At 43.3% G+C, this 144,179-nt stretch overlaps 1 protein-coding gene across 1 annotated transcript; it reads left to right on the forward strand.

Annotated features, from left to right (window-relative positions):
• The first annotated feature begins 16,646 nt into the window (after positions 1–16,646).
• On the forward strand, positions 16,647–106,028 carry LOC139277500 (partitioning defective 6 homolog beta-like). Its single transcript, XM_070896028.1, has 3 exons — positions 16,647–16,982; positions 22,634–22,856; positions 103,436–106,028. Exons 1-3 carry the CDS (start codon positions 16,920–16,922, stop codon positions 104,281–104,283), a joined length of 1,134 nt encoding a protein of 377 aa, XP_070752129.1. The 5' UTR covers positions 16,647–16,919; the 3' UTR covers positions 104,284–106,028.
• The last annotated feature ends 38,151 nt before the right edge of the window (positions 106,029–144,179 follow it).

Genomic DNA, 144,179 nt, shown 5'->3' on the forward strand with positions numbered 1-144,179 from the left:
GCCTCTATAAGCACACCTGTGGAACCAACCATGATATAGCATCTGATGGCCGATGCAACATAAGCAGCATCTGCCCAACATCTGTGCGCTGCAGTGGAAACTCAGGGGTAGACTTTCTATTAGTGTCCAGATTGCCCAAAAGTGGGCGCTATTTCCAGCGTTAGTGTTTATATTGGTCTTTGTGATCATTGGAATATCGGCCATTTTCAAACCATTTTATAATTTGGGCGTTAGCGGGAGCGATGTGAAATGGGCATTGGCGGTTTTTTCCGTTTTTTTCTGTCATGAAAGGCCAGCGTCCATAGCAATGGTCTTTTCCCGCGTTGCAGGAGGTTAGGGGTCATTTGTACATGAGCAGAACAGAGAGAGAGAGAGAGAGAGAGAGAGAGAGTCGAGTGCGGTTGTGTTTGGAAAGCTGGTTTTGAGGATAATTGTTTTTTTTTCCTAAAAGAATAGAAAAGAATTAAAACGAAATGATGGAGCACATAGAGGAGGTGCTGGGTGATGTTGTAGAGGTGGAGGAAGAGGGTGAAGTTAGTGATCTGGGTGAGGTGGGAGCGGAGTTGGGTGGCAGAAGGCATACAAAGCGTTTTTCTGATGAGGCTAACGCTGCCCTCGTCCACAAGGTAGAAACTTGTTGGGCCCAATTGACCCGGGGTGGTTATGGGAAACCATCCCCCAGGATTTATCAGCGAATATGGGTGGAGATCGTCGAAGTGGTCTCATTGGTGACACATGAGGTCCGTGGGCTGAACCAGTGCCGCAAGTGCTGGAACGCCCTTGTTGGTTCCGGAAGAGTAAGTATTAAATTTATTTATATTTATTTATATAATTGTAATTGTAATTGTAATTTTGAATTTAAATTCAGATCTGATGTCTTGTAGTTAGACGGTAATCATTTAATCCAAACCTCGATCTTAAACAAGGTATTTGCAGATGGTAGATATAAGCATGCATGCGATATGTATGACGTTTACGCTGGACTACCATGTGTGTTGTGTTGCATAATCTGTCAGTAATCTGCTATCTGTTGTATCAGTATCTGTATCTGTAACAGTACAGTACAGTACAATGATCTTATGCCATGCCATGCTGTTGTCACCTTTTGCAGAAGAAACTTTGATGATATGTTGTATTTTATTGATGCAATGTTATGTAATTAATGATGGGATCATGAAAATCATTGTAATACAGATTTTGTACTGTCCTGAAGTTCATTAAATGTGATGTCTGTCAGTATTTTTATAGCAGTAGTGTTGCTCTCATGCATATGCCTGTGTAGCCTGTGTAGCGTTTGGATACTCATGTGACCCTAGCACCCACTCCTCCTCTAATTACCTCATTTATGTTTTCTAGCTCAGCCAAGAGCGCTGGCCTTGCAGGCCCTACAGGAACCGCAGGCGCCTATTGGATCCGGTGGCGCTAATTGTTTCTGTGGGCGAGGAGCTCCGTATCTCGCCCGTCCTGTTGCAGGTCCTCCTCTCCAATGAGGACAGTGAGGAAGTGGAGGAGGAGGAGGCTACAGCAGTAGCAACCAGTGTTCCTGCAGCCACGACCTCCTTGACCGTGGAGGTAGTGGGGCCAAGCACTCTGTCGCAGGGGACCCCGAGAGACTCCATGTCGGTGCTGACCCGCGGAGGTTGGTTCGGCGCAGTCGGACTGCTCCAAGACCAGTAGATCGGAGTGTGGACATAGTTAACTTGTCCAGGAAGAGCGTCGAAATCGGTCGGGGGCTCCTCCAGGCAATGGGAGGTACATCTGCCCAGGTTGCCACTCTGTCCACAAAATCAATGGTAAGGTGACGTGGATAACGGTGGCCCTGGAGATAATAGCCAGGAACACTGGTGCCAGAGGGCTAGCAGTGGTCCTGGAATCCGGCACTACACCCCAAGGAGCCGCACCCCCCTTGCTAGAGACACATGTGAGCCAGGAGGAGGCGCTTGCTTCTGGCTCAGAGGACGTTTCGGAAACATTTTGGAAATGTCCTCTGCATCATCGGCCCAAGCAATGGATCTGCCGTCACCCCTCCCCCCCCCCCCCCAACCAAAGCAGCGCTTGAGGTGCACTGCAGCAAAGTGGCTTGGAGTTGGTAGGGAAGAGGTGGGGTAAAGACCCACGAGGGGAAAGAAAAGGAGGGGTATGGCCGCAGGTAGGGATGGAGGGAGGGAGGGAGGGAGGGAATGGGTTTGTTAGTTGTTGTACGTTTATTTTTTTTTTAATTGCCTGTTGGGTGGGTAGTTTATTAGGTTAGTTGTTGACATTGTTTGTTGTTGTTTTCCAGTTTTTCAATGTTGGGATGGTTTGGGGGAGTGGGGTGCATGCATTTTTATTAAAATCCTTGTTGTATTTGTTGTTATTTACTGTGATGTTAAAATGTTCAAAATTTGGGGTGGTGGTGTTGTGTGTTGTGTTATGTTTTTGAATTTTAAACAGTCTTTATTAACATAAATTTTTTAAAATTTAACTTAACATTGTTGTGCATTGTCTTCAGATAGCTGTAACGTTAAACACTGGCGAGCCCAAACCATGAAAGGCGAACATTAAATGTACGTAAATCAACTGTAACTGTCACCAACATAATGCAAACCATTCATTTATGAGCTACAGACACAACAGTCTTGCAGCTGAGTAACTACCACCAACCTTATTTCAAGCAAAGCATTAATTTATGAGCTGTTGATACAACAGTCTCGCTGCTGTGTAGCCACCATGGGCCCTTTCCTGCAGTCTATAGAGGGGTGGGGCATGGTTTTGTCATCCTGATTGTCTTGCCCGAGGTCATCGTCCACTTCCTCTTCCGCTTCTCCTCTTTCCTGAGGTGGACCGGCAGTTCCATCTGGCAATTCTTGTCCCCTCCTGGTAGCCAAGTTCTGCAGCATGCAGCACACCACAATGAATTGAGCGACCTGCTCAGAGTGGTATTGAAATTCGTCTCCTGAGTGGTCCAGGTATCTGAAGCGCTGCTTAAGCATTCCAATTGTCTTTTTGACAATATTGTGTCGCTTTCGTTGTATCGCTTCTCGGCTTCTGTCTGGGGCTTACGCAGGAGGGTCATCAGCCAGGTGGCGAGGCCATATCCTTTGTCACCAAGCATCCAGCATTGATCTTGTGGCTGACTCTTAAACAGGTCAGAGATAGTGCTCTCACGCAAGATGTGTGCATCATGGATGCTGCCTGGAAATTTTGCATTTACTACCATGATTATTTGCTTGTGGTCGACAACGAGTTGCACATTCAGGGAGTGGAATCCCTTTCGGCTCCAAAAAACCTCTGCATCCTGAAAAGGTGCTCACATGGCGATGTGCCTGCAGTCTGTTGCTCCCTGCACCTTGGGGAAGTTTGCTATTCTCGAGAAACCTACAGCCCTCTCACTCTGTGCTTCCCTGGTCATAGGGAAGCTTATAAAGTCCATCCTCTAAGCGTAAAAGGGCTTCAATCACCTGTCGAATGCAGCAATGTGTGGCATGCTGTGAGATAGCATAATGTCGCCAGCTGAGGCCTGAAAGGAGCCCATGCATAGAAGGAAAGTGCCACAGTTACCTTGACCTCAACGGACAATGCGGTCCTGATGGTGCTGTTAGGCTTCAGATCTCTCCTAATGTGCTGGCATATCTCACTGATGACCTCCATTCAGAAGCGCAGTCTCCTAAGACACATGTTCTCCAGTTCAGGTAAGACTGCTTCTCCCTGTATGTTCATCGGGTGTAAGTTCTCCTCCTCTTCTTTGATTGGGCACATAATGCTCTTCAATATACCTTCTCCCATCTCTAGTCTGCAGCATGTGAATAGTCATCAATACAGGCTCAGAAATTACAGGCCCCATTGCAATTACTATTATACCTATTGTTCACAAACAATCAATTTTCCTACTAAAACTCATAAAATAAATTCAATTCGTCCACAATATGATAAGCTCTTTCTTCAGATTTTATATTCATCTTAAAATAACTCACAGATTAAATCAAAACTCCCCAGAACTTGAAGCAGCCTTTTATATGAAAAGTCCTCCGCTTTACAAAATGGCGTTCATACCGCTGGGTTCAGGTTAGGTGAGTGCAGCTTTTTTTCAGCGTTTTTTTGGGCGAGCAATCTTTTCGGCGATATGTGGGTGAGATACCAAAAGTAAATGTTATATATGCAGACTATAGATATACTCTCAGTGTAGTCACTGTATAGTTGCATAAGATGGAGACTTGTTTACCTGATGTACTTTCAATAAGGTTTACACTGTGTATATACATGCTGGCACCACTAGAGGGAGCAACTGGTTGAGACCGGGGGTTTCCTGCCCTGGTGGCAGGAATTGTATAAAAGGGGAGCCACCATGCGGCTGCCTCACTCTGGAGTTTGGAATAAAGGACCAAAGTCACTACAGTTTGAGTACAACAGATTGCCTCGTGGAGTCATTCTTAAGTACATTACGGACATAATAGTAAAGCTTAGCGATATTCTGGGTGGTTTCTGGGCGTTAGTTTCATTTAAAAACTGTATTCTGTGCCTTTACGGCATTAAAATATGGCTGGACAGTTTAATTCTCGGCGTTAACTTGATGCTGCCGATAAATGAGCGATAAATAGATGTTAGTTTCCATTTTGCAGGGAAATAGGCGATAAATGGGCATTATACTTTATCTCAGCATTAAAAAGGGCAGTAAGTGTGCGGTAGCAAAATGAAACTGATGGAAAGTCTAGCCCTCAGACTGGTGTCATGCAATCTCAGCTTGCTGCCATGGAATTTAAACTTACTGGCATGGAAGCTCAGACTGCTGCCATCATGGCTATGGAAACCACTGTTCAAAGGGTCTTCCAAGACGTCACATCATTCCAGTAATCTGCTCTCCAACAGAGTACCAGGATTGCTGAGGCACTGCCCTGGGAGAGTGGCAATGGCTCCACGCAATACGACCCTGCTGTTCTCTCTCCAGATGACAGCATTCGTGATCCCACCCTTGCCACTTCACCAGTGCCTTGCTGTTGCTTGTCAGCCCGCTGGCCCAGATTGCTGCACCCCAGGCTGAGATGGTGCAGTCTGAAGCCGGGCCCTCTTGGCCCAGAGCTGCTCAAGGTCACCCTGCAAGGCCATCCGCAGTCATTTCCAATGAAAGTCAGCAGCCTTCCATCAGCAATGATGTAGCCACTGCGGAAGCACCTGGTAGGAGCACTAGGACAGACAAAGGCACAGAGAAGAGACACTAAGGGAATGCATAAGGGTGATTACTTTTTTATGCACTATAGCATAAATTAAGTGATAAATTTGGATTGGAATGTGAATTTTGTGTTGTCTTCTATTTTTGCATTGTGGGGAAGAGGATGATGTCAGTGACAGAGGGAAGGTAAGGAGTGTAGAAATGTGGGACAGTTGGTGAATGGGGAATTAAGGTTGAGGTTATTGGTATCACTCATTAATTATTTGTTCATGTACAGCCCGGGCAGAAAGGGGCGGTCTAAGTTGTAGACTCCCTTCCTCTTCCGCCTCCTCCTCTTCTACTTCCTACTCCTAGTGCTCCTGCTCCTTAGCTTCTCGCCTAATAGGTGATGGCAAAGGGTGATCCCTCATGATGGCATGGTTGTGCAGCATGCCACAACAAATCTTGCCGAGTACTGCAGGGTTCCTCCCGAGCGGTCCAGGCAGCGAAATCATTGCTTCAGGATGCCAATGGTCTACTATATCAGATTTCTTGTGGCAGCATGGCTCTTATTGTATGTGTGCTGCGCACATGTGCGTGGGTTGTGAACCGGAGTCATGAGCTATGTCGTCAGTGGATAACCCTTATCGCTCAGTAGCCACTCTTAGGTTTGCTGTGGTGGCTGAAATACAGCTAGCACACTGGACTGCCAAAGAAAGAATGCATTGTGATTGCTTCCAGGATACCCAGCATTGACCTGCATGGTGCACTGCCTGTGTCACACATCAGCTGCAGGTTGAGGGAGTAGAAATTCTTATGGTTCAGGTACATGTCAGAGTTGACATGAGGTGCATGCAAACCAATATGTGTGTAGTCAATGGCACCCTGCACCATGGGGATGCCTACAATCCTAGCGAAGCCATGTGCTCACTCCGCCTGCTTGTCTCTGGCAAGAGAGAATGAAATGCAATTAACCCTTTTTGAATAGAGAGCTTCAGTTACATCCCTTACGCAACAGTGCACCATAAACTTAGCAATGTTGCTTATATCTGCAGCAGTAGCTTGGAAAGAGCCAGACGCATAAAGGTTCCGAGCCACACTCACTTTGTCACATTGACTACTGATTGACGTCATGATCTGCCTGCTTTGCATGCTGCCGGTGAATGTTAGGCAAGCACACGCTAACCTCTTTAAAATATGGTGTCCAGCGCTCTTTGTGTCAGAAGTGCCGTGAGCCGTGGATGCCATTTTGGAACCTTAAAGGGTCTTATAGTGCCCAAAAAACAATGCTACCGAGCCCAATTTTGCCTCCTTAGCCTTTTCTTGTTGAGAAAACACCAAGTAGCAGTCCACAAGGTGGCAGAATGGCTGCTCCCTGGTACCAAAAGTGATGCATACTTTTTTTTTAAACAAAAGTTGTTTTATTTAAGTTATTAATTGCCAGAGCAGGAGGGCTTCACAAATATTTCAGAAGAATATTTCAGGCAGCAGCTGAGCTGTGCAGACCAAGGAGATCCCACCAGGTTCTTTCACCAGTCACTTGCTCACCTCAGACAGGACAGCACTATGGGCACTACAGTTGACCTCAGAACCTCTGGGTTATGGGGAGGAAAATCACGCTGGATTCCAGCTCCTGATCTCTATGCAGCAACCTGTCCTGGAAGTACATGAAGGTCAGGCGAGAAAGGATTTGGCTCAGCTACGATGCCCCCTGCCAACACACCTTATCAAGACTCACACATCAACAATGTCCACTTGAGTGAGGTATAAGAGAGTGGCTGCCACTTGTGGAACCATACCCCGAAAGGATTCAATGTCTTCAGGAGAATAAGAGAGAAAATTGGTGTAGCAAAGTAGCAAATTCAGCTAAACTGCAAATTCTTCTCTAAATGTTATCTCTAAGGGTCTTATGTAAAAACAGCTTGCCAGTCTCAACTCAGTTCTTCATGATGAGAAACCTACAGCACAACGCTGCCCCCATTTGTTAAAAATTGGTAGGCCTGCTCAAAGGGGCCCTAGTATGGTTGGTGTGGGAAGTGGGATAACTTTGCATTGATGTAGTAGTGTGTGTTCTTCCAAAGACTAGAAGTTATGACACAATCGTTGGGATAGCACAATCTGAATACAGGTTGAACCTCCCTTAAACCGGAACTCCTTTATCCAGAACCAACCCTCGTTCGGAAACATTCCCGGACGCCCATTTACACTTACAGACCCATAATAAGTTTACCCCAAATCCTCGAAAAATATCAATTGAAAATAAATTTACCCAACTTCGGAGCCGACACCTCTAGGGCCCGACTGCTCGCCGACATTTCGGGGCCCAATGGCCTGTTGACACCTCGGGGGGTCTGCTGGCCCGCCAACACCACACTGATGGAAATTCCAATAGAAATTGGTCAGAAAATGTTTTCAAAGTATTTACCTTTTTAGTATCACAAAATGTTAAAAAGTCAGATGGGCTTGAATCTTTTTTGCTTAATACTGGTGCTTTTGTTTTTTGCATGTTTTGTAAACTGTGGCATTGCATCCACTCATGACTCCATCTAGGGCCTTGATCATAGTTATTGCTGAATACATTACTAGCAGCTTGTGTAAGGGACACTGATCCCTACTTCTTATTGAATATTTTGGATCAGCTAACCATTCCATAGATTTTGAGAATATGCTAACTCGAGAACTCTAGAATAGTTTGGTCTCCAATGTGAGCTGAGACTGACTGACTGACTTACAGTCGTTCCAGCCAATCGGCGCACACGCACACACACACACACACACACACACACTGAAAACCCTAATCCTAACCCTAACCCCCTCCTTATCCGGAAATATTCCTCATTCGGAATAGGCCAGGTCCGGATAAGGGAGGTTCAACCTGTATCTCTATTGACATTTGGTGCAAAAATTTGTAAAGATATTCTATTTCCCAGTAATGCTATCCCTCATTTTGAACAGCACAAAAGTCCACACAAAGAAAAAGCAAAGAAAATAGCTGAGTATTAATAGCTGCAATATTAAGTATTTCCCCCCCAAATGTAATTCTGTCAATGTTAAATATGCACACATCAACTCCTTTTTAAAGTTTTAATTTACAGAGTACTCACAGAGTTGCTCTACAATGCATTGTGCACTGCTTTCGATCGATTTCAGCAGATATATTGGAGCAAACAGGGTAAAGAAATTATCTTGCAGGGCATCCATTCAGAATCATCATTAAGTTAGTTTGGTCCCTTAAGACCTAGCTGGATTTAATAAATATTAAATTAAAATCTGTCTGGCTCAGTCTTGGAAATTATTTCAAACTTAAGCATATTGTATGAGGAGCAACTGCGCAACATAATTCATTGCATGTGAAACACTTTGGCATGATAAACCAGAAGAGAAATGCAAATTTTTTCTTTCAATAAAAATCATATTTCATGGGAAATATCTAGGGATCATTAAAGTTGTTTTTTTTTTTGCTGATTTCCATCAATTAAAATCCCTTTGTTTATGAGTTGGTAAAAAAAATGATTCTCATCTGCAAAATCCTGAACTTTCTGGTCCATTGGGTCCCAACATGTGTATGCATCGCATTAGTTATGTCATTCTGCATGTTGCATCAAGCCATATGTACATGTGCGAAATGTCCAGCATGTACATCACATAACGTGCATAACGATGTCAGCAACATGATGCAGGATTCACTTTGCAGTTCTGGTAGCCATTTAACTTTGCTGCCATATAATTCCGCCTTCTGAGAGCGCTGGCCATTCTACACCTGAAAATGGGCCTAAACAATTTTTTAGCCCTGCATTCCTTGGCTTTTCAGGCACATATGCCTATATCCTTTTCTGCTCCCATCTGCTTTACTAAATGTGCCTCCCAACTTGGTGTTATATGCAAACTGTCAATGGCATATGTGCCTGAATGCATTCAAAGGCTGCCTCTGGAGCTAGTGCTGCAATATAAATGGGCTATTAAGTGATTCTGGTCAGTTTCTGATAAGGGCTCCAGAGGGACCAACACGTAGAAGTGACTTATTGCATGGTGGGGGTGGGTGGTGGGGTTAGGGGGGGAGGGGGTTGGAAGAGGAAACATTCTTTCAGGGAGTCACATTTTGAGATAATTTTAGCAAATGGAAGAAATGTAAGAGCTGACAGTATGAAGTTTATAAAGTAAATAATTAAACGTTACAGGCAAAAAAAGTGAATTGTACATTTTAAAGTAGAATATTTAGTTGTTAATGGCTAGGCACAGCACTATCCTTGCACAATTTCCTTCTTGCCTGCATCTGGCCATGTAATGCATGATGAATGTATTAATGTCACAGTGAATACAAATTAAAAAATATATTGCTGCCCTATAAAGACATAGGAACAGGAGTGGGCCATTCAGTCCCTCAATTCTGTCTGCCATTCAAATAGATCATAGGTAATCTGTATCTCAGCTCTATTTAACTGCCTTTGCTCCATATTCCTTGGATAACCTTACCTAACAAAATCTGTTGCTTTCAGTCTTGAATATTTCAATTGACCTAGCGTCCACAATCTTTTGGGGAGGTAATTACAGATTCCTATTACCTTTTGTATGAAGAAGTGCTTCCTAATTTCACTCTTAAATGATCTGGCTCTAATTTTAAGGTTATGCCTCCTTGTTCTGGATAACCCCACCTGAGGAAATAGTGTATCTGGATCTACCCTATTGAATTCTTTAAGCATTTTAATCTGCTTATATCCTTTTCTGCTCCCATCTGCTTTACTAAATTTGCCTCCCAACTTGGTGTTATATGCAAACTGTCTATTCCTTCATTCAATTCATTTATAAATATGGTGAATAGCTGAGGCCCTCGTACAGATCCCTGGGAGCACAACAAAAACAACTTGTATTTATATAGCATATTTCATGTAATAAAATGTCCCAAGGCATTTACAAGTTTACACCACTTGTCACATCCTGCCAATCAGAGTATATACCTTTTATTCTGTCTCTCCTATCTCCCAGCCAATTTTCACCTCATGTTGCAAGGTATGTGTTCAGTTCCGTGCTCTTTTATTTTTGCTAATAATCTCTCTCAGGTGCCTTTACACTCCTGCTTGTTACTACTCTTAAATTGTTTATCAAATGCCTTCTGGAAGTCCATATAGATAACATCACTAGATACTCCCTTCCCACCATATTAGTGTCAATGTTCCCTGTAATTTTTTTCATACACGATCCCTTTAACTGGCTACGCAGCCCATTCAAATTTTCGCGCATGCACGGTTATTCCCATTGAAAAGCCAGTGAGCGACTTGTGCGGAACCTCCAGACTGCTGCGTGGCCTTGCAGCTTAGCGGAAACATTGATTAGTGACCTCCTCAAAAAATTCAACTTGCTTAGTCAGACATGACTTACAAATTCATGCTGACTCTGATTATCTAATATTTGTCCAAGTGCTCAGTCACTCTGTCCCTAATGACAGATTCTAGTAAGATCACCTTATTGGAAGGATGGCCTCCTTTTTTGCCTACAATAATCTTGACTGTAAAGATTTAATTTTTTTTATTATAGAATTGAGTAAAATTGAATACCTTTTTGTTACCTTTTCTTCCTCTAAATCAGCCTTGGCTCAGTAGTAGCACTCTCACATCAGGGTTTCTTTTTTAGTTCAAGACCTACTCAAGAAACTTGATTGCATAATCTAGGTTGATGTTTCAGTGCAGTACTGAAAAAGTGCTAACTGTTGGAGGTACAGTTTTTTGGATGAGATGTTAATCCAAGGCCCTGGCTGTACTTTCAGGTGGATGTAAAAGATTCCATGGCACTATTTGAAGAAGAGTGCAGCCCTCTCATTATCTCATTGTTGTTTGTGGAAGCTGTGTACAAATTGGCTGTTGCATTTCCCATATTACAACAGGATTACATTTGAAAAATACTTAATTGATAGTGAAACGTTTTAGGACATCCTGAGGTTGTGAAAGGTGCTATAAAGCCCACACTGCAACATGTGTGCGCACTAGGTCCGTACAGCAGAACAGGTCTCCAGTCATCTTGGTTAACCCTTGCCATTGGACCAAGACCTAGCTCTGTCAAGCAAGCTAGTGTGCAACGACCACCCCACGTTAAAAAAATCCAAGCACAGGCATCTTCCACCCTTCAGGATGTAGTTCAGGACCTGGAATATTAGATCCTTCATTGAAACACCTGTAAACTCATCCTTTTTTTGGCGTGGTAGCAAGTCATCCTCGTTTCAAGGGACTGCCTATGATGATGATAAATGCAAGTTCTCTCTTCTTTCTGAAATTCTTGCACTACCACATCCTAACTCTTTGTCTCAAACTTGGTGCTTGTGGCAGTCTTGTGTGCTTGGTGAGTGGTGTACCTGTGCTGCTGGAACTAATTTGGAACGCCCATTGAAGCTGGTAAAAGTGGTTCTCTGAATTCTGTAAACAATTGTAGGTTATCACTTAGCCTCATAAATGTAAAATCTTTCATGATCCAGCGTAATACAATGTAATTGTATTTTTCTTTCTATTAGAAAGTATTCCTTGATGTATTTCAATGTGGTAACATGGTGCAGTTTTATTAATACAGCTGAAAATGGGTTTATCATCAAAAATAAGTATTTTTAATAAGTGTGTCAAGTCTTCCACCTGTAAATAACCTGATTTAAATTCACTGAAAATGTCCTTTAAAAACTATACTGAGCCATTTAACAATTTCAGTGGTGTATACTAGTCAGTTACTTAGTAAATTAAATATATGAAAAAAAACTTTAGAAACATCCTTACTAGTGCCTGTGCACCTAAGAAAATGAGCGCAATTTGAAGAGCATTCCCAAGGACCAGCTCAATCGGTGGAATCTCCCAATGTTGACCTGGGGCGTGGCTGGTTTTGTGGGCGTGGGACGATCAGCTCCAATGGACAGGCAACATTGTCCACATGCCCGATACTAGACTCCAGAAACAATCACTCTACTCTGAACTATGTCATGGCAGGAGAGTCCCAGGAGGGCAGAAAAATTGCTTCAAGGGCACTCTCAAAGCCTCCTTGAAAAAATGTAACATCCCCACCGACTCTTGGGAATCCCTGGCCCAAGACTGCTCAAAGAAGCATCCGAGAAGGCGCCGAACACTTCGAGTCTCTTCGTCAGGAGCAGGCGGAAGCCAAGAACAAACAGTGGAAGGAGCATACGACAAATCAAGCACCCCACCCACCCGTCCTTCCAACCACCATCTATCCCAACTGTGACAGAGACTGTAGGTTCCACATTGGTCTCATCAGTCACCTTAGAACTCATTTTAGTGTGGAAGCAAGTCATCCTTGACTCTGGGGGACTGCTTAAGAAGAAGTAGGGTGTGGGTAAATTGAATCTTGAACCAGCATAAAAGATGGCAGAAAACACAAACGTAAGTGGTTTTAGGTGTAATTCACATGTTTAAAATTACCCGATCTTTTGCGCTGGCTCGGCCGATTCTGCCCGGAGAGTGTTGGTATTACTAGTGGAAATAAATGGAAACTCAACTCCCTGATGTTTACTGATTTTTTCTGAATTTACCCTGATATTTCTGGGCTCTAATTTCTTCCCTTATTTTCTCCCCTTTTTTTGCTGCTAAAAATACAAATGGAAAAACACCTGGAAAAAGGACTTTAAATCGCCAATGATAGAATCATAGACATTTACAGCACGGAAGGAGGCTATTTCGACCCATCGTGTCCGCACCATCCGACAAAGAGCTATCCAGCCTAATCCCACTTTCCAGCTCTTGGTCCGTAGCCCTATAGGTTACAGTACTTCAAGTGCACATTCAAAGTACTTTTTAAATGTGGTGAGGGTTTCTGCCTCTACCACCCTTTCAGGCAGTGAGTTCCAGATCCTCACCACCCTCTGGGTGAAGAAATTTCCCCCCAAATGCCCTCGAAATCTCCTACCAATTACTTTAAATCTATGGCCCCTGGTTGTTGACTCCTCTGCTAAGGGAAATAGGTCCTTCCTATCCATTCTATCTAGGCCTTGCCGAAGCACTAAAACATGGCGGAGAAGCACTATTGACGCGAATACATGAGGTTATTTCTCTTATTTGGAAAGAGGAGAGCATGCCAGGGGATCTCAGAGGCACCGTAATCACGATCATCTTCAAGAAAGGAGATAAGTCCGATTGCGGTAATTACAGAGGAATTTCCTTGCTGTCTACCACAGGAAAAGTTATCGCAAGAATCCTCCTCAACCGTCTTCTCCCTGTGGCAGAAGAGCTCCTCCCAGAGTCGCAATGAGGATTCCGCCCACTAAGAGGCAAAATTGAAAATGATCTTCACTGCACGACAAATTCAAGAGAAATGCAGAGAACAAAACCAACCTCTATACATGGCCTTCTTTGACCTGACAAAGGCCTTTGACACTGTCAACTATGAAGGATTATGGAGTGTACTCTTGAAATTCGGCTGTCCTCAAAAATTTGTCATCATCCTCCGCTTGCTTCATGATAACATGCAAGCCGTGATCCTGACCAATGGATCCACCACAGACCCAATTCATGTACGAACCGGGGTGAAGCAAGGCTGTGTCATTGCACCAATGCTCTTCTCAATCTTACTTGCTGCAATGCTACATCTCACCATCAGCAAGCTTCCCGCTGGAGTGGAGATAATCTGTAGATCAAACGGGAAACTGTTCAACCTCCGTCGCCTTCAGACAAGATCCAAGGTCGTGCCATCCTCTGTCATCGAATTACAATATGCAGATGACACTTGCGTCTGTGCTCACTTGGAAGACAAACTCCAAACCATCGTCAACACGTTCACCCTAGCGTACGAGAGCATGGGTCTTCCAGTAAACAACCGTAAAACAAAGGTGCTCTATCAACCTGCCCCCGCCACACAGCACTGCCCTCGATTATCAAAATCCATGATGAGGCCTTGGACCACGTGGACCATTTTCCATACCTCGGGAACCTACTGTCATCAAGGGCAGACATCGATGACGAGGTCCAACACTGCCTTCAGTGTGCCAGCGCAGCCTTTAGTCGCCTAAGGAACAGAGTGTTTGAAGACCAGAACCTTAAAACTGGCACAAAACTCATGGTCTACAGAGCAGTAGTGATACCTGCCCTCATATATGCTTCTGAGACATGGACTATATACAGCAGGCACATCAAAGCACTAGTAGAGTGAACAAGGGAGAACCAGTGAATGTGGTGCATTTGGACTTTCAAAAGGCATTTGACAAGGTCCCACATAAGAGATTGGTGTGCAAAATCAAAGCACGTGGTATTGGGGGTAATGTACTGGCGTGGATAGAGAATTGGTCGGCAGACAGGAAGCAGAGAGTCGGGATAAATGGGTCCTTTTCGGAATGGGAGGCAGTGACTAGTGGAGTGCCACAGGGCTCAGTGCTGGGACCCCAGCTCTTTACATTATACATTAATGATTTGGATGAAGGAATTGAGTGTAATATCTCCAAGTTTGCAGATGACACTAAACTGGATGGTGGTGTGAGCTGTGAGGAGGATACTAAGAGGCTGCAGGGTGATTTGGACAAGTTGGGTGAGTGGGCAAATGAATGGCAGATGCAGTATAATGTGGATAAAGGTGAGGTTATCCACTTTGGTGGCAGAAACACGAGGGCAGAGTATTATCTGAATGGTGGCAGATTAGGAAAAGGGGAGTTGCAACGAGACCTGGGTGTCATGGTTCATCAGTCATTGAAAGTTGGCATGCAGGTGCAGCAGGCGGTGAAGAAGGCAAATGGCATGTTGGCCTTCATAGCTAGGGGATTTGAGTATAGGAACAGGGAGGTCTTACTGCAATTGTACAGGGCCTTGGTGAGGCCTCACCTGGAATATTGTGTTCAGTTTTGGTCTCCTAATCTGAGGAAGGATGTTCTTGCTATTGAGGGAGTGCAGCAAAGGTTCACCAGACTGATTCCAGGGATGGCTGGACTGACATATGAGGAGAGACTGGATCAACTGCGTCTTTATATACTGGAGTTTAGAAGGATGAGAGGGGATCTCATAGAAGATTCTGACGGGACAGGACAGGTTAGATGCGGGAAGAATGTTCCCGATGTTAGGGAAGTCCAGAACCAGGGGACACAGTCTTAGAATAAGGCGAAGGCCATTTAGGACTGATATGAGGAGGAACTTCTTCACTCAGAGAGTTGTTAACCTGTGGAATTCCCTACTGCAGAGAGTCGTTGATGCCAGTTCATTGGATATATTCAAGAGGGAGTTAGATATAGCCCTTACGGCTAAAGGGATCAAGGGGTATGGAGAGAAAGCGGGAAAGGGTACTGAGGTGAATGATCAGCCATGATCATATTGAATGGTGGTGCAGGCTTGAAGGGCCGAATGGCCTACTCCTGCACCTATTTTCTATGTTTCTATATAAGTACCATCAATGCTGCCACAGGAAGATCCTGCAAATTCATTAGCAGGATAGGCGTAGTACCAACGTCAGTGTTCTCGTGCAGGCCAACATCCTCAGCATCGAAGCATTGACAATGCTCGATCAGCTCCAATGGTCTGGCCACATCATCCGTACACCCGATATGAGACTCCCAAAGCAAGTGCTCTCCTCGAAGTTCCAACACGGCAAACGGGCACCAGGTGGGCAGAGGAAACGCTTCAAGGACACCCTGAAGGCCTCCTTGAAGAAGTTCAACATCCCCACTGACACCTGTGAATCCCTGGTGCAAGATCGCTCAAAATGGAAGAGAATAATCTGTGAGAGCGTCGAACTCTTCGAGTCTTTTTGCCAGGAGCAAACGGAGACCAAGCGCATATGGCGGAAGGAGCGCATGACAACCCAAGCACTTCAACAAACTGGCACTTCAACCAACATCCTTTCAACCACAATTTGTCCAACCTGCGACAGCAATTGTAGCTCCTGCATTGGACTTATCAGTCGTCTGAGAACTAATTTTTAATGTGGAAGTGTGTCATCCTCGACTCCAAGGGACTACCTATCATGATGATCTAGGCCCCTCATAATTTAGCCTCTTTTCCTTAGCCACATCCATTTGGCTGAACAATGCAAGCCAATAGTATTCATGGCACTAACTAAAGCCTATTTAATTAGTATCTAGAAAATTGCATCTTTATATCTTGATGAAGGTTTAAATTTAATCTATTCTTTCATGTGTGGATTCCTTGTATTAATTAGTAACTATATATTTGTTATGAGAATGATGCTAATGTCCGTAGTAGTGCACAGGAGCAAAAGTTTGACAACGATTTCCCTCAGATTCGGGTGCACGATAAGATGGCTGTCAGTCGGAGTTTGAGCGCAGACGTCTATACCTGCTGCTAAGCGCATTTCCGACAACGCAACCGCGAACAACGTCCGAGCAATGCATCGAACCTCCGGCACGGACTGTCAACCGCCGTCGGGGAGCGCGTGCATTCAAAGTGCACGAGAAGAGAACGGCGAGACAATCGAGCGCGTGCAGCGGCTCGCGCGGCAGTCGGCCAGCCGCGAGATGATGCAGGGCGGGAGCGCGCGCACAGGTGAAAGCGAGGCTGGGTTTCCGGGGAGGGTGACGTCAGGTGGTAACAAAGTCCGGAGTTTGCAGGTCGTCAGGAGGGGACGGAGCGCGAGCAGCTGTGAGTGAGCTCGAGACGCGCAGCCCCCCTCGCGCTGGACACTCGCTGATTGGCCGCAAGGCCACGCAGCAACAGGAGGAGGAAAAGGGGAGGGGGGAGTTTGGCGCAGCTCCGACATCCATCCTGGAGTTTTCCTACCCCCCTCACCCACCACTCTCACTCGGACTGAGTCGCTGCACTTGGGAACGAACGAGCGGCCGGCGCCGAAACGGCCGGGAAAGGTTTCACCGAAAATGATCAAGACTCACCACCGTACGTCGTCCAGAAGCTTGGAGACGGTGGAGGTGAAGAGCAAGGTGTGTGCGTGAGGGGGCCACGGTGTTATGAGCAAAGAGGGAGGGAGCTTTGCCAGTTTGTGAAGCCGCTGCCGCAGGGGAATTAGACCCAGCGTCCCGGCTAATGCTCCCCGTGTTGGCACAGCATCTGTCAGCAAGGCTGCTGGGGCCAGGGTTCAATCCTCTGGTCAGACACAGACAGGCCTGTTTCAATTACAGGGATTTAGGGCATTATGTTATGTTTCACTTGTGGTAGGTTGGTTGCTGGTTCTCCGTTCAGGTTTTGCTGGGGGAGTTGGAACAAGTGACAGTTCCATGAAGTTATTACGACATCTTGATCTTGCAGAAAACAAAACCACCACCTGTAACAACTTTTTGGTTATGCAATTCATTACGTTAAATGTCAGTTTTGTGCTCAGCCCTGTATACGGAACTTTTCACAGTACTGTGGCTTGTAAATGCCAATACAAAGCAATTAGTGATGCAGTTCAGATTCATTATACCAAGAGCGTTCCCAAAAGGATTTATCTGGAAGCCGATCTGAAATGGAAAGGGAATTATAACTATTCTGGGTGTACAAGTTAAGTTGGGAGCTAAGCAAAAAGATCAAATAGTGATATGTCCCTGAAACAGAAAATTGCATAATTTTGGGGATTTTTGTCAGTTTGTCACACATTGGTTATGTGCCACATTTCACACTTTATTAATTTCCTTCTGGATCTCCACCTGTAAATGAATGTGCTCTAAAACATTTAATTTACCATTTTAAGTTGTAATCATTTTGAAAATTCTCAAAATGGGTAGTGTTTTATGGGAGGGAGAGAAGACACACAGCAATTTGGCTGCTTAAGCATTTGATGATCACCTGCCCAATTACAATGTATATTACACTACTGTAATTTGGGCTGCATCCAACACCTTTTCCTCATGTGAATGGCTTGATGACCACTTCCTTAAATATATCATGTATCCTATGCAATGACATCTGTATCTTATCTTCTGATGCCCAGAGTGAGTTTAGCCCTGGTCGCATCATTAATCCCAATCCCAATCCCAAATTACTTGAGGACAAATAAAATGCCTGCTATATCTCTTGTCATGTTGAAGATAGAAAATATTTTAATGCTGCATCAACTACTGATAAAATTTATTTACAATAATTAAGAAACTTGGCAAAATAAAATGCAAGTGAAAATACTAAAGTGATAACTGAGTACTGGAAACAGTCCATAAGGGGCTAATCTACCCTCTTCAGGGTGTTACTTTTAGCTTTTCTTAGTTTCTGTTCTATCCCAGCTTCTTTGGATGAACCAGATGAGCTGCCTTTTTCTCTTTGCTCAGCCTCATGTAGCCTTGAAATGCATGAGTTTCAAATATCTGGGAGCTTACAGCAGAACTGGGATATTTATCCATTCTTTGAATTTGAAGAGACCAAGCAAACAAAATTTTAATTCTTGGTAGACGGTGGAATAATGGTCTCCCTAACAGTTGTATTCTACATTTCAACCAGGTTGTGTTAGTGCAGGATGACAATTGGGCATTATATACTCATCTTCAAAAAAAACTACATAGGTTAATATTTTAATCTCGCTGCTTCCATTTGTGACAACCTTTTATTTACTAATGTGATCAGCAAACTTATCTGGTTCTCACAGATGGAGTTTATACATATATCTTTACAAATGCCTCGCCCTCGTCTTTCTGCTGCCTACTGCCGCTCCACACCGCACGACCCCCGCTGTTCGTTGGTCCTGTGTGACCTTGGCCTGCGGCCCTTCTTTCGACTTCCGTCTCGTCCAGTCTTGTGCGTGTGGCTCTCTCTCTCTCTCTCTCTCTCTCTCGCTCGCCATTGCTCCTGCTGTTTTCCCCGCACCGCACAGAGCAACCTCCATTTTTAGAGACTTGCTATTTAATCTAAAGGCAGAAGTTCCTATTTTTGTCATAATAAATATCATTTTATAAATGATAAAAAGTGTTCTCTTAATTCTCTGTCAATCAAAATTTGTTGAATACTTCTACCACTTTTGCCACTGAATAAATCTTTATACTTAAAAGAGGTGCCTTTACTATTGTGGCTATCTTCCCAGTTACATAATTACTCTGGTTATTGAATTATGTATTGTGTTGCTACTGACATTGTCCAACATAGTTACTTGAAGGTGCGCGGGGGGGGAGGAACGTGCTTAAGTAGAAAAAATTGTTTGGCTGATAGTTTTAAAATAAATCAGGTGGTCCTAATTACAGCTTCCTTGTATATCGGAATTCCAAGAGGGGTTGTGATTGATACACAGAATAATTTTCTATAGTATGCTAATATAAAAGGGAATCCAAAAGTTGTTTTATAGGCATATAAATAATAAATGGGAAGTAAGAGGAAGGCTGGGCCGATTAGGGACCAAAAAGGAGACCTACGCATGGAGACAGAGGGCATGGCTGAGGTACAAAATTAGCACTTTGCATCTGTATTTTCCAAGGAAGAAGTTGCTGCCAAAGTCATAGTGAAAGAGGAGGTTGTTGAGCTAATTTATGGGATAAACATTTATAAAGAGGAGGTACTAGAAAGGCTGGCTGCACTTCAAGTAGATAAGTCACCAGGACTGGGTGGGATGCATCCTAGGATGCTGAGGAAGATGATGGTGAGGTACAGGCCATAATCTTCCAATCCTCCTTGGATACAGGGATGGTACCAAAGGACTGGAGAATTGCAAATATTGCACCCTTGTTCAGAAAAGAGTGTAAAGATAAACCCAGCAACGACAGACTAGTCAGTCTAACCTTGGTAGTGGGGAAGCTTTTAGAAACAATAATCCAGGACAAAATTTAATACTCACTTGGACTTGGGTGTACAGGGCACAATGTCAAAATTTGCAGATGACACAAAACTTGGAAGTATAGTGAACAGTGAAGAGGATGGTGCTAAACTTCAAGAGGACATAGACAGTCTGGTGGAATGGGCGTACCTGGCGGATGACATTTAACCCAGAAAAATGCAAAGCAATACATTTTGGTAGGAAGAATGAAGAGAGGCAATGTAAACTAAAGGGTACAATTCTAAAGGGGGTGCAGAAACAGAGACCTGGGTATATGTGCTCAAATTGTTGAAGGTGACAGGGCAGGTTGAGAAAGTGATTTTAAAAAAGCATATGGGATCCTGGGCTTCATGCATTGAGGGCAAAAGCAAGGAAGTTATGATGAATCTTTGATTAAAATATTGGTTCAGCCTCAACTGGTGTATTGTGTCCACTTCTGGGCATTGCACTTTAGGAAGGATGTGAAGGCCTTGGAGAGGGTGCAGAAAATATTACAAAAATGGTTCCAAGAATGAGGAAATTTGGTTATGTGGATAGACCAGAGAAGCTGGGGTTGTTCTTGTTGGAGCAGAGAAGATTGAAAGATTTGATAGAAGTGTTCAAAATCATGAAGTGGTCTAGACATAGATGTACAGAAACGGTTCCCATTGGTGGAAGGGTCGGGAATAAGAGGGCACAGATTTAAGGTGATTGGTTAAAGAACCAAAGGCGACATAAGGAAAAATGTTATAACGCAGCGAGAGGTCAGGATCTGGAATGCATAGACTGAAAAGGCGGTGGAGGCTGATCCAATTATGGCTTTCAAAATGGAATTGGATAAGTACCTAAAGGAAAAACTAATTATAGGGCTATGGGGAAAGGGAGTGGGACAAGCTGACGTGCTCTTGGAGAGAGCCAGCACTGGCTCAACGGGCCGAATGGCCACCTCTTGTGCTGTAACCATTCTGATTCTATTCTATCCTGTAAAAGAGGATTATGCATGTCTGTACATTGATACTCTGTAGTGGCAGAATATCACTTGCTGTGTGCCTATATGAACTATTTCAACATTATTTGCATGTAGAAAATCCAGCCCATCTTGTCCTTTTTTAAAAGCTTTACCATAGTTGCACAATGTACCCTTTACACCCTTGTAATTTCTTTCTCATTTCCTATCAAGTGTGCTGTTAAAATAGTTCCTATTCTAATCTATACTTCCTAAAATGATAGTTTCTTCATTTCTTGTAGTTGTGTAAAATATTTTACTGAAGGGAGTAGGCAGCTTTTATCACCAAGAGTGTTATCAAGGACGGGATAGCAAATTTTCTCCTTCTCGTTTATATATTGGTGGATCCAATCCTATTTCATTTCAACAACAACTGCTTGCATTTATATAGCGCCTTTTGCGACCACTGGACGTCTCAAAGCGCTTTACAGCCAATTAAGTACTTTTGGAGTGTAGTCACTCTTGTAATGTGGGAAACGCAGCAGCCAACTTGCGCACAACAAGCTCCCACAAACAGCAATGTGATAATGACCAGATAATTTTTTTTTTTGTTATGTTGGTTGAGGGAGGGCGGTGGCGGCGGTGTGGTGGTGGGGGGGAGGGTTGGCGGGGTGGTGGTGGGCGGCGGGGTGGTGGTGGGGGCGGTGGTGGTGGTGGGGGGAGGGGGGCTGGAGAGGATTAGAGATAGGGAGGGGAAAGGCCATGGAGGGATTTGAAAATAAGGATTGAGAATTTTGAAATCTAGGCGTTGCTTAACCGGATGCCAATGTAGGTCAGCGAGCACAGAGGTGATGGGTGAACGGGACTTGGTGCGAGTTAGGACATGGGCAGCCGAGTTTTGGATCACCGCTAGTTTATGTAGGGTACAATGTGGAGGCCAGCCAGCAATGTGTTGGAATAGGCAAATCTAGAGGTAACAAAGCCATGGATGAGAGCTTCAGCAGCGGATGAGCTGAGGCAAGGAGAGGGGAGACAGACGATGTTAGAGGTGGAAATATCCGTATAATTTCTGCAAAGTCCGTCATTTTAGGGTATCTATTCCAGAGAATTCTGAACCTGGCGGAGAAGATTATGGGTTTTCTGGATTTATTCATTTCCATGCTTAACTTTTCCCACATTACAACAGTGACTACACTCCAAAAGTACTTCATTGGCGATAAAGCGCTTTGAGACGTCCGGTGGTCATGAAAGGTGCTACATAAATCCAAGTCTTTCTTTCAAAGTAGACCTCCTTCTCAGATGTTTCACAAGGACAATATAAGAATACTTGAATCCACTCAATCTAGTCCTATGCGGCTGGATAGCGCAGTGCATTCCTGTGACTACTAAAGAACCCCTATTTACAACATGTGGATCAGTGTACCCCAGTGGTTTACTGGCAAAAATTTTAGTTTGAAAATATCATTATTGTTTTCCTCAACACACTTTTTCTTGTGTAAACTATTTGATAGTTTCCATAAGCAGATTGTGTCTCTTACAAGCAAAAATCTGCTATCCAAAATATGAGCCTACCACACACAAAATCTTAGAATACTGGTTTGACAGGTTCAGGCAAGTTGCTGATGTATGCTTTTAACGAAATGTATGTTGCAGTAAATTCCTTGGGGGTTCTCCTGATCTCCCACCGTAACTTCGATGGGAAGTCACTTGAAATGGCCAATCTTTCTTTCACCAAAGTTATGGTGGGAGATTAGGGAACCCCTGTGGAGATTGTATCCCCTAGATTATGTTCTTTTGTAGCGTGACCTAAAAGATTTGTAACTGCATTCATTTTAGTATTCTGTCTGAATTCCAAAGCTTATTTTCTTTAAAGTGGTCCCAAATTACACAACGGCTTCAGTATTTACTTGTTTTTTTTCCCTTTTTTACTAATTTAGTTTGGGGCTGAATTTCGACGATTTTCCCTGGATCGATCCAAACCAGGAAAATTTGAAGAGTTTTATGGATTATTGCAGCATGTCCACAGAATTCCAAACATTGATGTTATAGTGGGTTATGCCGATATTCATGGAGACTTGTTGCCAATAAATAATGACGACAACTATCTGAAGGCAATTAAGACAGCCACCCCACTGCTCAGGGTTTTTCTACAAAGGAAAGGTAAGAGAATTAACACGCCATAAAAGGGTTCTTAAGGTCCAGTGACTGTTTTGTATTAGCAGTACTAGAAGTGAACTAGTGTGATCAAAATAGATTTGAGATCAAGGAAAAAGATTGATACTCCTAGGCTAAAATAAAGTTCATTGACTGAATAGTCTTGACATTTATTACAATAGCCTAATCTATCAGTGTTTAATATTTAAATGTTGTACTGATGATCTCTGTTTAGTGAGATAAAATTATTGCTTGTGGTTTCTATATAGCTATTGTAATGCCAGTACATATTTTATATGTGTCAATCTGTTACGGTTAAATATTTTCAATGTCTACATCATTCACCCTCTTTTCGTGTCACTTTTTGGAAAGAATGTACATCAACCACTCATTTTTATTTTTTGATTTCAGGCAAGGCTTGTCTAATGGCTTAGTGGGTATATGCACAAATGCTGATCTGTACTTTGATAACTGAAATAAGCTGAAACCACTATTTTATCCTTGCTGTCCCCAGGTTTTGGGTGGGGGGGGGGGGAAGAAACGGCCAGACTTTCTGACTCAAGTCTATAAAGGCACATTGGCAACACACAGGACTTTGCCAGCCTCTGCAGTCAGGCCAAAAAGCAAAATTATCACATTTGAATAATATAATACTGTCAAATAAGCAGGGCCAAGCATGCACAACTGCAATACATACAGCCAAGGCAGAAGATATGTACGAAGGGAATGATTTTACCCTAATGTCTTTAGAATGGACATACTAAATCAATGTGAACTCTGGTTAACACTGTTACAGTGACAAGCACTTTAAAGTTTAAATTTAGTTAGCACCTCACCACATTTGATTAGAACTTGCCTGTTTTTTCTGCAGTCCTTAACTTGGTTAGTATATAAATTAGTTTCTGTATAGTAAAGCAGTCAGCAACAATTACATGCATTATTGACATGTAAAAACATCAGTGGGAGGATGTGAAATCTGTTTAAAACAACTACACTAGGAATTTGAAACCTTTAAGATATTTAATGGTCAAAGGGAAAGTTCTGAGAAACCAAAGCCACTGTTTTAAAATCTCTTGTTTTAGGCTAGTGCCTTTTAATTTCCAAGTTACTGTGGTTGATGCACCTGTTTAATATATTCAGAGTATGTGTGTGCTATGTTGAATTGTTAGCACCTAATACCATTTGATATCTGCCTTGCTGTTTGGCAGCTTCTCTTCGTATAGTGATTTGTTACAAATAATGAGGCACCAGAATGTGTCGTAAGAGTGCTAAATTGCATTTGTGGGTTTTGTTTCTATCTTACAGCTGAAGCTTGATTAAAGATGTAACTAGTTTGTCAAAATAGGTTTTGTTTGGATCAAGATTTCTATAAATGTTCAATTTATAAGTCTTGATTGAATTATTTCAATCTAAACATAACTAATCGCACAAAGATTTATTAAATTTCCAGAATGTATTAGTATGTTGAAGCATGGCAGGTTGAGTATATTTTATTTATAACCTGCATGCACTTCTTGTCTACAAAATCTTACTTTCTGTTGGATTAGGCGCTTTAATAGAAAAATAAAATGTTATCAATAACTTTTATATCTTTTAAAACTCTTGCGCTGGTAAAAGCAGGCCTTACACCTGCTTTTATCAGGTGTAAGAGTTTGAAGAACATTCGCTGGGCAATTAGCCCAAATCTCTGCCCGCGAAGGCCCTTCTGGGGACGAGTTAGAACATTTCTTCTGATGGTTAACGGTTCACAAGTGCCGGATTTTGGCGCACATTGTACACGCCCCATAGAGACTGTGATTTTTGGCCCATTGAATCATAGAAACTTACTGCACAGAAGGAGGCCATTCAGCCTACTGTGCCTGTGCTGGCTGCTTTGAAAGAGCAGTTCTGCTTGCTCCCACACACCTGCTTTTTGTCCGTAACCCAGTAAGTTCCTCATCCTCAAGGAGCTGTTAGCTACTCTCTCTTTTTAAAAAAAAAAAAAATTATTTATGGCATCAACTTCCGCCACCTTTCTCAGTTTCCTATTTCAGAGCATTCCAGATCCCGACAACTGAGTGAAATAAATTTTCTTCATCTCCCGTCCAGATCTTTTGCCATTGATTTTGAATCTATGACCTCTGGTTATTGACCCACTCACCAGAGGGAATAGTTCTTTATCTACTCTATCAAAAGCTTTCACCATCTTGAAAACCTTTATTAGATTCCCTTTTAACCATCTCTTCTAAGGAGAACAGTCCTAATTTTTCCAACCTCGCTTCATAACTGAAGTCCCTCATCCCTGGTAAACCTCCTCTGTACCCTTTCTAAGGCCTTTGCATCTTTCCTGGAGTGTGGTGCCCAGAACTGTTCAGTTGAGGCCTGACCAGTGATTGATAAAGCTCTAGCAGGATCTCTTTGGTTTTACATTCTATGGACTCAAAATTGCCGAGAAGTTGCTCTTTTTTTTTTTGGAGCAACTTGATTTTTCTGGAGTATCTTAAAAATACCCATTTTGCATTTTCAATTTGCGCTGGTGTAAGTGAGTTAGTTAGGATTTTTTTTAGTTTTTTTTCAAAAGGGGGTGTATCCTACCACCTATGCCCATTTTGGCCATTTAGGCCACTTTGGACAGCTAATAGTTACTCCAAACTAACTTAGGCCAGCGTTTTGTGGCCACAGAAAATCCCTGCAGAGAGTACATCGGAGGCCAACAGAACTTAATGACTTGACTAAAGAATGTGAATAGGATCAAACAGCTATACAAGACATCATATGTCAAACTTCACAAAGTTAATTTACTATACAACAGAAGCATTCATGGAAGCTTAAACTACAAAAATAAAAAGTAGAGACAAAAAATCTATTTACATAATTTTTTCAAAATATCCAAATAAAAAATAGAAGTACCTTCTGCTTGTAATTCTTATGTTCTCCCAGCAGCCTAAGCTCACCCACCATCATAGAAATATTTTTTACCATATAGCCAGGAAATTTACTGTTTTATGCTTTTAAATATTTTGAAAATTCAAGCAAAATTATTCCACCAAATCAAGAATTGATTATGATGTTTTTGAAAATATTTTCTATTAACTTGGTTAGGAAAGTATTTTCATCAGGGTTAGGGAAAGTCTTGAGTAAGTTCATTAAAATTACTGGCAACACAGTTATCATCCCCCACCCCCCACCCCCCTGCTGTCCCGCACAAAACTCTTTTTTTCCTCTCTTTCCCTCCCCCCCCACCCCTGCCCCGCACTAACCTGCTTGTTGTGGCCTTCTAGCCCGGGAAGGCAGCAGACCGGCTTGTGCGGCAGGCCACTCGGCCCAGGATAGGGGCGAGATGCATCGGGTCCCACACTGCAGCACGCGCACACAGGCTGGGGGCAGGAGCTACTATGCATGCGCGCACACTCCAATGTGCATGTGGAGAGCTGCCGGCACTGTTTCTGGCGCAGGGTCCTAGCTCTGCTCCCCCCCCCCCCCCCCCCCCCGGCAATCGACTGGCCACGCCATGCCAAGCCCCGGGAGAGACAACACAGCGGCCAGAATCAGGGGAGTTTTTTCGCCGCCATTTTCAGCCCAAAGTCGGCGCATCTCTGGTGTGCGTCAAAAAAGGGTGGGCCAAATTTGAGCCCAAAACCTTTTTATAAATCCAAGTAACCCATACCTTTTTTTTAAAAATCATCTTATAAAATGCCATGCCACCTTTTAAGGATTTGTGTATATTGACACCAAAGTTTTTCTGCTCATCTACAATTTTCAAAATTGTGCCATTTATAATGTACTTTCTTTCCATATTCATTCTCCCAAAGTGCTTCATACATCTCTCTGCCTTGAAATCCTCCTGCCATGTTTCGGCCCATTTCTGTCATCCTGAAGTCTACAACTATCCTCATCATTATCTACTAAGTTGCCACGTTTCGTATCATCTGCAAATTTTAAAATGCTGCTCCCTACAGCAGAGTCTAGGTCGTTTATAAAAATTGAAATGAGTAATGGACATGCATGGCTAAACTTGTTAGCTTTTTAAACTTGCTTTGTATACACTACAATTTTTGTAAAATGTACTATGTGCATTAGTGGGTCACTCAATGGTGCAATAGTGTTTTTTTAAAGTTGTAAATTAATGATTATTGGTGATCATATGCATTTAACTGTGTTTTGTGGAACTGAATCTGTTGGTACTGATAATTGAATGCTTCAGGGTGTTCCAACAGTTCAGGAATTCCAGATGGCTTTACAAGAGTGATAATATTACAGATCTGTGGTGTTGACAGCTGAAACTTTGTCACAATTTCTAGATCTTGGCACGGTTTTGATTAGTGAAGTAAATATACCATTGCATTAAGAACGTACAATTATTACTACATTAAGGATCATTCTTAATGTTATGCTTTGCTTAAAAATTGAAATATGGAGGGAATTGACATTAATATTGCAGAAGTACAATATTATCTCCTCAGCTGTGCTGCATAGCACTCCCCAACTGAGAGCAAGTGTTTTGGTCTGATCCCAGACCTTGTATCTTGTGATCTGCAACTGGCTGGAGCGTGGTTGGGCTGTGTTAATGAGCAACTAATGCTGACTTTTCTTAGCTCAGATATACCCTAATTGGTCTCTAATACATCTCCATTCCCTTCCTTTACTGTTCTAGAAGACCCCAGCGTGTTTTTATATACTGTAGTGAGCTGCCAATGCAAACTTGAGTCATCAGGCACCTGTCTTGATCCCTTTTCAAATGAGTCATTTTAATTCTGTGTAAAAGATAAATATTTATGACTCATGTATGTTGGACAAAGTATTGTATATTTGAGTAGGTAATTGTCAAGGTATGCTGGGCGGGTGCTGTACTTAACATGAAAATAGATGTTTAAGAAATCTCCCTAGGTTCTCTTTTTAGATTGTACAAATATTTCACCTTTTAGTTGTGTTGTAAACTTTGTATAAATGATAGGCAGTTAACTGCAGGAATGGACTATGCTTTGATGTTGTCCATAATTGCATATAATCTACAAATACTCAGGGACTAGGCTTTCCCAAAGAATGGTCAGTGAGGGTTAGGCTTTGGCGACCTGTTGGTCCCAATGGAATGGTATTCCAGCAATAGGTATCAGCAGAAAGAGAGGAGGAACAAAGAGAAAACTGGACAACAAAAATCGCTCAGCATTTACTATATTGATTCCGCTACTGTTGCAAGCATTCTGCAAGAACTACCAAGGTTGAGAACAGATTTATCATTAATCAGCTCAGCAGCCTTATGACCTGCAGTATTTAAGCCATCTTGTTCAGTGAGAATTACAGGGATAATAGGTGGTGTGCAGAGTCTTGTATCATGTTTTGGTCTGTAGTTATTCATATGAATTGCTGTTTAAAAACAAATTTTGGAATAGTGATCTTATTACTCATTTAAGAGTTCTGTATTCAACACACAAATAGGCCAAATAATTTGCAATATGATGGTATTGGGAGGAAAAAAAGCATCTGCTGTGAAAAATGTAATCATGGAAACAACAGGCTGCTGCCTGATATTTCTAACCGTAAAACATTATTCTCTCCTTTTAGAGTGTCCTCTAAGTTCTTGAAGAAATATAGAATAAAAGGAGTTTGCACGCCTTTGAGAAGGAGGTAATAGTTTTTTTTAAAGCTCACCTCATGGACTTTATATACTTGGGTTTTGCATAGGGTTGAAAGGTATGAAAAGGGGTAGCTTCTGAAGTAGATCAGAAGTTGCAGAATCAGACAAACTAAAAGGTAGCTGCATTTGTAAAAAAGGAAGGATTGGTGCTCACTGTTATTGTTTACAGTATACAAATGATTTGGAATTGGGAACTGAAACAAAATGATCCAAGTTTATTACAAAACTTTGGGGGTGACTGGCATTGCAAATAACATTGGGTACTGTTGCAAACAGATTATGATAAATGAGGAAGTTGAACTGATGTGGCAAATGTAATTTAATATTGGAAGGGGAGTAGTGGCTATATAAGCTAAATAGCACTAGTTTACCACACTGCACAGGAGAGGAATCTATGGTTACTTGTGGGTGTCTTGCCATAATGTGTAGCAACAATAAAGCAAACAAGACCATGGATAGCGAGATAAAGCACAAGTCCTACAAGTGATGTGCTGGTACAAAGCACTGATTCGATCAATGCTGGAATACCATTTTACAATTCTAGTTACTGTACCATATTGAGTATCTGGTGGCATTGGAGAGAGAATGCCAAAGGACAACTAATTTGGTACCCCTCGTTAAGAACCTAAGTTGTGAGGACTGGCTGTGGAAACTGAAAATGTTTACTCTGGAGAAAAGTTGGAACAAGGTGTTTACTGAGGTGTTAAAGATGCTGGGGGGGGGAGTTAAATTCTATTCATGCAAATCATTTTTTAATTATGAAGTTAACGTGGCTTTTAGTCTGATCATTTTGCATGGTAAAGAAAGTCACAACTTGTACTTGTGTAACACTCTTCATGTTCTCGGGCTGTCGCAAAGCATGAAACTGTGGTTCTCAGGTCCTGCAACTCTCATTAGTTTGAAGTTGCAACCACTATCGTTTGTAATGGGGCTACTTGCCATTGATGTCACCATAATGGCAAATGCTGTGCTATTCCACTGTGGAGGGCATCATCAGAGCTTGATATTGCCCTACCCGATATACCTGCATGCCACCTTTCTAGAAGTTGCTGCATAACAAACCGGACCATGAATCCTGGCTGACTTTGTTCACACACCCCCTCCCCACCTTCTCTGACAATCTTTTGGGCAGTTATAGCACCTCAGCTGTTACTGAGATCAGCTATCAACACAGAATCGGGAATTTAACCTTGGAAGTTCTGGTTTGTGTGGCTTAATGCTATACTGAATGGTTTCTTTATCCACTAGGGTGCGAGGGTAGCATAAACATTTCTAAATGTAGCCTAAATTTAAAAAAAAATAGAAACGTAGTTTCTTTTTAATGCAATATAAATGGAGAAATGTGGTGTGCAAAATTCAGGGTGTACATATTTAATCAGTTTCTTGATGTTGTCTGGGGAATATTTTGAACATGGGTGGTCTCGTGAACACTAGCTTCAAATTAGATCAAGTTAGTGCTCGTGAAGCAGCATGCAAAGAGAACCGTGCTGTGAGATTAATGGAATGGAAATCCCTTTTTCCAGCTTTAACTTGGCCCCTGTAACTGCCAACAGAGGATGGAAGCCAGACTGCACTTTGCACTTACTACTCTGGCAGAAATGTTTGCTTTTTGAAGTGGTCTCCCTTCCCTCTAGGTTAACCAGTTTTTAATATGCTGTCACACCTATCCATAGGATGTCTTGAGGCTTTTAACATTTTTATTTGCTTTGTGTTATTTAAAATGTATTTTTAAAGTATTTAAAAAAAAAACTTCATATACAACTTATTTATTGATGCCACCACAGTTGCATTGCTTGCATACTACTTTGGCACTCGTGCTTTTGACAGTATACAGGAGCATGTTTTGTTAAGATTGAACAGTATCTGGGAGTGCTGTGATGGCATACTTTGCATGGCAATCAGAATGTTGAAGGATATTTTGTGGTGTGATCTTTTTACTTTAAAAGGGTACTGGGTAACATGGAATGTTAGGACTTAGATTTATGGTCAGTTTTTGATCTTAATCATGTTACATGAGTTAGCAGGTAGTCATCAGTCATTCAAAATTTCCATTTGGATTCAGGGTAACCTATGCATGTGATTTTTTTCTTTTACAAGTTTTCTCCACCTTCTTCCATTGACTACTGGTGGGGTATGGATGCCCTTCCGTCCCTTGCTGAGACTTCATGTGTGAGCTTAGCTAGTGAGTGTTGGCATCAATTTCACCATGGAGGGCTTCATACCTGTGTCCAATCCTATCTTTCCCCTGCATCTACATATTCATACTGAGCAGCAAGGTCACATAGTATTTTGCAGTGGAAATACTGGCTGACTTTCTTTATCCACTGCCCTACCTTGGGGTCACTAACTCTGCAGTCCTACTGCCACCCTGCACAGCCTATTAATGAAAGCTTCTCATTTGTATGTTCACTCCCTTCACCAACTCGTTCAGTGGAGAAGTACATTGTGAAATCTCATTACCTACATTGAGCAACATAACTTCACAAAGGAGGGTGAACAGCCAGTTGTCGTGGTGCACATTGGTACCAACGATATAGGTTTTAAAAAAAAAAAAGGGATGAGGTCCTACGAGACGAATTTAAGGAGATAGGAGCTAAATTAAAACGTAGGACCTCAAAAGTTATAATCTTGGGATTGCTACCAGTGCCACGAGCTAGTCAGAGTAGGAATCGCAGGATAGCTGAGATGAATACGTGGCTTGAGCAGTGGTGCAGCAGGGAGGGATTGGAACCGGTTCTGGGGGAGGTGGGACCAGTACAAACCGGACAGTCTGCACCTGGGCAGGACCGGAACCAATGTCCTAGGGGGAGTGTTTGCTAGTGCTGTTGGGGAGGAGTTAAACTAATATGGCAGGGGGATGGGAACCAATGCAGGGAGACAGAGGGAAACAAAATGGAGATAAAAGCAAAAGAGATGAGTAAACGTGGAGGGCAGAGAAACCCAAGGCAAAAAGCAAAAAGGGCCACTGTACAGCAAAATTCTTAAAGGGTCAAAGTGTAATAAAAAGGCAAGCATGACAGCTCGGTGCCTCAATGCAAGGAGTATTCAGAAACCAGGAGAGGGCTCTGAGCTAGTTAGTGGCTGAGAGCTCAGATGAACAGAACCCCAAGAAAGAATGCAAAAGGCAGGAGGCAACAGAGCAGAGTAACACGAGGGTAAGTGTAAACCACAAGGTGATGGGAAGGGACAAAAAGTATGACTATAAAGGGGCTGCAGGAAGGGTCAAAACTAAAAATAATGGTTTAAAAACTAGTATTAAAACACTCTACCTAAACGCATGCAGCATTCGATGATATCAGGGCAGTTGTGAGAGACGATATTGGCTCTAATGAACAAAATGTTGAATCATTGTGGATGGAAATTGGAGATAGTAAGGGGAAAAAGTCACTGGTGGGCGTAGTTTATAGGCCCCCAAATAATAACTTCACAGTGGGGCGGGCATTAATCAAGGGAATAATGGAGGCATGTGAAAAAGGAACGGCAGTAATCATGGGGGATTTTAACCTACATATCGATTGGTCAAATCAAATCGCACGGGGTAGCCTTGAGGGATTCATAGAATGCATATGGGATTGTTTGAACCTACAAGGGAGCAAGCTATCTTAGATCTGGTCCTGTGTAATGAGACAGGAATAATAAACGATCTCCTAGTAAAAGATCCCCTCGGAATGAGTGATCACAGTATGGTTGAATTTGTAATATAGATTGAGGGTGAGGAAGTAGTGTCTCAAACGAGCGTACTATGCTTAAACAAAGGGGACTACAGTAGGATGAGGGCAGAGTTGGCTTAAGTAGACTGGAAACACAGACTAAACGGTGGCACAATTGAGGAACAGTGGAGGTCTTTTAAGGAGCTCTTTCATAGTGCTCAACAAAAATATATTCCAGTGAAAAAGAAGGGTGGTAAGAGAAGGGATAATCAGCCGTGGATAACCAAGGAAGTAAACGAGAGTATCAAATTAAAAACCAATGCGTATAATGTGGCCAAGGTTAGTGGGAAAATAGAAGATTGGGAAAATTTTAAACGACAGCAAAGAATGACTAAGAAAGCAATAAAGAAAGGAAAGAGAGATTACAAAAGTAAACTTGCGCAAAACATAAAAACAGATAGTAAAAGCTTTTACCGATTTTATATAAAATGGAAAAGTGATAAATGTAAATGTTGGTCCCTTGGAAGATGAGAAGGGGGATTTAATAATGGGAAATGTGGAAATGGCTGAGACCTTAAACAATTATTTTGCTTCCGTCTTCACAGTGGAAGACACAAAAACCATGCCAAAAATTGCTGGTCACGGGAATGTGGGAAGGGAGGACCTTGAGATAATCACTATCACTAGGCGGGTAGTGCTGGACAGGCTAATGGGACTCCAGGTAGACAAGTCCCCTGGTCCTGATGAAATTCATCCCAGGTATTAAAAGAGATGGCGGAAGTTATAGCAGATGCATTCGTTATAATCTACCAAAATTCTCTGGACTCTGGGGAGGTACCAGTGGATTGGAAAGCAGCTAATGTAACGCATCTGTTTAAAAAAAAAAGGGGGCAGACAAAAGGCAGATAACTATAGGCCGGTTAGTTTAAAATCTGTAGTGGGGAAAATGCTTGAAACTATCATTAAGGAAGAAATAGCGGGACATCTAGATAGGAATAGTGCAATCAAGCAGATGCAACATGGATTCATGAAGGGGAAACCATGTTTAACTAATTTACTGGAATTCTTTGAGGATATCACGAGCATGGTGGATAGAGGTGTACCGATGGATGTGGTGTATTTAGATTTCCAAAAGGCATTCGATAAGGTGCCACACAAAAGGTTACTGCAGAAGATAGAGGTACGTGGAGTCAGAGGAAATGTATTAGCATGGATAGAGAATTGGCTGGCTAACAGAAAGCAGAGAGTCAGGATAAATGGGTCCTTTTCGGGTTGGAAATCGGTGGTTAGTGGCTTGCCACAGGGATCGGTGCTGGGAGCACAACTGTTTACAATATACATAGATGACCTGGAAGAGGGGACAGAGTGTAGTGTAACAAAATTTGCAGATGACACAAAGATTAGTGGGAAAGCGGGTTGTGTAGAGGACACAGAGAGGCCGCAAAGAGATTTAGATAGCCCATTCGCTTAACCTAAGGTTTGGCAGATGGAATACAATGTCGGAAAATGTGAGGTCATCCACTTTGGGGGGGGAAAAAAACAGTAAAAAGGAATATTATTTGAATGGGGAGAAATTGCAACATGCTGCGGTGCAGAGGGACCTGGGGGTCCTTGTGCATGAATCCCAAAAAGTTAGTTTGCGGGTGCAGCAGGTAATCAGGAAGGCGAATGGAATGTTGGCCTTTATTGCGAGAGGGCTTGAGTACAAAAGCAGGGAGGTCCTGCTGTAATTGTACAGGGTATTGGTGAGGCCGCACCTGGAGTACTGCGTGCAGTTTTGGTCACCTTACTTAAGGAAGGATATACTAGCTTTGGAGGCGGGGTACAGAGACGATTCACTAGGCTGATTCCGGAGATGAGGGGGTTACCTTATGATGATAGATTGAGTAGACTGGGTCTTTACTCGTTGGAGTTCAGAAGTATGAGGGGTGATCTTGTAGAAACATTTAAAATAATGAAAGGGATAGACACGATAGAGGCAGAGGTTGTTTCCACTGGTCGGGGAGACTAGAACTTGGGGGCACAACCTCAAAATATGGAGGAGCCAATTTAAAACTGAGTTGAAAAGGAATTTCTTCTCCCAGAGGGTTGTGAATCTGTGGAATTCTCTGCCCAAAGAAGCCATTGAGACTAGCTCATTGAATGTATTCAAATCACAGATAGATAGATTTTTAACCAATAAGGGAATTAAGGGGAGCGGGCAGGTAAGTGGAGCTGAGTCCACGGCCAGATCAGCCATGATCTTGTTGAATGGTGGAGCAGGCTCGAGGGCCTCGATGGCCTACTCCTGTTCCTAATTCTTATGTTCTTGTGTTCAACCTAGTTGGAAATGCACTGTTGTGTAGTTTTACCATCTTTTTTGATTTTCCAAGTAGTGCATTTTAAGAGATTGATTTTAAATGTCTGCATTGTACCCTGGCTATATCAGGCCAGGTTGAGCAATATTGATTTTGATACTCACTGTAGGAAACGTTGAAATTGAGTAAAAGAACAGCAAAACCCAAGCAAACCACATTGTGTAGAACAGCAGCCAAAAATCTATTAATCAATATTCAAATTCAGTAGCGGAGCAGTAAATCTTAACTAATGGCAAATACTATGATCAGTTGATCTAAGAATTGTGTAGAAGAAAAGGCAAAATCTGATCTTTGAACTGTGTGGATAAATCATTGAAGACAACAATGCTGAAGTTAATGACAATTTAATTATTTATTCATTTAGATTGGCTGGAAAAGAACTTGTATTTTGAGGTTATTATATCAACAGTCCAACATTTATTCAGCTTTAATCTTGATCCTTTTAAAATCTGTTTTTCTGTGTTCTATTATAATCTACTGTAGCACTGAGTGCAGTGAAAAAGAAAGACCTTGCATTTAGATAGCGCCTTTTACCTTCCTTAGACTTTGCAAAGTGCTTTACAGCCAATCAATTACTTTTGAAGAGTCATCATCATTATCGTAAGCGATCCCTCAAAACAAGGATGACTTGCTTCCACACCAAAAAAGGATGAGTTCACAGGTGTTTCAATGAAGGACCTGAACTACATCCTCAAGGGTGGAAGATGCCAGTGCGTGGATTTTTTTAACGTGGTGGCTGGAGACGACTGGATACCAGCTCTGCTGCATGGACCTAGTGCGCACACATATTGCAGTGTGGGCTGGCCCGTGCTGCCCCTGGGCCCCGATCACGTCCCTCTACAGTCTCTCGCCCGACCTCACCGCTCCTGCTGTATCTGCCCATGCTCCAATCACCGACCTGGACCTTGATGATGTCACTCTTCGCTGCTGTCGCCCTCGTGCACCAACTCGCGCTGCTCCCTGAAGTGGCATGCCTCCACGCTGCTCCCTGAAGCCTCCACGCCACTTTTTATGGCCCCGACCTGCCGCTGGCGTTCTCACGCAGGTCGGTGCCTCCAAACAGTAGTGGTAGTGTAGGGGACGGCATCAAACGGAAAATTAGAGATGCGTGTAACAAGGGTACTACAGTAATCGTAGGTGACTTTAATCTACATATAGACTGGCCAAACCAAATTAGTAATAACACTGGCAGATGAATTTTGAAGAGTAGGCATTTGTTTAGGCAAACTCAGCCAATCTGTTCACAGGAAGGTCTCGCAAATGGCATTGAGATGAATAATCAGTTAATTTTGTGTATATTTGTTTTGCCGTTGGCTAAGGATAAATTTTAGCCAGGACACGGTGAGAACTCCCTTGCTTTTCAAACAGTACCACGGGATCTCTTGCATCCACCTGAAAAGGCAGCCACAGCTGGTGCTGCAGTTTGACAGCATTTCCAGCAATATTTTCTGTACTCACCAACAACAATAACAACTTGTATTTATATAACGCCTTTAACGTAGTGAAATGTACCAAGGCACTTCACAGGAGTATTATGAGATAAAAACATTTTGAAACCAAGCCACATTAGTAGAAATTAGCGCAGGTGACCAAAAGCTTGGTCAAAGAGGTAAGTTTTAAGGAGCTTCGTGAAGGAGGAAAGGAAGGCAGCGAGGTGGGGAGTTCCAGAGCTTGGGGCCTAAGCACCAGAAGGCACGGCCACCAATGGTTAAGCGATTATAATCCGGGATGCTCGAGGCAGAATTAGAGGTGCGCAGACATCTCGGGGGCGGGGATATTGCAGCGATAGGGAGGGGTGAGCCCATGGAGGGATTTGAAAATAAGGATGAGAATTTTGGAAGCCAATGCAGGTCAGCGAGCACCGGGATGATGGGTGAGCGGGACTTGGTGCAAGTTAGGACACAGGCAGCCGAGTTTTGGATCACCTCTAGTTTACAGAGGGTAGAATGTGGGAGGCCAGCCAGATTGCGTTAGAATAGTCAAGTCTAGAAGTAAGAGGTATGGATGTGGGCTTCAGCAGATGAGCTGAGGCAAGGGCGGAGATGGGCGATGTTACGGAAGTGGAAATAGGCGGTCTTAGTTATGCTGCAGATATGTGGTCGAAAGCTCATTTCAAGGTCAAATGTGACACCAAGGTTGCGAACAGTGTGGTTCAGCTGCTGACAGAAGTTGGGGAGAGGGATGGAATCTGGCTAAGGAATGGAGTTTGTGGTGGGGACCAAAAACACTGGCTTCGGCTTTCCCAATATTCAATTGGAGAATTTCTGCTCATCCAGAACTGGATGTCGGACAAGCAGTCTGACAATTTCGAGACCGTGGAGGGATCGAGAGAAGTGGTAGAGCTGGGTGCCATTGGCGTACATGTGGAAACTGACGGCATGTTTTCAGATGATGTCGCTAAGGGGCAACATGCAGATGAGAAATAGGAGTGGGCCAAGGATAGATCCTTGGGGGACACCAGAGGTAACGATGCGGGGCGGGAAGAGACGCCATTGCAGTTGATACTCTGGCTGCGATTCGATAGATAAGAATGGAACCAAGTAAGTTCAGTCCCACCCAGCTGGATGATGGTGGAGAGGTGTTGGAGAAGCATGATGTGGCCAACCGTGTCAAAGGCTACAGACAAGTCAAGAAGGGTGAGGAGGGATAGTTTGCCTTTGCCACAGTCACAAAGGATGTCATTTGTGACTTCTGAGAACTGTTTTGGTACTGTGGCAGGTGCGGAAACCGGATTGGAGGGATTCAAACATGGAATTGCAGGAAAGATGGGCACGTATTTGGGAGGCGACAACACGTTCAAGGACTTTGAGCTCCTTAGTACTTAAATGCAATCTTAGCCTGGATTATGAAGTCCTGGAGTAGGGTTTCAGCCCACAAGATTCAAAGCTAGGAGTGCTACCAGAAAGTCGAGGCTGATGATCAATAATACTAAATAATCAATGTAATTAATTACTGAATCTAAGCACCAAGACCTGTGTTACAAGATTAAGGCCTACCTTATCTTGGGTACAGTGGTGCTAGTGACAAAACGGTATGGACATCTTGTATTTGGGATGTACCAATACTGTCCGATATATAACTATGATAATGTAACCCAGGACCTACTTGTGATCCAAACTGGATATCATACCTTTCACATGTTCCCTCACATGCAAATCTCCATTTGTTTCAAAGGCAGATGGAAACAGTTACTGACATGAGGCCATATATGAATCGTTTAACTGTTTTATTTCATAAGAACATAAATAGGAGCCAGAGTAGGCCATACGGCCCCTCGAGCCTGCTCTGCCATTCAATATGATCATGGTTGATCCGATCATGGACTCATAGAAACATAGAAAATAGGTGCAGGAGTAGGCCATTCGGCCCTTTGAGCCTGCACCGCCATTCAATGAGTTCATGGCTGAGCATGCAACTTCAGTACCCCATTCCTGCTTTCTCGCCATACCCCTTGATCCCACGAGAAGTAAGGACTACATCTAACTCCTTTTTGAATATATTTAGTGAATTGGCCTCAACAACTTTGTGGTAGAGAATTCCACAGGTTCACCACTCTCTGGGTGAAGAAGTTTCTCCTCATCTCGGTCCTAAATGGCTTACCCCTTATCCTTAAGACTGTGACCCCTGGTTCTGGACTTCCCCAACATTGGGAACATTCTTCCTGCATCTAACCTGTCTAAACCCATCAGAATTTTAAACGTTTCTATGAGAGCCCCTCATTCTTCTGAACTCCAGTGAATACAAGCCCAGTTGATCCAGTCTTTCTTGATATGTCAGTCCCACCATCCCGGGAATCAGTCTGGTGAACCTTTGCTGCACTCCCTCAATAGTAAGAATGTCCTTCCTCAAGTTAGGAGACCAAAACTGTGCACAATACTCCAGGTGTGGCTCACCAAGGCCCTGTACAACTCTAGTAACACCTCCCTGCCCCTGTACTCAAATCCCCTCGTTGTGAAGGCCAACATGCCATTTGCTTTCTTAACCACATGCTGTACCTGCATGCCAACCTTCAATGACTGATGTACCATGACACCCAGGTCTCGTTGCACCTCCCCTTTTCCTAATCTGTCACCATTCAGATAATAGTCTGTCTCTGTTTTTACCACCAAAGTGGATAACCTCACATTTATCCACATTATACTTCATCTGCCATGCATTTGCCCACTCTTCAGCCTCATAGCATCCTCCTCGCAGTTCACACTGCCACCCAACTTAGTGTCATCCGCAAATTTGGAGATACTCCATTTAATCCCCTCGTCTAAATCATTAATGTACAATGTAAACAGCTGGGGCCCCAGCACAGAACCTTGCAGTACCCCACTAGTCACTGCCTGCCATTCTGAAAAGTACCCATTTACTCCTACTCTTTGCTTCCTGTCTGATAACCAGTTCTCAATCCACATCAGCACACTAACCCCAATCCCATGTGCTTTAACTTTGCACATTAATCTCTTGTGTGGGACCTTGTCGAAAGCCTCGGGTATACTTCCCTGCCCACTCCCCATAACCCCTTATTCCCTTATTCATGAATAGCAAATTAACATAAGAGTAATAATCAAAGCAAATTCCACTTGCTTAGTTCAACTGCCTCTTCTCAAACATGAGGGGAAAAAATAATAAGCCAGGCACCCAATCTCTTTCCTAGATTGACGTGTTGTCAGTTGTCTGAAAGAAAGATAATACCATCTGTAAAAACTGATCTACATTTTTAGCCTCTAGTTTCTGGCTGTATTTTACAAAAGTAATTCGGGATGGGCAATAATTACAAATTGCCCTAGGTGGTAGTGAGCTGCCTTCTTGACAACTGAGTGGTTTGGTAGGCCATTTCACAGGGTAGTTAGGAGTCACCTACGTAGCTGTGGGTCTGGAGTCACATTTAGGGCAGACCGGGTATGACAGCAGGTCTCCTTCCCTAAAGGACATTAGTGAAACAGATGAGTTTTTACAACAATCCGATAGTTATATGGTTCCCATTACTAGCTTTAGTCCAGATTTATTTAACTGAATGTACATTCCCCAGCTGCTATGGTGGGATATGAACTTTTTGTCTCCAGATCATTAGTCCAGGCTTCTGGATAAGTAGTCCAGTAACATTGCATAGTTCGTGGAACCGTCTTCTATGATGATTATGCTACCATTCCCATTGGCTAACTCTCCTCTTCCCTCACCCCCTTTAGGTGTGTGTTTTAAAGGGACCTTTTCTTATTTTCAAGATGAATGTGGGACCATCCTGTCTAATGGACCTGGGATGATACAATTTACAACAACAACTTGCATTTATATAGCTCCTTTTAATGTATTGAAACGTCCAAAGGCACTTCACAGGAGTATTGTGAGATTTTTTTTTTTTTAAATTGACACTGAGCCGCATAAGTAGAAATTAGTGCAGGTGACCAAAAGCTTGGTCAAAGAGGTAGGTTTTAAGGAACATCTTGAAGGAGGACCGAGGTGAAGAGGCGAGAGGTTTAGGCAGGGAGTTCCAGAGCTTTGGCCCTAGGCAACAGAAGGCATGGCCACCAATGGTTGAACAATTATAATCAGGGATGCTCATGAGGGCAAAATCAGAGGAGCTTTTAAGTTTGAATCAGACTAAGCACTGCGACATTTCACAAACTGGCCCATCTAGCTTCAGTGCCCTTTTTTAAACCATGTGCGAATTCACAATTCAATCCCAAAATCCTTCCCATAAAGAGTAATCAGAAATCGTGAAATGTGGCAACCTGCTGGAAAAATTGACTGCAACTTGGGAAACGAATGAGGACCAAGTGTCTGCAGAATGGATTCATGTTGGTGAGCAAATGCTTAAATCTAGAAAATGAGCAACAGTTTATCTTGGTGATGACGGCAAAGGAAAAGAAAGGAACTGTTTCAATAAAATTCTATTAAGTAGCATGCAGGAAGAGAGATCTGTTCATTGAAATGGACATTTCTGTACATTATTATGGTGTGGGACCCTTCCCTTTTAAGAAAAACAACACTTCAATAAAAATTAATTTTGGAGGGGGGGAGAAATAAATGTTTACAAGTTTAAAAAAATACTTTGGGAGTGTTATTGCGCATTACCCATTCTGACTACTTGTTTATGTACTAACAGCATTTTAATATTCACTGCGCATTATCCATTTTTTAACTAACATGGATCGTTGGTTGCCTGAAGTTTCCACATTTTGCAATGTGAATGAAGTGTGCATAATGTAATGTTCAAAATATCAGCATTTATGGATGCTGCCGATTAGTTCCACTTGTGGAGAAGAGCAAAGCTAGAGGCCATTAATGTAAATTTGTCACCAAGAAATCAAATGGGGAATTCAGAAGAAACCTCTTTACCCAAGGAGTGGTGAGAATGTGGAACTAGCTACCACAGGGAGTTGTTGAGATGCATAACATGAATGTATTTGAGAGGAGGCTCGATAACCATATGAGGGAGAAGGGAATAGAGAGCGGGTTATGCTCATAGTTAGATGACGAAGGATGGGAGGAGGCTTGAGTGGAGCATAAATGCTGACCTGGACTGGTTGGGCCAAATGGCCTGCTTGCTTCTGTGCTGTATATTCTATGTAGTTACATAGACTTAGTATGACAGTAAAGTTGATTAGTGATTAGTTGGTAAGGAAATAATTTAGTTCCTACCTTCCCTTATAACAACATAAGAATTAAGAGCAGGAGTAGGCCATACAGCCCCTTGAGCCTGCTCTTTGACCTCGATTCCACTTTTTCCCCCCACCCGATCCCCATTTCCCTTGATTTCCCCTAGAGTCTAAAAAATCAATCTACTTTAGTCTTGAACTTACTCCATAATTCAGCATCCACAGTCCTTTGGGGTAGCTAATTCCAAAAGTTCACAACCTGCTGAGTGAAGAGGTTCCTCCTCATTTTCAGTCTTAAATGGCTGACCTTATCCTGAGACTACACTTTGTTTCTATGTTTCTATACTCCCTAGTTCTAGACTCTCCAGCCAGGAGAAACAACCTCCCCGTCAATCCCCCTCCGAATTTTATACGTTTCAATGAGATCACCTTTCATTCTTCTAAACTTCAGAGATTATGGGTCCAGTCTACTCGATCTCTCCTAATAGGACAACCCTCTCGGGAATCAATCAAGTGAACCTTCATTGCATCACATCTAAGGCAAGTATACTCTTCCTCAGTAATCAACTTCTACTTCATGAACTACTTTAACCGAGAGGATGGTGCTTTATTTTATACTGTACCTGAATAATTACAGAAAGAGTTGAAGCACAATAAATGCTAATAAATCAAACAATCTGTGATGGCATTGGACTGAACTTTTCAATGAAATTTGTACCCTGCTAATATCTAGTATATTAACTAGTCGATCTCTACGGGGAAGGAGGCAAATGGGGGATGGAAATAGTAGATGGTACTCAGTCAGGGCTGAGTGATGGGGATGAGGGTGAAATGAGCCACTGTTCATTTTCTTTGCAGAGGAAGAGGACGGGGAATGGAAGGGACGGGACAATGGTAGATGGGGAAGGCTTGAGTTTTGCTAGGTCAGAGCTGATTTGCATCTTGATGAAAGGGAGAGGAGTGATCGGCCTGGATTTTGCGGTGGGTAATGATGGCGAACTGTCAGTGTCCGCCGTCATTACCCTTCTGAAACTGACCGTAACTTCAGGATGTATGATGCACATCTAAATGCAGAAATCCTGGAGTTGCTGCCAGTCACTCACTGCTGTGACGCAGGCTGCGCTGTGGACTCCCACATCATAACTGGCAATCATTGCAACTGACACAAACTTGGGCTTTTCCAAACCAATATAGCTGTTAAATACCCCATTAAATGTTAATCTTTGTTGTTGGAATATGCGTAACTGGGAATTTAAAAATGGATTGACAGCTAACGAAACATTCTGGCCCTGAAAAACTAACTTAATGTGGAGTGTCAAATTTCTCCATTATGATCAATTACAATTTGAAAAAAAATAAATACATTTCATGATATTTCAGCTTCTACCTTGTCCCCATGTGACTATCCCAATTTTTATTTTGCTTTCTAGCACTTTTAACAAGTGCAGATAAAAGCTGCTTTTCATTTATTGGTTTGCTGTCTGAAAATTCTTCAATGTGATTGGCTGCTTAGACAGCTTGTTGATGTCACTGCAGCTCTTTGCTGGGGATTCCCATTGCATAGCGCTGCAATCAATTGCGCGTCGAGAAAGGTAAACTTCTCGCCGCAGAGATCGCGTGATCTTGTGGGTTGTGGGTTCAAGTCCCACTCTAGGGACTTGAGCATATAAATCTAGGCTGACACTCCAGTGCAGTGCTGAGGGATCGCTGCGCTGTCGGAGGTGCTGTGTTTGAGATGAGATGTTAAACCAAGGCTACTGCTCTCAGGTGAACGTAAAAGATCCCATGGCACTATTAAGAGCAAGGAAGTTATCCCCGGTGCAGGCCAATATTTATCCCTCAATCAACATAACAAAACAGATTATCTGGTCATTATCACATTGCTGTTTGTGGGAACTTGCTGTGCACAAATTGGCTGCTGCGGTTCCTACGTTACAACATGACTACACTCCAAAAGTACTTCATTGCCTTAAAGTGCTTTGAGATGTCTGGTGGTCGTGAATGCACTATGAAAATGCAAGTTTCTTTTTTCTTTCTTTTTAATGATCAGCTTTCTTCGAGGTCAATGGCGAGCGCCTTGGCTTCGCGCAATGTCTTATTGGGGATGGGGGTGTTTATAAGAGGATAGGGCTCTGAAATTGTGGTCAGAGGCTTCCCCTGAGCGAATGCCTCTGATCTGCAAGAAAAGTACACACCTACCTGGTGCCTCCGTATCTTCGGACTCTTACCGTCCTGGTCCTGCAGACATATGCCTGCGTAAAGAAAGGTCCACGTATCCCAGGGACGCATGCGGTTCGTAAGCGTTCCTGGGATCACGTGGGGCGGCCCAACCAATCAAAGGGGATTCCTATTTGCGTACGGAATCCCCATAAGCATAATAGGAATGACATTAAAAAATACATTTTCACACAACCTTAATAAAAATAAATCACTACATCATTAATGAAATACAATAATTAAACATTTAAAACACTTACATTTATTTTTCAAAAAATAAATTTTTTTTAAAGGGGACACAAATAACCTAACTAATTTTAAATGTTTAAATGATTTAAAAAAAAATTATTTTATTTAAACTGTTGCGCTGATAAAAGAAAGCCCGTGGGCAGCAGTTGGGCAAATAGCCCAACTCTCTTGTCACTCTCCATTTTCTGCGCTTGCGGGTGATTTGTCAAGATGAAATTTGACAGATCACAAGTTCTGGGTTTTTGCGCATGCACAGCGTACGCTGCCGTAGTCGCTTCATCGCTGACTAAGTTAGGGGCCTTTGTCTTGTTGGGGAGTGGGGTGTTTATAGAGGTTTTTGGATCAGCTTGAGTGGGGAGACGGGCTCAATACTACCTTTTTGTGTGGGGAGGGAGGTTTGACCGCAGGGATGCTTCTTCTGGGAGGCCAGCTGGAATAGGGCTGAGTTATTGGGCCCAAGTTTCCACATGATTCGCACCTGATTTTTAGGAGCAACTGGTGGAGAACGGACTATTTTAGAAATCGCAATTCTCCACTTTTTTTTCTGCAGTTCTAGTCAGGTAGAACAGTTCTAGTTTAGAACAGAATTTTTTCTTCAAAAGGAGGCGTGTCCGGCCATTGGCGACTGATTTGAAAGTTTCCACAGTGAAAATGTACTCCAAACTAAAGTAGAATGGAGCCAGTGAAGATTTTTGTAGAACTGAAAAAACCTGTTCTACACATTAAAAAAAAAAATCAGGTGCAGGTTACAAATTAGGCGTCCAGAACGAGGTGGGGTGGGGGGGAAGGGAACTCATTAAATTCAACAATAAATCCTTATTTATACTTCTACAAATATTATACAAATAAATCCAACCTGAATAAACATTTATAAGCCAAGAAAAGATTAAATAAACCATCTTCCTACCTGTGTGAAAGTGCTTCAGCCAGGGAGAATTCTGCAGCCGTTCGTGCCGCTGAGCGGGAGGGGGGTGGAGAAAGCCGTTCGTGTCGCAAAGAGAGAGAGGCAGAGACAGTCAGGGGTGGGGGGGAAGAGCGGGTCTCTGGTCGGGGGGGGGAGCGGGTGTCTGGTCGGGGGGGGGGGAGCGGGTGTCTGGTCGGTGGGGGGGGGGGAGCGGGTGTCTGGTCGGTGGGGGGGGGGGGAGCGGGTGTCTGGTCGGTGGGGGGGGGGGGGGAACGGGTGTCGGTCGGGTCTGGTCGGCGGGGGGGGAGGGAACGGGTGTCGGGTCTGGTCAGAGGGAGGAGCGGGTGTCTGGTCGGCGGTGGGGGGGAGCGGGGGTCGGGTCTTGTCGGGGGCGGGGAGCAGGAGCTGGCCGTGGGAGGAGCCTTATTCACGTAGCCCCAGTGAGGCCATTCAGCCAGGGCTAGAGGCTGCGTGCTTCGGGCTCCTCCCACACAGTTCGGCGCCTGGAGCTACTGCACTTGCGTGCCGACTGTAGCGCGCATGTGCAGAGGTCCCGGCACTGTTTTCAGCGCCGGGACCTGGCTCCGCCCCCCCCCACCCCCCCACGGGCCAGTGGACCTACAGGTAGGTGGAGAATACCGAGGATTTTTTTAGGCGCGAAAAACGGGCGCCCAGCTCGGAGGGGCGCCCGGTTTTTTTCTTGTGGAAACTTGGGGCCCATTGAGTTTCTTCTCAGGAGTATGTGTAAAAGGCCTGAATTTCTTCTGGGGGGTTGGGGAGAAAGTGTAATATATTGTGATGCTCAAGACATCCCAATTGTGTGGGGCAGACTGAATGAACCAGAATTCTTTCTTAGCAGTGAGTGATACATGCATGTTTCTCAAAATAAAAATCATTTTGTGAATTGGTAAATGTTGCTGTTCTTGCTGTTTGTTTAAGTAGTATTTCTATTGTATCCTTTTGGGTTTGTGTGATTGATTGATTATAGGGTGTATGGCTTCATTGTTTCAAATGGGCTGTCGGCTGGGATGCTGATTCATCAATGAGTTGGCCAACTGGAAAGGACTTGTGTCCTTCACAGCTTGCCAGATTAATTAATACAATAAGGTTTCCAGAAAAAGGGGAAGTGTGATTGGATGAATTACTGTAGGAATAGAGATCTCAGGATATCAGCTTTTTGGTTTATTTTTGAAGAATTCAGGTGGAAAGCTAAGAGGCTATGAGGGCAATAAAGTATATCGGAATCCTTTGAAGTAGTGGAAGGCCACTTTTTGAAGCCTGAGTTTACGGCAAGTTAATTTCTTCCAGACTTTTGGGAGCCAGTCTGTCTGAGAGAGAAATTTGACCTGTGGATCACTGGGCCTCCTTAAGACAGAGCGTTGCCTAAGTAACAACGTTCCTTGCAGGCCCTTGACATTATTATGGTGTCAGTAAATCTTGGCAGTGGTTTTTAGCAGAAAGACAGTGTTGTTTTAAGGGGTGAGATTATTTTGGTATGTGCAGGTTGTATTGGACAGCCTAGATCAACACCATCAAATCAAATGGTTTGAATATTCTCGATAGTTTTGTTATATATAATGACTAAAAAGTTTGCTTGTAACTCCATTAGGCAGCCTTATTTATGTGACCTATTGCGATGTCTTTGCAGGGAGGTAAAACATTTAATTTATCTTAAAACAAAAGAGCCTATGAAAACAAGCCAACACAGGATTAAAGCAGTCCCTTGGTGACCTGTTTCCTGATCTGTGCCCTCAGCGGTTTTCAGGTTGAGAAGGTCCTGATCCTCCAATGCTGAAGTCACCCTCTTCTTATATTTTCTTTCAAATAAGAGGGCAAATATCTTGTTACTTATCCCATTATTGGAGACATATCCTGTATTTTATTTAGGATATTACATTCATTATTGGGTTTACCTTGCGTGTTAGACTAATAATGTGCCACTATAGACATTTTTGCATTGATTTTAAATATAGGAGGAGATTAGTGTCTCCAGTTTCCTTGTGGCCCAACAATGTAGCATCTCCTAGGTTGCCCAAGTGCCATATTTCACCAGAGCAACATGCACCTCTACATTACAAATAAGTATTGCGTGTAAATGTAGACGAATGGAGATTCTGAAACCTATAGCATTCTTTGAACAATATTCTCCTAAGTGAAATATGATTTCCTTGCATTATAAATCACTTTTTATTTTGCCTTTTCCTTGTGATTTATAGCACTGGAATGGGCAGAAAGCTATATTCAAGCAATTCTGTTCCACAACAAACCCTGAATCTTACTACTGTAATCAAGTATGAACACAAGAAAGATGACGGACAGGAAAAGACTTCCTGGTCCATTCAGCCTGTCCCATTCAATTGAGATATCTTGTGCATCACAGTATATACATTCCCCACCCCACCCAGAAACTATAATCTCCTGGGAGAGGCATGAAAACAGGTTAAAACCTAGGCCAATTGGGTAGGGGATGGGGGGTGGTGGTGTGAATCTGGCTCCCATTGGTGATCGAAACTGGTCCAGGAGACCAATCTGGCCCTGATTAATGTTATGCAGCACATATCTCTAGTACGGGGTTATCTCTGCCCCAGCCAGAAACCGATCCAGGTCTTGCTTGAAGGAATTCAACAAATCGGTGTTCACCACACAAGCCAGCTGCCTGTTCCACAGGTCCGTCATTCTCTGGAAAAAGAACCACAACCCAACATCTAACCTAGTTCTACCTTTTGCATAACTTGAGATTGTGACGAGCACAACCTAATCCCTATCTCAATCAATTTACCCCAAGTCTAAGCTTTTCTAAAGTCTAGAGATCCAATTTTTTGAGCCTATCTTGATATCTAAGATACTCTAAACTGGGAATTAATCTTGTGGCCCTCGGCTTCAAAATGTGAAGCAAGCAAAACTGCACACCATATTCTTATTGAGGCCGAAACAAGTCTTGTACAAGGACAAAATAGTATGGTTTGTTTATATTGAATTGTCCTATAAATACATCCTAGTAACTTATTTGCTCTAGCTATTGCTTCATGGCATTGTTCATATATCTATAGAGTTCTATGCATTGTAAGCTCAGATTGACCCCCCCCCCCCCTCGCTCGCTTCCCCCTCCCCCCGCCCGCTCTTTTCCCCCGCACCTCGGCCCAAGCAGAAAGAGGAAGTGAAATCCGGAACGACCTCGGTCCCGAAGTTTCTGGATTTCGGACGCTCTACCTGTACTCCTCTTTGATTTCCAGGTGATCACAAACGTGAAATGCCAGCCTTGACTTTTGGTGTTCTATTTCTTGAAATGTAGCCAGAATAACTTTAGTGGGTGCGCCTGCTATTTTTTAATAAATTTATCATTGTATGCAGCAAGGTCAAAGTATAAAGTCTGCTACCTCTGTGTCCTCAGTTGGACACATGCCAGAGCAATGCCTGTTGATTTTTTGCAGATTATAAGAGGTGCTTTTATTACATGTTCTGCTGTATAACTTCTTGGGACTGGGAACTCTCTCTTGTTTGTTTCAGTTGAAAGTTAAACATTTTCATTTTTGTGGTTTTATTTGATCTGCATGAGGTGAACTGGAATTTCGTAGACACCAATAGCACCAATTTATTAACTTGTATGTACACCAGCTTTTTCCTAAATTTATTAAGTTTTATCAAGTTTATTCAGTCTAAGTATGATGGGTATGTGATGGTCTCTAATTTGATACACCCATATGAGTTAAAGGCATTTGAGATTTTTAAAATTTGTTCACGGAATGTGGGCGTCGCTGGCAAAGCCAGCATTAATTGCCCATCCCTAACTGCCCTTGAGAAGGTGGTGGTGAGCCGCCTTAAACTGCTGTAGCTCACATGGTGAAGGTACTCCCACAGTGCTATTGGGAGGGAGTTCCAGGATTTCGACCCAGTGACGATGAAGGAATGGCAATATATTTCCGAGTCGGTATGGTGTGTGACTTGGAGATGATGGTGTTCCCATGCGCCTGCTGCCATTGTCCTTCTAGGTAGTAGAGGTCGTGGTTTTGGGAGGTGCTGCCGAAGAAGCCTTGGCAAGTTGCTGCAGTGCATCTTGTAAATGGTACCTACTGCAGCCACGGTACGCCAGTGGTGGAGGGAGTGAATGGCACCAGCTTAAAAAATCAAGCAGGCTGCTTTGTCCTGGATGATGTCGAGCTTCTTGACTGTTGCTAGAGCTGCACTCATCTTGGCAAGTCTCTTTATCACACTCCTGACTTATGCCTTGTGAATGGTGGAAAGGCTTTGGAGAGTCAGGTGGCGAGACACTCACCGCAGACCTGCTCTTGTTGCCACAGTATTTATGTAGCTGGTCCAGTTGAGTTTCTGGTCAACGGTGACCCCTAGGATGTTGATAGTGGGGAATTCGGTGTTGGTAATACCGTTGAACGTCATGGGGCGGTGGTTAGACTCTCGCTTGTTGGAGATGGTCATTGTGTGGCATGAATATTACTTGCCACTTATCAGCCCAAGCCTGAATGTCGTCCAGGTCTTCTGCATGCGGACATGGACTGCTTCATTATCTGAGGAGTTGCGAGTGGCACTAAACACTGCAATCATCGGCGAACATCCCCACTTCTGACGTTTATGATGGAGGGAAGGTTATTGATGAAGCAGCTGAAGATGTTTGAGCCTAGGACACTGACCTGAGGAACCCATGCAGCGATATCCTTGGGCTGTAATGATTGACCTCCAACCACCATGACCATTTTCCTCTGTTAGGTATGACTCCAGCCAGTGGAGAGTTTTACGCCTGATTCCCACTGACTTCAGTTTTACTAGGGCTCCTTAATGTCACACTCTTGTCAGTGCTTCCTTGCAATTAGGGATGGGCAATAAATGCTGGCTTTGCTAGCGACGCCCACATTCCCGTGAACAAATTTTTAAAAAAATCTCAAATGCCTTTAATTAATATGGGTGTATCAAATTGGAGACCATCACACACCCAAACATACTTAGACTCAATAAACTTGATAAAACTTAATAAATTTAGGAAAAAGCTGGTAAATTGGTGCTATTGGTGTCTACGAAATTCCAGTTCACCTCATGCAGATCAAATAAAACCACAAAAATGAAAATGTTTAACTTTCAACTGAAACAAAAAAAAGAGTTCCCAGTCCCATGAAGTTATATAGCAGAACATGTAATAAAAGCACCTCTTTTATAATCTGCAAAAATCAGTGCAGTCATCTCTCCTCTGGAATTCAGCTCTCTTGTCCATGCTTGGACCAAGGCTGTAATGAGGTCTGGAGCCAACTGGTCCTGGCAGAACCCAAACTGGGCATTGGTGAGTAAGTGCCACTTGGAATGTGTCATCGACAGGGCTTTCATCACTTTGCTGATTGAGAGTAGACTGATTGGGCACATCATCCTTCACCATCGTTGTCTGGCTCCACGAGACTGCCCTTGCGATTCCACATTACCTATCTGTATGCATATAGCACATTTCCAACAATGGCTTCTCTTGCCATCCTGCAGCATAATTTTTTGGACTCTGCCAAGAATATATTCTTGGCCCCCTCCTCTCTCTCCGTTTTCTTATTTGTTCTAGAGATATGGATGCCGTAGGAAAAGTACCTAGTTGTCTTTAGAGGGTGGTGGGCCTATCCCATGAACTGCTGTAGTACTCCCACAAACGGGTTAGGTGAGGAATTCAAGGACCCAACGATGAATAGTGATATGTCCGAGTCAGCAGGGTGTTTGACGGAGGGGAACTTTGAGGTGATGGTTCTGCAACATTGCTGCTTTTGTTGCAGGAGACACAGGTCTTGTTGAAGTAACTTTAGTGAGATGCTGCCGTGTATCCTGTAGGTCATCAATACTATAGCCACAGTGCACTGGTGATTGGTGCCCCTGGCGTCTGATTCAATTAGATAAACTGCTCTACCCTGGATGGAGTTGAGATTCTTGACTGTTACTGCGGCTACACTGATCCAGGCAAGTGATAAGTATTCCATCATGACTTGAGCCGCGTCCTCATTTACAAGTCTTTGCCGTGTCTGGAGGTGAGCCACTTGTTGCAGGGCACCCAGCCTTTGTCCTGGTCTTGTAGCCATGGAGTTGATGTGGCGGGTCCAGTTCAGTTTCTGGTCAGTGTTGTGACCCTCAAGATATTGATGGTGGGGGACTATGTGATGGGGGTGCCATTGAATGTCATGGGGAGATGGTTGGGCTTTCTCTAGTTCAAAATGGCCATTAATAGGCTCTTGCGTGACATGAATGTTACCTGTCAGTTGTCTGGATGGGCAGCTTCATTCAGAGGAGTTGTGAATGGAGCAGAACACTGGAATCTTCAGCGATCTGCCCTACTTCTGACTTCTTGACAAAGGAAAGCTTATTAATGAAGCAACTAGAAATGGTTCAACCAAGAACAATTCCCTGAGTAACTTCTGTGGTAATGTTCCAGGGTTGTGATGACTGATCGCAACATCTTCCTTTGGGTCAGATATGACTCCAGCTATTGGGGATTTTCCTGTTTGGGCTCTAATGATTTCACCTTTGCTCCTTGGTACTGTACTCTGTCAAATGTTGTCTTGATGTTGAGTGCAGCTATTGTCACCTCCTTTTGGCATTTTTTATGTACACTTTAGAGAGCAGATGGGACTGTGTAACGATCCTTTGGTACTGCACTGAAGCCTCAGCCTAGCTTTTGGACTTGGGTGTCTGGAATGAGGTTTGAACCAGTGACCATTTGCCTGAGGCGAGAGTGTTACCACTAAGCCAAACTAATACCTTGGCTACAGGTGTAGGGCTACACTTTGCTCTGATCCGTTGATTGTAGGAACGCTGACTGCTCTGTAGCGATTGTTTACAACTGGGTGGCTTGCTCAACCACTTCAGAGTATTAAGAGTCAACCACATCTGCTCCTCAATGACTCATTTGTAGGCACTGCATTCATATAGAGGTCTAACGCCCCATCTCCTCCCTGTCATTCTGCTCGTCTGATGTCAAATAATGGATTAACCAAAACTTCCTTCAAAGCCATCAAGCTTTTTGTCCACCCCTCCTAATCTTTTCTCTAATGGCTTAGCGTCTCTTTATTTCTTCTTTTTTCTTTTCTCCTTTCAAATATCCTGGATATTACAGGGATAGTGCAGGAAAGTGGAGTTGAGGTAGAAGATTAACCTTTATCTCATTGAATGACGGAGCATGCTCGAGGGGCCGAATGGCCTACTCCTGCTCCTAATTCTTGTCTTCTATCTGAAGATATTTTTTTAAATTTTAAAGTGGTATATCAATTGGGTCATGTCCATCAGAGGTATCACCTTGGAAGTAGTATCATGAAATTGTGCATTTTTTAATATCCACATAAAATACAGTGGAGTTTCAATTTGTAAGGAATTCAAGTGCCTGCAGCTAGAATGTCAAGCGAATATGACCACCTGCCAAATACTATCTATATCCATTTCCTAATTCCTGATTTATATTGCAAGCAGCCAGTAGAATTTCAAGACATTTTGTCGAGTGTTAAATTTACATTTAATTTGCTAACTAGACGGAGATATCATAGGCTACAATGTTTATGGTTAATGTAAAATGCATGCTATTCCACTATGAGAATACTTAATGTATCAAGATCTTTGAACTAGTACCCCTGTACTATAATTCCGCATAAATGGTGGAGGATCGTTCTTTTTAAAAAAAAATTGAGATTTAAATTTGTATCCAAAACTGTAGCAAAGGATTGATTGATCAGTTGACATTTCTCTACACTTAATGGGATAACCCCTGTGGGAACAAATTATTAGAATTTTTGAAATAGTTGAACAAATGTTTCATTCCATGCATCAATTTTATGGGAGGAGGAGAAAGTAAAGATTGGAGTGGGTTCGTACACCAGCCAGGGTCTGCCTTTGAATCCATCCCAGACTAATGGGATAAAAATCCACTTTTTAAAAAAAATTGGCTGTAAAGGTTCTTTTGAGCTTATGCTGTTGCAATGTAGCTTCTGGTACACGTGGACCATACAACATACCTGCGACTGATTTGGCACTAACTGAGAAAGGCCAAGCAATGACTGATGTGGAAAGTTGACAAGACAGTAAGATGTGCTTTTTGCAGCTTGAGCCTAAGATCCATTTGGGTAGAGTGGAGCAACTTCATCACTTAACCATGTCCAACAGCCATTTTGGGATTGAGTGATTTCAACCCTCTCTTTGCCCCCCCACCCCAAATTAGAGTATGAATTTGTACAATAAAAACACAAAATGCTGGAAATATACAGCAGGTCAGGCAGCATCTGTGGAGAGAGAAACAGTTAATGTTTCAGGTCAATTACCTTTTTTGTTAGAACTGGAAGAGGTTATAGATGTAACAGTTTTTAAGCACCTACAGAGAAAGGCGAGGAAAGAACACAAGGCAGAAGTGATTAAATAACAACCCTTTCTTCCAGCATCCGCAGTATTCTGCTTATGAATTTGTACAAGTTTGAAACCCAAACTCTGCTTCTTTAGAAAGAGGTTTCATGCTCTCAACATTCGACCAACTGATCTGCGTATTTTCAGTATTTTGGATTATTTTAGATTGATTGAATTGGCTAAGAATTTCGTGTTGGATTACAATTACAAAAATACATTGTTTGACCAAAGTTTTTAAAATCTGTTAAACGTATTTTTAGACTCTGTTTTCCATTAGCATAACCTGACTACATTTTCACTTTCCTACTTTGTAGGCATTGAAGGAACAAATAACGCTGAGCCTTTCTGGAGGTTAGGGAAAAGGATGTACTACAGATTCACTGGTAGCTGTAGAAAAGTGCCCGAGAAATGAGTCAGCAAACAAGGAACATAAGTTCTATTGATGCTGTGTAGCTCAGCAAAGCAAGTGACTGCCTGCAGACATGAAGTGCTAAGTTCAGAAAGAACAGATCAGGGAATCTTAGTGGCAGAAGATATTTGAAGAAATCGCTTCAGAACCAGATGTTCAGAATGCAAGAGCAAATGGACATATTACTATACAGGAGAAATGTACAGCACAAGGCATGTTTAATGGAGGATCATTCATTAAAAAATACAGTTCATTCCTGCACTGGTTACTGAAAAAGCTTACTAAATAAATGTTGGTCTTTATAATGGGGCAAAGCACCAATACGATGTGTAACTAAAAATGCAAGGTTACCACTTGCTGAAAAGTGTGCTTATATGCTTATGAGGACAGGGCCATGTTCAGCTTTATTGTGGACACACTGACACTGGCTGTCCAAGCTCATATGAAAATTGGCCCATTGGATGTGGTTCAGAAGATTGCTTTTGCCAGTGCACAAGCCAGTGCCTTCAGGAAAAGAGGTGAGAAAATTGAATAGAATAATAGATTTTGACTAAGGATAAACCAAGGATCTGGAATTTAAGTCTCAGGGTTGAATAGCAACTGGATTGGGTGAAATATAATCGAGTCATTCGTTCTCTACAGTAACTGAGGCAGAAGGAGAAAATAAATAGATTACTGTACCATCCTTTGGCTTGAAAAGTGATTGATCAGGAAAGGGATACTCATACGGGGGAGAAAAATAGTAATTGCTGATTTTTTTTTTCTAAAGGTACAAATTGTAAATTTAGTATCTGTGCTTTGTGGACATGTATATACTATTATGGAATAACTGGGTTTATTCATAATCTGTATTTGTGCTTTTCCAGTTGTATATAAATTTGAAATGATTAGATCATTCGGCATTGAAATTGTCAACATTCCTAAAGTGTAGCACACTTGAAAAACGTGCTGGTAAATGACATGATGAAATGATATGCACTGTACATCTGGGAATGCAGGAAGATAATGTTGGGAGTGTCGGAAGTCTAGTGGTTAACTTGTGTGCGCCTTATTGCTTCAGATTTTATCTAATACATTTGTATCTATCACGGGAATGGAATAAAATGTTAGACTGATGGCTGGTCAGTGACTGCATGCTGCAAGTTTAATTGGAGTGTTCAAGAAAAACAGTCATGGTCTTGTTTACCCATTGCCACTTGATTATGGATCTCGGTCACTAAAATCCTTAAGGCTGTAAGCAAAGTTTGCATTAAACTTGGCTTCTAGGAAATCTAATTGTAAACCAAAGTATATGTACAAACAGTATTAAAGTGCATCTATTCTTGTGCACCCCAAGCACATGACTCAATTCAGTTCTCATGAAAATGCTAGGAAAATTCTCGCAGCATGGTGTTCGTGTAGTTAGAGCTTTCTTTAACATAATTCTAGAAATACTAACTTCACATCTAGATAGAATTAACTTAATTGTGAAAGGTTTAAAATGTGATCGTAGCTCTGTGGGGGGAAAAAAAACTTTGCTTCTCTACAGTAACTGTAATAACTGCAGTGAACTCTGAGTTCTATGGTGTTTTTAACCACTATGCTACTTCATGCGTGCATCGTAATCTTGAAACCGCAACAGGGATTTAACATCTTCAGATGATTGCTTTATTTTGTAACTGTGCTTTTTATAAAGTCCAGAGATTTAAAGCAATTCTTGACCATCTGCCCACATCTTACTGCATCAGTTTTATCAATATTTATAACTGACACAATGCAAGCATAATACTGTACTTTATTTACACCTTTATGGTAACTTATATCAAGTTCAGATTCAGAAAACTATCTCTGCTTCCTGATGGAAACTGTCGTCAGTGTTGAGTCTTTGATTGCCTTCCAATAAAATGTTAAAAAAATTAAAGGTTATAAAAATTGCATGACATTAATTTGGGGCAGTACTCTTAATCAAAATAAACTACGGGAAAGGATGATCAATAAATTTGGCTTCAATTTTGGTTTGTTACTTTTATCATCCCTCAAACACATTAATTTGTTTTCAATTAAATAAATATAAATTCACTGCATGGTCTCGTAGAAAGTGATGTCAGTAATTATACATATCATTCTCACTAATCCATTTTAACCTGCACAGTGAGTCAGCCAGAAAAGCTCAGAAATCTCTCTCTAATTGCAGCATAACAAACTTCATGTTGTCTTTCTGTTCTGCAAGTTTTAAATATGCTGGCAGAAAACAACTGATTTGCATTGCAAATCTAAACTTTATTTTCCCTTTGCTTTACATTTTGGAAATGAACTTGTTCTTTTTAACTGCTATAAATCAAAGATACTTTTTGAACCTCGATGATAAAGGAAGAATAGAAAAGCCTTCAAAATAAGGCTACTTGATGAACTGTATTATAAATTATATTGCCTTGTAGAATGTGAAGTGAGCTGCATAAACAACTGGCAAAGTCCACCTAACCATCATTTTTGTCAGGATTATTATCTACAGTTGAGACATTATACTAGTTGAACTCTCGTGGCGTTGCAGATGGTAAGTCAAGAGAATATAGTCGGTGTCTCTCTCTCTCTCTCTCTCTCTCTCTCTCTCTCTTGCCTATCTATGTTCTCTCTCTCTCTTGCCTATCTATATTCTCTCTCTCTCTCTCTCTCTCTCGCCTATCTATGTTCTCTCTCTCTCTCTCTCTCTCTCTCTCTCGCCTATCTATGTTCTCTCTCTCTCTCTCTCTCTCTCTCTCTCTCTCTCTCTCTCTCTCTCGGTTCTATTGATCTGTCTCGTCTCTTTTTTCTCAATTCCTCTCTTTTGCTTCTCTGTCCTTAACTCACTCTTCTGCTTTTCCATCTGTCCTCTTCTGTTTTTTTTTCCTTCCTTTCTCAAATGGAGGTGGCGGACTGGGAAAGTAGCTACCTACAACTCTGGGCTGCATTTGGGACAGAATTGTGGGGAAAAGGCCACCCTCTGTTCCCTTTCTTTCCCCCTCCAGTCCCAATTTCTCCTGCCTTTCCCCACTCACTCCCATCGCATCCCCTACCTCTTCCACTTTGAACTACCTGCTCAATCCCTGTATTTTCCCCTCCCCTGTTACTCATTTGTCCATAATCTTCCATCCACTCCTCCCATGGGTGGCAAGAGGACCCCTTGCTTGCGACAGTTCCTCCCTTGCCCTGTCCACCTACTTTATCTCCTTTTCTCCTCCCTTCTGTTACCCTTGGAGGTTTTGATTTGAAAATTCGACTTTTTTTAAGCAAGATTACAATGAGGAAAGACTCTCTCTCCCATTAGCGATTACAATATCTGTCTTGTATGTGTAAAGAACTAGTAGTGCCTGTTTACCCTTCAACAAAACACAGGTGGCATCAAAGTTCAACTTTCCAAAAATAAGTTTAAATAATATAAATGTTGTCTCAAGCATATGCTGCCCCCCCACCCCTCCATGCCCGCGCATCTACCAGAGTGTAAGTGTGTGTGAGAATGCAAGAAAAGAGGGTCGCTTATCAGACAACAAGCTTCTTGGATGGAGCTTCAACAGCTAATATAAATGTAACTCGCAAGGAAATGATCAGTGCTAAATATTTTATGTTTCACCGTTTAGTCTCTGATTTAGAATTTGGTTGGTGACTTTTGGTGGTAGTTTGGATGTATGAGAAACTGCCTTTAGCATTTGGAGATATTGTATTAATGATCTCAAAAACAAAATTTTCAGGAATGTTCCATCCGATTACTAATGGGACTCCTGAGTACTTGCTGTTTGGTAAGTAACAGAAAATGAGCAACATGAAACTCGAGTTTATAACGTGGGTGAGATCCTGCATTGAGAAAGCTGCGATCATGGGCAGCGTGGCGACCACGACCTGCGAGGGCGCATCAGCGGCAGGTCGGAGCTATAAAAGGAGTGGCGACCATGGGCAGCGTGGTAGCGTACCACTGCAAGGTACAGCGTGAGCTAGTACAGGAGGGCAATGGCTGTGAAGAGTGATGTCATCAAGATCCAGGTCGGTGATTGGAGCATGGGCAGATACGGCAGGAGCAGCGCGGTCGGGGCGAAGGAGCAGCGAGAGACTGTGGAGGGACATGATCGGGACCCAGGGAAGGTGCGAGTTCGGGGCCAGGGGCCCAGGGGCAGCATGGACCAGCTCGCACTGCGATATGTGTGCCCACTAGGTCCGTGCAGCAGAGCTGGTCTCCGGTTGTCTTGGATAATCCTTGCCATTAGACCAAGACCTAGCTCTGTCCAGCCTTTGTGGTGGGTGGTATGCAACGTCCACCCCATGTTTTTAAAAAAAAAATGCACACACAGGCATCTTCCACCCTTCAGGATGTAGTTCGGGTCCTTCATTGAAACACTTGTGAACTCGTCCTTTTTTGGCATGGAAGCAAGTCATCCTCGTTTCAAGGGACTGCCTATGATGATGATGTAACACATTTCCATTGTAATTTTTAAATAATTACTCCAGTAACTTGTAAATAGTGTTAACACCACAAATGGAATGCTTAATGAAATGACCATCAACTATACAGTACTGGATGGATATTTATCCTCCATCACTTCTGTTTGCACAGTCTTTGAAATTGTGACATTGTTGAACATATTGCCATTCACGACAAGCTGCTTTAGCCTATTCTCAACGGTCTGTATACTATTCATTGCAGTAGACACCTAGCTGTGATTTTCTTCATAATTTTGGAGAACAATGCTATATTGACATGGGTTTTTAATCATGCCGCTCCTTAAAATAAGTGACAAGTTGGATTGATTTAAAAGAATGAATAGCTTGGTTGTGGCTTTATTCTTGCCTCCTCAAATCCTGAAAAATTCTAAATGAATAACCAGCTTACAAGCACAATAAATATTTTATAAAACTTTATTAATGGATTGAAAGGCATGGTCTGTTTTAATTTAAAAAGAATCTTTCAGTAGGAAAGGATGGAGTGAACATTACTATTGTTTTTTATTTTAAAATTGTTCAATTTCAGAATGGTGGCATTTTCCACAAATGCACCATTCAGTATAAGTGGAGTACAATGTTCTGTCTTGCATATTGCATCATCTGGTGGAAATCTGAAAGTTGCCAATGGATTAAGTGTTAACCAGAGAATTTTGGGCTATTCTACCTCTGTCTAAAGTGATGATAACAGAAAATGCTGGAAATCTCAGTGGGTCTGGCAGCATCTGTGGAGGGAGAAACAGAGTTAACATTACAGATCAATGACCCTTCGTCAGATTCCAGCATCTGCAGTATTTTGCTTTTGTATTACTGTCTAAAGTGAAACTGATGCTGCTAAAACTTCTAAATATTCCTAATTTAATTAAGTAGATTTATGATGTTTAAGGCATTCTGTTGTTTAACATTAAGCTACAACCCTTCCTTGCTTGGTCACAGAACTGATACCCATGCAATTGACAATAACTGTCAGCTTTGGCTTTGTGGTCACTCTAACTTGAGTCAGAAGATTGTGGGTTCAAATCCCACTAGAGACTTGAGCACATAATCTAGGCTGACAATTCATACTGAGGCAGCTAAACATTGTGAAGACCAAAGTCACTGTCTTTGGCCCCTGCCATTAACTCTCTACCCTTTCCACCAATTCCATCCTTCTCCTGGGAATTGTCTCTGGCTGAACCAAACTTTTCACAATCTTGACAGCCTGTTCAACCGTGAGTTAAGCTTCCAACCTCGTATGCTCTCCTTTACAAAGACTGCCGACTTCTATCTGAAACATCATGCCCTCCGCCCCTGCTGATTAATCCCTTATCTCTATGCCTTTGTCGTCTCCAGACTTGACTATACCAATTTAATGGACGCATAGAGTCTGTATCTTTGAAAAGGATACATCTTCCAAGAATTTTGTAAGATGCAAGAATAGATAATCTGACGGATCTTTGGTTTATAGTGAAACTAATTTGTATGGCGAATGCAAGAAATTCATGCTAATACCAGAGTAGGCTCTTGGAATTCCCATTGTTAATGACTCTGCTAAATGTTGGCAATGGGACAACTTGTGCATTGCAGATTGAAGGAGTTTGAATTTGGCACATCCCAGCATTTTGTGTGTATGGATAATACCAAATGCATTGGTTATGTAATCTTAAATTCCAGCATTGTACTTTCTTGCCGAACATGACTGATATATTTTTGTGTCTGGTTTCGACTGAAATGCCTCCAATATTAATCAATTTTATAAGTTTTATTGGTTGATGCTTAAGAGCGAGGGGAATATGTAAGCAATTCTTGGTGAATGATCTGGCTTGTCACAAAACGTCATGATAGCAGAGAACTATCTTTTTGTACAATTACTTATCTAATTTTCTTTTCTAAATAGCACTTTTTACGGCTAAGATAAGGGGCCCAAGTTTGCCCCTCCGGTTAAAACGGCGCACCTACCTGAGGTGCATCGACTTTGTACAGAAAAACGGCGACGAAAACTCACCTCGGTATTCTCCCCACTCCTTGGAACTTCGTAGGCCTTGGCGTGGCGCAGCACAAGCGGTGGGGGAGGGGGGCGGAGCCAGGTCCCGCCGCTGAAAACTATGCCGGCACCTCTGGACATACGCGCTAGAGTGTGCGTGCATGTGCAGTAGCTCCTCACCCCCCAGAATCTCTGCGTGTGTTCTGCAGGCTGTGTGGGAAGGGCCCAAACCATGCCGCCCCTCCCCCTGGCCGAATGGGCTCCCTCATTGGCGGCCAGATTGTGCAGAGCTTACTATAGACTCCAACAGTACCCAGCTGTTAGTGCTTTTCTGCAGTAAAGCTTTGTTGAAGGTAGGACTTCTATTTTTTTAATTTGTTTTATTTATTTATTTTATTTATTTATTTGTTTATTTATTGATTGATTGATGATGTGGTTTTACATTCAAGTTTACTCTTCTGCTTTCAAAAGGAATTTGGCTGAAACTCTTATTTACAGGACTTGCTATAATGTATTTGCTAGTTTACCAATCCATTTTTAATCTAGTTGCTTAGTGCTTTGTAAGGCTTGGTGTTAGATGCAGGTCCTCTCAGCTTCATTGTATTTTTTATTATTGAATGCTTATTTTTGTGCTTGGTGCTTTAAATGTACTTACCTTCACAACAACATTAAAGAAGCATGTTTCGTGCTTTGCAAGGTCCTCTCACTTCCCTTCTTTCTCTTTCCTCCCCCCCCCCCCCCCCCAATCTCTGGCTACCTGCGCTGATTTCTTAACTCACCGCAAGAGTTGTGGCCACATACGCTGGCCTAAGTTAGTTTGGAGTAACTGTTAGCTGTCTAAACTTGCTTAAATGGCCAAAACAGGCATAAGTGGTTGGTAACGCCCCCTTTTGGGGAAAAAAAACTAAACTTTTAAAAAAAAACCTAACTAACTCACTTACACTGGAGCAAATTAAATGGGCAGAATTGCGATTTTTAAGATACTCCCAAAAAGTCCAGTTGCTCCAAAAACACAGCAACTCCTGGGCAAACTTGAGCCCAAGAAAACCACTTTTACACTGCAGTTATGTAGGATTTTTACCAAAATGTAAACTAAACAGCACCTTTTTATAAAAGCAGAATATGTTTGGAGTTGTGAAAAATTGTGTATGGGCAGAGGAGTATTTATAGATTCACAGCTACTTTTAACTTTACTAAATGGATTATAGTGGATGTAGATGAAAGTAGTTTCATGTTTTCAGTATTTGTTTCGTTGGTTACTTGCTTCAGTGTACGTTTTTTTAAAAATCCAATATTTTGGCCCAGAAATCCCGGTTTTCCTTCCCGCGGGCGTTCGAATGGATTTTAGAAAAAAGATGCCCACCTACCTAATGCTGGTATGGCCACACGAGGTCCCAGTCCTGAGGCCTCTCCTGACTGCGCGTCGCAGATCGTGCACGTCAGTACATGCACAGGCCTGGAGCTGGAGTCACGTGGCCCAGGGCCACGTATCAGGTGTAGTATATTCTCATTCATAATAATGGGAACTCCATAAGTTGGAGTTCCCATTATTATGAATGAGAACCCCCCACTCCCCCCAAACACTAATAACCAATAATAAAATAAAAAATACACAACATATTTTTATTAATTTAACTGTTATTTATGTACTTTATTAAAATATATTTTTCTGATTTTTTTAAGTTTTAATTTTGGTTTAAAATAAACTTACCATAGTGGGGAGGGTTTTTAACAATAACGTGTTTAAAATTTAATTTAACAATGTTTTTGTGTGTTTTAAAACTCTTACGCCTGTAAAAGTTGGCTATGCGCCTGCTTTTATCAGGCACAAGAGTTTTGAGGACATTTGCTGGGCAAGATTGTCCTTGCAAATGTCTTCGCTCACGATATGCGCGAGATCTGTCAAGCCAGAAACTTGACAGATCGGGAAATCCGGTTTTCAGATCACGGGCATAGTGCGCTGAGAACTGGCTTTTTCGATGCCTTCCCAGGTCCGTAGAAACTCCGTACGGACCCGAGGAGGCCGTGATTTCCAGGCCTTTGTGTTTGTACGTTCCTGCAAAATCTCAAAATAGAAGTGCACTTCGAGGAATTTTTAAAAAAACTTAGTGAACCTTCCGTGGCCTTGCTCATGGTTAGTTGGAAGAAATTGTACATCCTTTACCTATGTTTGTTGTAATGAGCTAAAATTATGGGCAGACCTGAGCAGCTTGCATCACAGCACGATCAGTGGGAGGGCTAAGTAACAGGCATTAATTAGTGTTACCTAATAAAAGCAAGTGTTAGTGTTAAATGATGGGGATTATCTCTGGATATTAATAGTAACTTAAGTGTTGCTACATAGTGCTTGGTAGGTATAATCTCTCCATTCTGGTATCATAGTAAATTTTTTTTGCACCTTCTCCAGTGCTTCTATATCCATTTTATAATGTGGAGACCAGAACTGTTCACAGTACTCAAGTGTGGTCTAACCAAGGTTCCACACAAGTTTAGTATAACTTTTCTGCTTTTCAATTCATTAGAAATGAACCCCAGTGCTTTTTTTTTAATGGCTTTAGTAACCTACGTCGTTACTTTGTGATTTGTGTATCTGGACTCCCAGGTCCCTCTGCTCCTCTGCCCCATTTAGACACTTGTTTTCCGAGGAGTGACCTCCTTATTTGCCAATTACATGCCCATTCTGCAAGTTTTTTAATGTCTTCCTTTATTTTGTCATCCTCTATTAACTACACCCCCAATTTGGTGTCTTCTCCAAATTTTGAAACCGTACTTCCAATTCCTGAGTCCAATTCAGTGGTCCCAGCAGTGATCCTTGTGGGACATCACTTCCCACTTTTTGCCAGTCTGCGTAACTACCTTTAACCCCTATTCTTTTTTATTTGTAGCCAGCTTGCCAACCATTCTCATCTCTACATATTTAAGAATTACCTTTTTTTTTATAAAGTGAATCCCTAGAAAATGTTTTTAACTTTGATTTGAAATCCTTTTAATTTCCTGTGTTGTTTAAACTCCTGAAGTGATATTTAGATCATATTCAGTGTTTTTCTTTAAACGAAATCAGTGTATTCTACAGCTTGTTCAATTTGGTTGAAGAAAGCATAATTGTAGAATATATTCTTAAATGTGGTTGTTTAAGCCAATGCAGTTTAATTGTTAGAATTTACACAATTTTACTGAACTCAGAATAAGTAACCTATATGGATGGGTTTGATTTACTAAAATTTTTCATTTTCATGTAATCTGCTCAAGTACCCTCCTGGATTGTTTTTAGTGAGGCTAGTTATATGCCAACAGGTTGTAGCATTTGTATTGCACATGGTTTGCTTAATGAATAAAATCAATCTATCTGGAAACTGGTTGGTTATTTTTAGAAAGTTGGAAGCATGTGTCAAACTTGAGTATAAAGAGCATGGGTACTAAATTATACTAAAAATATCTCGGCAACATATTTTTCAGCCAACATTTTATAAGTACTTGTTGTAGTAAACGTGCATTATATTGTAAGCTACAGCGCTTTGTAATGGACTCATTAGCTGAGAATAATTTTTGAAGGATTGATCTGAGTGAAGAGCTATACAAACTGGAATGAGGTAAAAGGAACAAGAACTGATGAACACTACATATTAGAATGTCCAATTCCAAATTTGGGATTCTGCCTACAATTTACATCATGATATTCTTGGAAACCAAACAGCCCAATTTATACAAATTGTTTCTTTGACATCATTTGGATAAAAAGGATTGTTTTGCCTGAGAATTTCTGTGAAACTCAGTCTGGCCACAAATGGCAAGTGTTTCCAAAGAAATTATCTCTCTACCTGAAACCCTCTAAATTTGTGTGTAAAAATTCTCCTGCATCTATAAGCTCTATGTTCATGTTATGGAGGTCCTGCCCCCCCCCCCTCCCCCAACTAGGGTCATATAGCTGATGTTCTGTATGAATGGAGGTGGTGAAATTTTTCAGTGTATAGTATCTTGACAAACAAGATATTGACATTCTGGGCTGTGTTCCAGTGTGCTTGGATGCAGTGAAATGAAAAAACCTTCTTACAGGTACATTGTTTTTGATCTAAAATGAGCATCGTGCAAACATTCAAGGCATTACTTTGGCTTAAAAACTTTTGTTTAATACTTCAATTACTGCCAATTTGCGGTAGCTGGTGGGAGAAGGATAAAGAATTGCGAGTTATGTTTTGGTGACCGTATGAATGGAAGCTTCACATGAATAAAGTTGAGGTTTGATGGAAACGGATTCTAAATTTTTAACAACTTTGGAAATGGTTCGGAATGCTGTAAATAAGATTTTTTTTTCCCCCTTCCTCCAATTTTTCTTAATTTTATGGTTCTGTTTTATGCTAATAAAAGGGAAAGGAATAATAAATGCTGGAAATACATGAGATCTATCATACCTGTAAAGACGAAAGACTTATTAATGTTTCAGATACAACCCTTCATCAGAACGTATTTTTGCATGTTTCCAGTATTTTGCCTAGAGAATGTATTGGCTCATTTGAGTGTTTAATACATTGCTGAGTCTGAATTTGCTCAATGCCCATATGTGCAATCCAAGAGGGTGAGAAGGGCAATAAAGGAGATGTCTCTTTGGATTACAGCAGCCTTTCTGTTCCAAATAGTGTTTTTTTTCAAATCCCTTCCTGACCCTGGGTCATGGAAAAGCTACAGTTGGGTTCAATCACAGCTCGAGGTGATATTGATTGAACTCTAGTCCTTCCTAACTTGTTTGAGTCAGCATCTGCATCACTAGTTGTGTTCATGCTGTGAACAGACAATTTTTTAAACTCCTTTATTGTATATTGTTCAAGTTCTACCTTTGTATACATTTTTAATCTTGATATTAAAATCATATTTGCAGCTTTCGCATCAGCAAATGTGGGCTATTGCAAGCTATAAAAGGAGGGATGAAAGTACAGAAGGTACTTGAATAACTTGATCAAGTGTGAGATGCTTCTACATAATTAACCGTTTGTTGAGTTTACCATTGTGTCCTGGAGCATTATGTTTTACTCTTGTTTTGCCCCCCCACCCCACCCCAAACATGTTTTTTAAAAAAAAAAAAAATCTGTTCCGTGCTTTCATCTAAAATTCACTTGAGGAAAAAAAACACACTTTTTAATTTACCATAAATAGTTAATATATTGCAATTTGGTTCTTTCATCTGAGATGGAGTGCTTGAAAAGACTTGAAACCGGCTCTGGATTTGAGATGTAGCAACGAGCATACTTATTCAAATCAATGGAATTACTGTTGAATATTAAACTAGATACCATAATCGGTTTTGTAACATTGTCTGTAAATTAATGACTAACCTCGTATTGTTATTCAGAATAATATTTTGCACACTGACATTTGGCTGCATATTTTTACATGAGGATTGTGCTTTGGTACAGTGTTCAATATTTTTTTAAATTTAGGACAAAATGATTGTTCCTCCTACCTTCCTTCTCTCGCTCTCTCTCTCTCTCTCTCTCGCTCTCTCTCTCTCTCTCTCTCTCTCTCTCCCTTCTCATCCTGTCTCCCCACAATAAAAATCTTATTAATTTTGTTAAATGACCAAATCTTCACAAAGGATTAATTAAATCAAACTACAGAAATATTGTAGGCGATAGTGTAACTTAACTTGTACCAAAGGCTACATTATTACGGTCTTGAGAACACCTAGAATCGTAGAATGACACAGCACATAAGGAGGCCATATGGCCCATCGTGAAAGCTATCCAATTAGTCCCGCTTCCTTGCTCTTTCTCCATAGCCTTGCAAATCTTCCTCCTTCAAATATATATCCAATTCCCTTTTGAAAGACGTTATCGGGTCTACTTCCATCAGCTTTAGGGAGTGCATTCCAAATCATAACTCGCTGCAGAAGTTTTTTTTCCCCGTCATGTTGCCCCTGCTTCTTTTGCTAGTTACCATAAATCTTTGTCCTCTGGTTTACAACCTTTCGGCCACTGGAAATAGTTTCTTCTTATTTACTATCAAAACCATTCAAGATTTTTAACACCTCTGTCAAATCTCCCCTCTACCTTCTCTGCTTTTAAGGAGAACAGTCCCAGTTTCTCTAGTCTCTCCACATAACTGGTCTTTAATCCCTGGTGCCATTCTAGTAAATCTCCTCCACACCCTCTTTAAGGCCTTGACATCCTTCCTGAAGTGTGATGTGTAGAATTGGCCATGTAACTCCAGCTGGGGTCTAACCAGTGTTTTATAAAGGTTTAATATAGCTACCTTGCTTTTGTACTCTGATTTATAAAGCCAAGGATCCTGTATGCTTTTTTAAAAAGCTTTCTTGACTTGTCATGCCACCTTCAAAGATTTGTGTATGTCTCTCTCCAGGTCTCTGTTCCTGCACCCCCTATAAAATTGTACTATTTCGTTTATACTGTAGTGCCTGTCAAATTTTATCTGCCATGTGTCTGCCCATTTTACCAGCCTGTCTATATCCTCCTGAAGTCTGTTACTATTCTCCTCAAACTATTCTCCTCACTGTTTGCTACATTTCTGAGTTTTGTGTCAACTGCAAACTTCGAAACTATGCCCTGTATATCCAAGTCCAGGTCATTAATATATATCAAAATGAGCAGTGGTCCTAATACTGACCCCTGGGGGACACAACCACACTTTCCTGCAGTCTGAAACAACTGCTCACTGCTACCCTGCTTTCTGTCCCCAGCCAATGTCATATCTACGCAGCCACTGCCCCTTTAATCCCATGGTGTAAGGAAATCTCTTAAAACTCATTTAAATGATTCCTCATGATTTCAGGCTCTAGCATATTGTCCAAATGCAAGTTTATTATTCAGACACCAAAAGCTATTACTTATATAATGGACTCATACAACCTGGTTTCCTCCAGATCCAAGGTGATCAACCTTGGCCTCCGCATGGTGTTGGACTGCGACCCATGAGCGCTCTCCGCAAGAAGGCTGCGACCTACACTTTTGTCACCTGTTCAAAAGCCTTCCAGCCATCCTAAGTACCTTCCCCCAATATGAGTCATGTGACGTGATGCCTAGAATGTATATTGAAGTGAACCTTACCAAGCCTCCAGACCTGACAATAACCCATTTTAACTGTTCCCCAACTTCTTCTGTCTGAGGTTGAACCAGACTGTTTACAACCTTGGTGTTATATTTGACCCTGAAATGAGCTTCCGGCCACACATACACAGCTTAACTAAGACTGCCTATTTCCACCTCCGTAATATTGCCCGTCTCTGCCCTTGCCTCAACTCATCCATGCCTTTGTTACCTCTAGACCGTGACTATTCCAACGCACTCCTTGCTGGCCTCCCACATTCTACCGTACGTAAACTAGAGGTGATCCAAAACTCGGCTGCTCGTGTCCTAACTCGCACCAAGTCTCACTCACCCATCGCCCCTGTGCTCGCTGACCTACATTGGCTTCCGGTTAAGCAACGCCTCGATTTCAAAACTCTCATCCTTATTTTCAAATCCCTCTAAGGCCTTGCCCCTCCCTATCTCTAATCTCCTCCAGCCCCACAACATCTCCCCCCCCCCCCCCCCCCCCCGAGATGTCTGCACTGCTCTAATTCTGCCCTCTTGAGCATCCCTGATTATAATCGCTCCACCTTTGATGACTGTGCCTTCTGTTGCCTAGGCCCCAAGCTCTGGAACTCCCTGTCTAAACCTCTTTGCCTCTCTACACCTCTTTCGTCCTTAAAACATACCTCTTTGACCTGCGCTAATTTCTACTTGTGCGGCCCGGAGTCAAATTTTTATTTCATTATACTCCTGTGAAGCACCTTGGGACATTTCACTGCATTAATCAATCAATCATCATCATAGGCAGTCCTTTGGAATTGAGGAAGACTTGCTTCCACAGAATGAGTCCTTGGGTGGCTGAACAGTCCAATAAGAGAACCACAGTCCCTGTCACAGGTGGGACAGATAGTCGTTGAGGGAAGGGGTGGGTGGGACTGGTTTGCTGCACGCTCTTTCCGCTGCTCGTGCTTGATTTCTGCATGCTCTCGGCAATGAGACTCGAGGTGCTCGGCGCCCTCCCGGATGCACATCCTCCACTTAGGACGGTCTTTGGCCAGGGACTCCCAGGAGTCTTGGGATGTTACACTTTTTCAGGTAGGCTTTGAGAGTGTCCCTGTAATATTTCCTTTGCCCACCTTTGGCTCGTTTGCCGTGAAGGAGTTAAGAGTAGAGCGCTTGCTTTGGGAGTCTCGTGTCTGGCATGCGAACAATTGGCCTGCCCAGCGGAGCTGATCAAGTAATACCTATCCTCCTGTATGGCTCAGAGATGAGGACCATGTACAGTAGACACCAAGTCGCTGGAGAAATACCACTAACAATGCCTGCACAAGATCCTACAAATCCCCTGGGAGGACAGACGCACCACCATTAGGGTCCTCGACCATGCCAACATCCCCAGCATTGAAGCATTATAGAAATACTTTTTGTTGTTTCACTGTTAATCGTTTAACCTGACATCCTGCCTTAACATTACAAAAGGAATAAGATGACTTTTCAAAATCCAGATACTGCTTGGGGGCTTCCATTGTTCTGGCCAATTCCTGATACTAGCACCTCATATAGGATGTAGCCATCCTGTCTGCTATTTGCTACTCCCATTATCGGCTGGGCAGGCCACATAGTTTGCTTGCCAGACATGAGACTCCCAAAGCAAGTGCTCTACTCGGCGCTCCTTCATGGCAAACGAGCCAAAGGTAGGTAGCGGAAACGCTACAAGGACACCCTCAAAGCCTCCCTGATAAAGTGCGACATCCCCACCTACACATGGGAGACCCTGGTCCAAGACAGCCCTAAGTGGAGGAAGTGCATCCGAGCGGGCACTGAGCACCTCGAGTCTCAGTGCAGAAATCCAGCGCAGGCAGCGGACAGAACATGCGGCAAACCAGTCCCACCCACCCCTTCCCTCAACAACTATCTGTCCCACCTGTGACAGAATCTGTGGCTCTCATGTTGGAATGTACAGCCACCAAAGAACTCACTTCAGGAGTGGAAGCAAGTCTTCCTCGATTTCGAGGGACTGCCTATTAGAACTAACTAATTTTCGATATTAGCATATTCTAATCGGACAGTGACCTCTGACACCGAAGCAAGTTCTTACACATGGTTTTCAATTTGTCTAAAGTCTATTATGCATCTGCCACTTTCCCTACAATAAATTGATCAGAACTGTCACAAAGTAGTATGTATGCAACAGATGGACTTGAATATAAATAAAATACTCATCTGGTTCCACTTGAGCCAGTATGTAAGCCTACTGATCACTAGACAGCGATGACCCACACATCAACAAAGATGAAGAAGCAATGATGTCACCTGGTGCACATGTAACTGACATTGAAATGCAGAATGGAAGGATGTTAGTTATTCCCAATCTTCAGTTTTTTTTTGCTTGGTCAATAAGGGAGATGTGCTCTGAGTCTAGGTTTTTTTCCAACGGAGAATAAAAGCTGGCAGATGAGTACTCTGGGCTACTCTCAATAGTATTCAGTTTAAAAAGTGTTGTTATCAAAGGCCTGGGAGGAGGTTGCTTGCCTGCTCTTTCTCCAAAGAAAAGTGTGCCTTCAAACTGGTTAACTTTTCTGCGAGAGTCAGTGGGTCTCTGCTACAGGCTCAACACTGATGTATATGTTGTTCATGCATTAAATCTTCCAAGTGAATTTTATTTTTCTCCACCTTGTCAGTCTTTAGAATATTTAATTCCATTAATCTGCGTAGCTTATCACGCTGTCGAAGTGTACAACAGGTTTGTGCCAAATAGAATTCCACAGCGGTTGCTAAGATGTAAGAATCATGCAAATCCTCTAGGATTAGCTGCAGCTATCTTGCAACGTTGGAATGCTGTAACCGGTCATTTGAAATGGAAGTTCATGATGTATAATGTTGTTCTGCTGGGAAAAAGCCCCCTCAAGGCTTTACATTTATTTTTCAGAAGTATTTACTGAGAATTTTTGATTATAAACTTCTAACACATTTGAAAACAAGTTGTCAATTTGAGGTTAAGTTGGCCAAAACACACAGGAGTATGTCTGTGTTTTCAGAAATCACCTGTTGTATGGAAAGCTACTAACTTCAATGCAGTAACAGAACAAGTACCAAAGTTCAGTCATTATTTAAATACCGTAGTAAGGTAATTTAACATTAGTTCAGTTTTTTTTTCACAACCATTCAAATGACCTAAGGCTTGGTTCACATAACTATGCATTTTTTATCAAATGCTGTACATTAAATCCAAATATTTATCTTTTTCAGAAGTTTATTTGCTTTATTCCTAGCAGTGCCCAGGGACCTATGCAAAATGTGTGATATTAAAGGCATGTTTTAGAAGAGGTGTTTGATCTGGATTTCCTGTAACTGAAATACAAACTTAATCATCTCCTCCTTTCTACCTCCTGCTCTCGTTTTTATTCCTTGTTCCCTTCTATTACACTCTCATCCCTGCCCATCACCCCCACAAGTTATAAACTGTAGCCTGGTGCTGGTTTTAAAGTGACTGACTACTAATGGACATAGGCAGTCCCTCGAAATCGAGGAAGACTTGCTTCCCCTCTAAAAGTGAGTTCTTAGGTGACTGAACAGTCCAATATGGGAATTCCAGTCTCTGTCACAAGTGGGACAGAGAGTCGTTGAAGGAAAAGGTGGGTGGGGAGACTGGTTTGCCGCACGCACCTTCCGCTGCCTGCCCTTGCTTTCTGCGTGCTCTCTGCGACGAGACTCGAGGTGCTCAGCGCCCTCCCGGCTTCTCTTCCTCCACTTGGGTCGATCTTTGGCCAGGGACTACCAGGTGTCGGTGGGGATGTTGCATTTTATCAAGACGGACTTTGCAGGTGTCGTTGAAACGCTTCCTCCCCCCATCTGGGGCTTACTTGCTGTGTAGGAGTTTCGAGTATCGCGCTTGCTTTGGAAATCTTGTCGGGCATGGGAACAATATGGCCTGCCCAGCGGAGCTGGTAGAGTGTGGTTAGTGCTTTGATGCTGGCCTGATCGAGGACGTTAACATTGGTGTGTCTTTCCTCCCAGGGATTTGCAGGATCTTGCGCAGACATTGTTGGTGGTATTTCTCCAGCGATTTAAGGTGTCTACTGTATATGGTCCACATCTCTGAGCCATATAGGAGGGCGGGTATCACTATAGGCCTGTAGACCATGAGCTTGGTGCCAGATTTGAGAGCCTGATCTTCGAACACACTCTTCCTCAGGCAGCCGAAGGCTGCACTGGCATGCTAAAGGCAGTGTTGAACCTAGTTGTCGATGTCTGCCCTTGCTGATAATAGGCTCTCGACGTATGGAAAGTATGGATTGGCTAGCTACCCCTACCTAATTTGGTGTCAATCTTTTGTATGGTAGTAGCAAAAAAACAAATTAAATATCAATATCTAAGTCAGATATCTAGGCCAAAGCTTCCGGTGTAACAACGTGGAGATATCCTAGGCTGCCTGCAAATTTCCTCTGAGGGCAGTGCTCAATGATGTGCTCTGATTAGGAGCTCCGCAGTAGCGGATGAGGATGCTATAATTTTCCATCTATGAAGAAGGTGGCAGCATCTCCCATGATCTGTTCGGAGGTGGTTGATGGTTGTCCACTGTTTGCTAGGAAGGTTTGATCCTTCAGGTTGTACTGTGGGGTCCTCTATCAGGAATCCATTTGGTACGTCACAGTTCTTCCAAGCATTTCGCCATTGGTCATCAAGGCTGAGGGGAGATCGCTGAGAGGTTTCAGCGATGGTCCAAAATGGTCATCTAGATTTAAGACAGGTTGGTCAAGTCAGCATGTCTTTGCTGATGTAGCGCTTGTATTCTCTGGAGACTGGTGTAAATAAAGCTGTACTGTAGACAGTAGTGCAGATGAGTGAACAGAAGTTTTTGCTGAGTATTTGTAACATTTAAATATTTTAAAAAATGCCCAGGAATCTTTTTTTTTTAAAAGGAGTGATGTCTAACTTTTGTAGCTCAACATTTTGTTCTGTATTTCCTTGTTGATGCTCACTGCATTTTTGCTGCATTAATGCTGACATTACTAAATATGCTATGATGAAGTATGTTTGAGGTCCCCTTCCTTTAGAAAGTGTTGAATCCCTATAATCAGAGACATTAGTTTACAATGACTGAACTGCTTCAGCCCTAAGTTTCTTTGCGCAACCTCTGTTCTGGCACCAGTCTGTTTCTTGGCCTCTGCAGCACCGCTGGCAGTTACTCCTTCAATCACTACACCCCTGCCTATGTGGCACCCTCCCTCAGCGCACCTGCTTGATCACATAGAAACATAGAAACATAGAAAATAGGTGCAGGAGTAGGCCATTCGGCCCTTCTAGCCTGCACCGCCATTCAATGAGTTCATGGCTGAACATGCAACTTCAGTACCCCATTCCTGCTTTCTCACCATACCCCTTGATTCCCCTAGTAGTAAGGACTTCATCTAACTCCTTTTTGAATATATTTAGTGAATTGGCCTCAACAACTTTCTGTGGTAGAGAATTCCACAGGTTCACCACTCTCTGGGTGAAGAAATTCCTCCTCATCTCTGTCCTAAATGGCTTCCCCCTTATCCTTAGACTGTGTCCCCTGGTTCTGGATTTCCCCAACATTGGGAACATTCTTCCTGCATCTAACCTGTCTAAACCCGTCAGAATTTTAAACGTTTCTATGAGGTCCCCTCTCATTCTTCTGAACTCCAGTGAATACAAGCCCAGTTGATCCAGTCTTTCTTGATAGGTCAGTCCCGCCATCCCGGGAATCAGTCTGGTGAACCTTCGCAGCACTCCCTCAATAGCAAGAATGTCCTTCCTCAGGTTAGGAGACCAAAACTGTACACAATACTCCAGGTGTGGCCTCACCAAGGCCCTGTACAATTGTAGCAACACCTCCCTGCCCTTGTACTCAAATCCCCTCGCTATGAAGGCCAACATGCCATTTGCTTTCTTAACCGCCTGCTGTACCTGCATGCCAACCTTCAATGACTGATGTATCATGACACCCAGGTCTCTTTGCACCTCCCCTTTTCCTAATCTGTCACCATTCAGATAATAGTCTGTCTCTCTGTTTTTACCACCAAAGTGGATAACCTCACATTTATCCACATTATACTTCATCTGCCATGCATTTGCCCACTCACCTAACCTATCCAAGTCGCTCTGCAGCCTCATAGAATCCTCCTTGCAGCTCACACTGCCACCCAACTTAGTGTCATCCGCAAATTTGGAGATACTACATTTAATCCCCTCGTCTAAATCATTAATGTACAGTGTAAACAGCTGGGGCCCCAGCACAGAACCTTGCGGTACCCCACTAGTCACTGCCTGCCATTCTGAAAAGGCCCCTCTTTGCTTCCTGTCTGACAACCAGTTCTCAATCCATGTCAGCACACTACCCCCAATCCCATGTGCTTTAACTTTGCACATTAATCTCTTGTGTGGGACCTTGTCGAAAGCCTTCTGAAAGTCCAAATATACCACATCAACTGGTTCTCCCTTGTCCACTCTACTGGAAACATCCTCAAAAAATTCCAGAAGATTTGTCAAGCATGATTTCCCTTTCACAAATCCATGCTGACTTGGACCTATCATATTACCTCTTTCCAAATGCACTGCTATGACATCCTTAATTGATTCCATCATTTTACCCACTACCGATGTCAGGCTGACCGGTCTGTAATTCCCTGTTTTCTCTCCCTCCTTTTTTAAAAAGTGGGGTTACATTGGCTACCCTCCACTCCATAGGAACTGATCCAGAGTCAATGGAATGTTGGAAAATGACTGTCAATGCATCCACTATTTCCAAGGCCACCTCCTTAAGTACTCTGGGATGCAGTCCATCAGGCCCTGGGGATTTATCGGCCTTCAATCCCATCAATTTCCCCAACACAATTTCCCGACTAATAAGGATTTCCCTCAGTTCCTCCTCCTTACTAGACCCTCCGACCCCTTTTATATCCGGAAGGTTGTTTGTGTCCTCCTCAGTGAATACCGAACCAAAGTACTTGTTCAATTGGTCCGCCATTTCTTTGTTCCCCGTTATGACTTCCCCTGATTCTGACTGCAGGGGACCTACGTTTATCTTTACTAACCTTTTTCTCTTTACATATCTATAGAAACTTTTGCAATCCGTCTTAATGTTCCCTGCAAGCTTCTTCTCGTACTCCATTTTCCCTGCCCTAATCAAACCCTTTGTCCTCCTCTGCTGAGTTCTAAATTTCTCCCAGTCCCCGGGTTCGCTGCTCTTTCTGGCCAATTTGTATGCCACTTCCTTGGCTTTAATGCTATCCCTGATTCCCTTGATAGCCACGGTTGAGCCACCTTCCCTTTTTTATTTTTACGACAGACAGGAATGTACAATTGTTGTAGTTCATCCATGCGGTCTCTAAATGTCTGCCATTGCCCATCCACAGTCAACCCCTTCAGTATCATTCGCCAATCTATCCTAGCCAATTCACGCCTCATACCTTCAAAGTTACCCTTCTTTAAGTTCTGGACCATGGTCTCTGAATTAACTGTTTCATTCTCCATCCTAATGCAGAATTCCACCATATTATGGTCACTCTTCCCCAAGGGGCCTCGCACAACGAGATTGCTAATTAATCCTCTCTCATTACACAACACCCAGTCTAAGATGGCTTCCCTCCTAGTTGGTTCCTCGACATATTGGTCTAAAAAACCATCCCTTATGCACTCCAGGAAATCCTCCTCTACCGTATTACTTCCAGTTTGGTTAACCCAATCTATTTGCATATTAAAGTCACCCATTATAACTGCTGCACCTTTATTGCACGCACCCCTAATTTCATGTTTGATGCCCTCCCCAACATCACTACTACTGTTTGGAGGTCTGTACACAACTCCCACTAACGTTTTTTGTCCTTTGGTATTCTGCAGCTCTACCCATATAGATTCCACATCATCCAAGCTAATGTCCTTCCGAACTATTGCCTTAATTTGCTCCTTAACCAGCAATGCTACCCCACCTCCTTTTCCTTTTATTCTATCTTTCCTGAATGTTGAATACCCCTGGATGTTGAGTTCCCAGCCCTGATCATCCTGGAACCACGTCTCCATAATCCCAATCACATCATATTTGTTAACATCTATTTGCACAGTTAATTCATCCACTTTATTGCGGATACTCCTTGCATTAAGACACACAGCCTTCAGGCTTGTTCTTTTAACACCCTTTGTCCTTTTAGAATTTTGCTGTACAGTGGCCCTTTTTGTTCTTTGCCTTGGGTTTCTCTGCCCTCCACTTTTCCTCATCTCCTTTCTGTCTTTTGCTTTTGCCTCCTTTTTGTTTCCCTCTGTCTCCCTGCATTGGTTCCCATCCCCCTCCTTCCCTGCTTCAGAACTGTGCTTTGCAAACTGCAAACTCCTTTTCCCTTTCTCCATACTGCCCAGTGTCCACAGCCCTTTAAAATCCTCTAACATCTCTACATAAATGCTATAGAAATGTAATTTGTAGTTATGATTCTGGTATCATTACAGATGCTTTACTTGTGTACAAATTGGCTGCCGTGTTTCCTGCATTACAACAGTGATTACACTCCTCAAATATTTCATTGGCTGTTGAGCGCTTTGAGACGTCCGGTGGTTGTGAAAGGCGCTCTAAATCTTCTTTCTTTGTTTTTGGGACCTAATCCATATCTATCCCTGTTTAAAAGAACAAAGACCAAAGTGGTCTTGGCCATGGGCTATATCTTGTCGCTAATTTTAATAAAAGATGCCTGTGAGCATTATTGGAAATCTGATGTATAATACAGCAGAGCCTTTTTAACCAAAATAAACCTGCTGGATGAGTAATGCCTGTTAACTATGACTTTGCTTTATGCAATGTAAACAGTTTTTCGTTGTCTGTTACAACTGGTGCTGTTTATCGTTTCAATTGTGAAATTACACTATAATGCAGAAAATGGTACTTAATTGTGCCCCAAGTAGGAAGTGGTTTTCGAAGGGGACAGTGGGATGTGGGTGGTGGAGAAATATAAGAAAATAGGTCAGAGATGGCCTTGTCTCATCAAAAAGCTAGAAAAAGTGGGCAGAAGTTTCAAAAAAGCTAATGCGCACCCTAAAAAGCTGACCACTTGAGAACTGTACTGATTATAAGTCTGTGATCTGTAAAATAAGTTGGGTTGAGAATGAATCTGGTCCAGGTAAATTGAAATCAAAGGTTGGCAGGCAAAACTAATCGAGAAATGGGCTGCCTTTAAAGAGAAGATGGTTCGGATGTAGTCGAGATACATTCCCATGAGGGGGAAAGATAGAACAACTAAAGCCAGAGCTCCCTGGATGACGAACGAGACGAAGAGTAAAAGAACATGTATGACAGATGTCTGGGTGAGAATTGGGCTGAATATAGAAAGTTCAGAGGGGAAATGAAAAAGGAAAGGGGGTAAAAGAGCGAGTATGGATTGACAGCTAACATTTAAAAGGGAATTCAAAAGTCTTCTGTAGACATATAAATAATAAATGGGTGGTAAGAGGAGGAGCTGCCAATTTGGGACCAAAAAGGAGACCTATGCATGCAGGCAGAGGGCATTGCTGAGGTACTAAATGTGTCTGTCTTCTGTCTTCGCCAAAGATGATGATACTGCCAAAGTCATAGTGAAATAGGAGGTAGTGGAGATACTGGATGAGATTAAAATTGATCGGGAAGGTGGTAGAAAGGTTAGCTATACTTCAAGTAGATAAGTCACCAGGACCGGATGGATGCATCCTAGGATGCTGAGGGAGGTTAAGGAGAAAATCGCAGAGGTACTGGCCATAACCTTCCAATCCTCCTGGGATACCGGGGTGGAGCTAGAGGACTGGAGAATTGCAAAATGTTACACCCTTGTTTAAAAAAGAGTGTAAGGATAAACCCAGTAACTACAGGCCAGTCAGTTTAACCTCAGTAGTAGGGAATCTTTTGGAAATGATAATCGGGGACAAAGTTAGCAGTCACTTGGACAAGTATGGATTAATTGAGAAAAGCTAGCACGGATTTGTTAAAGGCAAATCATGTTTAACTAACTTGATCGTTTTTTTTTTAAATGAGGTAAGAGAGAGGGTTGATGAGGGCAGTGTGGTTGAGGTGGTGTATATGGACTTCCAAAAGGCGTTTGATAAAGTGCCACATAATAGGCATGCCAGCAAAGTTGAAGCCAATAGAATAAAAGGGACAGCGGCAGCATGGATACGAAATTGGCTAAGTGACAGGAAACAGAGTGGTGGTGAACGTTGTTTTTCAGACTGGAGGAAGGTATACAGTGGTGGTCCCCAGGAGTCGGTACTGGGACCATTGCTATTATTGATGCATATTAATGACTGACCTTGGAGTACAGGACACTATTTCAAAATTTGCAGATGACACAAAACTTGGAAGTATAGTGAATGGTGAGGAGGGTAGTGAAGAATACCTAGACAGTCTGGTGAAATGGGCAGACACGTGGCAATTGAAATTTAATGCAGATTAGTGTGAAGTGATACATTTTGATAGGAAAAATGAGGAAGGGCAATATAAACAAAAAGGTCCAATCGTAAACCGGGTGCATGAACAGAAAGACCTGGGGATATATATGCACAAATCGTTGAAGGTGGCGGAGCAGGTTGAGAAAACGGTTTATTTTTTAAAAAGCATATGGGATCTTGGGCTTCATGGAGGCATGAGTACAAAAGCAAAGAAGTTCCGATGAACCTTTATAAAACACTGGTTCCGCCTCAACTGGAGTATTGTGTCCAATTCTGGGCACCGCATTTTATGAAGGATGTGAAGGCCATAGAGAGGGTGCAGAAAAGATTTACGAGAATGATTTCGGGGTGATGTGATTGGGATTACAGAGACGTGGCTCCAGGATGATCAGGGCTGGGAACTCAACATCCAAGGGTATTCAACATTCAGGAAGGATAGAATAAAAGGAAAAGGAGGTGGGGTAGCATTGCTGATTAAAGAGGAGATTAATGCAATAGTTCGGAAGGACATTAGCTTGGATGATGTGGAATCTATATGGGTAGAGCTGTAGAACACCAAAGGGCAAAAAACGTTAGTGGGAGTTGTGTACAGACCTCCAAACAGTAGTAGTGATGTTGGGGAGGGCATCAAACAGTAAATTAGGGGTGCATGCAATAAAGGTGCAGCAGTTATCATGGGTGATTTTAATATGCATATAGATTGGGCTAACCAAACTGGAAGTAATGTGGAGGAGGATTTCCTGGAGTGCATAAGGGATGGTTTTCTAGACCAATATGTCGAGGAACCAACTCTGGGGGAGGCCATCTTAGACTGGGTGTTGTGCAATGAGAGAGGATTAATTAGCAATCTCGTTGTGCGAGGCCCCTTGGGGAAGAGTGACCATAATATGGTGGAATTCTACATTAGGATGGAGAGTGAAACAATTCAGAGACCATGGTCCAGAATTTAAAGAAGGGTAACTTTGAAGGTATGAGGCGTGAATTGGCTAGGATCGATTGGCGAATGATACTTAAGGGGTTGACAGTGGATGGGCAATGGCAGACATTTAGAGACCGCATGGATGAACTACAACAATTGTACATCCCTGTCTGGCATTAAAATAAAAAAGGGAAGGTGGCTCAACTGTGGCTATCGAGGGAAATCAGGGATAGTATTAAAGCCAAGGAAGTGGCATACAAATTGGCCAGAAATAGCAGCGAACCCTGGGACTGGGAGAAATTTAGAACTCAGCAGAGGAGGACAAAGGGTTTGATTAGGGCAGGGAAAATAGAGTTCGAGCGGAAACTTGCAGAAAACATTAAGATGGACTGCAGAAGCTTCTATAGCTATGTAAAGAGAAAAAGGTTAGTAAAGCCAAACGTAGGTCCCCTGCAGTCAGAATCAGGAGAAGTCATAACGGGGAACAAAGAAATGGCAGACCAATTGAACAAGTATTTTGGTTCGGTATTCACTAAGGAGGACACAAACAACCTTCCGGATATAAAAGGGGTCAGAGGGTCTAGTAAGAAGGAGGAACTGAGGGAAATCCTTATTAGTTGAGAAATTGTGTTGGGAAAATTGATGGGATTGAAGGCCGATAAATCCCCAGGGCCTGATGGTCTGCATCCCAGAGTACTTAAGGAGGTGGCCTTAGAAATAGCGGATGCATTGACAGTCATTTTCCAACATTCCATAGACTCTGGATCAGTTCCTATGGAGTGGAGGGTAGCCAATGTAACCCCACTTTTTTTTAAAAAAGAGGGAGAGAGAAAACGGAATTATAGACCGGTCAGCCTGACATCGGTAGTGGGTAAAATGTTGGAATCAATTATTAAGGATATCATAGCAGCGCATTTGGAAAGAGGTGACATGATGGGTCCAAGTCAGCATGGATTTGTGAAAGGGAAATCATGCTTGACAAATCTTCTGGAATTTTTTGAGGCTGTTTCCAGTAGAGTGGACAAGAGAGAACCAGTTGATGTGTATTTGGACTTTCAGAAGGCTTTCGACAAGGTCCCACACAAGAGATTAATGTGCAAAGTTAAAGCACATGGGATTGGGGGTAGTGTGCTGACGTGGATTGAGAACTGGTTGTCAGACAGGAAGCAAAAAGTAGGAGTGGCAGGCAGTGACTAGTGGGGTACCGCAAGGTTCTGTGCTGGGGCCACAGCTGTTTACACTGTACATTAATGATTTAGACGAGGGGATTAAATGTAGTATCTCCAAATTTGTGGATGACACTAAGTTGGGTGGCAGTGTGAGCTGCGAGGAGGATGCTATGAAGCTGCAGAGTGACTTGGATAGGTTAAGTGAGTGGGCAAATGCATGGCAGATGAAGTATAATGTGGATAAATGTGAGGTTATCCACTTTGGTGGTAAAAGCAGAGAGACTATTATCTGAATGGTGACAGATTAGGAAAAGGGGAGGTGCAACGAGACCTGGGTGTCATGGTACATCAGTCATTGAAGGTTGACATGCAGGTACAGCATGTGGTTAAGAAAGCAAATGGCATGTTGGCCTTCATAGCGAGGGGATTTGAGTACAGGGGCAGGGAGGAGTTACTACAGTTGTACAGGGCCTTGGTGAGGCCACACCTGGAGTATTGTGTACAGTTTTGGTCTCCTAACTTGAGGAAGGACATTCTTGCTATTGAGGGAGTGCAGCGAAGGTTCACCAGACTAATTCCTGGGATGGCGGGACTGACATCAAGAAAGACTGGATCAACTGGGCTTGTATTCACTGGAGTTCAGAAGAATGAAAGGGGATCTCATAGAAACGTTTAAAATTCTGAAAGGTTTAGACAGGCTAGATGCAGGAAAAATGTTCCCAATGTTGGGGAAGTCCAGAACCAGAGGTCACAGTTAAGGATAAGGGGTAAGCCATTTAGGACTGAGATGAGGAGAAACTTCTTCACCTAAAGAGTGGTGAACCTGTGGAATTCTCTACCACAGAAAGTTGTTGAGACCAATTCACTAAATATATTCAAAAAGGAGTTAGATGTAGTCCTTACTACTAGGGGGATCAAGGGGTATGGCGAGAAAACAGGAATGGGGTACTGAAGTTGCATGTTCAGCCATGAACTCATTGGATGGCGGTGCAGGCTAGAAGGACCGAATGGCCTACTCCTGCACCTATTTTCTATGTTTCTATGTTTCTAAGTTGCGTGTAGACTAGAGAAGCTAGGGTTGTTCCCCTTATAGCAGAGAAGGTTGAGAGGAGATTTGATAGAGGTGCTCAATCATGAGGGGTCTAGACAGATAGAGAGAAACTGTTCCCATTGGCGGAAGGGTTGCGAACCAGAGGGCACTGATGTAAGGTGATTGGCAAAGGAACCAAAGGTGACACGAGGAAAAACCTTTTTTACGCAGCGAGTGGTTAGGATCTGGAATGCACGGCCTGAAAGGGCGGTGGAGACGGGACTCAATTGTGGCTTTCAAAAGGGAGTTGGATAAGTACCTGAAGGAAAACAATTTTTGGGGGTGGGGAGAGGGAGGGAGGGCGGGTGGATGTGGGACTAGCTAAAGTGCTCTTGCAGAGAGCCGGCATGGGCTTGACGGACCGAATAGCCGCCTCCTTTGCTGTAACCATTCTGATTTTTAAGTTACAGGGAGTGGGAGTTGGGCTATGTTCCCTGTGAAATGAATTTATATATATATTTATATTAACGTTTACATTAAATATTTTATATATTGTGCATTTCAAGCACTTTTATTTCACAATTCATAGATTGTTCACCTTTTTAAAGAAAAAACTGATATTTGGATTTTAAACAGAACAACCAGACCTCCACTTTCCCAAAGATTACCTCAGCAATCATTCTCCCATATCCAACCCACCACTCCAAACTCTAATCTGAGACACTGAGATCTCTCGCGCTCTCTGTCGGTGCGCGCGCGCGGCTCGATCTCTCGCTCTCTGTCGGTGCGCGCGCGTGGCTCGATCTCTCTCTCTCTGTCCGGTGCGCGCGCGCGGCTCGCTCTCTCTGTCCGGTGTGTGTGTGTCTCGCTCTCTCTGTCCGGTGTGTATCTCTGTGTCTCTCTCTCTCTCTCTGTCCTGTCTGTGTGTGTGTCTCTCTCTCTCTGTCTGTATCTCTCTCTCTCTCTCTCTCTCTTTGTGTGTGTGTGTGTGTGTCTCACTCTCTCTCTCTCTCTCTCTCTGTCCTGTGTGTCTCTCTCTCTGTCCTGTGTGTGTGTCTCTCTCTCTTTCTCTCTCTGTCTGTGTCTCTCTGTCTGTGTGTGTGTGTGTGTCTCTCTCTCTGTCCTGTGTGTGTGTCTCTCTTTTTCTCTCTCTGTCTGTGTCTCTCTGTCTGTGTGTGTGTGTGTCTCTCTCTCTCTCTCTCTGAGTGTGTCTGTCTCTCTTTTCTCTCCCTCTCTCTCTCTCTTTGTGTGTGTGTGTCTCTCTCTTTCTCTGTCTCTGTCTCTCTCTATCTGTGTGTGTGTGTGTCTCTCTCTCTGTGTCTGTCTGTCTGTCTTTTTCTCTCTCTCTCTCTCTCTCTGTCCTGTGTGTGTGTGTGTCTCTCTTTCTCTCTGTGTCTCTCTTTCTCTCTGTGTCTCTCTCTCTCTCTCTCTCTCTCTCTCTGTGTGTGTGTGTGTGTGTGTGTGTGTGTCTCTCTGTCTCTCTCTCTCTGTGTCTCTCTCTCTCTCTCTTTCTCTCTCTCTCTCTCTCCTGTGTGTTACCCTCAATTCATTTATTTTCACCCTGACTTTCCAGGCTGATGCTTTATTTCCACCATGTGTTTAGGCTGATGCCATTTGTATCCTTTCTCTTTCTTTGACCCAATTCAAGATGGCATTCATCATCACTCTACTCCTCTGTTCTTTTTCCAGATTATGTTTCTCCATTCCTTCATTTCTTCAGTTCCACTCCTACCTGAAGTTTACACAGCTTCTGTGGTTTCTTACTTAAAATAGTGGTTTAGAGCAGAGATAAAATGATTTTTTAAAAAACAATTGTTTGTAGCAGCTGCCAAACCGGTTGCTTGCAAATAGCATGCTTAAGATGTTAATGAAGACCTTTAATTAGTAACAGTAAACTGCAGTGATGCAATGCTAGTTATAACACAGATGGTGACAAGATCCCTGTTCCTATCCTTTCTCTTGCCTGCTCTCTTTCTTCTACCTCCCCCCCCCCCCCCCCCCCCCCCAACTGCCAATGCACTAGATATGTGTACTAGAATATCAGAACACAATTAATCAATTGGATAACGTACATCAGTTATTTTTGTGGCCATGAACTGACGATCTTTTACCCCCGAGTTAGGATCTTGGGTTTTGGTCAGGGGTAATTAAAATGACAAAATTAGCTGTTTCCTATTTTTGAACATAAATCCATGAATGTGCTTTTCTTGCAGCAGTTCTTTTTAAAAAAAATGAGATCAGTTCAATTATGCAAAGTCTGCCATTTTGAGATTGACGCTCCAAATAGCTAGACTGTCCAATTGCACATTTGGTCTACTATGCATTTTATTTTAACAAATTGTTGATTGAATGGATCCTACTGTTGGAGAATGCAACCATACCCTTTAAGAACTGTTATGCATATAATGACTCGAAGGATTCGTTACTGTAAACTCACTTGGGTGTAAACCTGGTCCACCTTATTCGTGCCCAAAGTGACTACAAGACATGGTACCAGCACTTGTATACCAGGGCCCGCACAGGCGTACAGCCCGATGACCTCTTGACAGTGGCACCTCCTGGTGTCTAGTGACCCCAAGCATCAATACATGACAACATCCCCCTTCAAGATCTTGGAATCAGTCTCTTTACAAATTAAGACAGTCTGGGGCTTTCCACTCACGAGGACTTGATCATCTCGGTTCAACTCCAGTTCTGGCCGAACGTACTGAGTCAATTATGACTGGAGGCTGAGTAGTCGATCTGATGGGAGTGGTAATGACCATGTCAGAGACTGAAAGTCCAGGTTCGGTAATGACAGCAAAGTCCTCTGATGAATGACCATTGGTTGGTTGGTCACTGATGGCATCTTAAGAGGTTCCAGTTCATCTGTGTGCTGCAGTTGCACTTGATCAACATGTTTCCTGCATGATTGCCCATTCTTGAGCACGACAATAAACACTCTGTTACCCTCCTTGGCTGTAACAGTACCGGCGATCCATTTTAGACCTTGACCATAGTTCAATACATAAACCAGATCATTGACAGAACTATCACGTGACACAGCAGTACGATCACGATACCATCGCTGACTCTGGCGTCTGTTTTTAACACGATCATTCAAATCGGGATGAACAAGAGAGAGCCTGGTCCTGAGACTTCTCCATCAGTAGTTCAGCAGAGGAGACCCCGGTAAGCGTGTGAGGTCTTGTCCTGTAACTAAACAATATGTGTGACAAACGAGTCTGCAGTGAACCCCGAGTCGCACGTTTCTTGCTCTGCTTGATCGTTTGAACAGCACGCTCTGCTTGACCATTAGAAGCAGGTTTGAATGGGGCTGACCTCACATGTTTAATATCAGAGTTTCATGAACTCTTGAAACTCCAGACTTGTGAAGCAAGATCCATTGTTGCTCACAACAATGTCAGGCAAACATGTCACGAATGCTCTCAATGGCAGCTGTGAGCGTACTGGATGACCTAATAATACACTCTATCCACTTTGAATATGCATCCACCACAACAAACCTCTTTCCCAGGAAAGGGCCTGCAAAATCGATGTGTATCCTCAACCATGGTTTAGATGGCCACGACCAAAGACTCAGCGGAGATTCCGCTGGTACTTTACTTGGCTGCATGCAAGTATTGTACTGATGCACACATGATTCCAGATCAGAGTCAATTCCAGGCCACCAAACATGAGCCCTGGTAATGGTTTTCATCATGACAATGCTAGGATGAGTGCTATGTAGTTCACTTACACATTTTTCTCTGCCTTTCTTGGGTATAACAACACGATTGCCCCATAGTAGACAATCTGACTGAATGGACAGTTCATCTTTGTGACAGTTGTAAGGTTTGTTCTCATCTCACATCTCCATGGGTATTGCAGACTAATCACCACTGAGGACACAGTTTTACAACAGATTAAAATAGGGTCATGGCTGGTCCAGATCCTAACTTGTTGAGCAGTGACAAGGATACCTTCAATCTCAAAAGCCTCCATTACTAACAGTAGATCTGCAGGTTAAGGTGTCTCCATATCTGGTGTGGGCAAAGGCAGACGACTCAGTGCATCGGCACAATTCTCAGTGCCCGGTCTGTGACGAATAACATAGTCATAGGCATACAGCGTCAACGCCCACCTCTGAATACAGGACAATGCATTGGTTTTCCGAAAACAATAAAATGAGTAGCTTGTAATCCGTTTCAAGTTCAAAGCGAAGACCACATAGGTACTGATGCATTTTTTTTTACCCCATACACACAGGCCAAAGCTGCTTTTTCTACCATGCTGTGTAAGCTCTTTCCGCTTTTATCAAACTTCTCGAAGCATACGCAATAGGTTGTAGCTTACCCGACTCATTTACTTGTTGGAGTACACAGCCAACCCCATATGATGAAGCATCACAGGCCAATACAAGATGCTTACGTGGATCATAGTGAACCAGCAGCTTGTTTGAACAGAGCAGGTTCTTAGCTTTCTCAAAAGCTCTATCTTGAGATACACCCCAGACCCAGTTGTCGCCTTTTCCGAGCAGCATGTGCAGTGGCTCTTGTAAAGTGCTCAATCTGGGTAATTTTAAAAAAATTATCAAAATAGTTGAGTAGCCCAAGGAATGAACGCAGCTCCGTCACATTTTGAGGCCTGGGTGCATTTTTGATGGCCTTGGTTTTTGAATCCGTAGGCCTGATGCCATCAGCAGCAATCTTCCTCCCTAGGAATTCAACTTCAGGTGCCATGCAGACGCACTTTGAACGATTCAGCCTGAGTCCCACTTTGTCCAGTCGGTGTAAAACTTCCTCAAGGTTGTTCAGATGTTCAGCAGTGTCGCGACCTGTGACCAGAATGTCATTTTGAAACATGACAGTTGTAGGGACGAACTTTAGTAGACTTTCGATATTCCTCTGAAATATGACTGCAGCCGAACGAATTCCAAAAGGACACCTGTTGTAGACAAACAGTCCTTTTATGGGTGTTGATACAGGTAAGTTTCTTCAAAGTGTCGACATGCTCCTGTGTCATATAGGCCGACGTCAGATCCAATTTAGTGAACGACTTTCCACCAGCTAACATGGCGAACATGTCATCAGCTCTCGGTAACTGATACTGATCCTGTTTCAGAAATCAGTTAATCGTAACCTTGTAGTCTCCACAAATCATGACAGTGCCATCACTCTTCAACACAGCAACAATAGGACTGGCCCACTCGTTAAACCCGACCGGTGATATGACCCCTTCACATTGGAGTCTGTCGAGCTCAATTTCAACCTTCTCCCTCATCATATAGGGAACAGACCGAGCTTTATGATAGACAGGCCTTGCATCAGAATCCAGATGAATCTGCACCTTGGCTTCCGTAAAATTTCCAATGCCCAGTTCAAACAAAAAAGGAAACTTCTTCAACACTTGAGCACACAAAGTGTCATCCACGCTTTGATATCATTCCAATTCTACTTGATTTTCTCGAGCCAATTTCTGCCAAACAGCGTTGGACCATTGCCTGGGACAATCCATAACGGAAGATCATGAACCACACTATCATATGTCACCTTGACAACTGCACTGCCAATCACCGGTATGAGTTCCTTAGTGTAAGCATGCAACTGGCATTGACTGGACTCAGCTTTAGGCTTCACAGCCTCAGTGTCCCACAGCTTGTCGAATGTCCTTTGGCTCATTATCAACTGACTTGCACCCGTGTCCACCTCCATCGATACCGGCACGCCATTCAGTTTCATATTAACCATTATCTTTCCCAAGAACGAATACAGACCATACACTTCCTCCTCTGGTTGTGCATCCTGGCCAGCACTAGACTGGTCATGACGAATGTGATGAGCAGCAGCAGGCTTGTTCAGTTGTGGGCACATTTCTCTGAAGCTACCCCACTTTGGAACAGCCATTACAGATGTACTGCCTAAACCGACACTGATGAGGCCGATGATTGCCCCCACAACGCCAACAGGGTGAATTAGGATTCGTACCAGTTGGCGGACTTTGAGTGGCTACAGATTTCAAGTAAGCAGTCGAGTAGGCCCTGCCATAAGCAGCTCTGCCAGACGACGACACAATCTTGCTTGCAGTACTTGCCGTGGAGCTTTCGATGATATCTGCCTCAAAATATCAGTCGCCATGCATGCCTGGGCAGTCGCGATGGTCTTGCTCAAATCCAACGTCTCTGCAGCCAATAACTTCCTGAGAATCACATCATAGTTGATGCCTATCATAAAGAAATCTCGCAGCATGTCTTTCAACATGGTCCTGAACTTGCATGGCTCAGCAAGACGTCGCAGGTTGGCAACGAATCCTGACACATCCTGGCCCTCAGCATGAACGTGTGTAGAAGTGATAGCGTGATATGATTCCCTCGTTTGGCTTGAGATAGTTATGTACCAAAGCGCACACATCCTTGTATTCTTTGTCCGTTGGATGCGCAGGCGAGAGCAGATTCTTCATGAGGTCATATATTCTTGAACCACAAACAGCCAAACCGCCCGGCACCTAACCGCGTCGTCGTCTCCCATCATGTTCACAAAATACTGATCCAGGCAGTCGCTAAAATCCGCCCAATCCTCGCCATCCACAAATCTCTCCAGAATTCCAATAGTACCTATTGTGCGTGCGAAGGTTCTTAAGTTACCTCATCGCCAAATGTTATGTATATAATGACTCAAAAGACTAGTTACTGTAAACTCACTCGGGTGTAAACCTGGTCCACTTTATTCGCGCCCAAAGTGACTACAAGACATGGTACCAGCACTTGTATAGCAGGGCCGCGCATACGCATGTACAGCCCGATGACCTCCGACAGTGGCGCCCCTTGGTGTCTAGTGACCCCAAGCATCAATACATGACAAGAACATAAATAGGAGCAGGAGTAGGCCATTTGGCACCTCGAGCCTGCTCCGCCATTTAATAAGATCATGGCGGATCAGAACTTGGACTCAGCCCCACTTCCCTGCCCACTCCCCATAACCCTTCACTCCCTTATTGTTCACAAATCTGTCTATCTCTACTTTAAATATATTCAATGACCCAGCCTCCACAGCTCTCCAGGGCAGAGAATTCCATAGATTTATGACCTTCAGAAGAAATTCCTCCTCCTCCTCGGTTCTAAATGGGCGACCCCTTATTCCTAAACTATGCTAGATTCCACCCATGAGTGGAAGCATCCTCTCAGCATCTACCTTTATCGAGCTCCCTCAGTATTGTATGTTTTAATAAGATCACCTCTCATTCATCTAAACTCCAATGAGCATAGCAGTTGCTCAACCTGCTCAACCTTTTTTCGTAAGTCAACCCCTTCAACTCCGGAATCAACCTACTGAACCTTCTCTGAACAGCCTCCAATGCAAGTATATCCTTCCTTAAATACGGAGAACAAAACTGTACGCAGTACTCCAGGTGTGGCCTCACCAATACCCTGTACAGTTATAGGAGGACTTCTCTGCTTTTATACTCTATCCCCCTTGCACCAAAGGCCAACATTCCATTTGCCTTCCTGATTACTTGCTGTACCTGCATACTAACTTTTTTTTGTGTTTCATGTACAAGGACCACCAGGTCTCTGTACTGCACTTTGCAATTTTTCTCCAATTAAATTATAATTTGCTTTTCTCTCTTTTGCCAAAGTGGATAACCTCACATTTTCCCACATTATGGGCCCAAGTTTCCACATGATTTGCACCTGATTTTTAGGAGTAACTGGTGGAGAACGGACTATCTTAGAAATCGCAATTCTCCACATTTTTTTTTCTGCAGTTCTAGTCAGGTAGAACAGTTCTACTTTGGAACAGAATTTTTTCTTCAAAAGGGGGCGTGTCCGGCCACTGACTCCTGATTTGAAAGTTTCCACAGTGAAAACGTACTCCAAACTAAAGTAGAATGGAGCAAGTGAAGATTTTTGTAGAACTGAAAAAACCTGTTCTACACATTAAAAAACAATCAGGCGCAGGTTACAAATTAGGCGTCCAGAACGAGGTGGGGTGGGGGGGGGGGGGGGAGAAAGAAAGGGAAGTCATTAAATTCTATAATAAATTCTTCTTTATACTTATACAAATAAATCCAACCTGAATAAACATTTATAAGCAAAGAAAAGATTAAATAAACCATCTTCCTACCTATGTGAAAGTGCTTCAGGCAGGCCTTTCGGGACCGAAGGCTGAATGGGCCGGCCCGAGACTTCGGGCAGGGCCGTCCCCAGCACCAGATTTACAGGGAGGGAGGGAGGGTGAGTGAGAGAGAGATGAGAGGAGAGGAGCCTTATTCATGCAGCCCCAGTGAGGCTATTCAGCCAGGGCTAGGGGCTGCATGCTTCGGGCCCCTCCCACACAGTTCGGCGCCTGGAGCTACTGCACTTGCGTGCCCACTGTAGCGCGCATGTGAAGAGGTCCCGGCACTGTTTTCAGCGTAGGGACATGGCTCTGCCGAGGGCCAGAGGACCTGCAAGTAGGTGGAGAATACCGAGGATTCTTTTAGGCGCACTTTGTAGCGTGAAAAACGGGCGTCCAGGTCGGGACTGCGCCGTTCTAGGCTCGTGTGGAAACTTGGGCCCTATACTCACATCTGCCAAATTTTTGCCCACTCACTTAGCCTGTCTATATCCCTTTGCAGATTTTTTGGATAGTATTAGAGAAAGGAGTAATATCATATTAGATAGGAGCAGACTGAGAGGAATACAAAGACAGGGTTAGAATGCATGTATGTAAATGCACAAAGTATGGTGAATAAGGTTGGTGAGTTACAAGAACAATTAGCTATGTAGGAGTATGATACATTGGCAACATTAGAAACGTGGGTTAAAATAGTGAGGAATGGGTGCTTAATATTCACGGATACAAAGTGTTCAGAAAAGAAGGAAAAAGGGAGGTGGGGTGGCAGTACTGATTAGAGAAGACATTGCAGTGTTGGAAAGAGAGGATGTCCTTGAGGGGGCAAGGACAGAATCCATTTGGTTAGAGTTGAGAAGCAAAAAGGGCATGATCACGCTATTGTGGGTATTCTATAGACCTCCAAATAGTGAGATCGAGGAGCAAATCTGCAGGGAAATCAGATGTGCAGGAACTATAGAGTGGTGATATTGGGGGCCTTTAATTACCCAAATATCGATTTGGGATAATGTTAAAAGGAAAGGAGGGGTAGGAATTTCTGAAATGAGTTCAGGAGCACTTCCTTGACCAGTATGTCCTTGGCCCAACTCTGAAGGAGGCATTGCTGGATCTGGTGCTGGGGAATGAGGTGGGCCACTTTGGACCAAGTGTCTGTGGGAGAACACTTGGGTAAGAGTGATCATCATGTTTAGATTAGTAATGGAGAAACGCAAGGAACAATTTAAAGTGGAACTTCTAAATTGGAAGAGGGCTCACTTAAATGGGATGAGAGGGGATCTAGCCAGGTAAAATGGAACCAAAGATTGACGGGAAAAACTGTAATGGGGCAATGGATGATCTTTAAGGAGGATGCAGACTAGATACATTCCAACAAGAGGGAAAAGTAAGGGAACCAAAGCCAGGGCTCCTTGGATGATGAGGGAGATAAAGAATATGATGGAAAAAAAAAAGAGGGTGTATGATGCATGTTAGTTGAATTCTTCGTGAGATCCAGGCCAAATACAATAAGTTGAGCAGGGAAGTGGAGGAAAATAAGACTGGCAAAGAGAGAAAAGACAATAGAATGGTGGTTAATATAAAAATCTTCTACCGGCATGTAAATAGTAAGCGGTTAGTAAGAGGTGGGATGGGGCCTATTGGGGACAAAGAATGTGACACCTGCTGAGAGGTGCAGGGCAAGACTAGAATACTTGAGTACTTTTTAACCTGTGTTTATTAAGGAAGAGGACGCTGACAAAATGTTGGTAGAAGCGGAGATTGGAGACATAATGGATGGGGTGAAAATTGATGGGCAGGGTGTACTCATCATCATAGGCAGTCCCTCAAGTCGAGGATGACTTGCTTTCACGGCAAAAATTTCACCGGTGTTTCAATAAATGACCTAATATTCCAGGTCCCGAACTTAATCTTGAAGAGTGGAAGATGCCTGTGTGTGGATTTTTTCAACGTGTGGTGGCCGTTGCATACCAGCCACCACACGGGCTTGACAGAGCTAGGTCTTGGTCCAGTGGCAAGGGTTATCCAAGACGACCGGAGACCAGCGCTGCTGCACGGGCCTAGTGCGCATGCATCAGTGTGGGCTGGTCCATGCTGCCTCTGGGCCCCAAACTCGCACCTCTCCTTGGCCCCGATCACGTCCCTCTACAATCTCTCACTGCTCCTGCAGTACTTGCCTATGCTCCAATCAGTGACCTGGATCTTGGTGACGTCCAATCCAGTTGCCCTCTTCGCTGCAGTTGCTTTCCTGCTCCAGCACGTGCTGCTCCCTGGAGTGGTGTGCTGCCACGCAGCTCCTTCTGCTCCCAGGCCTGCTCCGATGGTACTCGCAGGCCGGGGACTGCACAGACTGCTGGGCCCAGCTGCCACACTGCTCCTTCCGCTCCCCAGCCTGCTCCGATGGTGCTCGCAGGCCGGGGACTGCGCAGACCTCTGGGCCAGGCTGCCAAGCTGCTCCTTCCGCTCCCCAGCCTGCTCCGACGGTGCCCGCAGGTTGGGGGCCACGCAGTAAGTTGAGCGGGGAAGTGAAGAGGAAAATGAGACTGGCAGAGAGATGTACTGGAAAGGCTGGATATGCTTAGAGTGGGTAAATCGTCTGGTTCTGATGGCTTACATCCCAGGTTGCTACGGAAAGTGGGGGTGAAGATAGCATAAGGGCTTGCTGTAATCTTCCCGAGATGTGGGGGGGAGGTGCCAGAGGATGGAAAGTGGAAAATATGACACCCTTGTTCAAGACAGGCCAGTCAGTTTAACATCAGTGATGGGTATGGTTTTAGAAACAATAATCAGGGAAAAAATTAACAGGCACTTGAAGAGGTTTAAGTTAATTAAGGAGAGCCAGCACGGATTTGTAAAAGGCTAATCTAATTGAATTTTTTTGCTGAACTAACAGGGTTGATAAAGGGAATGCATGTTGTCTATATGGATTTTAGGAAGGCGTTTGACAAAGTGCCACATTAAGGGCTGGTTAACAAAACTGAGGCTCGTGGAATAGGAGGGTCCGTGTCAGCTTGGATGAGAAATTGGCTTAAGGACAGAAAACAGAGTCGTGGTGAATGGTTGGTTGTTTTTCAGACTGGAGGATGGTGGATGTGGTGTTCCCCAGGGGTCAGTGCTAGGACCACTGCTTTTTTGATATATATAAATGACTTGGATATTGGAATATAGAGTAAAATTTCAAAATTTGCTGATGCCAAACTTGGATATGTGGCAAACAGTGAGGATGATACCAATCGACTGTAGCAGGACATAGATAGGTTGGCAGAATGGGCAGACAAGTGGCAGATGGAATTTAATAGAGAGAACTGTGAGGTGATGCATTTTGGCAGAAGGCATAGTGGGAGGCAATATAGACTTAATGACACAGTTCTAAAGAGTGTGCAGGAAGAGAGTGATCTAGGGGTTAATGTGCATATAGATCTTTGAAGGTGGCAGGACATTGAAAGTATAGTTAGTAAAACCTATGGGGCCAGATTTTCGGCTTTCGGGGTTTTTCAGCAAAAACGGTAATGATATGTGAAAATTAACGTTTATGTTGTGCTACTGTTTTTAGGCTGAACTTTCAGCCTTTATGTCTGCAGTAAAGGAGGCGTTGCACGATTATTCGCAGCGCAAACCGCGAGTTTCGGCAACTGTGGTCATTTGCGCTGCGATAAAGGCCTTGGGAGGGGTGGAAAAAATAAAAAATAAAATTGCAAAAAACATTCACAAAACCCGTAGCTAGCAAATCACAAAGAATTAAAAAAAAAATAAAAACTTTAACTTACTTTTTTTTGCAGGTTTTCATACTTGCCACTGCTGGCAGTGCTGTACCGACCGGTTTGACTTGTCAGTTTTCTGGGCGCGGCGTATGGGTCGGGAGAGTGCCGAAAGTAAGACACTAATGCAATCCGTGTCGTTGCACGTCAGCGCACCTCTCCCCAGCGGGACTTGAAAGCGCGCTGCAAACAGCTACCCAAGGATCCCGCCTAGGCTTTGCAACTGGGTTTTCGCCGCGGAGGGAAAGTAATGCTGAACCTTTATAAAGCTCTAGTTACTCTACAGTTGGGGTATTGCATCCAGTTCTGGTCACCACACTTTAGGATGGATGTGAAGGTCCTTGAGAGGGTGCAGAGGAGATTTGCCAGAATGGTTCCAGGGATGATGGACTTTAGCTACAAGGTTAGTTTGGAGAAGCTGGGATTGGTTCTCCTTTAGAGCAAAGGCGGTTGAGGGGAGATTTGATAGAGGTGTACAAGATTATGACCGGTTTAGATAAGGTAGACAAAGAAAAGGTGTTTCCATTAGCCGATGGTACAAGGACTAGGGGACACAGATTTAAGGCAAGAGATACAGGGGGATGTGAGGAAGAACTTTTTTACACAGCGAATGGTAATGACCTGGAACTCGCTGCCTACGAGGTTGGTGGAAGTGGAGACTATCAATGATTTCAAAAGGAAATTGGATAGACGTTTGAGGGAAATAAACTTGCAGGGCTATGGGGATAGAGCGGGGGAATGGGACTGTTGGATTGCTCTACAGAGCGCTGGCATGGACTCGATTGGCCGAAAGGCCCCCTTCTGTGCCATAATAACTCTGACATAAGGGCCCGGTCTGCTAAGTTTTGTCAGAAATTGCAGACTGGAACCCCCCCCCAAAAAGCATTGACAGATCTTCCATTATCTTGGTCTAGTAGCCTTTCTTAATTTTAACCTCGATAGTGAGTGTTTACAAGTTACTGACTAAGAGTCATTGCCACCTTATCCTGTCCTAATGCCAGGGCTGAACTCCAAGCCATCGTCAACATCTTCACCAAGGCATATGAAAAGCATGGGCCTTACACTAAACATCCGTAAGACAAAGGTCCTCCACCAACCTGACCTTGCCACACAGCACTGCCCCCCCTGGTCATCAAAATCCACAGCGCGACCTTGGACAACGTGGATCATTTTCCATACCTCGGGAGCCTACAATCAGCAAGGGCAGACATCGACGACGAGGTCCAACAACGCCTCCAGTGCACCAGCGCAGCCTTCGGTCGCCTGAGGAAGAGCATGTTTTAAGACCAGGCCCTCAAATCTGTCACCAAGCTTATGGTCTACAGGGCTGTAGTGATACCCGGCCTCATGTATGGCTCAGACGTAGACCATATATAGTAGACACTGCAAATGACCTGGGAGTGTTAATACGGATTCTTTTTCCCTCAATCTGTTTCAGCGAATACACTGACACACGAACACCTTGCTGCCTTTTCTGTAAAAGACCTTTATTGAAGATTCTCCGGCCGGGACTTGTCAAGACAAAGGGATACTCTCAATCAGAGACTGTTTACCTTCCCCTGGAAAGCCCCTTTACAGCGCGAAAAGCACAGTAGTTATACATTTTCAAAACCGAACACATTTGATTAGCACTTGGTCTATCCAATCCCTTTCTGCCTCCCCCCCCCCCCCCCCCCCCCCCCCCCCCCGAGTACGTCCAATGGCAGGCAAGAAAGTCTCCCAATTAGGGCTGGTGTCAGGGTCAGGTTCGCTACACTGTCTTCCCTTATCAGTAAAGAACCCAATTAGTTTTCCTTCCTCCTAATCAGTAAAAGCCATTACTTTTCCCTCCTATCTAGGATTGCTTGCTTTCTTTGTGCCGCCTTGCGTCTTTCTCATGACCCGTGTTTAACCTCAACCTCAACTCTTGGTAACCCCTTTTTTTTCTGTCGATTCTGCAGTTGTCTGCATTTTGACATTTCTTTAGCTATTTTCCCATGATTCCCTATTTCCATCCCTCTGCCACATTTACAATCCTTCTGTATCCATTCTCAGGAGGATAGACGCACCATCGGTGTTCTCGATTGGGCCAGTATCGAAGCACTGACCACACTCGACCAGCTCCGTTGGGCAGGCCACATTGTCTGCATGCCCGACACAAGACTCCAAGCAAGCGCTCTATTTGGAACTCCACTCTCAAATCCTCCTTGATAAAGTGCACCATCCCTGTCCAAAGTGGAAGAGCATCCGGGAGAGCACTGAGCACCTCGAGTCTCGTCACCGAGAGCATGCAGAAAACAAGTGCAGACAGCGGAAGGAGCGTGCGGCAAACCAGTCCCACCCACCTTTTCCTTCAACGACTGTCTGTCCCACCTGTGATAGAGACTGGAATTCCAGTAGTGGACTGTACATTCACCTGAGAACTCACTTTGAGTGGAAGCAAGTATTCCTCGATTTTGAGGGACTGCCTATGATGATGAATGCCAAAAGATGGTAGAAGTTTAGAACTCTTCCGCAAACGGCAATTGACGCTAGGTCAATTCTTAATTTTAAATCTGGTGTTGATAACTTTTTGTTAACCAAAGGTATTAAGGGATATGGGCCAAAGGCAGGGATATGGATTTAGGTCACAGATCAGTCATGAATAGCAGAACAGATTTGAGAGGCTGAATGGCCTACTCCTGTTCCTATGTTCCTAATGTGTACATTTACCAGCAAGGGTCACTAGTGCACAGTCAGAATTCTTCCCTAGTGCAGGGGCTTTGAGGATAATTGAATAGCCTCCTGGTTCAGATCAGCTAAAGCAAGATTGCTTAGGGGTGGAACCTTCCTATCAGCTTGAGTACCACGCAGTGCATTTCCCCACACAGTTTGGGGAGCTTGATTTGCCTTCTGTGATCGGGCATGAAATTTATACATCTGCCCAAATATGTTTAAATTTATCTACAAATGTGTAAAAGGACATTATGCATAACCTAATGTAATAATAAAAACAAGATTGTTAAAATATTCAAATAGACCCTTTCTTCATAGCTGTAAGAAGGAAATGAATCAAAGCTTATCTTTATAAGCATTCCAGCACTGTGACTCATTCAATGGAATCTGGATAAGCGTGTACCTGACCGAAACACACAACCAGTATAACATTCCTTTCCACACCCACTTGCGCAACCAAGCTGTAACAAGCTAGGTGGTTTGTTCAGTTAATATGACTAAGTGCAACCATTTAAACTGAACAACCATTCTATTACTGCTCATTATTCAGTCGTTGCTGTTGTACTTGGTTAGCGCCACATCCTATTATCTTAGTCTAATGCTTGGATAAGTGTGAATGCCTTTTTATTCATTTTATCTACATACCTACAGGATATGTCCACTGTTGAACTGAGATAATCACTCTGCCAAATACTTTTCATGAATTTTCTCCAGTTCTCCTGCTTTCCTCTCTCGGCTGTTGCTGTTGTATGGTTCATGTGTACGAGTGCATACGTTTTCTGGTACCTCACCCAAGCGGCCATTTTTCACGTATGAGGCTTGATGATGTGTTACCAAACTATTTGACTAGATACATCATAGCCCAGCCCAATAATGTCCTCAGCCAGTGCCCCCACCCCCATACTGCATTTGCAGTAGGGCTTTCTACGGGGAAAAACCCTAAACAATTTTCTCCTCATTAAGTCAGAGCACCGAGGCCAGCTCTAGTTCACCTACTGTGACCCTGACTGAAATCGGCTAACTGCACAGTCCATGGGTTGAGCTGCGATCTTCCTGGTTTATACGACTCAGGACATTGCCTTTGAATCATGCGATATTCCCCAATCCTTTAGTGCATTAAAACTTTGCCCACATTCCAGCCCTCACTAGCCCATAAACAACAAGGTTACATATTGCTTTCCCCATTATTCTAGTAAAGGTCACTTGTAACTTGTGAAGTTTCCATATTATTGGGCCGAAATTTGTCCAGCAGTTGCCCCATTTTTTTTTTTTTTTTGGAACAACTTGATTTTTCTGGAATATATTAAAATTCCCCATTCTGCACATTTAATTTGCACCAGTGTAAGTGAGTTGTTAGGATTTTTTTTAGTTTCATGTGTTTTTTCAAAAGGGAGTGTTACCAGCCACCTAAGCCTGTTTTGGCCATTTAAGCCAGTTTGGACAGCTAATAGTTGCTCCAAACTAACTTAGGCCAGCATATATGACCACGTGGCCGAACCAAAAACTCTTGTAGAGATTTAAGAAATCAGCGCAGGTAGCCAGAGCTGGGGGGGTGGCGAGAAGGAAAGCGGAAAGGACCTTGCAAAGCACTAAACACCTTCAACATTCAAGAAACATAAAAACCATCAATAATAAAAAAAATTTTAACATTTATTTATTTCAGTCCTACCTTTGTAACTCGGCCCGGGAAGTCAGCGGGCCTGCCGGTGCGAGAGGCCACTCAGCTGGGAATAGGTGCGGGTGGGTGGGACGGGGGAGAGCGCGCAGGTAACTGGTTACACACAACAGGCTGGGCTCACAGAACACGGAGGCTGCTAGACTTCTCCCTCTGAGGGACTGCTAACCTCCTCCCCGAGGGACTAGTGAACTTCTCTTTGATGCCACTCGGCCTGGGATAGGGGCAGGACATCGGGTCCCACGCTGCAGAGGAGCTACTGCGCATGTGCAAAACCTCCAGTGCGCATGCGATGAGCTGCCGGCACTCTTTTTTGAGCGCAGGGTGTAGGGGATGGTGGGTCTGTCAGCTTGCCTTCCTGACCAGAGCGGTTGCGAGTCGCTCCCACTACCTGGTTCTTGAGCTTGGATTTATTAATCAGGGTATGATAAAGTGCAGCAGACAACTGTTTTGTACAAAGAGGTACGGGTTTTATTCAAGAAAGCAAATAACACAAATACACTCTAATAAAACTTACAAAAAAGGTTCTAAACAATGGGGAATACTTTATTACAGGTAATAAACACAACAGAAATACCTCCCACCTCCCACTTACTCTCTAACTAGGTCAAACTCTAGGGCTTCAGGGATTCATGCTCACCATAACCTTTTTGCCAGCTAGAGCTGTTTCGAGGTTTCGGGGTTCCTTGGTTATAGCCGGTTTGCCTTGCCATACCCCGGATGTGGTAGAAGACCTCTGATGCATATTGTAGAGTGGAAAACTTGCGTGGACCCCGGTTTTCTTGATTGATTTTCCTGGTTGGTTTCGTCGGTCGCGGTGGTCCGGTTGATGGCTGTTACCAAGTCAGTTGGTACTGATGTCCCACTGGTTTTTGAAATTCTCTTCTCTGATGTCACGATGTTTCTTCCTATGTCTTCTGGCCGTGTGCTCTCGATCTTGATCTTGTTCCGAAGTGATGGTCAGAAAAGTTTTTCTCAGAATTGTTCTCTGGTACGATAGGCCCCCAGTTATACTCTGAGAGGCTATTTAATCTGCGCGCCAAATCTAACATTTCTTTTGTTTAAGTTTTGCTGCCCATTGATTTTAAGTGGTCTTCTTTGTATAAGCTTTGGCGGGCTAGCTATCTGAAACTTGATTAAATGTTTTAATCTGGCGTTGATGGGCTTTGGATGGCAATACTCCTTATTTATGAGCTGATGAACTCTTGTCCATTGTAATAGCACTGCTTTGGCTTCGGGAAGTCTGGGCTGAGCTAGATATTTCTATGCATGTTGAAAAAGATGCAGGATTATGTATGTGATATTTGGGTCCTGTGGGTGAGGTGGATAATGTTTCTTCCGTGGTCGATTATTTAAATGCTAATGTTTTCTGGGAGCCTGACTATATGGTTAAACAGCTCCCCCAGACAAACTGATTAACTACAATATCCAAATTCTAAATCCCACCCCTCTGTCACTGCAGTTTTTCCCCACAGGCCCAAACATGCCTTTTAAAATCCCAAACTTGGTTAAAACTTGTAGATTTCTTCCATATCCATTTTAGGATCCCAAACTTTCTGTTTAATTGGCCCAAATCGAATTTCCTTTTCAGTGAGTCCACGAATTTTGGAATCTTACAAGGGCCCTAGCTCCGCCCCCTAATTGAATTGCCACAACGCGCCAAGCCATGGGAGAGGTCATAGAGCGGCCAGAATGCGGAGATAACTTTTTGGCGCCGTTTTAATCCATGTGAATGCGGCGAAAAAACGGGTGGGCCAAATTTGGGCCCATTATCTTTCCCTAATGTAAATTTGACAAAGTACCCGCATTCAAAACCCAGCCCTTCAATATCGCATTGCATACTGTCTACACGATGGACTGCAGCAACTCACTAAGCTTGCTTTGACAGCATCTCCCAGCCCTGCGACCTCTGACCGAGCAGGACAAACAGCGATGTCATTGGAACACCATGACCTCCAAGTGTACGCCATCACAATTTGGACATATATTGCCATTCCTTCATGCCCGGGTCAAAGTCCTGGAATTCCCTACCTAAACCATTGTGTAAACACCATCAACACAAGAAGGCTTCCCACCACCACCTCAGGACAACGAGGATGGATAATAAATGCAGTTTTCTGAATGTCGCACATGTTCCAAGATCAAATTTAAAAAGAAAGAGAACTGATCAAAAAAAGTTGGTATTAAGCTCTGTCAGACATGTTTCCTGAAATGCATGAGCACCAAACCAACCAAAAGGAGCAATATTAAAGACTAAAACAGCAGGCCCGTACCTTGTAAAAGCCAGCATTGATAAAACAGAGTCTGTCACTGCATTATTTTAACATGTATACCTGTTCTCGAATGAATTATTTTACAGGTCTTCTGCTACTGCATGTAAGTGGCTACTTGTATGAGTCTGGACAGTAAATGTTGGCAGACTATTGGATTTTAAGAAGCCCAATCTCATTTTCATAAAATATACGCACGTGCACTTTTCATTTTGACGTTAATTGTGCCGCTGCTTCTACTCTGACAGATCATCGAGCTCAGTGCAACCAGGGACATGTGAGGAGCTTTCCTACTCCTATTGGCTCACTATCACGCCAGGTGGAGCAACTGAAGCAGCAGGACAGTCTGTTCTAACTTTTTTCATCGTCTCACAAATTTCAGCTCTGAAGGAGACCAATCAGTCCATTGTACCAGTGTTAGTACTGAATTATCTACTCCAATCACATTTACCAACTCTCCTCGTGTATCTCTTTTTGTAAATTGTTTTATATACAGGGTACTTGCCTCTTAAATTTGACTGAATTTCAATGGGCACTTAAGGTATTCCTATTCTAATAACACTTGGCATGAAAATTATTTTGATTTTTCTCTCTCCTATCTCTCTCTCCTCCTCCTCCTCCTCCTCCTCCTCCTCCTCCTCCTCCTCCTCCTCCCTGTTCTTCTTGTACTCATGCTAAATTTATGCCCTCTTGTTACTGATTCACACAAATAGAAATAACTTTCACTCTTAGATTCTCAAATCATTCCAATTGGTATTTCCCTCCACTGAATGCCAGTAATGCTTTCTAGTTTTTATAATCTTTCATAACTATCTCATTTCTGGTATCATTGTAGTTAATCTGTGCTGCACCTAGGGGGCCCAAATCTACACACTTTACTCCTATTGTGTCCCAAACAACGTCTTGTACAGATTAATCACCAGTTCCTCCTTTTTCTATTCAATGCTCCTAGGTTTAAATCCAGAAACCTATTCTTTTATGGTTTATTTAATGTGAACAAGCCAGTTCCGTGGAAATTAGCTAGATTAATTTTTTTCCAATGATGAAATTCATTTTTGCTTTCACTTTCAAAGAAATCAATTTAATTCTGCATTTACATTAGAATTCAAGGAGAATTTTCACCCCCCCAACATGGGTGTGTTTGGGTCAGCTGGGATGTTAAAAATCTCAAACCCGCCTCGAACCCATCCACTTCCGGTTTTAACGGAGGCGAGACGAGAGGCGGGACCAACCTGTTCCCAGGAGGCGGGTTGGTTATTTAAATATAATGCAGCTACATACCTCAGAATTGCTCATGAATTTAACCCTGGCTGGCTGGGTTTCCTTGGCCGGGCCTTGGGAAACCCAGCAGCTAAAGAGAGGTGAAGACTGCTGAATCCAGCAGGTCTTTTCACTTGCTGTGCTCCCTGGCAGCGACGTCCAACCTCCCCATGGCCCTTCTGATCTTCAACCCCCTAACCCTAACCCTCCTTCCACCTTTCCGATCCCTCCCCTCCCTTACCTGGATGTGGCCTGGTGCTGAATACATACCTGACTGAAAGCCAGCCAGCCTCTTAATTTGGCTGGCTACAGCCAGGAAATGGAGACAAAAAATATTAATCAGATCCTGTCGTTAAATTCGGCAGGACCTAAATATCCCCCCCCTCCCCCGGCTCCCTTCCCGCCTTCGAGCAAATATCGAGGCCCAAAAATCTGTGTTCGGTGATCTTTACATTTGGAGGTATATTCCACATCAATGGAATGCCACAAAACCAACTATGAGCTTGTATAAAAATTATGATTCATTACTTTATTTTCTAGTTGGGGTGGGGAGATGAATTGCTGATCTACAATATATGTGTGGGTTAAATTGAGCTGCCCAGTACACTGGAAAACTAGTGGATAGAAAAAATACATTTGTGCGGCAACAAAACTCCAGTAAGCTTTATTGCTGTGGAAAGCAAATGAGTGGCCCAGACAGGTGGCCTAGGATAGAGCGTAGGCAGGCAGTAACTACCTGACTGAACTGCAGCAAGTTGTGAGAGGGAGGTAAAACTATGGCATCACATGTGTATCACATCATGCCCACCTTTATAGTTGGAGCCTTGTGGTCCCAGAAACATGCTGGAGGAGCTGAGAGCACTGTTTTAAATTTTTTAAGATGTGAACAGTAGTAGGCGGTGAACGTAAGAAATTGGTTTCGCCAACGTTTCTTTCAACTTGCGCAAGCAGTTATAATTTTCAGATAAACGACTGGAAGAATGCCTAGAAATGAGACTTGGCTGATATGAGATTGAATGACAAATGGGAATGATAGTGAATGAAAGGTCAATGATATAGGTGTGTTTCCTTTGTGTGCCCTTGGGCACAGCAAGTGTTGGGAATGAAACCTGCACCACCTAGTTGTCTGACTATGGAATTCCTTCACATCAGAACATTGAGTAACATCATGCGCTGTTTCTTGACCACACTTGTGTCCTTCAGAAGTCTGCTCTGCCAGATCTGTTTTTTTTTGTGTAGATGGAGAGAATCTGCCCAGTTGAGATGAGCAGCACAACCATTTGATGAATCCAGAGCGACTTTGGTTTCCAGTCACATTGTAACTTTTTGCCACTTGGACAGTCAAAAAGTAAATTTAGTGTCTGTACAGTACATGGTATTTTAGATTTAAAAACTAAATGAAACACAAGTACTGCTGTGAATGGTCTGAAAGTTGTGATGAGACAAACTTTGATACCCTGCAAGCAGTGGTTTTGTACATTTACTTTTTGGACATAATGGATTCATTTTTCATTTTCTCTCCTTCTCCCTTGAAGGCATTAACTCGTTCCCAGCAAAGGTCACTCCCTCCCCAGAAAGTGATATTTACAGAAAGTGTACATGCTTTTCTAACCAGCACAATGGAAGCAAAATCTGCAGTGTTTTTATTCATTTGGATTCTTGCCATTTCAGTTCACTTGTCAGATTTATCATTTTCTTTCCTTCTGGTTTAATTTTCTTTTTGTTTTCCTGCCTTATTCAGACCTCTTGTCTCGGCTTGCTTTCTCTCCTCCAGCCTTCCTTTTAAATTGGCTACCTGTCCATGTTTAAATACATAAGTAGCTCATTCACTGCTTCTGTTGGAATGGTTTGTATTTTCTCTTAACTACTGTAGTGAAGATACTAAAGTGTAATGTGACTAGGATAGTTTTGTTTTATATGGGTAGCCATGAAAAGAAAAGTGGCATTGATAAGGTCCCAAAGAATGTGGTTACATTTGTACTTCGTATTAGACCATCAACAGCCACACTTGAATGTAGCCCCTTTAGTCATCAGAGTGGTTGCATTATTCTCTTCAGTGTAAAGTATGAGCCTGTACCAGCTGATTGTTGCATACAAATCTAAGAATGATCACATACAAATAACTGGAATGGTATTGCATAAAAATTACAGCACAGAAACAGACATTCGACCGAACTAGTTTATGCTCCACACCAGCCTCTTCCCACCCTACTTCATCAGTCTCTATCAGCACACACTCTATTCCTTTCTCTCATGTGTTTATCTAGCTTTCCCCTTAAATGATCAATGCTATTCACCTCAACTACTCCATGTGTTTACAAGTTGCATATTCTAACAACTTTCTAGGTAGAGGTTTCTCTTGAATTCCTTTTTGGATTTATTAGTGACTATCTTATATTTATCACCACCTAGTTTTGGACTCTCCCACAAGTGGAAACATCTCTCTATCTACACTATCAAACCCTTTCATAATTTTGGGGTCACCCCTCCCTGCCCCTTAGTTTTCTCTTTTCTAGAGAACAGAGCCGCAACCCGTTCAGTCTTTCCTGTAGAATCTCTCGAGTCCACAGGCAGTTCCTGTTGAGTATAAGGGAATTGAGATGAGTGGCAGTTTAGCACTGCTGCATATTGGGTTCTTAATCTCAGTTAGGCCATCAAGTTGAAATGTTCCGCAGAAGTTAGAAAAAGAATCGACTCAACATGCTCTTGCAAACCTAATGGCTGGTTGCAGTGTGTCATTAGTGAATGCCCTGGATTTTGTGTTCTAGCCTCCAGTTGGGAAGCAGGATTTAACTTATGAACTTTTTGAAGAAAGTGAAATTGGATAATTGCCATATGCTATAATGTGAAAATACCCTGTATTAGCCTACACTTCAGTGTAGTGCAACTGGGATTTTCACCCCAGTCGCACATTCTGTAATCTTTATTACTAATGTAAGATACAAATTTAGTCCATAACATTTGTAAATATTACAACTTTTAAATTAGTTTTCTTGCAACTTCCAAGTTATAGCAGTGACTTATTTGAACAGCTAATGTCTTGAAGCAATGCAGTCATACACTATCAATTTGCATTTTCTGTAGCAAGGACTCAATCAGAAAACAAAGGAGCTATCAGCATTTGTGGAACTGTTAAATGTTCTCAATTGAAGTACTAAGGAGGAGATTGTGTTTGCAGGAAGATTCTGCTGCCAGCATAAATAGCACTCATACCAGCAAATATTTGGGGTAAAAAAAATCAGCCAAAAGGATTGCAGTGCCAGTGTGTTGCAAATACTCGCGGGTTGAAAGGGTGCAGTCGTTTCCTTATGTAAAGGGAGGGAGTCAAAATCTGTAAATAAGTCGCTATGAGCTACCATTAAAAATCTATTTTTTGATGCTTAACCTTTACATTTTAATGTGGAAGGATTTTCTTTGGATACAGTTTTACTTGAAATTGCCACAGATGATTTAGACATTTATAATTTGCCCATTTAATGTGTTGTGAACATGACAAATACTCATGATTTCTTTTGTATTTTGCAGAGGATGCTGACTACAGTGCCTTTGGTACAGACACTTTAACACGGAAAAAGAACGTCTTGTCAAATGTACTGCGTCCTGACATTAACCGAAAGAAACCTCCAATTGCCATCAGCTTGCCACGTGATTTCCGCCCAGTGTCTTCGATCATTGATGTGGACATTCTTCCAGAAACCCATCGAAGAGTGCGGCTATACAAACACGGGTCTGATAAACCACTAGGATTCTATATCCGTGATGGCTCCAGTGTCCGAGTAACTCCCCACGGACTTGAAAAAGTCCCTGGAATTTTCATCTCTAGATTGGTGCAAGGGGGATTGGCCGAAAGTACCGGTCTGTTGGCTGTGAATGATGAAGTTCTTGAGGTGAATGGTATTGAGGTGTCAGGAAAAAGCCTTGATCAGGTGACCGATATGATGATTGCAAATAGCCACAATCTCATCATTACTGTGAAGCCAGCAAATCAAAGAAATAATGTTGTGAGGATCAGTCGGACTTCTGGTAGTTCTGGCCAGTCCACTGACAGTGGTACCAGCCATCCCACTTATATGGCATCCCCAAATGTTCTGCAGAATTTCCATTCTGAAGAAGTGGACAGTGATGAAGAAACAGATATAGTCATCGAGGGCAGCGGGGAGCCACAGCACATTCCAGTGGCAACGTCGACCAGTGCTAGCATAGCATCCTTAACAAAAAATGACCATAATCATGGTTTAACTCCGAATGGTTCTGTTGCCAGCAGTGAAGGAAATATACACATATTCGCAGCTGTCACGAAAGTGGATCCGACAGAAAAGGAGGATGTGAATAGACGAAGCATGGAGGAGGATGGCACTGTTATTACGCTATAGGTTTCTTAACCTGCACTTCAAGGGTGCCAATGATGCCTGTTTTTTAGGGTTGCCTATTATGGTTTTTATATGCTATACAGTAGCCTTTTGTCATAATTTGCAAACTGCAGTGTGTGAGAAATGAGCAGCAGAATATTTTAACTAGTATGTATCTTCAAATGAAATACAAGACTTAAAATGGATGGAGTAGTGAGATTTTCACTGCTTGGCCCATTCCTTTCCTTTTGTGTACATATTTTTAAATAGGAGTATTTTTCAGAGAACCACAACTTTTAGAAAGGAGAAACACAAAACCCCTCTCTCCCAAACAGATATAAGGGGGAAAAAAATGACCCAGCTTTGCCCCTATCTAAATGTGGTGAATAGAGATCACTTTCTCATTGTAGAAGCAGACGAAGATCTGACTGTTCACAGTACAATTAGAAGTGATGGTCCATTTTAATTTTCTTTACAATCATAATTGTGAGTAATCTGATTAGTGTACTTGAAAACCAAAAATAAAAGCTTTAACATAACCACAGTTCTTAACTCCTCCTGCATGCTTGTTTTTCTCCCTTTTTAGAAGATTTTATTGCATGTGTGCATGTACTTGGTAAGGTATTAGGCACTTTTTACTAACTAGCACGTTTAACCCACAGTGACTGCACAACAAGATGGGATTAAGTATAAACTTCACCATACTCTTGTAATTGTATAATTACTATTTAATTCCTTATAAAATGCATGTTGCAAATGTTGATGTCCAGCTTTTTCTGGCTTTATTTTGTTTTTTTTTTAAACTAGTCTAGATTAAGTGTACTGCTCAACTTAAAGGAGCAATAAGTTTTATAATGACTCAAAACAGACCAACTAAAGTACAAACAATACCTATGTGACTTTAGCTCATTAAAATTGACTGCTTGTACTGGAATTGTATACTTTTGCAAATAACTATTTTGATATTAATTATCAGAGTATTCCTAGCTGGCTGTTTAAAAAAACACTGAAAATGCCTGTAGAGCTGCTGATGCAACTGCGAACATGGGAATTGAGCCAGGAAATGAAAGTTTAACAGTGCCAGTGCCCATAAACATGCCATAAAATTTGCCTGTGTTGTGCACAGACTTTATAAAAACTAAATCAAAGGGACTAAATTGTCAGTACCCCTACTAGCTCTAGCAATGATCTGGCACAGACAAGATGGGCCAAATAGCTTCCTTCTGTGCTCTAAACATCTATGGTTAAGAAACTTAAGAATTGGGTAGTTGAAACTCTGACGGGGATTAAGTTTTTGTTTAAAACACAACCTGACCAGGCACTCAACAAATCTATTGTTTGAGTATAAACATTGTGTTGGAATTGCCAGGTTTTTTTCTTTTGATGTTCTGGGTACGTACAGGAAATAGTTACTGTCTCATTTATTATCCTATTTCTTTCAGAATTTTATTTTCTTGTCTACTTTTGTTTATGTTGATTCATGCCTGAGGGGTACAGCATTTTTAAAAAAAATCTGTGTCCTCGAAAGTACACTCATTTTATGAAGCCATTATAGGTGTACAATTAAGATTAATTGTTGTTATAACATTTTCACGCTCCTGGCTTTGCAGTTTCTCAACCTTCAAATAGATTTACATCAAATCAACAGTGCCATTTTAGACTGTGCTTTGCATATACTGGAGGTCCCCATTTCTAACACAAGCCAGTTCACAGTGGAACAGTAGACACTTCAGGGCCGTAGGAGATCGGGGCGGGCAGGGGGTTGTTTGCTGATAGGGGGTAGATTGGTTGTACTGTAGGTGCTTGCTGGTTGTGGTACACTAGCACACTGGCTTGCACGATTCCCAGTTACTTCACCCAGCTAGCAGTCTTTCCTGTTATCTCAAAGAACAAATCTGCTTAAAATTGCAATATATCATTTTTTTTGTACTTATTTTCAGTTACGCAAGAAACACATATTTTTAAAAGTCTGGCATTGTGCTTTGTGGCCTACACTTGTGCTCTATATTGGGGTCAGGATAATAGCAAACTGAACGGGCTTGTGGCAAGAAAAGCTGCTACAAATTCTGCAGTCTGGCGTGGAAGCTGATTTGCCTGACTCAGTTCCAGGAGCCCATAATATAGATGTTAATTGGGTTTGGAAGTGCAGCCAAGGATTCAAGCTGCATGGCGACAATGCAACAATCTTACACAGAGCCTTCCTTCCTCTAAGAATGCAGATTTGATTTTTTTTTTAAAGCAATCCTGGGTATTTGAGCATACCTGATTTTTATTTTACTATATAAATGTGGTAATTGTCAAATTTTTATAATAAATACATATAGTGAGTATTTTAATCACAATATTGAACTATACATTTATGGCATACTGCTCCTTTAATTGAATGCACAAGAAAAATATTTTTCTCGGACCGGCTTTTTAAATGTCTGAACACAGTAGTGTCTGAATGCTACTTTTTGTGGCCTATAAATCATTAGGGAAGAGTGGCCATTTTGGCCAATAAATCCACATTGGATTCTGACTGAAGATCCAGAAATTTCCCTGTTAATAAACTTCTAGAACTACAGTGGGGTCCTGTTGATATGTTTCAATAAGCTGGAATTTTAAAGCTTATTGATTGACATTGCGCTCTGCCACAGAGTGATGGATGTGTATTCACGCTGGTGTTCTTGCCTACCTCAGCCATTCTATCCATTAGAGATACTGAGCTAACACCAGGTCTCCCACCATGGGATGAAAAGGACATTTAGTCGTAGACTGTGTCTGCCACTCTTGCCCAGGTGCTGGGTTTAGAGCACCACTGGAAGCAGGATGCATGACTTTTTTGTTGCTTGGGAATGGTATATGATGTAGGGAGACTAATGCTGTTGTATTCCAGGTACCGGTTCAAAACTGGTTAGATCAACCCCCCCGGAGCTGGCAGTTCTGAGTTATATTCTACAATCTACACCAGTTGCTGACCAATGTACAAATTGGACTATTCATATTAGTAAATGGTTTAAAGTTTCTCTGTGATCCAACCAACTGCCTTATTTAAGTTGCTTTGCACCAGTTGTACTCATACTGAAGCAAAAATGCAACCTCCTGGAGGTGATTACACCTGGTTTATGGGAATTCAGTCCAGCCAACTTTACTCCAAGGTTATATGACCGTTTATGTTGGTGAAACTGAAAATGATTTTTTTTTTACTGACGACCTATAATATAACTCACCTGTCATTATGCTTCATGAAATGAGGATGTAAAACTGGCTCATAAATTCTGGCTCAAAAAATAATTGGAGTTGACCTTTTACCAAATTGCATTTGAAGGATTAAGGCTTTGTGGAAAATGTTTAATCTCTCTTGTTCTATCTTTGTTTATCTCCACATTAATTACCCTAAACTAAAACCTTTTTCAACTATTGTAATTTATTGTGACAGATAAATTGACAGATGCAATGTAAAGCTAAGCAAAACCATTTCTAGCGGCCTTAATGCAGCTTTGTATACCAATAACATTTCTATATGTAGCCTTGCCCCAAATTTAAAATCTTCTCCTTTTAGAGAGGCTTCTGATTTGTGTTTTTTTTTAAACTCCATTCAATGTTTTATAGATAAGCCAGTTGACTATGCCTAAAATAAATTCATATCAAACCCATTAAAAAAATTCATTTTCCTTTGCTACTGGGACAAGTACAATTTGTCAAATGCCTCCCTGGACTGAAATATCTTTAATTTGAAATTGGGCATTTGGAATTCTAACTTGTGTATACATTTATGATGGCCAACAACAGAATTCATTAGCTGAAAACACATTGCATTAAAATACTTGGCACTAGCAAACCAGTCATATTAAGTATCTTTTTTTTTTAAACGTGCACATTAAATTGATACGTGCTTACCTCAGTTAGCTGTCTTCCTTAAATGCATGCAATGTTTTAGTAATGCTTTAAAACCACCATAAAGAAACTAATTATTTACATAATTAGAATCTTCATAATGGTTTTTAAAAATTACTAAAATCTGTAAATTGACCTGCTTAAGAGTTGCATTAGTTTTCTCAGTAGCCTATTAGATACAGCACGAACTACTGGATGTAACGAAGAGGCTCGAGTTTGAATCCAGACTGATTGACATTCTGACTTTCTCGATTGGTAAGGATCCCCTCACTTTAAGTGCGCTTAATAAGCTAAGAGCTCCTGTGGCGTCTCTAGGCTGAACCATCAATTGAGGAAGATTAAAATGTGGGTGACTTTGAAGGAAGAGAAATAAGAATTATTTTCTTTAAATCAACACCTGCAAATTGATATTTGTAAAACTAGTCTACTCTCTGTATGATACAGGCACTTAATCTGTGTGGTGTTTCTAGCATTCACATTCGTAAAGATGAGGCAATTTTCCCAAATTGTAACATTAGTGTACACACAAACTCCGTTATTCACTTTCACTTATTCCATGCTTTTTATTTTAAATTTTGATTTTAAGTCATTGTGTAAAACTAACACCAAGTAGGGTCAACCATACCCTGTATTGCCCTAATCACAATGCTACTTAAATATTTAATTGCCTTAATGCAGAAAGGCATTGTTTTTTGTATTTGGAGGGCAGTTAAATGCTTAGTAACTCTCTGAAGCACAACTACGTGGAATACAAACAAACTGCAATGTTGCTAACTGAAGTAGTTCATGTTTCAGGTAAATAAGCCCAAGCTCAGATCAGCCATGATCTTATAGAATGGTGGAGCAGACTTGAGGGGCCCAATGGCCTACCCCTGCTCCTATTGCTTATGTTCCTATGTTCTTGAATATACATGAAAATAATGCATACCTCTTTTCCTCCCAGCTAATTAATTGATGCATGCATGATCAGTAATGCTAAAAAGCAAAAACCTTGCTTTGCCCAACTAAAAAGGAAGGGGGAATGTTTTGTTTGATTCCAAAACATGGTGCATGTGACTAAGCAGTACATAAAAAATTACTTTAAATGATAACTGGACTTGAAATACATAAAATGCACTATTCATAATGACACTGGACAAGTTTCAGATTTCCTGAACCTTAACTTAAAAAACATTATTTTTGGTTGCTCCGATGTAAAATGTTTTCTATGATGCATACTGTTTCTTTTTACAAACTGCACAAGAGTGCAGACTTAGAGTTTGTATTGTTCAGAACACAGTAATGCTCGCCAGTTCATTGAAAAACTGGGTAATGTATCAAATAGTTTTTAGTAATTCTGAAGATATGCATTTTGCTTGTGAATGTGCCCTCTGCTGGCTACTAGCAGTACTACATATCTTAATATGACAATGCTGCTGAATTCTTTGTGGACCATTTGTTGGCTCTTCTATCTCTAAAATAACCACTACAACTGGAGGAAAATGTAGAATTTCATGTTTTGAAATGGTGATTCCAAAATGATCAAGTTATTTTTGTCATCTTAGATTGGATTATATTGTGTAAGTAATTACTAAAATGGAAAAACAAATTGCAGTGACAATACATTTTAGAGTCTGTCTTTTTTGTGTTTCATTTACTACCTCTTAGAACTATATATATATATAAAACACTGCACTCTGACTTTAAAACAAATCTTGACCAGTTCCTATCATTCCAAATAGTTTATATTCCATACTGTGAATATATAGCCACAAATTCTTTCTCTTTCAAGCAACTGTAGATGAAAAGCATTTAATGAAAATGCCTGTGCTGAGTTTTAGCTGTTTTTTTTCTTTGTGAATAATATGCTATGGCTTCATGATTTTTTTTTAACCACGTGATTTTTTTTTTAATGGAAAATTTGTAAAGAATAGGCACAAATATCAGTATTTTCTTACCACTATACAATGTATGTTTATATGATCACACTAAAGAGAAGCTTTACATTTTAGAATCAGAGTGTAGCCTCATGCATAATATGATATATTTGTACGAACTGGAGAAAATGAGTAGAGGCTTCAACTTTTGTAGTCATTTTTGAGGTCTGGTTTCCCTACACTACATAAAGCATTGTGGTACATTTCCCCCCCCCCCCCCTTTCCCATTATGGGACTAAGACAATAGATAGTGGTTATAAATGTATTTCATACAAATCAGGAATTTCTTTTAATAAATATCGCCCATGAATTGTTGGAACCACCCAACTTTTTTAATGAAGTCTGAGCAATTTGGAAGTTCAAGCCACATTGTATAAAGATGATGTGCAAAAGCCTATGAAATTGTGGCCGTTACCTGTACAAACCTGGTATTTGCAGAGTTTGATCCATCTTTAACAACTTTATTTTTGTAGCCAGGTTTTTGAGCTTAGAAGTTGCTTGAATTTGTCCAGCAAGTTATTCCTCGGTCGAAATAAAACAAATGAGATATTGCACTTTAAATCCCTTTGCTATACTTTTCACGTAGCATGGACTTGGTACCAAATGCATTCTGTAGAAATGGGAACAGCAAACTTGGCATGCATACTATTGAATATAACAATAAAAGCTGGTGAATAAGCACATTATTTTGTCTTATTTTGTGATGAAAGCAGTTGCTTTACTTGTTGGAGACTAATCTGTATAAATTATACCTTTGTCAATTAAATAGGGAATGCTGAGATGCAGAATACCTATAAACATATACAGGGTACAATTATGTGGCAACGTGTACTGTACTCTTGCTCGGATGACTTGAACTGTGAGATTGTCAAGAAATTTACCCATTAAACCCAGAGATTAAATTACAGCCCTGCACTTGAGTAGGGTCTACTGATGCATATTTAAAATTTGGTTAATTGAAAACTTAACTGATGAAATTCCTCTTTTATAGAAAATTGGCAGAATGCCTATTTTCCTGAATTAATGGCTCAAAGAAATTAAATTCCCAAAATTTGTACATTTCAAAGTTGCAAGTTACCACAATTTGTAGTTACAGCATAAGCCAGGCATTTTCCTAATATTTCTTGAAGTATTTTGAGCCCTGAGGTGATTGGGGTGAAATTAGAGATGAGGAAAGAGATTTATTTTGTTGGATGGATAATATATACATTTGCAATTTCATAATAAAGAACTGGCTACATAGCACAGGAAATCACCCGCCATCACCAATTATTAGAATATACTTCCATGCATTGTAGAATTACTTTGCAATTTTGAAAGTGGAATTCTAGAGGAATTAAATATTCACCATCATAGCCAGTTCCTTGAAATCAAGGAAGACTTGCTTCCACTCAGTAAGTTCTTAGGTGACTGAACAGTCCAGTACGGGAACCACAGTCTCTGTCACAGGTGTGACAGACAGTCATAAAAGGAAAGGGTGGGTGGGACTGGTTTGCCGCACGCTCCTTCCACTGCCTGTGCCTGTTTTCTGCATGCTCTCAGCGACGAGACCTCGAGGTGCTCAGGGCCCTCCCGGATGCACCTCCTCCACTTAGGGCAGTTTTTGGCTAGGCACTCCCAGGTGTCGGTGGGGATGTTGCTTTTTATCAAGGAGGCTTTGAGGGTATCCTTGAAACTCCTACACGGCAAGCGAGCCCAAGGTGGGCAGAGGAATTAAATATTGCGTGTCTGTATGTATAGTAGCTCTTGCTACACCAAAATATTGTAGACTTGGGTTGATGGAGAAATCTAGAGTTCAAATTTCATGTAGATAATGCAGCTCCAATATGACCTCATTCCAGGACTAATTCATTTTTACAACTTAAAAGTTAATGTTCCATTTATTGAACGAGTTTACAATTTTGGGAGCGATCATGGTAAAGCTCCTGCCACCAGATTATGTGCTGGTGCCCAAAATGTATGGTGACCCTATTGATGTCATTTCTAAACCAGTTTTCAACTAATTTAAACAGATGATTAGCTTGTGTATTAAGGCTGTGCTGCACTCCAAAAGAAAATTTAAAATATGCAACTAGATTTCCATGTTTTACTTTGGAGCAAACACTGCAACTTAGAGCTCAATTTTCCCCGGTCATTTGCGCTGTTTTTTTAGCGTATTTATTTTTTTCCAAGTTTCCCCCTGCGATCTGCGCCTGTGTAACTGACTTAGTTACGATTTTTCTAGGCCAGTTTTTTTTTGTCCTAAAGGGCATTCCCTCACGTCTGCTCTGGTTTTTATAATTTTTCGCAGTTTGGCCAACATTTATTCCTCTAGGTTGGTGTATCTGGCCACTCCTGAAAAACCTGTGCACAGCGCACAGTTTGAAATCAGCACTGAAAGACTCCATTGTTTTTAAATCGAAGATTTTGGAGGGAGTCAAGAACACTGTCAAAAATCAATAATAAAGTTCAATTTTTTTTAACCAGACACGTGCTCGAGAGAGAGAGACACAGCCAGACAGACCGATCGCAAGCCTGCGACTGGGCAGTGAGGTGCCAGTCGGAAGGCTTCTGAAGACTGCAATGAGTGGGGAGTTGCGGGGTGGGTGGGTGGGGGAGGAGGGGAAAAGTCACAAGACTGCAATTAGTTAAAGGGGGGGGGGGATGGATGGATGGATGGTGAAGAGAAGTCACGACCTTGGGGAAAGAACTGCGAACTTGTGCTGCCTGCTTTCCTGCCGCTTTGAGCTTCTTTTGAAAGGTTAAATTTAAGTATGGGGGCAATACTGACAATGCCATACCTTGTGCAAGCCTGCATCATGGTGCTACGTAAGAGACAATTGATTCAACGTCATCGCATCAGGAACATCAGAGCCTGTAGGGTGCTGGGTAGGAGGCCTTACCCACCTCGGATATATCGAGACAGGCATTCGTACCTCCACCTGAGTGATGTAGACTGTGTCAGAAAGCTGCGTTTACGCAAATAAGTTGTAACTGAGACCTGCAACCTAGAAGCATCAGGAGGACTGCTTTGTCAGGTGAAGGTTACAGCTGCACTTTTATTCTATGCCTCCGGCTCGTTTCAAGCTACAATTGGGGATGTGTGCGCCATCTCTCAACATGTAACACATGTCTGCATTCACCAGGTGATGGCTGCATGGTATGCGTGTAGGAATGACTTCATAAAGTTCCTCATGGCCACCCAAGCAATCTGTGATGGGGCTGTGGGCATCGCCAGGATTGCTGGCTTCCCAAAGATATAGGGCTGCATTGATTGTACCCACATCGCCTTGCGAGCACATTTTTGAGAATTCAAAGTGTACAGGAACAGAAAAGGTTTCCATTCCATTAGTGTACAGCTCGTGTGTGACGACATGCATCTTATGTCAGTCGATGCAAGATACCCTAGGAGCACCCATGATGCGTTCATCCTACACGACAGCATTATTTCTGCCATGTTGCAGCAGCAGCCAGAAGGAAAGAGCTGGCTACTGGGAGACAAAAGGGTACAGCCTCGCCACCTGGCTCATGACGCCCCAACGCGTGACCTGGACGGAAGCTGACCGTGAATACAACATGTCGCACATTGTAACACGCAGCATCATAGAGAGGACCATTGGCATCTTGAAACAGCGTTTCCGATGCCTGAACCATTCCGGAGGCTGCTTGCTGTACTCCCCTGAGATTGTCGGTCAGTTCACTGTTATGTGCTGCATACTGCATAACTTAGCCATCATGAGGCAGCAGCACCTGGTAGTGGAAGACCCGCCTGCGGTGAGAGTGTCTGATGATGATGTGGAAAATGCAGATGACGAGTGGGAGGACGACTAGGATGAGGAAGCCATGCAAGTGCCTGAGGCCAGAGCACGACGGCGGAGGAGGGCGGGCCATCATGCTCCTTTAACAATTGTTCGAGCCTTACGCCAGCAGCTCATCCGCGAACACTTTACTGATGCCGGAGGGCTCAGCGACAACTGTTCCACATGGACCATGTTTACTGCTTGGAGCTGTTCCGTAATGTTAATGGAACAAATAATGTAGATTATTCAGTTTTAATGTAAAATATATTTTATTCAAAAGTTTAACACGGTTCTTTTGTACTTAAAGTAAAGTTTGAGACAAGAATAATTTTTTTCAAGATTACTCTAACATTTAAAAAATTTTAAGATCACTTACAAACTTTTAAACTTGTAAATTTACATAACTTAATGTAGGAGCGAAAACCTTAATCGAGAAAAGTAATTTGGTAAAATTAAAACATAAAGCAAGAAAAGCTGAGAGAGGTTTAATGAGTTCATGGTAGAATAGCTGAATCCCACATTCCAGCAATTAGGCTGAAACACACGGTCAGAGAAATTCTCTGAGGAGATAACACTTCTATGAGTACCAACAAGATTTAATTAGACAGCTCAAAGAAATAATGAGCTTAAGGCCGCGATTTCCAGTCACATGAGATGGGGCTTTTCTCTAGCAATAGTAGTCAGAACTGAATGTACCAATGGAATCATTAGAAATTACTGTAACCAATGATATTGCTGTAACTGTATGAACCAATGTATTAGTAGCAGGTGGGCGGGGACTGGTGGCAAATAACCAATGGAACACTTGCCCGCGTAGTTTCAACATTTTGACTGTATTTCGACTGTATAAAATGTAACTGCGCAGCCTGTCCCATGAGACCAGTGATTAGAGCACTCAGTAAGGGTACTGATGCAACCGGTTCTCAATTAATCAGGTTTCAATAAACAATTCTTTTCTCTATATACGGACCTCTTGTGTAGTGTTATATTTGTAATGCTCCACAATATTTTGGCGTAGTCGGCAGGATTTACAACGAGCAGCCTACAGGCGAGCATATACGGATCCATCCCCACGAGTGAGTATATTTAAATTACCACTCGTAACATCTCGCATCGGATTATGAGACTTGTCTGTTGCCCGGGATATCTGAATCTGTAAAAGGTCTGTTATGGTGTAAAAGACTTGGGGGAATTAGGAAGTCACGATAGACACTATCATAAGGTATCACTGTGAGTGCTGCCTCTAAGTTCAAGGGGAACTGGGTAGAGGGGCAATCCGTATCTTAGAATACAGATAAATCGATAAGGGTGTTGATGGGATTGCAGGCTCTAGGGTTAGGGGTAACCGATTAGAGTGACAATCAGTATCTAAGAATACAATTTAAATCAATAAGAAGTCAGTGAGACCGTAGACAAAACCAAGTAGGGAGACTGTCAGTATCTGAGAATAGAGTGAAACTGATATAAGGGTAGACGTACCAAAATTGAGCATAGCATGTAAAGATATACTAGATTGGGGGCCGGACGGCTCGCTTAGTAGATATTTTTCGAACGAACATAAGAAATTGATAGTGACTATGTTAAGTGACGGGTGGGATCCCAAAGAAGACCGCCATAAACTCAAAGAATGGTGGGAGAAACAGCGACACAAGAAAGCCACTAAGACAGGATTGATGGTGGCTAGTCAGTGCTTACAGTATTAGGCTACAGTTGGAAGAATTGCGCAACTTAAGAGTAGAAGTAAGTAGGCATAGGCGATTTGGAGCCCAGGAAGTTGAAGACACAAAGGTATGCCGGGAGGAACAGGACATACGGGACGGGGAGGCACCTTCGCCACCGTACCACCCAAGGTCCGCCACGGCACCCGACTGGTCTGACAGTGAGGAGGCTCCTGTGGCCCCACTGACGGTGTCAACAGCTGGGCGAGGTGGTCCCCAAGTAGTCAAGTATAAAAGCTTTGCTACTATGGAGAAACAAGACCTATTAAGATCTTTAGGTTCCTTGAAACTCCAGAATAAAAATGTAGAATTTTGGAAGTGTTTGCAGGAGATGTATAACGTGCATGAGCGGGACGTGCACCAACTAGTAAGGGCTAAATGCCTACGGGATAAATGGAACAGCCTACAAGCTCAGCACACGGGAGCCTGGCTCCCAGACTTCAAGGCTAATGGTGCCACTAGGCAGGCTGCCTATGACCTGTTCCAGATGGCCGTCCAGGCCATTTTGGGGGAAAGCCAGCCCAATTGGGGGTTAATTATGTTAATAAACAGTGAAGGTGATAATAGTAGCGATTTATGGGGAAAGATTGTGGACAGCCCAACCCGCAGTGAGCCGATATCTATCCCCTTTTGTAGAATGTTTAAAGATGGGTTGACTGCCGAGCATCAGAAGATCCTCAAAATGGGAGTCGTAGCAGCCCATAATTATAATGACCTAGTACAGTGGGCGTGTGAGGTTGATTACACAACCGAAGCCGGGGATATACAAATTAAGGCTGAAGTAGCAGCCGCAACGGGCAAAACGCAGGACGATCTGGAGTGCTATAAATGTGGAAAGAAGGGACTGTAAAAAGTGAGTGTCGGTCAACCACACCACTGTGTCGGAATTGCCATAAAACTGGACACAAGGGAACGGTGCTGAGCGAAGGGTGGGAGTCGAGGGAAAGAGACCAGGAAAGGGAACTGGGAGAACCGGACCGGAGAACTGGACACCCGAGCGGCTGCTCCAGGCTTTAAAAGACCTGGCAGCCAAATGAAGTCCAGCGGCTCCCCTGCAAGGAAAGGACAATTCGCATATCCATGTAATGGCGGTGTTAGGGGGCCGGCAGTGCGATTATGTTAGTTGATACAGGGGCATCAGCCTCCATTACCAACCTCCCCTTTCCCACCACACAACACACCATGGCGGTGAGAGGAGTAGGCGGTTCGATCACAGTAGCCAAGTTAAGTAAGGTTATTTTGCTAGAATTAGCCAGAATCCTGCTACCAGCTCAATTTTACGTAATGTCCAATAATGAGGGCACAATATTAGGGATAGATTTATTGGGTCAACTAGGAGCATTAGTCGACCCCACGGAAAAGAAGATAGTTTTCTGAGCGTTTGCCTTTTTCCAGACTAATACCTTCAGGGAACAGAGTCATTTTGACAGGCATGCTAACGTGGGAAGTGCCCAACTTCTTCAAAGGAATTGCGAGGCACTGGGCAAGTGGGGAGCTATCTGCGAAAGTGTAAAAGGAGTGTGGGATACTTCAAAACAGGAATGCGGCCTGATAAAATGCGAGCCTGTGGTGATCCCAGGACCCGAACATAGTCCCCACCGGCAATACCCGATTTAAAAACCAGAATTTACTGGAAAGCCGTATACTCCGAGGGGTCGTGGAACAACAAACTCCCCTGTCTGGACTGTGCGAAAGCCAGACGGATCATACCGGGTAATTATTGATTATACTGCCCTCAATAAGGTGACTCCCTGTCAACATCCTATCGTGGCCAGCCCAGTCACAATATTTAATGGATTAAAACCAGAGTATAAGGTTTTCACCATATTAGACATAGCCAATAGATTCTTGTCCATACCCCTGCCAAGAGAGTCCCAAGATAAATTTGCTTTCACAGTCGCCGACCATCAGTACACCTGGAAAAGGGTTCCACAATAGCCCGGCTATATTCCACCAGACTGAATCAAGCCATAGAAAAGGTAGTTTTAACCCGTATAGGAGTACAATACTACAATACATAGATGACCTACTGATGGCATCCAAGGACGATGGGGGGCATTTATAAAGATCCTAGAAGTCCCGCAGGATTCAAAGTAAATCCCAAAAAGGCACAAATCGTACAAGCCGTGTTACAGTACCTGGACACAAAATATCCCAAGGAACTAGAACCATGTCCAATGACAGGAAGGAAGCCATGAGGATCATGCCCTGACAAAAAACAGTCTGAGGGGTGCGTAAAGTACTGGGGCTCTTTAACTATTGCAGGAATTTTGTACCTAACTTCGCGGCAATTGCAGAACCAGTACAGCGGCTAGTGAAAGAAGGAAGACCGTCCTGAGAAACCATAGAGTGGGGCCCCGAACAAGAAGCGGCATATGGTAATCTGAAGGAAGCCCTAATGTCAGCTCCAAGGCTGGGACTCCCGACCATGGATCTCCCATTCCATATATATTGTGAGAACCAGGGAGGCTTCTATGGAGCCGTGGTGACAGGATGAGACCCGTAGCTTACTACTCGATTCAGCAATCACCAGTGGTTGCCAGTCTGTCTAGGTGCGTGGCCGCATTGGATTGTGCCACTTGGGCAGTCAAAATTAGCGAGCCTGTCATAATGACAGGAGAAATAGTACTGCACACATTATACACACTGGTGGAAATGCTAAATACAGGGAATCTCCGAGCCGTCTCCAACGTCCGCCGGGCAAAATGGGAGGCAGTCCTATTACCACATGGAGTCAGTACAGATAGATAGGGACACTGGAGAAAATCCTGCGGAGGGAATTCTGTCAGGAGGGGAGCCTCACGAGTGTGACGTTCTTGAATGGGAATCTGAGTGAAGTAGCCCCCGAGGTCACTCACCTTACACTCTATGTAGATGGGTCTTGATGGTATATAGATGGCCATCCCTGCACAGGATGGGCAGTGGTGGATCAGCACCTAAAGATAGTGATGCAAGGAGCACTAGACGGAGGTCTCTCAGCTCAGGTGACTGAATTAACCGCATTAACCAAAGCCCTGTTATTAGCTGAAGGAAAGACAGTGAACATATATACAGACAGTAGATATGCCTTTAGGGTGGTGCACGTTTATATGGTCGCCTGGGGTAGATGAGGATTTGTTACTTCAGGAGGTGAGGTCATCAAACATGACGGCCGGATAAAATGACTATTGGATGCTGCTAGTAAACCCGCTAAAGTGGCCGTAATCAAGGTAAAGGCCCACCAGCGAGCGGTAGACGAGGTTCAGTGGGGAAATGAAGTTGCTGACAATGCTGCCCGGGAGGTGGCTATGTCTGTCGAGGTAGAAGTAGAACCAGCCTACAGCTTTACTACAGAGCAAGACATAAACATAAAGTTACATACAGATGCAAGGGAAAGGGAAAAGAAAGAATGGAAGGAATATTAGGTACGGATTCAGTATGGAGAAAAGACGGAAAGGTGCTGGCCCCGTACTGTATAAGGAAAATGCTCATGGACCTGCATCACGGCATCAACCATGCCAGGCGCGGGGCTATGATAAACAGCACCTCCCGGGACTGGTGGTGGCCAGGTATGGGGTGCGACATTGCCAAGTATTGTCAGCGATGTATCATATGCGCACAGTACAACCCAGGAAGAGCCATGAAAATAAAAATGGCCCACCAACCGCGGCCCCGGGGGCCATGGGAAAACATCGAGAGATTTCACGGGGCCATTGCCGAATTCCCGAGGACGGAAGTACTGTTTGGTAATTATAGATTTGTTTACTCGGTGGTGGAAGCCTTCGCAACTCGGAATTGCACAGCCACCACCGTAGCATGGATCCTAGCAGAAGACGTAATTCCCCGCTGGCAGATACCCACCCAAATTGACTCTGATCAAGGGACTAATTTCACCGGTCAAGTGATGAAAAAAAATTGTAGAATATTCGGTATTAAGCAGAAGTTTCACATCCCATATCACCCCCAGAGTTCAGGGATGGTAGAGAGAATGAATCGAACTTGAGCAAGGCAATACGGGAAACAGGGCAGGCATGGACTGAACTCCTACCGACAATATTAATGAGGCTGTGTGCCACACCAAACAAAACCACGGGATTAACCCCGTATGAATTAATGACCGGACGCACAATGAGGTTACAGAAGGAATAGTGACAGGAGGAGCTGACTTAGGTCCCTTACGAGACAGAATCAGAAAGGGAATTGAGTGAGCAGTTGAAAGGTATGCGACAGGAGGTCTGCGAAAGGCAGAAGGAGGAGGACGAAGGCGGTGAGACAACCACCTCGACTATAATCCCCGAGGTGGGGGGGCGAAGGTAATGGTTTAGGAAGTGGCAGAGAAACCAGGGTTCGCACCTCGGTGGAGCGGACCATATGAGGAATTAATTAGTGGAGATACGTGCGCTTGCATGAATATGAAAGGTACGGGTTGGTGGAAGCACTGGTCCCAGCTGCAAGAATATAAAGGTACGACAGATGGTGGAACTTAGGGTAATCCCCAGTAAAACAGTCCTTAAGATCCGCTTTAGAGTATAAGGAGTGGAAGGACAAACTGATAGATGGACTTTTTAGAGGATTAGGATATATATTTGCAATATTAGGGTTACTGGCTATAATAAAATGGATCTGGAAAAGGGCACGTGCCCGGAGAAACAATGCAAACAATCCGGTTGAAATAGAAATAAGAATTTAATCCCTGGGACGCCAGGCTGTAATCTCTCAACAGGAAAAGAATGTGGCTTGTTGCAAAGATTCTGACAGGCGCCTTAATCCTCAGCAGCTCAGGAGAAGTGACCAGGACACTTAACACGGGGACAAGTGACTGAGGAACAGCAAGGCGTGTATTACATGGATTCGGGTGACGTTGTGTGTGAGACCGGAAAGCTGACGGTGGCGATTGAAACAACAATAGACTTAGGGTGCAGCATTGGAATGCTGTACCTAATACAATGGACAAAGGGCTTGAAAAACCCGTGGACGTGGGGGCAGTACGGAATTAACAATTTGGGTAAACAAGTCCTCGGTATGTTAGATAGACGAATTGGGGTGGGAGAGGGAGATATGCACCCAGAAGGAAGGGGTGCAGATAAGGTGTACGCCACGGGACATTGAATTCTCAGGAGTACCTCAACCAGGAGAGGACAAGCAAAAGTTATGCCTGCCCTCCAAATGCACATATGGGACCAGTGGTGATTGGTGCTGGGAGGTTGTTCCCCGAGATATACCCACCACCACTGCCCCACCAACTACCACAGCCCTTGTTACTACTGCCCCCCCCCCCACATCGGAACCCCTGGAGAGCCCAAATATAGCCAGGGGGGTTAGTAATAAAACGAATAAAAGACAGAATCCACTTCGGGATGCAACAGCGGGTGATTACAGTATTTTTAAACCTGACGGATATAACTATCCCCAGTTTCTGCGAGCCCAGAATAGTTGCATTATATAAGAATCTGACACTACGAGCCTGAGAGGGGTCAGAGTCTAACACCATGAAACTTGTGGTGACCCAAAAGACGAGGAGAAAAAGGGGCATATTAGAAATGGTAGGTGTAGGCTATGCGGCCGTGGTCGCGACAGTTAAAACGGTAGACCTTCAGGCCATAAATGAACAAGTCAGTACTTTAACCCGTATCTTAAAGGGGCTGTCAGAAAGAGGAGATGATAACACCAGCTGCAGGCCCAATAAGGGGATGGGACCGAAAGAGAAATACTGCAAGTAGCCCACACTTTAAAAGACCATGCAAAGGCCATTAACCTGCTAAGTGATCGAACCGCTAAGGCAAGTGTGGCCAGTGTGTGTGCAGGGTATGGAGCATGGATGCTAGCCTCAGTGGAACATAATTTGGAACAATTACAGAACGGGGAGGTCCCGGACTGGATAACCAACAACATTTTTAAAACTTGGACGCTGGATAAAAACCTTATTCAAGCCTGTCAGATTCGGAGGAATAGCCACGCATGGGTCCCTGAGAATAGATGCGTCAGTGGCCACCAGAATATAATAGGATTCATAGTAAGCATTCCCCAATATAAACTTACTGAAGGACAAACTCTATACAAAGTTACAAACATAGGGGAAGTAAGAAATCAAACACAAGTAAGGTATCACAAGCTGCATCAATATGTTATTAAAAATGGGAATAAGACCAAGGGTGTATCTATAACAGATTGTTATAAGAATAACCAAGTTGTGTTATGTCGAGAGTCGTTTCAAGAGGGAAATGATGACTGTGGATACAGCAAAAAAGAGGGATGTGTCCGAAGCATCACCCCATGGGCATTGGACTATAGCGGCATCACAAGGAGACGGACGGTGGTGCATCAGCACAACCGTCGCTAACCTGATGGTGGGAGGGGTGATAACATGCCCTATCGAACACCTTGACTTCTGTATGAAGCCTAAACATGAGATCAATGTCGAATTATATACAATATACCCGGAGCTGAAGGAACAGACCATCGACGGCACGATGGCAGATATAATAAAAGTGGAGTATAAAGATTTTGGAGAACCACAAGGACAATCGATCACTATGCTGAGGGAAGAACAGACGGCACTGGAAAGGAGTGTGTTTGACCAACGAAGGAAATGCGTTATCTTAAAGGAACAAATTGACAAACTACAAAAGGACACTGATAAAGAACTGACTAACCCGCCGTGATATTCTCGACTCTACCATTTCGGACTGAATCTAAACATACACGCTTGGATCAGAATGATACCCCATGTATTAGTCCAAGTGCAGCTGATAGAGGTGCTAATACTCTTTGGAGAATGTGCAGGCAGATACAAGAGATGCAGAGTGAAGACATTGGCCAAGTCCCTTAACCAAGAACGCAAAAAGCCTTTGCTAGATCCAAAAAGGGGTAATCAAACACAAAGATGGCACGAGTACCTGATATGAGTCGTGAGTGTCCCAATCCTATTGCCTGATCAAGGCAGGAGACACACGAATCAAGACAGGGAAAGGCAGGGAAAGGAAAATTGTTGTTCATGGTGGATATTAGGGGTTACCAACTGATCAAATGGGGGATTGTAGGAACAAAAACCTTAATCAGGGGAAAAGTAATTTGGTAAAATTAAAACATAAAGCAAGAAAGGCTGAGAGAAAGGTTTAATGCGTTCATGGTAGAATAACTGAACCCCACAATCCAGCAATTAGGCTGAAACTCAGAAGGTCAGAGAAATTCTCTGAGGAGATAACAGTTCTATGAGCACCCACAAGATTTATGTAGACAGCTCACAGAAATAATGAGCTTGAGGCCGCCATGTTCCAGTCACACGAGATAACAGAATCAAAGCCCATTTGAAATCAGTACAGCCAGATGGATCTGTCAAGGACACAGTCTGAGAGCTAGCCTGGGAAGACGTTCCCAGAAATGTAACACAAAACCTGTAGGGGGCTTTTCCCTAGCAATAGTAGCCATAACTGAATGTCCCAATGGAATCATTAGAAATTACGGTAACCAATGAAATTAATGTAACTGTAGTAACCAATGATATTGCTGTAACTGTATGAACCAATGTATTAATAGCAGGTGGGCGGGGGCTGGTGGCAAATAACCAATGGAACATTTCCCTGCGTAGTTTCAACATTTTGACTGTATTTCGACTGTATAAAATGTAACTGCACAGTCTGTCCCACGAGACCGGCGATTAGAGCACTCAGTAGGGGTACTGATGCAACCGGTTCTCCCTTGATTAATCAGGTTTTAATAAATAATTATTTTCTCTATATACGGACCTTTGTGTAGAGTGTTATATTTTTAATACTCCACAACACTTACAAAATACTTTTAATTTGAGAACAGTTACAACAGTAACAACAATAATAACAACCAACAACAACAGCAGCAAAGAATGGCTTCACCCATCTCTCCTCCACCTTAGTCTAAGACCGCCCGCTGCGCTTGGTCTTGAACACTCCACCACCCCTGCCCACAGCCGCTGGCGCAGTATTTCTGGGCTTGGTACCAAACTTATTCTTTCTAAGATCTAGGGTACCTCCATGAGCGGCACCTCCTCCAAAGTTAGTACAACAGTGGGAGGTGCATTCAGCTCCATCTCCTCCCCCTCCCCCTCACCCCCATGTTCTTGGTCTGGAGGGTTGGATTGGAAGATGATCTCCTTCAGGATCTTCTGCATCGTCAGGGTTAGCTTTAAGTTCTGCAAAATATAACAGAACAGGCAAATGGTTAGCAGCAGAGGAGGGGCAGGATGGGTGGCATGAGTAAGTAGGCTCACACATCGCAGGCCAGGCAGCAGGCTGATTTGAAGGACCACAATAAATTTGCAGGACTTACCCTCTCCCTCGAGTGTGGGCCCAGCTTGTGCAGTGGTGGTTGCTTTTCTTCCAGCAGAATCCATCACTGCAGCGACCCTCTCTTCCAACGGTGTCAGTGGGTCCAGATTTGCCAGGCCTCCTGCTGTTCGAGTTCTTTTCTTTATATTATGTGCCACCTTCCTCTGCAAAGATGAAAACCTAACTTTTTAGAGAGGGTGTCTTTCTGCTGGGTGGGACATACAGATGGTCACATTTACAACTGCAATTCCATTGAATAAATGAAAATATTACTTATGCTAACTACTTGACCAAAGTCCTGCCACTTCTTTTTACACTGGCCTCCAGATCTCGTGGTGGTCACCATTGCGCAGCAATCTTCTGCAACTTGGTTCCAGCATTTCTTCTTTTCTTTGGGTGGAACTTTTACATGACCGTTGCTGGTGTCCAGCTCCTGCCATCTGTTCTCAATCACAGTAACTAGTGCCTCCACTTCTTCCTGTAAGAAATTCTTGGTCCTTGCACCACATTGCATGTTGTACTGCTGCAGCTGCGATTTTACCAATGCTCTCACACAGCACTCCCCACACACACAACTGGATCTTTAAAAATGGCCGATTGCCAACTCGGAACTGTACTGCGCATGCGCGTCCATTGCAACGACGTCAGAAACGTAACTTTTTCCGCGCATGCGCAGAAGGTGCAGCATCATTTTTCAGCGCAGACAACAGGCTCCACTCCCCGAGGCGACTGGACATGCTGCGTGGCGCCAAATTCAAATTATACATCGGGGAAATTTTGGCAACTTATTTCCGGCCTAGAAAAATGGGCGTAACTCTGGCAATACGCAAAAAACAGGCCTGGGCAAAATTGAGCCCATGATCTGTAGGCAAAAGGCCATTCGGCTGTCACAATAATTTAGCTGTTGTCAGTCAGTGGAAAAGTTCACTTGAATTTTCACCCCCGCCCCACCCCCTCCCATCCCACCAACCTCCAAAGTTTATGAATTTGTATTAGAAATTGAATATTGGAAACAGTATTTTGTGTGTGAGTGTGCAGTATTCCCTTTAAATTTGTCGAAGCTAACCACTGCTCTGAGAATCCTGAATCGACCTATATGCAACAGTCACAACAGAATTTGGTTGCACAATCCTATTTCTCTTCTCTTAGGCTGTCCCTCGGAGTCAAGAATGACTTACTTCTCCACTAATGAGTTCTCAGGTGACTGATGAGTCCAATGCGGGATCTACAGTTTCTGTCACAGATGGGACAGATGGTGGTTGAAGGGATGGGTGGGTGGGGTGCTTGAATTGTCGTGCGCTCCTTCCACTCTTTGCGCTTGGCTTCCGCATGCTCCTGGCGAAGAGACTCGAGGTGTTCGGCGCCTTCCCGGATGCTTCTCCACTTTAAGCAGTCTTGGGCCAGGGATTCCTAGGTGTCAATGGGGATGTTGCACTTTTTCAAGGAGGCTTTGAGGATGCGCTTGAAGCGTTTCCTCTGCCCACCTGGGGCTCACTTGCCATGTCAGAGCTCTGAGTAGAGCGCTTGTTTTAGAAATCTAGTATTGGGCATGCGGACAATGTAGCCGTCCATCAGAGCCGATTGAGCATGGTCAATGCTTCGATGCTGAGGATGTTGGCCTGAGCAAGAATACTGATGTTGGTGCGACTATCCTGCCAATGGATTTGCAGGATCTTGTGGAGGTAACGTTGGTGATACTTCACCAGTGCTTTGATTGCCTGCTGTAAGTCCATGTCTCTGAAGCATATAGGAGGACGGGTATCACCACTGCTCTGTAGACCGTGAGCTTGGTGCCGGATTTGAGATCCTGGTCTTCAGACACTCTCTTCCAAAGGCTGCACTAGCGCACTGAAGGCAGTGATGGACTACATCATCGACGTCTGCCCTTGTTGACAGTAGGCGCCCAAGGTATGGAAAGTGGTCCACCTTATCCAAGACCTCGTTATGGATCTTGATAATTGGAGGGCAGTACCATGTGGCGGGAGCAGGTTTGTAGAGAACCTTTGTCTTACGGATGTTTAATGTAAGGCCTATACACTCGTACGCTTCGGTGAAGGTGTTGACGATGGTTTGGAGTTCGACTTCCGAGTGTGCTCAAACACAAGCATCGTCTACATACTGTAATTCAATGACAGGATGGGACGACCTTGGATCTGGATTGACAATTTCCCGTTTGTTGTGTAGATTAGCTTCACTCCAGTGGGGGAGCTTATTGAGGGTGAGACGGAGCATTGCGGCAAGGAAGATCGAGAAGAGCGTCGGTGCAATGACTATTAAAGTAGTAATAACTGTCAACTGATGCAATGTTAGTTGGATATCTTGCAATTCCTTTGATCCAATACTGAGATTTGCTGAGCTCAACCACATGAATCTTGCACTAAGTTTAGATGATTTTTCCTGAAGTAACAAATGCCAATTACAGTGTATCTATCCCCATAGGGGTGGGGAACCAGTTATCCAGTGAGCACTGTGGAGCTAAACTCATGTCACAAGACATCCTACTACAAAGTTTCTGTTGTATAATGAATTTGGATATATCATCTAATTTAAAAATATATAGTTTACTTTGATGGTTCCCAACATAGTAAAGCTAGGAATCACAAATTATGCAGTAATTTGAAGGTTGTAAACTAATCTGAGACCAAATAATCTGTTCTTGTAAGTAAACATTCTATTAGATTCCTGAATGTTCATCATGTTTTAAATTAAGAGTAATGGGACACGGATTAACTAAATTAAAGCCCTTGGCTGTTTGAGTACTTTGTTCATTTTTCTCTATTTCATGGTAACACAGCTGGAACATCCATTTTGAGTCGCTGCATTGGGCTACTGTACTGTCACTTGTGCATAATGTTATGGGATTGTAGTCATGGATCAGGCATCAATTCATGCTCTGCACATCTTTCTCAGTAATAAACTGTGTATCACTCAATTTAAATTTGCATTAATATGGTGATTACTAATGTCAACAGCCATCAACTACATGGTGTATCCTGATTATTATTCTTCACGTGCATGTATGTGCCATGTGCTGGTGAGGTCATTGAGATTGCACCAGAGTTGCTGGACTTTCAAGAAGGTGGTGGGGAAAAATGAAATATATGCGAGACAAAACTAGCTGTGGAATTTGTGAAACAAATATAAATGGTCTGTAATTCTGAGCATGATGAGGAGATGGTCTGGAACAATGCCATGAACACATGGAACATATCTGCTGTGTGGCTATATGTCTTTGTAATAGATCGTTTCTTCAACCAAGACCAGAGCACATTTGGCAGTTCAAGTACCTTCAGACACTAATTGTGTTAACCGTAACATTGTTTATTTACTCTTGCAGTCAAAAATCTTTACTGGAGGTAGAAATCAAGTTGGAATTCACTGTTGCAGAGCCACAAAATAAATGTTGTAAATTAGAAAATCTCTTTCAGGAATGATTCCAGTATTGTAAAATGTAGTATCTTTTCTTACCAGTGGATAACAGGTACAGTCACTTGGTATGCTATTTTATAGGGATAGTCTATGAATTTGACTATCTGGAAGCACCTGTTCTTGGAGTAATTGTATAGGGATAGTCATAGTTATGCACCAGAAAACCTAATTATCATTACACTTCAACTAATGGTTTACTCCATTGTCTTGTTTTAGACTGCATTTAAAAACAAACTAATAGAGCCTCATATTACTGAAGGTACATTACTGTTGTGCATTCAATTATGAAAGAATGCTCTCTGTGCATGATTGCAGCATCCTCCTGTAATCACAACTGCCAGAAGGTTTAGCCCACAAAGGAAGAGAAAAGAACCTCACCTTTTCCCCTGCCCTAGCGTTTTGGAGAGCATAAATGTTAACAAACGTAATGTTGCTGTGTCTTGTAAAGATTGTTACCAACTGTAATACTGTTTTCCCCCCGCCCCCCCCAACCTCATTTCCCTCTCTTTCCCACCCCCCGCCCTCCACATTCAGTCTCTTGTATAATTCTGTGGACTTTGTAGGGCTTATATTCAAAATCAGGTGGGGGGGTTTTTGCATTCATATAATGGGTTTTATGCCTCAGTCAGGTCAAAGAAACAGAATAAAACCATTAGTTGGAGGTATCTTTTCATTTCAGAAAAGCTGATTTTCAGCATAGAATCCTATTTAAAAACACTTTCTAATGGTCAGTTTCTTTAAAGAAAGAAAGACATGCATTTATATAACACTTTTCATGACCACCGGACATCCCAAAGTACTTTTCAGCCAATGAAGTACTTTTTGAAGAGTAGTCACAGTTGTAATGTAGGAAACGCAGCAGCCAATTTGCACACAACAAGCTCCCACAAATAGCAATGTGATAATGACCAGATAACCTGTTTAGTGATGTTGATTAAGGGATAAATATTGGCCAGGACACCAGGGATAACTCCCCTGCTCTACTTCAAAATAATGCCATGAGATCTTTTACATCCACCTGAGAGAGCAGATGGGGCCTCGATTTAACGTCTCATCCATAAGATGACACCTCCAACAGTGCAGCACTCCCTCAGTACTGCACTAGTGTCAGCCTAGATATTTGTGCTTGGGTCTCGTGAAGTGGGACTTGAACCCATAACCTTCTGACTCCGAGGCGAGAGTGCTACCAACTGAGCCACAGTTGACATAATTTATTACGGCACTTCCAAATGTATGCTGGATGTGCGTCTACAACATATTAAATGCTGCTGAAGACTATTGTAGTTATGAATTTGACTCGAATGGTATCTGAAAGCACTTGTTCTTGGAGAAATGTTGTTATTGCCTAATTTCCTAGGCTTCCTATAAAGTATTTTTTGCTCTAGCTACACTTCATCTCTAATATGATAATGACCATTAAATGTGGCTTCTTCTGTGAGGTAGTACTTACCATCATCATCATCATCATAGGCAGTCCCTCGGAATTGAGGAAGACTTGCTTCCACTCTTAAAATTAGTCCTTAGGTGTCTGAACAGTCCAATACGAAAACAGTCCCTGTCACAGGTGGGACAGATAGTTGTGGAAATATCAAAAAGAATTAAGAAGTAAGTTCAGTCCTGGGGTCTAAAACCAATAAACTCTCTTGCACAAAAAACAAGCAGGCATTGACCTCAGGGTGAAGGAGGTAAGGTTGTAAAGCTGCAAGATAATAAAGCCAAATTCAAAGGAGTCGCCCTGGGTAAGAGATAGTGTGCAAATACTGAATGCCAATTAACAGAGTTCTGGCAATTATTAATGACCGAACAAAAGGTCAGGTGTAGGAATAACAGAATGAAGGCCAACGGACAGGAGGGAGTTACCGTAACAGCTGTGGGAAACAGCAGAGGGGTGGGAAAGGATGAAAAGACTTAATTGATCAAGATAAGGTTTACACACGGTAACAAAGACTCTGACTTGTTAATAACTCTTGGAGGCAAGGGACAGGTTGCGATAACAGCAGAATGTCTCTGTACTTCTTGTATAATCAAGCAGGTAAATAATAGCAACTGACACATGGTTAACTGAGAGAAGAAAGGGTATAAAGATAGACAAGTTCGGACAGTCCAGAGCGAGAATCTAGGAGTCACACTCAGCAGACGTAGGTATCAGGGGAGAGACCCTTGAAGAAACAGTGTCAGGACTGGACTTATCACCCGGGGACGTATTGGGTAACTATAGAGTATAAGTAGTGAGTCTTGTACTTCTTCTGTATTAAACAAACATTAACGGTACCGCCATTGTCTAGTGTGTAATTTAATATTTAACTCCAGAACTGTCGCAGGCAATTACTAGTCACACAACTAGCGAAATTGCCGTTTGTGCAACAATAGTCGTTGAGGGAAATGGTGGGTGGGATAGGTTTGCTGCACGTGCTTTCCTCTGCCTGCGCTTGATTTTTGCATGCTCTCAGCAATGAGACTCGAGGTGCTCAGCGCCCTCTCGGATGCACTTCCTCCACTTCGGGCGGTCTTTGGGCAGGGACTCCCAGGTGACAGTGGGGATGTTGCACTTTATCAGGGAAGCTTTGAGGGTGTCCCTGTAATGTTTCCTCTGCCCACCTTTGGTGCGTTTGTTGTGAAGGAGTTCCGATTAGAGCGCTTGCTTTGGGAGTGTCTTGGGAGTTTTACCATAGTCCTATTGGTAGGTGTAAAATGGGTATTACCAAGCTTGTTTTGCTTCCACGAAATTGCTTAAATTGCTTCCATGAAATGTCAATTCCTAATACAATATTCTCTTTTTTTAACTTTAACAATAACCTCTTGATTCCTTTTATTGTTTATTTGGTTCTTCATGCAATCTGTGAGGAGATACATTATTAGAATTGGTGCAGAAATTGTGACACTTTTAATTAAGAATTAAAATACTTTCAAAGATTTTGTTCATGAATAGAAGCCACCCGTTGAATTATATTTATGGAATGATGCAATGCTGCACTTGTGATTGTGTACTTGTGCTGTATTTGGTGTGGCTCATTTCAAGGAATGTTTATTTTAAAAGGGTAATTATGTGCTTATTTAGGTGGAGCGTATGCAGAGATGGAAAAAAAACTGCTGGAAATCTGCAATAAAAACAGCAAATGTTAGAAAGACACAGTCAATCTGTCAGCAGCTATTTAATTTTTACATGGCATAATGTCTCCGGTATAATAAATAAAGTGCTTGAAAATCTAATTTACGATTCACCCACTGTTGAGAACTGTGGGAAATCTTTTTTCACTGAACACCAAGAGTGTTTAATAATCCCGGTCTTAGAACCTGAACCCTATTTCACCAGTGCAATATTTTTGTTCTCCATACCAGCTTTCATTGAGCCCCAATACCAATCTTTTCTTGAGAACCAAGTCTTTTATTTTTAATGTAAACTAGACCATAAATTGGCCTTTTTTGCAATATTTTTCCACTTATTGCAGGATTTACATTAAGGTATCAATACCAGACCAATTTGAACTGTTCCCACAACTGCAAAACCACTGGGGCCTCAAAATGGAGTTTAGTGGCAACCCCGCCCCCGCCCCCCCTCCCCCACCAAGGAGTGTAGTCAGTCCTTGGAGTCAACAACACTGCATCTAAATAAAGCACGAGCAAACAGGAAAGGAGTAGAAAAGCACAGAGACTTGGCAATTCTGATACAATCTTTAAAAGGGAGGGACAAGCTGATAAAACAGTTTAAAAAAAATTAAAATCCTGGATTTTTTTAAGCAGCAGTATGGAGTACAAAAGCAAAGAGGTAATGCCAAAACTACACAATAAGAACATAAGAACATAAGAAATAGGAACAGGAGTAGGCCATACGGCCCCTCGAGCCTGCTCTGCCATTTAATAAGATCATGGCTGATCTGATCATGGACTCAGCTCCACTTCCCTGCTCGCTCCCCATAACCCCTTATCCCCTTATCGTTTAAGAAACTGTCTATTTCTGTCTTAAATTTATTCAATGTCCCAGCTTCCACAGCAATCTGAGGCAGCAAATTCCACAGATTTACAACCCTCTGAGAGAAGAAATTTCTTCTCATCTCTGTTTTAAATGGGCGGCCCCTTATTCTAAGATCATGCCCTCTCGTTCTAGTCTCCCCCATCAGAAACATAGAAACATAGAAAATAGGTGCAGGAATAGGCCATTTGGCCCTTCGAGCCTGCACCACCATTCAATAAGATCATGGCTGATCATTCACCTCAGTACCCCTTTCCTGCTTTCTCTCCATACCCCTTGATCCCTTTAGCCGTAAGGGCCATATATAACTCCCTCTTGAATATATCCAACGAACTGGCATCAACAACTCTCTGCGTTAGGGAATTCCACAGGTTAACAACTCTCTCAGTGAAGATGTTTCTCCTCATCTCGGTCCTAAATGGCTTACCCCTTATCCTTAGACTGTGTACTCTGGTTCTAGACTTCCACAATATCGGGAACATTCTTCCTGCATCTAACCTGTCCAGTCCCGTCAGAATTTTATATGTTTCTATGAGATCCCCTCTAAACTCCAGTGAATACAGGTCCAGTTGATCCAGTCTCTCCTCATATGTCAGCCCTGCCATCCCGGGAATCAGTCTGGTGACCCTTCGCTGCCTCAATAGCAAGAACGTCCTTCCTCAGATTAGGAGACCAAAACTGAACAGAATATTCCAGGTGAGGCCTCACCAAGGCCCTGTACAACTGCAGTAAGACCTCCCTACTCTCATACTCAAATCCCCTAGCACTGAAGGCCAACATACCATTTGCCTTCTTCACCGCCTGCTGTACCTACATGCCAACTTTCAATGACTGATGTACCATAAAACCCAGGTCTCGTTGCACCTTCCCTTTACCTAACCTGCCGCCATTGAGATAATATTCTCCCTTTGTGTTTTTGCCCCCAAAATGGATAACCTCACATTTATCCACATTATACTGCATCTGCCATGCATTTGCCCACTCACCTAACCTGCCCAAGTCACCCTGCAGCCTCTTAGCGATATTACACTCAATTCCTTCATCTAAATCATTAATATATATTGTAAAGAGCTGGGGTCCCAGCACTGAGCCCTGCGGCACCCCACTAGTCACTGCCTGCCATTCTGAAAAGGACCTATTTATCCTGACTCTCTGCTTCCTGTCTGCCAACCAGTTCTCTATCCACGTCAGTACATTACCCCCAATACCATGTGCTTTAATTTTGCACACCAATCTCTTATGTTGAACCTTGTTAAAAGCCTTTTGAAAGTCCAAATACATCACATCCACTGGTTCTCCCTTGTCCACTCTACTAGTTACATACTTTAAAAATTCCAGAAGATTTGTCAAGCATGATTTTCCTTTCATAAATCCATACTGACTTGGACCGATCCTGTCATTGCTTTCCAAATGCGCTGCTATTTCATCTTTAATAATTGATTCCAACATTTTCCCCACTACTGATGTCAGGCTAACCAGTCTATAATTCCCCATTTTCTCTCTTCCTCCTTTTTTAAAAAGTGGTGTTACTTTAGCTACCATCCAGTCCATAGGAACTGATCCAGAGTCGATAGACTGTTGGAAAATGATCACCAATGCATCCACTATTTCTAGGGCCACTTCCTTAAATACTCTGGGATGCAGACTATCAGGCCTTGGGGATTTATCGGCCTTCAATCCCATCAATTTACCTAACACAATTTCCTGCCCAATAAGGATTTCCTTCAGTTCCTCCTTCTCACTAGATCCTCGGTCCCCTAGTATTTCCAGAAGGTTATTTGTGTCTTCCTTCCAAAGTATTTGTTCAACTGGTCTGTCATTTCTTTGTTCCCCATTATAAATTTACCTGATTCTGAGTGCAAGGGACCTACATTTGTCTTTTTCTCTTCACATATCTATAAAAGTTTTCGCAGTCAGTTTTTATGTTCCCGGCAAGCTTCCTCTTATACTCTGTTTCTCCCTCCTAATTAAACCCTTTGTCCTCCTCTGCTGAATACTAAATTTCTCACAGTCCTCAGGTTTGCTGCTTTTTCTGGCCAATTTATATGCCTCTTCCTTGGATTTAATACTATCCTTAATTTCCCTTGTTAGCCATGGTTGAGCCACCTTCCCCATTTTATTTTTACTCCAGACAGGGATGTACAATTGTTGAAGTTCAGCCATGTGATCTTTAAATATTTGCCATTGCTTATCCACCATTTGCCAGTCTATTTTAGCCAATTCACGTCTCATACCATCGAAGTTACCTTTCCTTAAGTTCAGGACCCTAGTCTCTGAATTAACTGTGTCACTCTCCATTTTAATAAAGAATTCTATCATATTATGGTCACTCTTCCCCAAGGGGCCTCGCACAACAAGATTGTTAATTAGTCCTTTCTCATTGCACATCACCCAGTCTAGGATGGCCAGCCCTCTAGTTGGTTCCTCGACATATTGGTTTAGAAAACCACCCCTAATACATTCCAGGAAATCCTCCTCCACCATATTGCTACCAGTTTGGTTAGCCCAATCTATATGTAGATTAAAGTTGCCCATGATAACTGCTGTACCTTTATTGCACGCATCCCTAATTTCTTGTTTGATGCTATCCCCAACCTCACTACCAATGTTTGGTGGTCTGTACACAACTCCCACTAGCGTTTTCTGTCCTTTGGTATTCTGCTGCACTCCCTCAATAGCAAGAACGTCCTTCCTCAGATTAGGAGACCAAAACTGAACACAATATTCCAGGTGAGGCCTCACCAAGGCCCTGTACAACTGCAGTAAGACCTCCCTGCTCCTATACTCAAAGCCCCTAGCTATGAAGGCCAACGTGCCATTTGCCTTCACCGCCTGCTGTACCTGCATGCCAACTTTCAATGACCGATGTACCATGACACCCAGGACTCATTGCACCTCCTCTTTTCCTAATCTGCCACCATTCAGATAATATTCTGCCTTTGTGTTTTTGCCACCAAAGTGGATAACCTCACATTTATCCACATTATACTGCATCTGGCATGCATTTACCCATTCACCTAACCTGTCCTAGTCACCCTGCAGCCTCTTAGCATCCTCCTCACAGCTCACACCGCCACCCAGCTTAGTTTCATCTGCAAACTTGGAGATGTTACACTCAATTCCTTCATCTAAATCATTGGTGTATATTGTAAATAGTTGGGGTCCCAGCACTGAGCCCTGCGGCACCCCACTAGTCACTGCCTGCCATTCTGAAAAGGACCCATTTATGCCGACTTTCTGCTTCCTGTCTGCCAACCAGTTCTCTATCCACGTCAATTCATTACCCCCAATACCATGTACTTTAATTTTGCGCACCAATCTCTTGTGTGGGACCTTGTCAAAAGCCTTCTGAAAGTCCAAATACACCACATCCACTGGTCCTCCCTTGTCCACTCTACTAGTTACATCCTCAAAAAATTCTAGAAGATTTGTTAAATCCATGCTGACTTGGACCGATCCTGTCACTGCTTTCCAAATGCGCTGCTATTTCATCTTTAATAATTGATTCCATCATTTTCCCCACTACTGATGTCAGGCTAACCAGTCTATAATTTCCCATTTTCTCTCTTCCTCCTTTTTTAAAAAGTGGTGTTACTTTAGCTACCCTCCAGTCCATAGGAACTGATCCAGAGTCGATAGACTGTTGGAAAATGATCACCAATGCATCCACTATTTCTAGGACCATTTCCTTAAATACTCTGGGATGCAGACTATCAGGCCCTGGGGATTTATCGACCTTCAATCCCATCAATTTACCTAACACAATTTCCTGCCCAATAAGGATTTCCTTCAGTTCCTCCTTCTCACTAGATCCTTGGTCCCCTAGTATTTCCGAAAGGTTATTTGTGTCTTCCTTCGTGAAGACAGAACCAAAGTATTGTTCAATTGGTCTGCCATTTCTTTGTTCCCCATTATAAATTCACCTGATTCTGACTTCTGATCAGTGGAAACATCTTCTCTGCATCCACTTTATCAAGCCCCCTCATAATCTTCTACGTTTCGATAAGATCACCTCTCATTCTTCTGAATTCCAGTGAGTAGAGGCCCAACTTACTCAACCTTTCCTCATAAGTCAACCCCCTCATCCCCGGAATCAACCTAGTGAACCTTCTCTGAACTGCCTCCAAAGCAAGCATATCCTTTCGTAAGTATGGACACCAAAACTGTACGCATTATTCCAGGTGTGGCCTCACCAATACCTTATATAGCTGTAGCAAGACTATACTCCATCCCCTTTGCAATAAAGGCCAAGATACCATTGGCCTTCCTGATCACTTTCTGTACCTGCATACTATCCTTTGTGTTTCATGCACAAAAACCCCCAGGTCCCGCTGTACTGCGACACTTTGCAATCTTTCTCCATTTAAATAATAACTTGCTCTTTGATTTTTTTTTCTGCCAAAATAATGACCTCACCCTTTCCGACATTATACTCCATCTGACAAATTTTTGCCCACTCATTTAGCCCGTTTATGTCCTTTTGCAGATTTTTTTGTGTCCTCCTCAGGCATTGCTTTTCCTCCCATCTTTGTATCATCAGGAAACTTGGCTATGTTACACTCCGTCCCTTTTTCCAAGCTGTTAATATAGATTGTAAATAGTTGGGGTCCCAGCACTGATCCCTGCAGCACCCCTCTAGTCACTGGTTGCCAACCAGAGAATGAACCATTTATCCCAACTCTCTGTTCTCTGTTAGTTAGCCAATCTTCTATCCATGCTAATATATTCCCCCCAACCCCGTGAACTTTTATCTTATGTAGTAATCTTTTATGTGGCACCTTGTCAAATGCCTTCTGGAAGTCCAAATACACCACATCCACTTGTTCCCTTTTATCCACCCTGTTCCTTACATCCTCAAACAACTCATTGGTCAGTGCATAGTTAGAATGTTGTGTCTGGTTTTGGCACCCTCTTTCAGAAAGGATGTCAAGACAATGCAGAAGTTACAGAAGAGATTTACTAAAATGATACCAGGGATGAAAAACTTTAGTTATAAGGAGAAACTAGAGAAACCATGGCTCTTTTCATTCGAACGAGAAAGTTAAACGATCGGAGTATGGTGCTCAAAATTAAGGTAAATTTAAAAAAAAATATTTCCACTGTTTGTTGGTTAGCAGAGTGAGGGCATTAATGTAAGATAATCACCAAAAGAACAAAGGGTGAGGTTAGGTGTTTTTTTTTTAACAGTCTAGGCTGTATTTTCCTCCGAAGGTGTTTTTTCTGCTGGGGATGAGTTCGGATGGGACCTTTGCCTGATGTTCTAATCCTTATGTGAACCTAGCCCACCTTGCAAATGTTGAACCTAATTGTAAATGAAGGGCAGACTCCCAGTAGAATCTCTGTCACATGGAGGGAGTCCCATGCACAGGTCCAGATTCCCAGGATAGAGCGAGGTGTATGTATTATGTATGTACGTGTGTACGTGGTGTGTGTGTGTATGTGTGTGTGTGCTGGGGGGGGGGGGGTGGGGGGTGGGGTGCAGGGTTTGCTCTGACTGTTTGCCATTGTTCCAATACCTCGTACTTGCCCGGGGTCACCTTGGAAACCTTGGAATGGAATGACTCTGTCCGCCAGTTCACTTGAAGCTTTCCGTGATTGAGGCACACCAATGGACACATGTATTATCAATAATGAAAACCAAAACCTAATTTAACTCCCTGCTAGTAGTTTTAGTTTGGCTGGGCTACTTGTATTAGTGGTGCCCTCTTTGAGAGGGGCACTTGTTAGTAGTTTGTCTTAGTGGCATTGGGATCATGCCTGATGCCACTTTATTTGCTCAGAAATGAGTAACATCGAGACAATCTGCCATTACCAGGTAGAAAAATGCAGTAATGCTGTTGCAAGGCACCTGCTGCAGTGCCAGAAGGTGAAACAGCCACGAGTGAGAAGATCCTTAAAGAGCTTTGCAGCTATTTTTACTTAAGGATCTGAACAAGCTGTGGTCTGTTGTAGTTACGGGAGAGGTGGTCACTATCACCCTCTGCTCTCCATCAGTGGATTTCCCACCACTAGTCCGGCAAGTACTGCCACCTCTGTACTGATCTTACCGAGGTTTGATACAATGAGAAGGCAGGAAAATCAGCTGCTTTCCTTAACTACTGTATTCTTTTCCTCCACCATTCTCTCTCTCTCTCCTTTAACCCACCCCCGGCATTTAAGTGTGTTCTGTGGCTGAGATCCCTCTGGGGTGAGGAGAGAAGAACAACATTTTCAGTGCCAACTTGCAGCAGTGATCTGACAGTAGGCCTCTTTGTCTTATTTTCCCTGCTCCTCTTCCACTATAATTTGTTTTTGGGATGTGGGCAACACTGGCAATACCACACACATTGCTTATCCCTAGTTTCTCCAAGGTGGTGGGCTTTCTCTTTGAAGCACTGCAGTCCTTGGGGGGAGGGGGGTGGGGGCCACAGTGGCATTCAGCAGGGAATGCCAAGATTTTGACCCAGCAACGATTAAGGAATATCTGTTCAAGTCAGGGTGGTGTGTGACTTGGAGTCTTCTCATGATGTTGTTGGTCTTGTCTTTCTTGCTGGTAGAGGTTGCAAAGCAAACAGATGTTAAGTAACCTTGGTGAGTTGCTGCAGTGCATTCTGTATACTCATACTGCAGCAATAATGCTCTGGTAGTGGGGTGGATATTGAGTCCAGTGGCAGGGCACAGATCAAGCAAACTGCTCTGCCCTCTGTGGTGTTGAGCATCGTCAGTAATGTTGCAGCTGATTGCAGAAACTCGTCTTTCCAATTTGGCTGTGTCTGGCCTTTTGGCTCGGGACAAGCACCAATTGGAGAGAAGAAGAAATCTGCATGTCGACTGACCAATGGGTGGACCAGGAGGTCCGGCAAGGTGCCAGACTGGCACCATGAAAGATTGAAGGCTTCAGCCAAAACACAAGCCCAAAGGAGGAATCTGCAACCCGGATGGCGGCCAACCGAGCGGCGAACCAGGGCGTCCAAAACACCATCCGAGTGACGGTAAAGAAAGTGGAAGGACAGACAACGATCAACCGGGACCTCTTCGTGAAGAAAATCCTGCTTGAAATCTGTGGCATAAAAGTCGCCGATGCCTTCGCCTTGCAGGACATCCCGAAGAGAGGTTACTTTGACGTAACCTTCAGAAAAGTCACCCAATGCCTGAAATTCCTGAAGGGATTGAAGGAGGCGAGTGAACCACTGCGGTCAATGCTGACTTGGGAACCACTGTTCACCCTCCCATCGCAGAGGAAGCACACTATCACAGTGCACATGTACAACCCCCACATCCCGGTCAGTGATGTGCTGACATTCCTCGCCAGGTATGTCGATGGGGCAGGAAACAGCATTGACCTGAAGGATTTCCATGGGATTTGGACCAGCAAGCACCAGATCCAGGTCACCATGAAAGTGGACCCCAGCGGAACCATCCTGCACCCCCCCTCCAGCTTCGCCATCGGAGGAAGTCGGGGCTACATGGTGTACGCCAGACAACCCAATGTGTGCCGAACCTGCGGGAAAGCAGGCCATGTGGCGGCAAGCTGCAAAGCAATCATTTACTGCAACTGCAAGAAGGAAGGACACCAGACAAAGGACTATAAAGAGAGCAAGTGCTGCAACCTTTGTGGTCAGGCTGACATCTGTACAAGGCTTGCCCCAAGCGGAATTTCAGCTCTGCGCAGGTGGCAAAGAACATGGTGACATGTGAGGAGAAAGCTGAGGAGTGCAATGCCCCAGAGGAGACCGACACCTCCCTCCCCTCCAAGACACCGTGCAAACAAACCACCGCCCTAGTCGACACTGACCGAGAGGAGGAAAGAAAGTCTGCCACGGCAAGCCGCCAGACACTAACACCCAGCAGTGAAACTCCCCCCCCCCGAGACACCGAGTCCATGGAAGAGGAGAGAGCGGAAGCAGAAGGAAAACAGGAATGGCAGCTCGTCAAGAAGAAGAAGAAGGCCCGCAAGTCAAGGGAAAAGAGGCCTCCTGCAGAAATGAGAGGCAAAATACGGCTACCCTCCACGACGGACAGCAGTGGCTGCAGCTCATCCGATGATGAAGGGCGAGGCAAAAGCCCCCACCACCACCAGCAGAAGAGGCCAAACGCCAATGCGACCAGCGCAGTCCAGCTCCGGGACCCCGGGAGCAGTGATGTCACCGATGCACCCCAGCTCCGGATTTCTGGGAGTAACGAAGCAACGGATAAAACCCAGCTCCAGATTTCCAGGAGCGAAGAAGCAACCGATGCACCCTCACTCCGGATTTCCGGGAGCGACAAAGCGACAGATGCACCCCAGCTCCAGAACGCTGTGAGCGACGACACCACAGGGGATGCACACAAGCAACAACCAACACCAGGCGAGGACAGCCCAGGTGACATGGAGGACCCCCCATGCACACTGCTGGCGTCCCCTGGTCGAACCATCCCAAAGGCAGAGGACAACCCATATCTCAGCCAAGGTGCAGCAGAAAGGTTTAAAGTTAACCTATGTATACTGGAACAGGCCACAGAGCCAAAGGACTGCGTGTTCGAAATGTAATGTTTGGATTGTAATCACCAATTTAAAAATTGATTTAAAGATTGCACCCATTAACGTGCTTGGCATTAAGTCAACTACGCGATGAGTTTCCACCTTGGGGTACCTCGCCAAGGTCAAGGCAGACCTGTTGTTCTTGCAGGAGTGCGGCATGCCGCACTTCAGCAGTTACCGGCAGTGGTCGCAATGGTGGTCCGTCTGGTCAGGAGGCAACGATTGCCGTTCCTCCGGCCTGGGCATTCTGCTGCGGGGAGGCCACTTCACCATCACAAAAGTTAAGGAGGTGGCGGGCGGCCGCCTTCTCGTAGCAGATGTATTGTATAAAAAATGTTCCTCAAAGGCTAATTAACGTGTATGCCTCGCCTTTCAGAAGCAAGCGCTGGCCCTCCTCCAGCAGCTCCCATTGCTGCTGGCGATACCCAGACCGGTCGTTCTGGGTGGTGATTTCAACCGCATCATTCAACAGAGCCGACAGCAAACTGGACACCACATCCAAACTCCTGATGGCCGTGGTAAAAGATGCCAAGCTGTGTGACGTCTTCAACAACCCTGCAGATGGAACACCACGCAGATTCACCTGGTCGAGACCAGAATAGACTTCCTGTTTGTGTCCCACATGCTCAAGGTCAGATCCACCTTCGTCACGCCGATGTTCTTCTCTGACCTCTACCTCCTCCTGGCCGACTGCCTCCCACAGGAAGACAGAAAGTTGGCAGGGGGATATGAAAGCTCAACGTGAAACTGTTGACCCCGGAAAACGTTGAAGAACTCAAGAGGGATTACAAAGGTTGGAGAACCGTAAAACCCCTCTGTGATTCCCCGATGCACTGGTGGGAAACAATCAAGACAAACATCAAGAGGTTCTTCATCCTCAAAGGTGTTCAGGAGGCGAGAGGGAGACAGAGGGAATTGTCCCAACTCCAGAAGAGTACGCAAAACCTGCTCCTGTTGCAGTCGATGGGGGCTGATGTCGCGGAGGAACTCCAAGAGGTGAAGGGCCAGCAAGCCTCGCTCTTTGCCTCAGAGTCCTCCAAAATCATTTTCCACTCCAGAGTCCGCTCCATCGAGCAGGATGAGACGTGTTTGCATTTCTTCTTCCAAAAGGTGCACAAGGGGAGCTCTGTGATCAGCAGCTTAAAGGAAGAAGATGGTTCTGTGACGTCTTCACAGCCCGACATGCTGAGGATCAGCAAATCCTTCTATGCCGGGCTGTATGACGTCAAGCCCACAGACCGCGCGGCCTCCCTGTCTTTCCTGTCGTCTATCTCAGAGGTCTTCGACGACAGCGAGCAGGAGAGTCTGAACCACCCGCTAACTCTGGACGAAATGACAAAAGCCGTCGGGTCCCTCGCGCCGAGTAAAACTCCCGGAAGCGACGGCTTACCGGTTGAGTTGTATTCGGCTCTGTGAGACTGGTTGGGCCCAGACCTGCTGGAAGTGTACAGAGGTATGCTTCTGGCCGGCAGTTTGTCAGAATCAATGAGGAAAGGCATCATCACCCTCATCTACAAGCAGAAGGGGGAAAGGGAGGAAATCAAAAACTGGCAGCCCATTTCGTTGCTCAATGTGGACTACAAGATCCTGTCGAAGGTCATCGCAAACAGGGTCAAGTCTGCTCTGGAGCTGGTGATCCACCCGGACCAGACCTACGCTGTCCCCGGCAGGAAGATTTCTGATAGCCTCGCGCTACTCAGGGATACGATTGCCTATGTGTGGGACAGGAGGGTGGACACCTGTTTAATCAGCTTGGACCAGGAGAAGGCCTTTGACAGGATATCGCACACGTACCTGATGGACGTGCTCTCCAAGATGGGGTTTGGGGAGGGTATCCGCAATTGGATCCAACTGCTCTACACAGACATCAATAGCACAGTTCTAATCAACGGGTGGGAAACTGAAAGCTTTCCGATCAGGTCTGGAGTCAGACAAAGCTGTCCCCTCTCTGTCTTGTTTGTGTGCTATATCGAGCCCTTTGCCGAGTCCATCAGGAAGGATGCGGGCATTAGGGGGATGACAATCCCAGGCAGCAGAGGCGCTCAGGTCAAGATCTCCCTGTACATGGACGATGTCACCGTCTTTTGCTCTGATCCGCAGTCGGTCCGCAGATTGCTCACAATCTGTGACCAGTTTGAACTGGCCTCGGGAGCGAAGGTAAATCGCAGCAAAAGTGAGGCCATGTTCTTTGGAAGCTGGTCCGACTGATCCTTTATTCCCTTCACCGTGAAGTCAGATTACCTGAAGGTTTTGGGAATATGGTTCGGAGCGGACGAGGCGTGCGTCAAAAACGGGAAGGAGCGTATCGCTAAAGCGAAACATAAACTGGGATGGTGGAAGCTGCGCTCCCTCTCCATTGCAGGAAAGAACCTGGTCATCAGGAGTGAGGTGCTCTTGGTGTTGTACGTGGCGCAGGTCTGACCCATACCCCGCTCCTGTGCTGTGGTAGTCACTCAAGCCGTCTTCCACTTAGTCTGGAGATCGAAAATGGACCGTGTCCGCAGAGACACGATGTACAAATCTCTGGACAAGAGGGGAAAGGATATTCCGAATGTGGCCCTCATCCTGATGGCCACCTTTGTGTGTGGCTGCATCAAACTGTGCATAGACCCTTCGTACGCAAACACCAAGTGTCAGTATGTGCTGAGATTCTATCTGTCCCTGGTGTTGCGAAGGATGGGTCTGGCCAGGCTGCCGCGGAATGCTCCAACCAGTTGGACCATGCCTCAGCACCTGTCCTTCGTGGAAAAGTTTTTCAAGAAAAACACTTTTGACCACAAGGCCATAAAGCAGTGGTCCTGGACGCCCTACAAAAGAAGGAGATGATGGATCCTGTCGGACGGTTCCCCGAGCAGACTGTTGAACTCGTTTGGCAGAATGTCTCATCGCCAGAGCTTTCACACAAGCACCAAGACGTAGCTTGGTTGGCGATGAGAAGGGCCCTATCCGTCAGATCCTTCATGCACAGCCGGAGTTTCAGAGACACGGCACTCTGCCCCCAAGTTGGCTGTGATGCGGACGAGACTGTCATCCATCTCCTTTGGGATTGCCCCTTTGCAAGGCAGGTCTGGAAGGAGATGCAGTGGTTGCTGTCGAGGTTCATCCCAAGCAGCTCCGTAACACAGGTCTCTGTGCTCTACGGACTGTTCCCAGGGACACATGCCGAGACAGACATCATCTACTGTTGGAGGGCCATCAACTCGGTGAAAGACGCACTTTAGTCTTGCCGAAATTTGCTGGTCTTCCAGAGCAAGGAGATGTCCACGTCTGTGTGTTGCAGACTGGCGCAATCCAAGATCCAGGAGTACGTGCTGAGGGACGCACTAAAAATTGGTGCAGTCGCCGCTAAGGCACGGTGGGGAAGAGCCACAGTTTTAAGCCCTCCGCCACGATAAACCCAGGGGCTGGAATCAGTATAAAACTCCCCTCAGGTTGTCCTTGTAAACCTTTGTATACATAGAGCACCATGATCTGAAAACACTTATGCAGTGCCATGTATAATGCAAGTTCAGCAACTGTTTAGTAATGTATGTTGTAAAGAAATGTAACTGTACCCTCACCCGTTCCGTGTATTGTATAGTGCCACATGTAATGTAATTTGATGACTGTATTACAATGTATCCTGGATTGTACTGAATTGTACCCTGAAATGTAAAGCAAGCAAATGTATTGAACGGAACTGCCGTCAGCATCCAAATGTATTGTATGGAATTGCTGACCGCATCCAAATGTACTGAACTGCCTTCCAATGCATCGTGCAAATTTTTATATTGTGATATCTTCACAGAGCACACGCACACAGCTCTTAAGATGGCAGGCTCTCTGTCCGGAAGCTAACTGTCTGTTTATTATAACTCTGCAGCTGCAGTACACAATATGTCCACATCCACAGTATGGAGCTACAAGCATTACAAGCTTACAGCATTTACAGACATCACACTACTCCCTCCTTAATGAAAAAGCATCATAACAAACATCATAAATAACTTCATTTTTATACATATTTACAAATGTAACTTTACCACTTGTTTTCTGTTTCGAAGAGGATACCTTCGCTTTCGAACAGAACCTTCCAAACATGGTGTTGATTTCACATTCATTTGAGGCTCATCCTGAGGAACGTTTTCCTCCATGGAATTTCCTTGATTTTCATTTGCACTCCCTCTAACTTCAGGCTCTTTGTTTCCCTGACTTGGACTCAGACTTTCATTCTGATTCTCTCCTGGATTTGTTTCCAGTACATTGGATTTAGGATTTGCTATTGGTATATCAAAACTATCTGATGAGTCAGAAATAATTGAATCATTCCCACCTTCAACTCCTTCCATGTCTGTAGGTAAAATATGATCAATATGGACAAACCTAACCTGTCCATTATCAAACATCTTTACCAAATATGTGCGAGGACCACATATCTTCACCACTCTTCCGGGTAACCACTTTTAAC

Source organism: Pristiophorus japonicus, chromosome 12 (genome assembly GCF_044704955.1).
Source record: "Pristiophorus japonicus isolate sPriJap1 chromosome 12, sPriJap1.hap1, whole genome shotgun sequence".
Classification (NCBI taxonomy): Eukaryota; Metazoa; Chordata; class Chondrichthyes; family Pristiophoridae; genus Pristiophorus; species Pristiophorus japonicus.

Bases quoted from the DNA above. Each gene is read 5' to 3' on its own strand.
- LOC139277500 (XM_070896028.1), top strand. From the start codon at position 16,920: ATGATCAAGACTCACCACCGTACGTCGTCCAGAAGCTTGGAGACGGTG. The intron at 16,983-22,633 runs GTGTGTGCGTGA...TTACTAATTTAG, and splicing joins CGGTGGAGGTGAAGAGCAAG to TTTGGGGCTGAATTTCGACG. The intron at 22,857-103,435 runs GTAAGAGAATTA...TGTATTTTGCAG, and splicing joins GGTTTTTCTACAAAGGAAAG to AGGATGCTGACTACAGTGCC.